Source organism: Salvia miltiorrhiza, chromosome 1, assembly GCF_028751815.1.
Source record: "Salvia miltiorrhiza cultivar Shanhuang (shh) chromosome 1, IMPLAD_Smil_shh, whole genome shotgun sequence".
Lineage (NCBI taxonomy): Eukaryota > Viridiplantae > Streptophyta > Magnoliopsida > Lamiales > Lamiaceae > Salvia > Salvia miltiorrhiza.
In genome coordinates, this window is record NC_080387.1 from 66,458,763 (window position 1) to 66,577,124 (window position 118,362).

General features: G+C 35.6%; 11 protein-coding genes across 30 annotated transcripts; 3 read left to right on the forward strand and 8 right to left on the reverse strand.

Moving 5' to 3' along the window:
• The first annotated feature begins 3,068 nt into the window (after positions 1 to 3,068).
• On the forward strand, positions 3,069 to 5,479 carry LOC131005170 (uncharacterized). Of its 2 annotated transcripts, none has more exons than XM_057931989.1 (5): positions 3,069 to 3,380; positions 4,218 to 4,274; positions 4,486 to 4,572; positions 4,697 to 4,869; positions 5,182 to 5,479. In XM_057931989.1, the coding sequence occupies exons 1-5, from the start codon at positions 3,359 to 3,361 to the stop codon at positions 5,278 to 5,280; spliced, it is 438 nt and encodes a 145-aa protein (XP_057787972.1). In that variant the 5' UTR covers positions 3,069 to 3,358; the 3' UTR covers positions 5,281 to 5,479. The 2 variants fall into 2 exon arrangements, with proteins under 2 accessions (XP_057787972.1, XP_057787971.1); XM_057931988.1 differs by having other exon boundaries at positions 3,188 to 3,380; positions 4,483 to 4,572.
• A 2,007-nt stretch (positions 5,480 to 7,486) lies between these two features.
• Positions 7,487 to 13,435, reverse strand: LOC131005171 (gamma-glutamyl peptidase 5-like). The gene is made up of 4 exons (XM_057931990.1): positions 12,996 to 13,435; positions 8,131 to 8,280; positions 7,886 to 8,053; positions 7,487 to 7,776 (listed from the first exon to the last, which is right to left on the reverse strand). The coding sequence occupies exons 1-4, from the start codon at positions 13,431 to 13,433 to the stop codon at positions 7,675 to 7,677; spliced, it is 858 nt and encodes a 285-aa protein (XP_057787973.1). The 5' UTR covers positions 13,434 to 13,435; the 3' UTR covers positions 7,487 to 7,674.
• Positions 13,436 to 22,878: 9,443 nt separating this feature from the next.
• On the reverse strand, positions 22,879 to 25,529 carry LOC131005172 (uncharacterized). Of its 3 annotated transcripts, none has more exons than XM_057931993.1 (7): positions 25,320 to 25,529; positions 25,183 to 25,241; positions 24,850 to 24,931; positions 24,067 to 24,522; positions 23,960 to 23,981; positions 23,611 to 23,836; positions 22,879 to 23,504 (listed from the first exon to the last, which is right to left on the reverse strand). In XM_057931993.1, the coding sequence occupies exons 6-7, from the start codon at positions 23,795 to 23,797 to the stop codon at positions 23,044 to 23,046; spliced, it is 648 nt and encodes a 215-aa protein (XP_057787976.1). In that variant the 5' UTR covers positions 23,798 to 23,836; positions 23,960 to 23,981; positions 24,067 to 24,522; positions 24,850 to 24,931; positions 25,183 to 25,241; positions 25,320 to 25,529; the 3' UTR covers positions 22,879 to 23,043. The 3 variants fall into 3 exon arrangements, with proteins under 3 accessions (XP_057787976.1, XP_057787975.1, XP_057787974.1); XM_057931992.1 differs by having other exon boundaries at positions 24,067 to 24,259; positions 24,381 to 24,522; positions 25,183 to 25,529; XM_057931991.1 differs by having other exon boundaries at positions 25,183 to 25,529.
• Positions 25,530 to 30,938: 5,409 nt separating this feature from the next.
• On the forward strand, positions 30,939 to 42,142 carry LOC131005173 (uncharacterized). 10 transcript variants are annotated; one of them, XM_057932003.1, is made up of 17 exons: positions 30,939 to 31,129; positions 31,404 to 31,430; positions 31,551 to 31,673; positions 32,043 to 32,268; positions 33,265 to 33,477; positions 33,823 to 34,095; positions 34,453 to 34,743; positions 35,086 to 35,376; positions 36,024 to 36,314; positions 36,651 to 36,941; positions 37,565 to 37,849; positions 38,190 to 38,480; positions 39,052 to 39,327; positions 39,644 to 39,931; positions 40,257 to 40,508; positions 41,215 to 41,301; positions 41,425 to 42,142. In XM_057932003.1, the coding sequence occupies exons 1-17, from the start codon at positions 31,065 to 31,067 to the stop codon at positions 41,911 to 41,913; spliced, it is 4,059 nt and encodes a 1,352-aa protein (XP_057787986.1). In that variant the 5' UTR covers positions 30,939 to 31,064; the 3' UTR covers positions 41,914 to 42,142. The 10 variants fall into 10 exon arrangements, with proteins under 10 accessions (XP_057787986.1, XP_057787977.1, XP_057787978.1 ...); XM_057931994.1 differs by having other exon boundaries at positions 30,940 to 31,129; positions 37,559 to 37,849; XM_057931995.1 differs by having other exon boundaries at positions 30,940 to 31,129; positions 37,559 to 37,849; positions 38,190 to 38,477.
• A 1,464-nt stretch (positions 42,143 to 43,606) lies between these two features.
• On the reverse strand, positions 43,607 to 50,538 carry LOC131005174 (methylmalonate-semialdehyde dehydrogenase [acylating], mitochondrial). Of its 2 annotated transcripts, XM_057932004.1 has the most exons (19): positions 50,374 to 50,538; positions 50,058 to 50,155; positions 48,937 to 49,008; positions 48,689 to 48,850; positions 48,535 to 48,613; positions 48,300 to 48,454; positions 48,060 to 48,123; positions 47,253 to 47,332; positions 47,042 to 47,107; positions 46,549 to 46,599; positions 46,299 to 46,450; positions 45,923 to 46,013; positions 45,702 to 45,782; positions 44,822 to 44,899; positions 44,696 to 44,731; positions 44,569 to 44,612; positions 44,401 to 44,479; positions 44,178 to 44,268; positions 43,607 to 44,090 (listed from the first exon to the last, which is right to left on the reverse strand). In XM_057932004.1, exons 1-19 carry the CDS (start codon positions 50,396 to 50,398, stop codon positions 43,984 to 43,986), a joined length of 1,611 nt encoding a protein of 536 aa, XP_057787987.1. In that variant the 5' UTR covers positions 50,399 to 50,538; the 3' UTR covers positions 43,607 to 43,983. The 2 variants fall into 2 exon arrangements, with proteins under 2 accessions (XP_057787987.1, XP_057787988.1); XM_057932005.1 differs by lacking the exons at positions 50,058 to 50,155; positions 50,374 to 50,538 and adding an exon at positions 49,932 to 49,950.
• Positions 50,539 to 52,495: 1,957 nt separating this feature from the next.
• Positions 52,496 to 61,685, reverse strand: LOC131005175 (methylmalonate-semialdehyde dehydrogenase [acylating], mitochondrial-like). 4 transcript variants are annotated; one of them, XM_057932007.1, is made up of 20 exons: positions 61,492 to 61,684; positions 60,067 to 60,640; positions 59,240 to 59,337; positions 58,930 to 59,001; positions 58,689 to 58,850; positions 58,530 to 58,608; positions 57,993 to 58,147; positions 57,748 to 57,811; positions 57,390 to 57,469; positions 57,086 to 57,151; positions 55,458 to 55,508; positions 55,222 to 55,373; positions 54,471 to 54,561; positions 54,248 to 54,328; positions 53,891 to 53,968; positions 53,750 to 53,785; positions 53,608 to 53,651; positions 53,455 to 53,533; positions 53,137 to 53,227; positions 52,496 to 53,072 (listed from the first exon to the last, which is right to left on the reverse strand). In XM_057932007.1, the coding sequence occupies exons 2-20, from the start codon at positions 60,596 to 60,598 to the stop codon at positions 52,684 to 52,686; spliced, it is 2,400 nt and encodes a 799-aa protein (XP_057787990.1). In that variant the 5' UTR covers positions 60,599 to 60,640; positions 61,492 to 61,684; the 3' UTR covers positions 52,496 to 52,683. The 4 variants fall into 4 exon arrangements, 3 of the variants coding, with proteins under 3 accessions (XP_057787990.1, XP_057787989.1, XP_057787991.1); XM_057932006.1 differs by having other exon boundaries at positions 59,240 to 59,340; XM_057932008.1 differs by having other exon boundaries at positions 60,067 to 60,633; positions 61,492 to 61,683.
• A 2,889-nt stretch (positions 61,686 to 64,574) lies between these two features.
• On the reverse strand, positions 64,575 to 65,909 carry LOC131005176 (protein FLOURY 1-like). Its single transcript, XM_057932009.1, has one exon. It carries the CDS (start codon positions 65,501 to 65,503, stop codon positions 64,631 to 64,633), a length of 873 nt encoding a protein of 290 aa, XP_057787992.1. The 5' UTR covers positions 65,504 to 65,909; the 3' UTR covers positions 64,575 to 64,630.
• Positions 65,910 to 75,972: 10,063 nt separating this feature from the next.
• On the forward strand, positions 75,973 to 78,514 carry LOC131005179 (1,8-cineole synthase, chloroplastic-like). The gene is made up of 7 exons (XM_057932013.1): positions 75,973 to 76,311; positions 76,377 to 76,614; positions 76,697 to 77,057; positions 77,125 to 77,343; positions 77,439 to 77,577; positions 77,671 to 77,919; positions 77,993 to 78,514. Exons 1-7 carry the CDS (start codon positions 76,111 to 76,113, stop codon positions 78,290 to 78,292), a joined length of 1,707 nt encoding a protein of 568 aa, XP_057787996.1. The 5' UTR covers positions 75,973 to 76,110; the 3' UTR covers positions 78,293 to 78,514.
• On the reverse strand, positions 76,080 to 83,455 carry LOC131005178 (cineole synthase 1, chloroplastic-like). Of its 4 annotated transcripts, none has more exons than XR_009095213.1 (8): positions 83,138 to 83,454; positions 82,828 to 83,080; positions 82,375 to 82,735; positions 81,582 to 81,800; positions 81,345 to 81,483; positions 80,999 to 81,247; positions 76,389 to 76,480; positions 76,080 to 76,300 (listed from the first exon to the last, which is right to left on the reverse strand). XR_009095213.1 is itself a non-coding variant. In XM_057932011.1 (7 exons), exons 1-7 carry the CDS (start codon positions 83,354 to 83,356, stop codon positions 80,609 to 80,611), a joined length of 1,728 nt encoding a protein of 575 aa, XP_057787994.1. In that variant the 5' UTR covers positions 83,357 to 83,455; the 3' UTR covers positions 80,469 to 80,608. The 4 variants fall into 4 exon arrangements, 2 of the variants coding, with proteins under 2 accessions (XP_057787994.1, XP_057787993.1); XR_009095212.1 differs by having other exon boundaries at positions 76,080 to 76,304; XM_057932011.1 differs by lacking the exons at positions 76,080 to 76,300; positions 76,389 to 76,480 and adding an exon at positions 80,469 to 80,908 and having other exon boundaries at positions 82,828 to 83,068; positions 83,138 to 83,455.
• Positions 83,456 to 89,783: 6,328 nt separating this feature from the next.
• Positions 89,784 to 92,111, reverse strand: LOC131005180 (L-type lectin-domain containing receptor kinase IX.1-like). Its single transcript, XM_057932014.1, has one exon. It carries the CDS (start codon positions 92,006 to 92,008, stop codon positions 89,963 to 89,965), a length of 2,046 nt encoding a protein of 681 aa, XP_057787997.1. The 5' UTR covers positions 92,009 to 92,111; the 3' UTR covers positions 89,784 to 89,962.
• An 11,569-nt stretch (positions 92,112 to 103,680) lies between these two features.
• LOC131011845 (uncharacterized) lies at positions 103,681 to 111,686 on the reverse strand. Its single transcript, XM_057939722.1, has 7 exons — positions 111,555 to 111,686; positions 110,116 to 110,226; positions 108,010 to 108,246; positions 106,654 to 107,211; positions 105,194 to 105,378; positions 103,993 to 104,077; positions 103,681 to 103,770 (listed from the first exon to the last, which is right to left on the reverse strand). The coding sequence occupies exons 1-7, from the start codon at positions 111,684 to 111,686 to the stop codon at positions 103,681 to 103,683; spliced, it is 1,398 nt and encodes a 465-aa protein (XP_057795705.1).
• Positions 111,687 to 118,362: the final 6,676 nt, after the last annotated feature.

A 118,362-nucleotide genomic window follows, 5' to 3' on the forward strand; every position in this document is an offset into this window, starting at 1 on the left:
CTCCCTCATCTCTCTCTCCCTAGACTCTGTGTTTGCCGCGATTCGATTTTTGGGTTAGGGGCTAGGGTTTGCCGCGATTCAATTTTGCAGGTTCGATTTTGGGTTTGATTTCTGGGTTGAATTTCTGAGGTGGTGGTGGTTGTCGTAGGCGGCGGTAGTGTCGATTTTGGGTATGAATTGGGGGTTGAATTTCTGAGGTGGCGGTGGTGGTTGTCAGAGGCGGCGGCGGTGGTTGTCGGAGGTGGTGGTTGAATCTGAAATGTAATGAATTTTGGACAATATTTTTTATTTAATTCATTTAAATTAATTAAATTTTTTGAAATTAATGAAATTACAAAAGTTTAAAATTCAACTAAAATATTAAATATAATAAATAAATAAATACACTAAATTAAAACTAATCAACTACACTAATAGAGGTGGTTCCCAACACTTTAATACCTAATATACCTCTCCTTAATCTCCGTGCCCAAATGAAGTGCGTCTTCATTATTGGGACGGATGGAGTATTTTTAATATATCAATTTATTTACATATTTTATTGCATGGTGAACCTTTTTTTCACTTACAATATAATTAATTAATATTATTAATGTTACTTTTAAAGTGATATTATTTTGTACTCATAATATACCATCATTTTTGTTAAAATTTGTGTCACTTACGTCTATCACTATTTTTTCAAAATAGAAGGAGTATAATAAAATTATTTTATTAATTTACAAAGCAGTTATCCATTATCTACAAATTAACTTACATTCACCGATGATCATTATCATACCTTATTTATTACAAATAAATTAAAATTATTGTGACAAATTGTCACCTGCGTAAATAGTCAATCGACTTTTATAAGCTCATACAACATCCGTCCACAAGAGTATATTAATTTAACTATATTAAAAGGTTAATATTTAATTTAAATTTGATTTCAGATTAAAATGGTGATAATTTTGTAAAAAAAGACAACTCAAAATCATAATTAATGTAATATTTAAAATCAATTTTAATTTAAAAATATATGATATCAAAACAACCGTTGACTAGTTTCCTAATTAACCTCCACTAATTGTTCTTTTAATTTTTAGAGGAAGTCCACTAATTATTTTTTAGGGAAGACGACCATTAACTATAAATTTAAATACTTTTATATAAATATATTATAAGAAAACAAAGTTTATGAATTTAAAGATCGATAAATTTACAACAAATTTAACACTTGGTACTTAAGAATAATATATATTTAAAATTAATATATATTTATATATATATGCTACAAAGAAATTATAATTATAGGTAGTTGTAATTGAAGTTAATTCAATATTATATTGTATATTTATATATGATCTTATAATTGGTTGATTTTATGAAAATAATAATAAATATATACTTTTGGCAAATACCAAATTCAATCTTTTCATAAATAAATAGAATATTCATATATAACTATTAAAAGGCTATCCATATTTATATAGTAATTGATGAGGAACCAAATACTCATCAACGCTGGACATCATTTTATCTAACATTTATTTATTTATTATTATTATTATTATTGGATTAATGTCTACCTGCGCAGATAGAAGGAAGATCCTACTCCAATTACCTAACCAAGCCGAGGAAGCCAAAAGGTCTGTACCTGTGCAGGCGAGATCTGTACCCTTCAACCGAAAAGCTGCGAGTTAGTTAGTAAAAGATGAACTTTAAATAATGATAGTTATTGGCTTTTGTACATGTAGAATATGTGAGGACTCAAAAGGTTTAAATTGCTCCTAATCTTATACTCCCTCCGTCCCGCTCCAAATGTATCATTTCTTTCGGGCACGAAGATTAAGAAATGTGTATAAAGTGGATATAAAGTAGATAAAGTGGGTTGGTAGAAATTGTTTAAATATTAAGTATAAAGATAGAGTGTATTGCCAAAAAAGGAAATGAGACATTTGGAGTGAGACAACCCAAAATAAAAAATGGGACATTTGAGTGGGACAGAGGGAGTAATCTCTATAAATACCTTGTATCTTCCTTGTAAATGGCAGAATGAAATAACAAAAAAAAAAATGAAATGTTCCGCAAGTTCTCTGATCTAACTCTCTGTTTTCCGATGATTTTAAGGAAAGTCAGGTCTAACTTCCATTTATATTATCCGATTATTACTTGTGAGACTTTTTTGTTTCATCAATAATATATAAAAACAACTTTTCGAAAATAGTAATTATGACTATTTAGCCTATTTTCACGGAGGAAAATTTTAGTTTATTATTAATGTTGGGGTTCAATATTTTAAATACCACCTTTTAAAAATAATACTATATTTTTTAGCCCCTCTTTAAAAACAACTCTTTTTTATATCAAAATGAATTAAAAAACTAAAATACCCTTTACGGTCCTCACCACTTTAATTTCCGCGCAACATGACACGTGCCCACGATCGTAGACACGATGGGCACAATCGTGTCCACCATCGTGGGCACGATGATGGTCGTGGGCACAATGGGCACGGTCGTGTCCACCATCGTGTCCATTATCATGATCGTGGGTACGATCGTGATCATAATCGTGGGCACATGTAATGTTGCGCAAAAATTAAAGTGGTGGGGGACCGTAAATGGTATTTTAATCTTTTAATTCATTTTGATATACAAAAGAGTTATTTTTAAAAATGAATTAAAAAACAATCACTTTTAAAAGGTGGTATTTTTTCTATAAGTTTCCTTTTTATAAATTCAAAGAGATTCGTGTTAGCGAGTATACATATTTGAGACAATAAAGAGTAGTCAAATAAATTTTTAATTAGATTGAAGATAAATAAGTGTATATATATTCTAGACGACGAAATCGAATTTATTTCGACTACATAAATTAATTTCAAATTATTTATATATCCATGTTTTTGAAAAAAAAAATTACAGACGCATCTCTTAAAAAATATCTGCAACTACTATAAATGTAATAGATGTAGTTGATTTACACATTTTTCGTGGTTAAAATTAAAAATAAAATAAAATAAATCACACATTTTCCGTTATTGTAATATTTGGACCATAGTTGGTTACTAAGTTGACCGGTTATATAGATGACCTCTCCCTCAAGAAAACAGAACCATCTAGAGACCACATGATCCCATCTCGAATTCCGCATCACCGCATCCCCATCGTAACCCTCTCGACCTCTCATAGCCGATTGGTCCTCATTTTCTTTCAACCAATGATATTTCGGCACGTTCCGGGTTCAGGAAAACTCGGATACAGACGATCTCTCCGACTCCGTCTCCCGTATATATAGCGGTGGGGGTTCTGTTGTTAGCTCCAAGACACCACAATTTCTAATTCTTCGTCGACTTCAACAAAACATAAGTAAAATGCCTCGCCGTAGCTCCGGTGGTGAGGTTTCTTGTTTTTGAGCTTCATTTTTATTTCGTTAGCAGCTAAATTTTTTGATCTGTTATTGATTAGCAAGAGTCTTCTTCTGATACTTTGTTGTATGGTTGTTTGTTCTTTGCTCCTTCTGTCTTGGTTTTGCAATATTTGCGCGATTATGATTTTACTTGCTAGGAATAGGATTTGATGTTCCTGTTTTTGTTTCTATCTAATATTTTTTTTTGCTGCTATTGGCATTTTCTATGCGGTCTCTTCCCAGGAAATGGTCACCGGTGGGAATATGTTACAAAACTTTGGTCTATTTTCTAGTAGGATATATTGGTGGTGAATTTGATAGTATATGTTTTTGTTAAGCTTTTATTTGAGCTTTGATTGCAAGGAGCTGCTGGTTTGCATACGACTTCTTTTCCTTATGAAGCTAACTGCTCGACTTTGTATAGTTGAATTGAATTGTTTATAACTGCTTTATATGTATGTTTTCATTTGCCTTGATCTTAGTCGACACGGAATGCCAATAAAATTTAAAATTTCTTAAGCATTTGTTGCTCCTATTTCTCTTGCAAGATTTGATCTCTTATGCCATTCTTGTGTCTTTGGTTAATATCCTCTCTAGTATGTAAAGGCATAGATCTGATTGCATGCCCATTGCTGAGCTTTTTGTACTTTAAGGCCCCCGTTGTTATTTTTGCTGCATGCTGCCATCTATCGTATGGCATATATTTTCAAAGTTTAAGGTTATACAGTGAGATTGGTGCATTATAATGTTGTCTGGCTACTTATAAATTATAATGATAAGTATATATCCGATTCGATGCTGATTATGAATTGATGAATTGACAGGAAGATCTGCCCGCCCAGCTCCTCGTGCAGCTACACCACGTAACCCACCTCAGCCAGGTGCCTCATTATGCATCTATAACATATATGTCCATGAGGAGAACCCGATTTTTTTTTTTTTTTTTTTAAATTATTATATTCTGGTTTATGGGTTCTTCGAATCTTCGTCTTCCTATTCTCTTTCTGCTGATTGAGTACACATTGTATTTCAACGTCTAGTGTAAACATAGTATCCCAGCTTATCTTCTATTCTTTTCTATTCCTTAAGCAGTTCGTCAAGCTCCTCCTCCAGCTCCTGTTCACAGTAGTTCTGGTGGATCTATGCTTGGTGGAGGCATTGGTTCAACCATAGCTCAAGGTATGTGGACACTAGCTGAAAAGTGTAATATATGATGTTTCGTTATCATACCTTCAGAAAGAGATTCGATTGCATTTTCGTTTTTTTCTGCTCACAAATTTCCCCTCGTTTCTTCTATATATAGGTGCGGCTTTTGGTACTGGAAGTGCTGTGGCACACAGGGCAGTAGATGCTGTTATGGGTCCACGGACAATTCAACATGAGGCAGTCGTCTCTGAAGCTATTGCACCTACACCTACTGCATCCAACACGGGGGGATCTGATGCTTGCAATGTGCAAACCAAGGCTTTCCAGGATGTAAGTATAACTTTTTACTTACCATTTGTTCTTTTTTTGAAACCTCGACCGGATATTGTCGCATATCCTCTTGAGGTCCAATGTATGTGAATCTTAAAAGAAGTTTATTGGCATATAAGTTGTCTTCTGTTAAGCGCGTATTGATGTTCCACTCTGGTGTTTGCTGTCATAGTGCTAGTCATTGATATTAAAAGAGTAGAAAAGTGTTATAATGTGATCATATTTTGTAACATGATCACAGAGTACTTTGCATGATTTATGGTGTCATGCTCTGCCTAATCCTTATTATTGAGAGGAAACATTTTCGTGCAGTGCTTGAATAGCTCCGGAAGTGACATCAGCAAGTGCCAGTTCTATATGGATATGTTGGCTGATTGCCGCAGAAACTCGGGCTCTATGATGAGTTCCTAAATAGATGGAGATTGATTTCGAAATGTTCCTAAAATTAGATGTTCTTGTTGGCATATAAGCTGGTGATGTAAGGACTGTTGGTTGCTACCTCTTATGTTCTTGTTGCTGTTTGCTGTGTGACTAAGGACATGTGAAAACAAGTAGATGTTTTTGTTACATGCTGCATTACTTGCTCAAAATGGATTTCTCATCTGCATTACACCTGCTGCTTCTTGTTTACAGCTTATGAATGAGTTGTGAGGAATGTATAGTTGAGTAGATGAACATATTGAGGTCTATATTACTAGATTTTATAATATTGATCAACAACAATATTTAATCATATCTTCGTTTTTTGTTTTTTCTTTTTTAATTGTCAAAGATTTATGTAATTTACTTGAACTTCCAATTTAAATTATTGGAAATTAGTTAGCTATTGTGTCTGTTGATTGGATTTGAACGAAATGTATTTGGACTTTCGGCAGTATTATTAATTCGACGCTCTTGTTGTTGATATTCATTCCATTGTTTATGAGAACAAAGTGCCGAGTATTATTAATGGAACATGATTTATAATTTTTATAGTCGCTGCCGATTCCGCAGTTGCAATCTTCACGTTTCAATTGATAAGGAGAGGATGAAACGTTCTCTTTTCGTCATGTGTTAACTAAAATTGATCTTTGCTCTAGATTTTTGTATGCGGTTGTCATAAAAAATAGTAGTGTGACATATAAAAGTACTAACATAAAATAAGCATTAGTATATGTATAAAAGAAAATTTAATGTATACATAAGGAAGCATGGTTAATATTTGCTACAAGGAATGCTAATAGTGAGGTCTAGTATTCAAATTTCATTGTTCCCTTTCCTTTCATTGTTCCTCTTCCTCCAAGTCACAAATAAAAAATAAATATCCCATATGGTACCAATTGTTTGCATTTACACAAAAATAAAACTTAAAAGATTGACGCATGTATCTAAAAATTTCGCCACACCAACAATTACCATTCATAATTACAATAATCTGAATAGAATGAGAGACACTTGCATTTATCAACTGTGGATGTCTAAAAGAGTTCATATCCAGGTCTAAATGATTGATGATGTTCATTTGGTTTTTCTTTGATTTTGTTGTTATCTAAGAAGTTAGTAATATGAATAAAAGCAGTCATTTAATATTTGAATACAGAGACTGAAGTGAACTCGCTATATTTGATACAATCCTTTTCAATTGAGTGTTTTTTTTAATACTTAATATGTGTGAATAAATGCCATTTACAAGATTGGTTCAGTAGTTGTACTCATTTCTTTTAAAATGAACAAGTTTTTAAGATGATTGAAAGTAGTATTGGATATCAAAAAAAGATAGTACAATATTTCCATCTGAAACTAGTGGCGAATTTAAGGGGACGTTGAACCATTTTTTTTCTTTTTTCAACTTCTTTAGAATTAAAGTTAATAGACGCATGAAATTGTCGAAAAATGTGCAACTTCTTCACTATTTTCCTTGCGTCCGCCTCTGCCTAAAACAATTGTGAAATTTTTATTGAATGAAGTTGAAAATGACCGTTGTCTATTATCACGTAGACAAAGGTTGACATTAAGAACCATTGTATATATACTATGCACTATTTTACTTTAAAATATCCACAGATTTGTATTAACTTTCACGTGGTAGCTGCCACAACCCACAAGTTGGCATCTTACATAATAAAAGAAGATGATTAATAAAGAACGCTACCAGCTAACAACTTGCATTTTTCATTTCAAGCAAAAAATACAAAACTTCTAATTCTTGTTATTAGCATATCTCTAGATAATACTCCATCCATTCCGCTCCAAATGTCTCCTTTCTTTTGAGCACGGAGATTAAGAAATGTGTATAAAGTAGATAAAATGGGTTGGTGGAAATTGTTTAAATATTAAATATAGAGAGAAAGTGTATTGCTAAAAAAGAAAATGAGACATTTGGAGTGGGATAACCACCAAAATAGAAAATGAGACATTTGAAATGGACCGAGGGAGTATATATTATGAGGCCTGTGCCTGTGGCACCAAACCGTTGAACAACACGCACGCGGAGAAGGTGGCAACAGTTTGTTGGCGGATAATACAAATATTTAACAGAGAGTCAACTAAATGTTTCCCAATTTTTGAAAGTGGCCCTTGGATTCTCCACCGGTTTATTTCTTAAACATTTGGTGGTGGAGAAAGAGTGAGTCAAATATTGGTCATGAAAGAAATTCTAAATTAGTGAAAGTTGACAGCGTACAACTTCAATACATGATAATCAAGAGTCAAGACTCATCAAAACATTCAACGGTGTTGACATTTTCCCTAGAGACAGCCAAACGACTGAATTTTATAGCCTGCTCTATATTTACATCCTTGTAATTTTTATTGAAGCTTTTCCCATCACAATCTCCCTTTCAAAAAGCTTGTGCACAATTTCCACCACGCGTCCCTGTCTGGCTCGCTCGTCTCCAACCTTGTCTTGCCCTCTTCGGCAAGGGACTCCTATTGTCATAAGATCATACAAGAATTAAAACTCATGAGCCATCAACTCAGATATGTATTCCTTCAAGCACTGCATTGTAATATCACTCAAAATAAACGTTAAACAAACCTCGATGAGTTGGCGGCTGGAAAGGCGGTCAATAAGGTGCAAGAGGATGTCCTTTGTGTATTCGGGATGGCCTTGGATGCCCATAATGTGATCTCCACATCTAAACATCTCGACTCCGGTCCTCTCCGACCATGCTAGCACCTCTGCCTCTGGCGGAAGCGCCCATACCTAACTCATTTCAGTTAGAATCAACACATCAATATTAGGATTCAGAAACAAAGTTAAAAGAATTGAAGGAGACAAACCTCATCCCTATGGCATTCAATGATGGAAAGTGAAGTAGGCATATTGAGAGAAGTGAATATCTTGGATGGATAAAGTTGAACTTGTGTGATGCCAATGTCCCATCCTCCTCTAGCTCTTCCAATCTTTCCTCCAAGAGCTCGTCCCAGTATCTAATTACAAATCAAAAACCCTTTTCACTCACAAAACCATATGTCAAACCCCTCCACATTTAATTAGGATTCTGTTTCCCATCACTTTTAATAGCTGTGAAAGCACAACTAAAGAATTTTGCATGCTTGGTCGAATTGGACATTCTTATCAGCCAACAAGGACAACCATATATAACTAGTATATTGCCATTTATGGACAAATTGTTTCCTGTTCAGACATCATCTTCTGCTTCGAGAGACGTGACATTCATTGTAGGAAATGAGATGGACTCATATATATATATAATATAACTGACAAAATTACACGACTTTCATTTGACATGCCGTGAAGTAATGAATATTGAAGAAACAAGGATCACAGGTTCATTCTACGCAACCGACCATTTCTTTATCACCATTAATTAATGGAAGTAATAAACATCAAGGAGCACTACATCTAATCCCAAAAAGAAGATGTCGCAAAATCAACTAGACACTCATTTCTCATAATCATATCATGAATTTCAAAGCTTTAGCTTTTACAAAAGCTACTGAAAAGACATCACAATCGTCAATCGACTCTATATGGATACATGCAACTAATCTTTTTTACTATAGTTTTCTTGATTACTCTTCTTACACGAGTGTTAATTATTCTAACTTGTAATGATAAATAGTCCAAAAAAAGAAGCAATTTGTTGTCAGACCACTAGTTGGTGGTCATAGGTTTAACCCAACATGGAAAACATTAAGTAGTGCAGGAACGGACGTGGACATGATGGCCTTAGCTCACTGGACAAATTGTTCTCATCCACTAATTTGTCTAGACAAAAGTTTATAGCTACCTACCATACTTAATATTGTTCAATTCCTAAATATCTACGTGGCTGTTTCTTCTATTTGTTCATACTTCAAAAAGAATCTTGTTAACACACACACACATATTCTTCATGTAATCAATAGACGAAATTCTCAAGGTGAACGTGTTTAACAAAGCATAGAGATGTTTTAGAGAACAATTTATTAAAGCAAATGCAAATTGATGCACTTTCTATGCTAGTGTAGCAATATTAACAATGAATGTAGTTAGTAATTCCCGTCAATAGTTCGTAGTTAGTAATTCCCGTCAATAGTTCAATTTGTGACGTTTTGTTTTTGTGGTATGTGTAAGATACACACGTTCAACGATCATGGCATGTTCTAATATAATATCTTTCTCAAGATAAGATGGAAAACTGGAATAACCATTCCAAACTATAGATATAATTAACATGTCTGACTAATATATCCTAGCGATATATATTAGTAAAATAAATAACTTGGGTGCCTAAGAAAAAGTCTGAACAACATAATTTAATCTCATAAACATTTATATATAATTTTCTTATAGCAACATAAATAGTTATATTGTTATCTTGGTTGCTTTATTGATGGGTAGCATAGTGTAAAAACAAGGCAGGTGGCGTGGCCCCAAACAAATCCAGCTGTACTGCATGAACTTGGACCACAATAAAGAGAACGCAGAGATATATATGCAACCGTCCACTTGTACAGGCAAATCCTAATACAGCTTGAGTTTTTCATTTTTAGGATAAATACGATATTTTTGTGTGATATCCCACTCTTTTGATTCTCTCTTACAACATAATAAAAAGGAAAAATTTATGTCTTCTGATACGTTATTTAACTCCACACAATAATTTTAAAATTTTCCCCAAGTCTTCATCTCTTGTTAACCAGAAGAAACCTGTTAACATTTACCTACCTTTTCGAGTTCTTGTGTTAATTTGAATAAATATGACTGGTGAGTTCTTGTGTTAGTTTGAATAAATATGATTGATGATACATATAATAAGAGGAATGTTATCTACCTAACGTGAGCATTTTATGTAATTACCACTCAAGTTTGGAAGATGTTAACAATATCTTTTGTTTTATAACATAAATAATGAAGCGATGTGTTCACTTTTTTCCTATAACTTTAAATAATTAATAAAAAGAATAAATTCAACTTTGATTTTATGTATAATTTATAAAATTAATAATCCCAATTATGTTATATTATATAAATAAATGTACAAAATAGAAAAGATAACCCTAATATGGATAAGCAACCAGTGATTACATAAAGTATGTAACATAACATTATAACTCTAATAAAAACTAAAGTTATTGTGAGAAACGAAAACCAAATTTCGTAAATGCACAATGATATAATTCTTGTTGCATTTTATAATAGTTGTATTTGCATTCTATTTCTCATATTTATATTCTTATATATGTATGATTTCAATAACTTAATGAAAAGTATAAAAATACAAATACAATTATTATAAAATACAATGAAAATTATTCCTTCCGTCCCACTCCAAATGTCCCATACCTTTTTGGCAATACACTATCTCTCTATCCTTAATATTTAAACAATTTCCACCAATCCACTTTATCTACTTTATACCCATTTCTTAATATCTGTGCCCAAAAGTAAGGGGACATTTGGAGTGGGACGGAGGGAGTATATTATTGTGCATTTACGAAATTTAGTTCTTATTTTTCACAATAAATGTGATTTTTATGTTAATCCAATCCTCCCTATATATTAAGTTTGAATTACTAAGAGTAAACACAAATTTTATCATAAAAGTTGAAATACTCTCTTCTCCAAAATTGAGTGATGATTGACACAATGACACTCTTCTATTGTTGCCTAATTTGCAGTGAGCCCCCACAGGAGAGAGAGAGGGGGGGACTCAAAACCCTTTTCCCACATTTTCGGCAACAAAGAGCTGGCTACTTACCTCTATACTATGTTTGGATCCTTTTTCTTTTCCTTTCTTTTCTTTTCTTTTCAATGAGTTACGGAAAAAAGGGTATCTAGTCAGCTATTCCTTGTTTCCTTGTGGCCATTGCTTTCACATAAAAAATGACATACCCTTAAATAAAATGAAGCCTTATTTATTAAATGTGTGCGGCCTTACCAAAAAAAAACTACAGCTACAATCCCATAAGGCTAATTCTAGCCGTGAATGGAATTGACTTTCTCAATTTCGACCGGTCCCTCTACAATGCGGCAGCTACATCCATATTTAAAAAATTTGTTAATGCATAGATACACGTATTATAGGCCCTACGAAACTTTACGATTTCGCCATTTTTAATTCTAAGAAACAATCTATTCGGCTTAAGCAACAATTCTTTAAATACAAAAAAAAAATTATTGACAGCTTTCTTAATAGTTGTCATTGGCCTGCTATATACTATGCCCCCCACCAATGTTTTTTAAACCACTAATCACACCCCATGTACATAACTGATCAGACTAGTTAATTATTTTATCAATAGATTGAGCTCTCTAGATCCATTAAATATATCTCATGAGATAGTAAAATGACAGGTTAACCCCTAATGATGAATGTACCTAAGCATTTCCTAACTTGACAATCTCAACTGTTTTTTATATTTCAAATTAGGAGAACTATTAAAGAATACAGAGAAGATAGATGCCACTAGAACATATTGGATTGTATATAAGTGGCACGGACGAACTTATTAATAAAAATTATGACGTTCGAATTTTACTAATATTTGTTAAGTGAAATTTGTCTCTCTTCCATTTGATTATAGATATCGCATAATAAAAGTTATCAATATATCTCAATACATAACGGTAAATTTGTAGTTGACACAAAAATGTTGATTGAATATCCTATTTCCTAACACAGTTGTGCAACGTGTAATCCTCAGCATGATATGAGATATCTATATGTTGAGCTTGACAGGATTAACTAATTGCTTTCACCGACTGACCAAGTCATCTCTGTCCCCCAAACCCTTTATTATTTTTAAAAATTTTCTTTATGATTTTGACGTCTCCACTTTAGATCTTATTTTATTTTATAGCTTCGTGTCCCATTGATTATTTATACACTAATCTAATTTATCTCTTATCGATAAACAAAACGGCCATTTTTCTTAGAAAAAAAGTACTAGTACTTAGTAAGGTTTCTTGAGTTCCTATACTTTTTTATGGAACAACAGTAATCCCATTTTTTTTACATAAAACAATTGTGGTCTTGCTTTTGAGTTAGCTAGTACCTAATTTAATTTAAACTGAAGTCAATTAACTAAGTGAACATAATTAAAAATTATAGACTCAAGTTTTAGTACAAGTATAGAGAACGAAATAGCTTAATAAGTTAAAAGTGCAACATGTGAAAATATGAGAATTTAGAAAGCCATGGTTTCTAAAAAGAGTAAAAATCATAGTAGTCTCTAGAGAGAAAATGTTCGATCCCAACTCAAAAAGGATAAAAAAGAATTTACAATTAATTTGTCTAACCGTCTAAAACTGAACCGAGGGGGTGTCACGCATTCTGTACAGTTTAATTTACACATACAAAAAGGAGAAAACCGTGTGACGCTGGAAAACCATGTAGAGACAACTGCCAACACCAAACTCACCAGACATAAAACCGAAAATGATGAAATAAATGTCCATTTGGAACTGCTATTTTTTAATTGTATATTGTTTCGATGCACAAAATGTATTTACCGCATATGTTGTTTCATCTTTCATACGCCTAATTTATAGCGGTTATATATAAATAAGTAGATGAATGCGAACGCAACCAACGCAGCGCAAATGAAATGGCTCGATTTAAACAAACAAAATCAACACGATCTGCACTAAAAAAATCAATTCAATAAAGAAAAAAGGTAAAGCAAAAGAAAAATACCTGATGACCGAAGCAAATTCCGAGAACCTTCTTCTTCATGGCGTCGAGCTTGTTGAGCAGAATCAGGAGCTTGCAGATCCAGAGGTCGTTGCCGTGGGCGTCATTGCAGCTTCCGGTGATGACGAAGCCGTCGTAATCGCCGATCTGATCGTCCGCCGGGAAATCGCCCCTCGCCACCCTGAAAACGTCCCAGCTCTCGCCTTCCTCCTTGAGCATTCTCACGAACACGCCGTAGTACCCGCCGTAGATTTTCTTGACGTAGTCGGAGTCTTCGGCGCAGAGGAGGACGGCGAATTTCTGGCCTCCCATTCTCTCTCTCTGTAAATTTGATAATATGCGTGTGTTTGTAGAGAGAGAAAGGGAGTGGGACGGGGAGGAGAAGGACGAGGACGACGAAGGTTTGGGGAATATGCAAATGGGTTTGATGTCCAAACTCATTTCGTAGGAGTTATTTATAGAAGCTTTAGGAGACGTACAGATTGATGAAATTATTTCCATATTTGTCCTTCTTCTATGCAATTACATATTTACCCTTGGTTTACCCAATTACTTACCTGCCCTTCATTTGCAATACAGCAAAGTCTCTTGTTTTAGTAACTAACCCAATATGTCGAAAATCCAATCAAATTAATCATTTGTATATATTCTTCCAAATTACTCCCTCCGTCCACGAAATGAGTACCCATATTTCATTTTTCGTCCGTCCACGAAATGAGTACTCATTTTCTTTTTTGGCAAGTGTACTTCACACATCTCTTTAATTAATACACTAAAAAAGTGGGACCCTTAAACTATTCACACTACACTCCATACATTTCTTAAAACTCGTGCCGTCTACAAAATAGTATTTCTGGACTCAAACCTTTCAAATCATGTATTCATTCTAGAGTTATTAGCCTAAAAAACCTTTAGTTTGTTTGAAAAGTATTATACATTACCAAATAAATCTAATAATTAATCATCTATTAATTAATGCGATGATTATAGAGACTGGGGATAAATAGTAATCTGCTAAATTGCTAATCATGTAAAGAGTTGGCGATTTCTTGTCATAAGTTCACCATAAAGGATTACTGAAATTCCATTGTAGAAGCAACATAAAAATGATGGGTAGATAGTAGTCCACTAGTCCCATAAAACGTTTGTGGGTTCAATGAATGTAGACTAGTATTATTTTAAGTGCTTGTTTACGATGGTTTAATTACTTTTTGGTTTATATCGCTTTCATTTATGAGATATATCTCGCACGATTTCAGTGCTAAAATAGTTTGGTTATATATATATAGAGAGAGATAGAGAGACAATATCAGCAAGAATTTACATATGCTAAAAATCTGAAAGAAGGGCATACATTAAACCTTTTAGCATGTCTTTTTTAAGTAAATGTACAAATCTTGTTAGGGCAGAGATTACTGCATCTGTTTTAATTTAACTAGTTGTTATTCTCGTAATAAGCACGAAAATATATAACGACATTATAAATATATACTAGTATGACCATCCATGCTATGCACGACGAACATAGAAATTAAATAATATATTTAAATAAATAAGTATGAATATTAAATATAATTAAATACTCGATTTTTTTTATTTTTTTTTTGGTTTTGCACCCTGCCAATTTTAAAATATGCATATAAATACCTGAACTTTGAATTCTTTATGATTTTGCATCCAACATGAATTTTTAGTACCCTCAAATTGTTACTGACATGACAGTCGGATTGAGAGGGAAATTTGAAATGCATAATGAAGCAGATAAGTTTATTGTTAATGTGGAATCTAGAACATGCAAATTGTTGCTAGGGTTTGTGATGTCAATCCGGCTGTCATGTCAGCAACGATTTAGAGGTAAAAATTCGCCCAGTGCAAGATCAGAAAGAATACAAAATTTAGGTATTTATAAGTAGATTTTAAAGTTAGGGTGTAAAATCAGAAAATAGAAAAAATTCGAGTATTTATAGGCCAATAACCTCTTTCGTTATTTATAGTATTAAATTTAGATGTTTTTTTTTTCTTTCAAGTATATGTTTTCTAAGATTACATTTTTCAAAAATTATATTTAAGTAATAGATGACTTTATAAAATAAAATAAAATATAAATTTATACTCTTCAAAATTTATTTTAAAAAAATATTATTTTTACATGTAAATGCACGTTATCTCTACTAAAATGGACAAAAGGTTGTGGGTAGCCGAGGCCTTGGGCAATGGTGCTTCCAACCCAAATTATACACCAGCTACACATGGGATGGGAGAAATGCTATAATGTTACCAATTAATTTGAATGGAAGAGATGCTTTACTATCCATAATTCCATATTGACAAAAAAAAAAGAGTTATTTTTTTTTCAATTCATTCCTGTCATAAGAAGTCAAACACATCATTGATACATAGATAGAATCGCCTTGTGTGTTATATTAGGTGGAACACAAAATTTAATACCAGACAAAAGTATAAATGTTATCACATCAATTAGTACAACGTCATAACATATAAGTGTTATCAGGTGGATCACAACCATCTACTAACAACTATAAGCATAATACTTTATCGGTGGACTAGAAATGAAAACATATATGAACAACACAATACATGTGTTATCATACACTACAAAAAAGCGCCGATTTACCGGCGGCAGTCTCGCCGCCGGCGATCACCGGCGGCTTTCCGACGGCGGTGCTGCCGACCCGTATTTTTTGAATATATGGCGTTGATACCGGCGGCAACGTCACCGCCGGTGATCACCGGCGGCATAGCGGCCGGTAAATATTAAGGCCGCCGGGAATTTTATTTTTAAATTTTATTTTTTAATATTTAGCAGATAGCGGCGGCATATGCCGCCGGTGATTCGCGGCGGTAATTTGCCGCCGGTAAAAAGAGTGCGGGTCGGGCTTTAGCGGCGGTAATGGGCCGCCGCTAATTTTAAAGCCCAAAATCGTGCCCTAACCCTCTCTCCTCCAGAACAGATCCCCCCCCGCGCGCCTCCAGCCCCCCTGCCCCCCCCTGCCCTGCCGCTGCCCTGCCCTGCTGCCGCCGCCTGTCGCCGTCGCCGGTCGCCTCCGTCGCCTCCGTCAAGGTAAGCCCCTCCTTTCCTTCTCTCTCTCTGTCTCTCTCTCTGTCTCACCCTCTCATCCTCTCTTCATCTTTCTCCTCCTAATTGCAGGCCAATCCTGCCGTCTCACCGCTCCTGCCACCGCACGGTTCCGCCGTCAACTCCTACGGTACACTTTCGTTTTTAATAGACTTTTATTTATTTGTTTATTTATTTAATATTTATTTGTTTGATTAAAATTAACATAATTCTAATTACTTTATAGGATGTTTAAAGTATGATAAATTGAAATTAATTTGGTAATTAGATACTTTATAGGATGTTTAAAGTATGATTAATTGAAATTAATTTGGTAATTAGATTAATTATGAATTGATTTAACTATAGTTACTTTATAGGATGTTTAAAGTATGATTAATTGAAATTAATTTGTTAATTAGATTAATTTTAAATTGATTTTCTGTTTTGGATGAAATGATATGTTATTATATATTGTGGGATAGATTTAATCAATTTCTTAAGGATCTTCTCCCTTTGGGATAGAAATTGATTATTGAAATAGCCTTTAAATGATTTAATAGGCAATAGATATATCAATTATACGAGTGTTCTCTACTGGGGACAATTCAAAAGGAACTTCAAGGTTAAGCGTGCTTGACTTAGAGCACAACTAAGATGGGTGACCCACTGGGAAGTTCGCCTAAGGTTTGAAATATTGTATAAATACGAAAATATTAGTGGAGATAAATAAAATAAATAAAATAAATAAAATAAATAAATAAATAATTTAAATAATTAATTCATTACCGGCGGCAATATCCCGCCGGTAATTGGCGGCGGCCAAGGGCCGCCGATAATCCCCAACTATCGACGACCATCGGTGTAGTGGTGGTGATCACCGGCGGCAATGCGACCGCCGCTGATTACCGGCGGCATATAGCCGCCGCTGATTAACGTTCGGGAAATCACCTGAGCTTCCCGAGAAACTCCACCGGCGGTAGGGCCGCCGCCAATCTCCGGCGGCTGAGCTTCGCCGCCGGGATTCACATCTCCGACGAGATAAATACCGGCGGTAGGTTGCCGCCGGTAATGCCGCCGGTAATTGAATCGCCGGCGGCCGTCCCTTTTTTACCGGCGGGAAATGCCGCCGGTAATCACTTATTTTTTTGTAGTGATATATGTCAGCCACAACTCAAAAATATACGTTATAGAATCAATTAGAACCGAATAACGTATATAAGTATAATGAAAATATATCCATTACTGAGTGGTCCAAGTCAGTAGCATTCCACTATGAGTTTAGTGACTACTCCTTAGCTAAATCAATTACAAAGTTTTCATCCACCGATAACACATTGTGCTTAATTATACTTCCTCCATTCCTAAAAAGTATATATATATATATATAGGGTTAGGTTCAATGAAAAATGCCTAAATGTAACAAAGAAGAGAGAAGTAATCTCATCCGTTGATCTTATCTAATCTAACGGACATGATTTATTCACGCCATGTTCAACGGATTTTTTCGTTGAACATTCGTGAACATATACAATATTTTTGGGGGTTCTGGGTTTCGACCCCCCATATGTTCAACGAAAAAATCCGTTGAACATGGCGTGAACAAATCATGTCCATTAGATTAGATAAGATCAACGGATGAGATTACTTCTCTCTTCTTTCTTACATTTAGGCCTTCTTCATTGAACTTTGGCCTATATATATATATATATATATATATATATATATATATATATATATATATATATATATGGATGGGCTAAAATAAGAGCATTTCTTAAGATATAAAATAAGAATCATTTTCAGCCCTTAGATCATCAAGATCTACGGTTGATTCATAATCCTGTGGGATGGATTTATGGTCCTGAGTTCGAATCCCAAAGGTAGCAAAAATTTATTTTTCACAATTCATATCTTTATACAGCGAATTCATACGTGTTCTATATAAAATTCATACAATAAAAATTGCTCTTATTTCTTATTTTAAGATGTGCTCTCACGGTAGCCCACCCCTATATATATATATATATATATATATATATATATATATATATATATATATATATATTGTATCGAAAACACATTGTGCTTAATTATACTTCCTCCATTCCTGGAAAGTATATATATACATTTTTTTTGTCCCTTAAAAATTAAGCACGTCTATTTTGGAACATAATTTTACACAATTCTTTATATTTTTATCTCTTAAAAGCATAAAATTTAAAAAGTAGTGAATCTTTTTTTTTTCCCACTCAACACATTATCCACCAAATATTTTTTTAAACATGTGTCGAGTATTTGTTACTCTCTCCATCACACTTCACTTGATCTAGTTTTTTTTTTTGGTCGTCCCTATTTTTTTTAGTAATAAATTTTCATTACAATAAATATGAGTCCACATACTTTGCACTATTTTACATTATATTTTACTCTTCTTAATAATTCTATTAAAAAAAATTAGACCAATTGAAATGAAACGGAGAAAATATTAAATTGTAATTGATTTGATGAGACGTATGATAATTATTTTTAATAGGATTCAGCACATGATATATTTTTCTAAATACAAGGATAAACACATGAATCATGTGCACATGATATATTTTTCTAAATACATGCGACATGATTGGTTCGACTGAAAACTGAATCAAATCGAAAATCAAAACATATTCAAAAAATTAATTGAACCGATCAATTATAAGGAGATGATCGAATCCAACAGAAATCGAATGCGGAGTTTGATTTCCAACAGTTACGGAATCGACCAATCAATTTTCTTAGCACTTGTTTGTAGTGGAATTTTCGTTAGGGGAATAAATTTAGATGGAGTTTGATTCCGTCACTGTTTGTTAATTTGGTATTTATATTTAGGGGTAATATCAAGAAAACTTCTGAATTATACTTACTTTATCAAAAATACCCTGAAACTTTTGAAATGTTCTCTAAATCCTCAAACTATCAGGTTTTTATCAAATATATCCCTCATTTATTTTTCAATTACCAGAAACGTGATATGGCTCGCCGGGTGCCACAATGTAATTTATATTCTATTTTTTTAAAATAACATGAAAAAAACGATTTCGTTTCGTACCATATTCTATCGTATTTATCCCTAATTCTAGGTTATTAACTTGAATTTCAAACACGATAGGAGTGAATTTTAAATTTCAGAGTGGATTTTTTTTAAATGATATGGTACGAAACGACGTCGTTTTTGCCATTGCATTTTTAAAAAATAGAATATAAATTACATTGTAGCATCCGGCGAACCACATCACGTTTTTGGTGACTGAAAAATAGATGCAAGATATATTTGATAAAAACCTGATAGTTTGAGGGTTTAGAGAACATTTTGAAAGTTTCAGAGTATTTTTGATAACACGAATATAATTAAGGAGTTTTCATAATATTTTATATTTAAAAATTAATTGAGTAATTATAAATATAAGATAATTAATATAATAAATAATAATAAATAATTACTATATCGTCAGGAGTGAGGTGAGATTATTTTTCAAAGACGAATAGTGAAATAAGAGAGAACTTTGATTTTATCATGGACCCTCTAATGAGATATTGGATACCAAACTTATAAGCCCTACCAAACATGCACTTCATGTATATATATATAACAAATCTAAAACTTTAATATATAGATTCAAACAATAATTCAACATGAAAAGAACGTAAAAATACGAACTTTTATTATTTTTTAATTATGAGATTTTTTATTATTATTTTAATGTGAGTTTGGACCGTCGGTTCGATTTCGATCGAATTCATTGGGATAGACCGAGCCAATGAACCAACGGAACTTGGTTTTTCTATATTTATAACCGAATGGAAACCGAAATCCTATTTCAACTAACTCAAACTCTCTGATTTGGTTTGAATTTTCAGTGCCTGGTTCCAGATACTAATACTCCAGTATTTTATATTTATGATTTTTATATACAAAGATAAATATAAAATTATTCTTTGCTATCCATGTATTCCCAGAGAAGCGGCATGAATTGCGCATTTGCGTGTGCTCTGGTATTTGGACATGAAATGAGCTGTAAATAAATGGCACGACAATATACTATATGACATAAATAATTAAAAACTTTGGAAAGGAAAAAGAGAAAAAGCATGTGTAAGTGTAACAACGAAATGTAGAAAATTTTCAGTTGTGTGTCGTCAAGGGCGTACGTGGAAGCTGCCACGTGATATTTTATCTGGTGGATCACGTGCGAATCTTAGCTGATGTTTTGCATTCTGCCATCCTTGTCAGCCCCAATTCAATCTCCTTTAATTAATTCATCTCAGATGCAATTATTTTTCCTGTTAAATATGGATCAGATTAAGATTTCAACTCCTAGTTTTATATTGAACTGTACACAACCAATTATTGGTCATCTTAAATTTTTAACCCATTCTTTTATTCTAACTTTTGAATACATTTTTATATATATGGAATATATATTTTCTGTAAGTACGTGAGTCTGTGTAATTTTTTTTTTTGATAAACTATGCATATGCTTAGATGAGATATATTATGGCAAGCTCTATAAAAGTGTTTCTTACATGTGTAATTTTTATAACATCATTTAATTATGGCATTAAGTTATATTCATGTCGGTAATTACATAGTATTAAATTCATTTTCCGTTGAATTTATTAACCGTACCGAACTAAAGCCTGCTAATATCATGTCACATATCTTTCTCTGCCCTCTTTGCAGAATTGATACTATGAATCAGCCACGTGATTGTTGATCTCAAATGTACATCCGATTTTATATAGGTGATTATCTTTTTGAATTTTGGAAGCATTTAAATTATAGCATAGTATAAGGAAGTGCATTAGTCCGTGGGATGGGATTCACTGTCCCATGCATAATTTTATGTGTTAATATATCCCACTCTTATAATAATTATTATTTTAATAATATTTTTTATAAAAACAAAATTTATTATAATACTATGAATTATACTTAACTTATATTTCAAAAAATTAAAATTTTAAATAACTTATCAACCTATTATTAGCTAACACTACAAGTGAAATTGAATGATAAAAATTAATTATATATCCTAATTAGATTAAATAAACCCTAATTAATAATAATAAAATTAAACTAAAACCTAAAAAGTTGAAATTGGAGAAAAAATATATAAGAAAGTAAACAAAATTGAAAATGAAACACAAAGTAGGACATCAAATGTGGTACACTGAATCTAAATCAATTACTTTAATCGTCCCTCAAATAAGTATCTATTTGAAAATGACTCATGTTTTGATTTGATTGTTTTGAATTTAGAAAATAATGCGATGGGAGCTTAAAATGATTCAAATCAAATGCTTAGGAGCCAATTATTTTAGTAAAAAACCTTGAGTACTTCCGTTGGTTCAGTGCATCCACCTTAATTAATTACGGTTCATCATTCTAACTAAACTTTATTATTTTTTTTAATTAAATTTAGTGTGGCTCAATATATTAAGGCCATGTTTGATTACCTTCATAAGTTTCGCCAATGTTGTTAAAACCGTGATTAATATCAAGGTTGAAGGCCTTGATATATATATGGATTTTATTGTTTGGTTTGCAATGGTAATTCTTTAAATTACACCTTTGGCTGATTGATAGCCCCCATTAATCCCAATATTATAATTGGAAAGCCCTATTTTGCCCTTAAAAGACATGAGTTAAATACTAGAATACCCTTTCAGATTGTTGGGTTATATTAGGCGGGAGAACTACATTTCCCTCCATTCATTACTAAGCAAGAATTCGAAGGGTTTGGCGGCGAATTGAAGAACCGAAGAACGGAGGAGAAGATCCTGCACAGGGGCTCCGATCGAAGCTCGTTGGAGTAGGAACTTGGTTGTGTTCGACGCATCCATGGCAAGCAATTCCGTGCAAGAAGGTTAGTTCGCGCTTCGCATATAAATTCCAGAGCGTGTATTTTTTTGGGGGAAACTATGATTGCTGGAAGCTTTGGTGAATCTAATTGTCGTTTATAGTGTTTTATAAGTTGCCTGCCTACATTTTGTAGAAATTGTGTTGAAGATATAAGATGACTATATTGACGTGAGTGAATATTTGTCAAAAAATGGCGTGAGTTTCTGTCCTTTTGTCTTTGGGTATTGGTGGTTGTTTCTTGCCCTTGCGTGTCTACACCATATGCCGTAGTCTTTGAGTTTATTTTGCTACTGTATATGCTTTAAAGTATGCTTACTTTATATGGTTTTGGGTATGAAATCAGGAAGCAACGACGTCACCAAAGGCAAGGTAAGTAAGCCGGAAAAGACTCGTCGAAGTTGGTCGAGGAAGGAAGAGGAGATACTGCTCGCGTCATTGAAGGAGCTCGTGGTTAACGGTTGGAAAGCCGACAATGGTTTTAGGGCCGGTTACTTGACTAAGCTTGAGGAGTCAATGCGTAGGGAATTTCCAGATACTGACATCAAAGGCATGCCTCATATCAATTCAAAGATAAGTGCTTGGAAAAAACAGTATGGATCTCTCTCATTGATGCTAGGAAATAGCGGGGCAGGGTTCAATCTCAAAGGCACATTCATGATAGACTGTAACAACGACACCTGGGAGCAGATTGTGAAGGTAAATACACTCACTTTATTTCATTGAAAAACATTTGAATATAATGGGAATTGCTATAGCTGTTGCCTCTTTTTATGAAAATAAAATAAAACAGAAAGACAACAACGCATTGAAAATGCGATATAAGAGTTGGCCCATGTTCGATGATTGGAAGGACATATTTGGGTCAGTAAGAAGAGAAACAAAACTTATAAATTGCACATACAAACTAACACAAGCTTCAACTAATTATAAGTGCAAGCAAACACCATTTTAGACTAGTAAAAAGACCTCACACAATATTCCGAAGTCGACATGTAGCAGTACATAAGTATCTCACATATTAGTGAAATCATGAAAACAACCTAACATAAACTAGACACAAGTTAAGCACTCTAACGCATCTCTATATATTGTTGCCACATTTGTTGAGCTAAGTCCTCCCTTGCTGCAGTCCACGCCGGTGAAGGCTCGACTCCATCGACGTACTCCCCACCCTCAAGATCCATATTTTCCATCTCTGCAGCTTGGTTGTCAAATTGTTGCTCGATTGGATCAACAACCATGTTAGACCTTATGAAATTGTGGAGGACGAAGCATGCCATGATTAATCGGTTTTGAACCTTGACGGGATAGTAAGAAGAGCTACGGAGGATGGCCCACCTCATCTTCATGACACCGAATGCACGTTCAATTGCATTCCGTGCCTTCGCGTGGCGTAGATTAAATAGCTCACGGGCATTTTGTGGTCTACCGGCAAGAGGGCCCCATTCCTTAAGATGATATCTCACGCCTTTGTAGGGTGCCAAAAAGCCGTCACAGTTAGCGTAGCCGTTGTCGCACAAGTAGTAGTTTCCTGTAACCATTGCCAAAAGTTCCAAGTAGAAATGTAAATAATGAATTCGTCGAACAAATGCACCACAAAACATTAATTTCTACAGATACATAGTCTTTGTGAATACCTCTTGGCACTCTAAACCCATGTACCCTCGTGAGTGCATCGCGGAGTACCCTTGAATCGGCGGCGGAACCTTCCCAACCAGGGAGAACATACACGAATTGCATTTGACGATCGCACACTGCTAGTGTATTGGTTGCGATCTGCCCCTTACGCGTCCTGTAGCGTGGCCTATCATTCGTTGGCACCATCACATCAATATAGGTGCCATCTAGCGCCCCCAAGCATCCCTAGAAACAAGAGTGGAAAGATGCAGTTAAGAAATCACTCGAGTGGCAGGAATCAACATGTATTGAGTTTAATCACCATTGCCAAAGTATCTTTAAAATTTTAATGACATATATAAAGCTTACCTTGAACCATTTCCATCGAGCATCGGGGCACTCTTCATCGACCGGCTTTGGTTTAACAAGAAGTAGTACGTGTAAGGACAAGATGGCCTTCAACACCACGTGGACATAGTGTGATATCGTCTGCCCGGACCGCAAAAAATCGAACCTAACAACTCGGTTTTTTTTTATGGTGGGCTAGGACTGACAAGAATATGGCTACTTGTTCCTCCACGGTTACAAACCTCTTATCCCTCATACCCGTCAATTGACGTAACAACTGGCACAACCGCCCGAAAGTGTTGCGATCCATTCTCAAATTAACTATGCAGTCAACATCACTAACATTTGTCAGCCGATTTAAGTGCCTAACTTGGGCAGACATACGTGGTATCATAGCATATGGCTGACATGATAAACCACGTTTCCTCTTGCGGGATCTCACCTTTTCAAAGAGTTGGATTACCACAACCAGGTCCAACAAAAGGCTAAAAAGTATTTCTTCAACCATTAAATACACGTAAGCTCTTAAACGACATGGGGATGTCATTTTGGCAACTGAACAAGTACACAGAACTTTGTTACAACTGCATCAAAATGAGAGAATGCCTCACCCATGAGTACAAATCATACCTTTTTTCACAAGTCAATAAACTTCTCATGTAATGCAGTTTCTACATTATTGTCAAATTCACCATACCAGAGCACATATAATCGAGAATTTAAACATATATTCATATTCCCTAACGACCAAGAACAAGTGAGCTCAGTTCATAACAAAAACATACAAATCAGTCAACTTGGGTCTCAATTTCAATATGAATTCAACATTTCCAAATAAACGAGCCATCGACGACACAAGATATTGCCGATTTATAATCACGTAAAACACACCAGATAGCAATTCAACTTACCCGTTGAGTTTTCCCGGCTTAATAAACTGCTGACAAGAACTTGGGGTCGAGGTCTCCCTCGCTCTATGTATGCGGGTATCCCCTGTTCGGAACCAACACCAAATAAACCAAACACAAAGAAATTTTAAACACAAAGAAATTTTCAGACATTTTAGCAGAAAAAACCCATTATCAAAAGCATTGGAAATCATATAACCCATTACAATTTTTCAAGAAAATTGGGATGCGAACTGAACCCTAGATGGAAATGATTAATCTGTCAATGTACGAAATCATCTCAATTTCTTGGGGTCCAAACTCAGTTTCCATCTCAGAGGGGTTGTTTGAAATTACCTGTTGGTGTGAAGACGACGATGCGAAATTTCTCGTGTTGAAGACGACAACCACAGTTTCTGTAAGAAATATATGAACACAAATGATATATCTGAAGAGGGAAATGCGATATTTTGAAATGAATTTGAGGGCAAAACTGGAATCATCGAATTTCGTGGAAATCACTGTAGAAGCCATGGAAATTAATCTGAGGGTAGCTGCGGGTTCTAATTCCTTGGAGGAACAGTGAAATGTGGAGCGGGCCTTCATACAACAGCGGGCCCTCTTTGCTATTTTTAAAGGAAACCAATCAGCGAAAACTTCTATTATGACCTCTTTATGTTGGCTTAAAGGCCCAATCAAACATGACCTAAAATTGGTGTATATAACCTCAGCTCATAGGTGGTTGTATAATCGCTGCCTTTTACCGCTTCTCGAAAACGGACAGAAACATCCACGAAAGCTTTTCGTTTCAGCTTAAGCTTCAAAGATAAAAAAGACTTTCTTTTTTATGTGTGTAGAGAAAGAGAATGAGGGAGGAAGGGCTAAAGTAGTGTCACTTCTTGTCATTTTTATCTTGAAAAAAGCAAGTCAAGTCGTGATGACGTGAATTTAATTATATTGGCAGATATCTGTTTAATTTGTGTGTGAAAGAATCCGTTTCCATCTTTGAATGGTCAGCAAACTGTAGTGTTTTTTTTTTGTTTGCTGTAGAACCCATGCAATTTCCACGTTATATATCCTCTCTAAAAACTTGAACATTGGTCATCTTTTCTTTTCTATTGTACATATATGTCATGGTTGCATATTGTATACTTTGAATAATAAATAATTATCTGGTTTTGGAGCACTAAATTGTGTTGTCGAAGCAAATGAATAGTGAGTCTAATATTAGTAATCAGAGGTAGTACACAAATGTTCTTCCTAGTTAGTGAATAGTTTGATCTAGAGTGCGTTTACTTTGATAGATAAATTTATCATAAGAAAAGTGAGATAATAAAAATTTATGTCTCCTTATTTCTTTTCCCATATTTTATACAAAAGAAAAGTTTATCATTTTTTCTTCCTTATTTTCACTTCAAGGAGTGATAATTTTTAAAGGGATAATATTATCCCTCTTGAAGTGAAAATAAGGAAGGAAAATTTATGTATTTATCTTTTGTATAAATGAAAAAAGAAATAAGGTATTTAAAGGCATAAATTTTCGTTATCCCTCATTTTTTCATGATAAATTTATCCATCAAAATAAACGTACTTGCAGAGAAAAAGAAAACACGATAGACTTATGAGTAATTGCATAAATTCACCTAATATAAACTCCATTATCTTGATGAATTCCGCTGTTAATTAGCATACAATCATTGTGTTTTCTTAATGAGCTTAGCTTTCCAAGTCCTATACATTCGCTTTTATTATAAATTTTTTTAATTATAAAATAATGTGTTGTTAATTATGGAGAGATTAAACTAATTAAAAATGTATGATAATCAATTCGACCAGGTCTATCATCTATGGGATATAGTACTATCTTTCTAGTAGTAGTAATTAAAACCCTTGTTACAAAAGCTTGAATTAATTTATTATTGACTCTTAGACAGGCGAAATATCATCTTCCTTTTTCCCCTTTCCCCAATTTTTTTTTGATGAAATTACATTATAAATAATACAAACCACACACACCCCACCTAGTGGTTTATTGTGGCCGAGAGTACTCGAACCTGTGACCTCTTGGACAACAGGCAACCACCCTAACCACTAGGCCATTCCAAGGGGACCCCCTTTCCCCAATTGCTCCTCATAAAACTTAAATCAAATTAAGAGTAATTATTGTGAACAAATTTCGTTTTGCTTCAGTTCTAATGTTATAATTCCATTATTATCAAATCTATATACGTTGAGTGACATCTAATGATCCATTTCATATAACATGAAATTTATCTATTTATTTATTTTACCTTTTCTACTTGGGGGAGAGAGCCGCTTTTGCTTGCATATTAGTGGTCGTTTGGTTCAAGTAGAGGAATAGAAAGATAATGAAATCGAATAAAGGAGTGGAATAGTAATTATTACTTTTATTGAGTGTCTGGTTTAACAATGAAAAAGAATAATTAGTAAGAGATTCTCTTTCTTTTGTTTCCCCTCTATTAGAGGTAATAAATTGGGTGATTGGATTACCCCCAAGTAAGATTAATGGTTATCTTATTATCTAAACCAAATAATAAGTAATGAATTTAATTAATTGATTCCCTTTCCAACCTCCAAAAACACCCAAACAAACATGGGCTTAAGTTTGCACCGATTGAATCATATATATATATATATATATATATATATATATATATATATGGGCGCGCTCGAGTGAGACCCCCTATTTTTCGTGTAACATGAGTACAATGAATAAGACATATAATACTAATGAACAAAACGTATATCTAATGAACAAGATGTATATAATGATGAAAAATAAAATTTAAAAAATTCGTAATGAATAAGATATACTCCCTCCGTCCCGCTAAAGTTGGTAACATTCGTTTCGGCACGGAGATTAAGAAATTGAGTGTTATATGTTTTAATAGAGTGTGACCTACAATTGTTGACCAAATTAGTGAGTAATTGTTGACTTAATTAAAGTAATTTTGGCATTTTTAGAAAGTGGCCTACAATTGTTGACCAAATTAGTGAGTAATTGTTGACTTAATTAAAGTAAACTTTTGCCATTTTTAGAAAGTGGCCAACTTTAGTGCTACACGCAAAATAGAAATGTTGCCAACTTTAATGGGACGGAAGGAGTATATACTAATGAACAGGGCCATATATACTGATGAACAATGCAGTATATACTGATGAATAACAAAATTTAAAATATTCTGCTCCCTCCGAACCCTGCGAAAAAAAAAAACACCCTCCAAATACAATATCAGCCATAGGATTGATAAAATAAACGCACCAGATCGTGCCCTAGATCTCACTAAAATTAGAGGGTCTCATTGGAGCGGCCCCATATAGTATTATACTATGTCTTATTCATTGTACTCATGTTACACGAAAAATAGGGGGTCTCACTGGAGCGCGCCCCTATATATATATATATATATATATATATATATATATATATGGGAGAGCTAGAATAAAAACACTCTTAAGTGTATAAAATATAAATGATTTTCAGCCCTTAGATCATCAAGATCTACGGTTGATTCGTAACCCTGTTGGATGAATTCGTGGTCCAGGGTTCGAATCCCAAAGATAGCAAAAAATTATTTTTCATAATTCGTAACTATGTTTGATGAATTCGTAACCTTGTTGGATAAAATTCGTACATTAAAAAATGTTTATATTTATATTTTAAAAAATGTTTTTACCGTAGCCCTCCCCTATATATATATATATATATATACACACACAAATAAACAGCGTTTTGAAGAGTTGAGGAATGGGTGATGGGGAAAGGGATGAGTTTACTGGTGTGGTTAGGGGTGGAAAATCGGGTTGCGGGTATCGGGTATACCCTCATCCGTCCCGATACCCGCGCGGGTATCGGGTACCCGATACCCGCAAAATTCGGGTGGAGGGTCGGGTGCGGGTATCGCATCCTCAAAAATTGCGGGTAGAGGGTACCCTCGGGTATACCCGCGGATACCCGCATTACCCGCAAATAACATTATAAAATTAAAATTAAATAATTTTATTAGATTTTACTTTTAGGAATTAACCCCCAAATCCCCAAAACTCCTCCTAGCCCTGATTTTTCGTCTCTTTTTATGGATAATCGATGAAATAGAAAGAATATTTTCAAATTTTTTTGTGAAATGCGAGACAAAATACCCTCTCGCGGGACGAAATACCCTCCAGCGGGACCAAAAACCCGCAAAATTACAATAAAAAAAAAAAATCGCGGGACTGTGAGGGTACCCTCATACCCGCAGCGGATACCCGCTGCGGGTATTCGGGTACCCGCATCGGGAAAGAGGGTCGGGTGAGGGTGCCGTTTTCGGCAGTTTTCATCCCGCGGGTACCCGCATTTTGCGGGTAGGGTACCCGCGGGTACCCGATTTTCCACCCCTAGGTGTGGTGGGTATTGTGCTTGGTTATGGGTTTTGACATAATTGATAATTGGGCTGTACTTTGTTGGGTTAAAGAATGTTTTGGACTGGAATTTTCTTAATTAATAATTATATTTATTTTATAATTTTTTAAAAATAATTTTAGATTAATTTTTATAGGGGATGGGTTCACATATCACAGTAACCGATTAATTTTTTTATCATTTCAAAAACAAGTCAAGGGGCACTTAAAAGATAAGTTCTCATAAAATAAAAATAAAACATTGCACATGAAATCATGTTTTAAGTATGCATATACTATAATTTTAAAATAACACAAAAACTCCCGTGAAATCGATTTTATGGTGAAATTGGCTTCATAATGACACTACCTCAATATATAAATGATACTTTAAAATGTTAAAGTATCATTTGTATGTAGTGTCATTCTGAAGCCGATTTCACCATATATAAAATCGATTTCACAGTAGACCACCTCTTTGAATAATGCATAAGCCCACTAAATTTTGAAAAATCACGTTTTTAAGGAATTTTATGTTTTTAACTTCAATAGTTAATTTATTTTTAAAAAATATATATAAAAAAAATAGACAATCCAAAAATATAGAGTCCCATCATGGGAAAGTGGCTCTTAAGTGATGGGGCTACTTAAAGAGCCCCCTTTTAAAGGGGTTCACTGCCGTGAATGATCTTATAAATTGGTGATAATGAAATCAATTAAAATTTAGATAAAGTATCTTTTCTCGAGTCATCTTCTTCTTTTTCCCCTTGTTGCTTTAAGCAGATGTTTGAGCCCTCCACTAGTTGTACTATACTTTCCTTCTCCAACTAGGTTTCCTTGCGTCCTCCAAAATTGAATATATACTGTGAATTTCTTTTCACCCGTAACTTTTGTATCAGTCGATATTTTGTTTGTGATTAATTGACATTTTTGAAAAGTGGAACATATGGAAAAAATCAACAAAACTTGTGTATTAGTTAAGAAGGTGTTTGCTAAGTTTATAGGCTCTTTAAAATAGTTATAAATTCATTCAAAGTGTTTGATAAAATAAATTTTTGAAAAACTTAAATGTTAAAAATAAGCTCTAACAACGTATAAACTCTTAAAAAAATAAGTTTCTCTACCCTAACTTATTTTCTCATTATTTTATAATCAACATTTATTTTACAAAATAACTCAAGTACGACTTTTTATTTTCATCTTTTCTCTGGTCTTTTGGTTTGTGTTACCCGGGCATCCTTGGGGCGATGGTTTGGCCGGAGCCTCTAAGGTGTTTTTTTCCGTTCTTCGCTGTTTCTTTGCTTTCTCTTTTTTTGATTCGTCTTTCTTTTAGACGGACGCTCTTTTTCCTCTCTAAGGGTTTTACCTTAATGAGGTTTTACTGAGGCGCGACCCTCAGTTGCGCTTGTGCTCTCTTGGGTTTAGTTTTTTTTTTATTATTTTCTTTTTTAATAAAATTTCTATTTCAACAGATTTTTTATTTTCATCATATATCATTTAATTTCATCTCTTTTCGATTTTATCACTTTAACTTATAAGTTTAATTATTTAAATACTTTAATAATTTATAAATTTTTACGAAATTACATCTTATAAGCTCTTGAAAAAGCTCCAAGAGCTTCTAAATTTTTTAAAATAAATTTAGGCAAACCACCCTTAAGTCGAATGTATGAATAGATATATCGGCTGTTAAAAAAAGAAAAAAATAGAATATGAAGAGACTTTCATAAAGTCTTCCATCTTTCCACTTAAAGGAGCTCCAGTGTTAAACCTTCATTTCAAATTTGATCTGAGACGAAGAAATTTCACAAGTAGAGAGACACAATCTCACAATCCAAATGGGAATTGCAACATCTATGGGGCTCCTCAAGTTTGCTCTTCTCGGCGTCGATCTTCTTGGCTGGTGCGTACACTTTTTATGATTTTTCAACAATCCCCCTTCTTTTCTATTGATTCTTAACTTTCTTTAGCAATGATTTAGGATATGCATGCATATGTGTGCCCTTAACTGAGTTCCTCAAATTGATCGACGTTAATTTTTCGCGTTTCAGTTTCGGGTTTTGCCCTTATATACGTACACATGCATGTATAATGTATCTCTGCAGAAAATACGCTTATACTAATCTCTCTCTATCCATTTCTCTTTTCATCTTCCTCTCCCTGAACATTTGACGCAGGCCTGTTATTGCTCTGGGCTTTCCCCTGTAAGTTCTGTCATTCTAAAATGTAGAAGAGTAAAGTGCTATTGTATCGCAATTTTCTTATGTATTGATCGAATTGCGATGATCAAGTGTTATTGCTTAAAATGATGCAATTCCTTGCAGGTTTGCTTCAATCAGGGCAGTTGAGAGTGGTTCTAGATATCACATGAGGAAGTTGGTCATATATTGGACCCTTTTCTCATTGTTTTCTCTCTTTGAGTTTGCTTTTGAGAAAATCATAGATTGGTAAGCGTTGCCCCTATAAATGCTTCTATTGATGATTCATATTCTTTTCTGTGGAGAATGCTATGATAAGTATTTCGCTTCTAAAGCTTAGCATGTATTTTGTTGGAAGAAGTCTGATCATCGCTTCTTATTCATGATTGTGGCCACTCCACCTTTTATAAGGCATGGCTAATGCTTCTGTATTCATCTGTAATCCTTGAGTAATGTGCATTATTTGAGATAAAGGGACTGGGATTCCTGTTTAATTGCTTCCCTCCAGTACCATTTGTTTGATATATGTGTTCAACAACAAGCATGCATATAGAGAATCAAAGAGCTTCCATCTGTTTCATGTATGGATTTATGCATTCTGTCATTTATTTTTGACAGGATACCTTTCTGGTCTGGTGTAAGACTCATAGTTAGCTTCTCGTTAGTGATGCCTCAGTTTGAGGGTGCATGCCTTGCCTACCAAGGCCTTGTACGTTCAGTTATTGACAGATTCGGCATGCTAAAGGAGGGGAGGCTTTGTAAGAGAGAAAACTTTTGGGATGTAGTAGAGAAATACATCAACGAAAATGGACCAGAAGCTCTGGAAAAGCTTATTGCACTGGAGGTTAGTAGCATTCTGACACATTTTAGAACATTCTTATTTCTTAGTGAAGTTTGTTGGTCATAAAATTTTCGAGAATGACGTATGGAGCTTCAAGTTTCTTCAGAGACAGCAAAATAAAAAATTGAAAATAACGATAGGAAAGCAGGAGGTTGTTTTAACTTCTTTTTTAGTTTAAACTAGCTAGCCATTAAAGTTTCACTTGTTGTCTTTCTTTTACATTTGTATTGAAGAGTGCACAATTTTCTTGATTTCCCTTGCAAATTACACCCCTTTCTGTTGAATTTGGAAATAGCATGAAAGCCAAAAAATAGAACGTTTTTTCAGAAAGATAACACAATTATAGAGCCAGAGGGAGAACATTATGCATGCACTCCTTGACTTCCATCCTTGTTACCCTTGATTTATATGCTTTCTCTTGTAGCTGAATTAATATTGTTTGACGTGATACTGAAACGTTACAAACCGCAGAGAAGAGTGCAGCAACTAAGACCCAACAAGGAACGGTTCTTGATTATCTTGCTCTCTTTTAAGCAAAATTCTGTGACTTGCTTAGAAACATTAGGAAAATTTACTGGATGGATTGAATGGTTATGAAAATCACTCACCCAAGGCTACTTTATTACTAGATATTTATGAAAAGAACAATGATCATCAATTTGTAAAATGAATTGGGAAGCAGCATATTATTCATCTTTCTTTTCTAGTGTTACCAAAAACTTGCTTAGACCTGTCTCTAAACACTTCATAATAGTCTCATACAGCTTTACAGTTTCATGTTTATCATCCATTTCATTTTCTTCTACCATCTCTCTCTCTCTCTTATCGATCTCATTAGTGAATGATCATTTGGGTGGTTACATTCTATTCAAGGCCTATGGTATTGTTGAGGAGAAAGAGTGTTATAAGTTTGTTCTGAAACTGCAGGTTCGCTGTGAACACTTAATTTCTTCTGCTTGGGTTCTGAATGTAACTTATGTTGTTTCTAATGCTAAACAGATGACACGACCAGAAGCAAGAGTGGAAAATAGACACCCTGAGACTCCTCCCCGCAAGAAATCTCAGCAAGAATGGACCTGTCATTTATGTAAGGTTACTAACATGGGTGAGTCAACGTTGAATGCTCATCTTCAAGGCAGCCAGCACAAGTCCAAGCTTATGTCCCTGAAAGCAAGCTTGCTTGATGAAAAAGATACAGGACCCTCATTTTCGGTAACTTGTGAAACTCAATCAGCCAATTATTTTGATTTTGTTTTGTTAAGTATTGATTTTAATATTGCTGCTTTTCTTACTGGTAAATCTATGACAATTTAACAAACTACTGGGATTTCAAAATGAGAAACTGAGCACCAATCCCTTATTTTGCCTTTATGCACTTATAGCAGATAAGCTTCTGTCAAGTTCTTCACTTTACTGATCAGTTTAACTTCCTTCGGTACCTTCCCCACCTCTCAACCTTTGCCGATCTCACTATCTCTGTTCCTTTCAGTTGTTACGTTTGTTCAAAGTCCAATAGAAAACTGTTGACCAAGATTATTTTGCCATTTCTATTTGCAGCGGCAGGTGCAACACGCACATTCATTTTCTGCTGCTTGGGATCTGAAGGGAACATATGCAGCTGCTGAGTTTAAAGAGAGAATGACACCAAAAGAACCAGAGAACCCTCTCCTCAAGAAAGCTCAGCAAGAATGGACCTGTGATTTATGTAAGGTTACTACCGCGAGTAAGTCAATGTTGAATGCTCATCTTCAAGGAAGCAAGCACAAGTCCAAGCTTGAGTCTCCTAAAGGAAGTTTACTTGATGCAAAAGATACGGGACCCTCACCTTTGGTAACTTGAGAAACTTAATCAACCAAGTATTTTGATTTTGTTTTGCTTAAGTATTGATTTTGAAATTGTTACTTTTATTACTAGTGTATATATGATAAATTTTAAGAAACTACTAAGATCTTAAATATGAGATACTAAGTTGCAATCCCTTATTTGTCCTTTATGCAATTCATAGCACTATAGCAGTCACAGGCTTCTCTCAAGTTCTTCATCTTTATGGACCAGTTTAACTTCCTTACCACCTCTCAACCCTTGATAGTCCCACTAATCACTTTTCCTTTCAGTTGTTATGTTTGTTAAAAGTCCAATGCAAACTGTTGAGCAAGGATATCATGTCATTTCTGTCTGCAATGGCAGGTGCAGCACACACAGTCAGTTTCTGCTGCTTGCGATCTGAACGGAACATGTGCAGCTGCTGAGTTTAAAGAGGTAATGCCACCAACAGAAACTGCAGAAAAGTGGCGCATAGAGACACCTCTCCTCAAGAAAGCTCAGCCAGAATGGACCTGTGATCTATGCAAGGTGACAACCATGAGTGAGATAACGTTAAGTGGTCATCTTCAAGGGAGAAGACACAAGGCCAAGCTTGATACCATCCTGAAAGAAAGCTTGCTTGATGCAAAAGATACAGGGCCCTGCTCACCATTGGTATCTTGTGAATCTCAATCAGCCAATTGTTTTGATTTTGATTTTTTTGTGCTTGCGTATTGATTCTAAAATTGCTGCTTTTAATACTGGAATATATATGAAAATTTAAGTAACTACTCAGATCTTAAATATGAGAAATTGAGCTGCAGTCCCTTATTTTGGCTTTATGTGCTTCGTAGCAGGCACATGCGAGTTTTTCATCTTTATGCACCAGTGTAACTTCCTTCACCACCTCTCACCCTTTGCCGATCTCTAATCATTGTTTCTTTCAGTTGTTACACTTGTTCAAGTCCAATGGAAAACTGTTGAGCAAGTTTATTTTGTCATTTCTATCTGCAACAGCAGGTGCAGCATGCGCAGTCAGTTTCTGCTGCTTGGGATCTGAACGGAACATATGCACCTTTTGAGGATAAAGAGATATCGCTGGCACAAGAAACTGCAGAAAAGAGACTCCCAGAAACCCCTCTCTTCAAGAAAGCTCAGCAAGAATGGACCGGTGATCTATGCAAGGTTACTACCGAGAGTGATTCAACATTGAATGATCATCTTCAAGGGAGCAACCACAAGTCTAAGCTTGAGACAAACCCTGAAGCAAACTTGCTTGATGCAAAGGATACAGGACCTTCACCTCCGGTAGGTTGTGAAACTCAATCAGCAATCTATTTTTATTTTGTTTTGCTTTAATATTAGTTTTGAAAATGCTGTTTTTATGACTGGTATTATTATTATTATTATTATTATTATTATTATTATTATTATTATTATTATTATTATTATTATTATTATTATAAAGTCTCTATTCTTTAATATTTTGATATACCTATAATATCCTTATTTATTTCAATTTCTGAAGGCAGTTTAGTAATTTAATGTATAAAATATGTGTGGGTGCACATATTTTGATTTTATTTACTTGCTATAAGATAAGAATCATTCTCCATATGAACTTCTTCAAAATTAAAATGGAATTTATCTATTGTTTAGTTTTATAATTTTTATGTGCGTCTCACGTACCATTTAGCTAGTTTATGAAAAGAAACTACTGGGATCTTTAGTATGAGAAACTGGGCTGCAATCCCTTTATTTTCCTTTATGCACTTCAAAGCTGTCACAGGCTTCTGTCAATTTCTTCATCTTCGTGGACCAGTTTAACTTCCTTCACAACTTCTCATCCTTTGCCGATCTCACTAATTACTATTCCTTTCAGTGGTTACGTTTGTATAAAGTCCAATGGTAACTGTTGTTCTAGGATATCATGTCATATCCATCTGCAATGTCAGGTGCAGCACGCGCAGTCAGTTTCTGCTGCTTGCAATCTGAATGGAACACCTGATGCTGCTGAGGTTAAAGAGGTAATGCCGCCAAAAGAAACTGCAGACAAGTGGCAATCAGAGATCCCTCTCCTTAAGAAAGCTCAGCCAGAATGGACCTGTGATCTATGCGAGGTGACAACCATGAGTGAGATAACATTAAATGGTCATCTTCAAGGGAGAGAGCACAAGGCCAAGCTTGAGACCATCCTGAAAAAAAGCTTGTTTGATGCAAAAGATGCAGGACCCTCCACAGCTTTGGTAACTTGTGAATCCCAATCAGCCCATTGTTTTGATTTTTTTGTGCTTGCGTATTGATTCTAAAATTGCTGCTTTTAATACTGGAATATATATGAAAATTTAAGAAACTACTCAGATCTTAAATATGAGAAATTGAGCTGCAGTCCCTTATTTTGGCTTTATGTGCTTCGTAGCAGGCACATGCGAGTTTTTCATCTTTATGCACCAGTGTAACTTCCTTCACCACCTCTCACCCTTTGCCGATCTCTAATCATTGTTTCTTTCAGTTGTTACACTTGTTCAAGTCCAATGGAAAACTGTTGAGCAAGTTTATTTTGTCATTTCTATCTGCAACAGCAGGTGCAGCATGCGCAGTCAGTTTCTGCTGCTTGGGATCTGAACGGAACATATGCACCTTTTGAGGATAAAGAGATATCGCTGGCACAAGAAACTGCAGAAAAGAGACTCCCAGAAACCCCTCTCTTCAAGAAAGCTCAGCAAGAATGGACCGGTGATCTATGCAAGGTTACTACCGAGAGTGATTCAACATTGAATGATCATCTTCAAGGGAGCAACCACAAGTCTAAGCTTGAGACAAACCCTGAAGCAAACTTGCTTGATGCAAAGGATACAGGACCTTCACCTCCGGTAGGTTGTGAAACTCAATCAGCAATCTATTTTTATTTTGTTTTGCTTTAATATTAGTTTTGAAAATGCTGTTTTTATGACTGGTATTATTATTATTATTATTATTATTATTATTATTATTATTATAAAGTGTCTATTCTTTAATATTTTGATATACCTATAATATCCTTATTTATTTCAATTTCTGAAGGCAGTTTAGTAATTTAATGTATAAAATATGTGTGGGTGCACATATTTTGATTTTATTTACTTGCTATAAGATAAGAATCATTCTCCATATGAACTTCTTCAAAATTAAAATGGAATTTATCTATTGTTTAGTTTTATAATTTTTATGTGCGTCTCACGTACCATTTAGCTAGTTTATGAAAAGAAACTACTGGGATCTTTAGTATGAGAAACTGGGCTGCAATCCCTTTATTTTCCTTTATGCACTTCAAAGCTGTCACAGGCTTCTGTCAATTTCTTCATCTTCGTGGACCAGTTTAACTTCCTTCACAACTTCTCATCCTTTGCCGATCTCACTAATTACTATTCCTTTCAGTTGTTACGTTTGTATAAAGTCCAATGGTAACTGTTGTTCTAGGATATCATGTCATATCCATCTGCAATGTCAGGTGCAGCACGCGCAGTCAGTTTCTGCTGCTTGCAATCTGAATGGAACACCTGATGCTGCTGAGGTTAAAGAGGTAATGCCGCCAAAAGAAACTGCAGACAAGTGGCAATCAGAGATCCCTCTCCTTAAGAAAGCTCAGCCAGAATGGACCTGTGATCTATGCGAGGTGACAACCATGAGTGAGATAACATTAAATGGTCATCTTCAAGGGAGAGAGCACAAGGCCAAGCTTGAGACCATCCTGAAAAAAAGCTTGTTTGATGCAAAAGATGCAGGACCCTCCACAGCTTTGGTAACTTGTGAATCCCAATCAGCCCATTGTTTTGATTTTTTTGTGCTTGCGTATTGATTTTTAAATTGCTGCTTTAAATACTGGAATATATATGAAAATTTAAGAAACTACTCCGATCTTAAATATGAAAAGCTGAGCTGCAGTGCCTTATTTTGCCTTTATCCGCTTCATAGAAAGCATGTGCGAGTTTTTCATCTTTATGCACCAGTTTAACTTCTTTCACCACCTTTCACCCTTTGCGGATCTCTAATCATTGTTCCTTTCAGTTGTTACATTTGTTCAAGTCCAATGGAAAACCGTTGAGCAAGGTTTTCTTTATCAATTCTATTTGCAATGGCAGGTGCAGCAAGCGCAGCCAGTTTCTGCTGCTTGGGATCTGAATGGAACATTTGAAGCTGCTGAGGATAAAGAGATAATGACACCAAAAGAAACTGCAAAAAGGAGACTCCCAGAAACCCCACTCCTCAAGAAAGCTCAGCAAGAATGCACTGGTGATCTATGCAAGGTTACTACCGAGTGTGAGTCAGCGTTGAATGATCATCTTCAAGGGAGCTACCACAAGTCCAATCTTGAGACAACCCTGGAAGCAAGCTTGCTTGACGAAAAAGATACAGGACCTTCACCTCCGGTAGTATGTGAAACTCAATCAGCAACCTATTTTTGTTTTGTTTTGTTGTTGTTATTACAGATATTTATATTATTATTATAAAAGTGTCTATTCTTTCTTATTTTGATATGCATGTAATATCCTTATTTATTTCAATTTCTAAAGACAGTTTAGTAATTTAATGTATAAAATATGCGTGTGTGCACGTATTTTGATTTTATTTACTTGCTATAAGATAAAAATCGTTCTGCATATGGACTTCTTCAAAATTAAAATGGAATTTATCTATTGTTTAGTTTTATAACTTTAATGTGCTTCGTACGTACCATTTAGCTAGTTTACAAAAAGAAACTGCTGGGATCTTAAGTATGAGAAACTGAGCTGCGATCCCTTTATTTTCCTTTAAGCACTTCAAAGCTGTCACAGGCTTCTGTCAATTTCTTCATATTTGTGGACCTGTTTAACTTCCTTCACAACCTCTCACCCTTTGCCGATCTCACTAGTCACTGTTCCTTTCAGTTGTTACGTTTGTTCAAAGTACAATGGGAAAACTGCTGAAGCAAGGTTGTTTTTTCATTTCTATCTGCAATGTCAGGTGCCACACACGCAATCAGTTTCTGCTGCTTGGGCCCTGAAGGGAATGTATGCAGCTGCTGAGGTTGAAGAAATGATGCCCCCAAAAGCAACTGCAGAGACCCCTCTCCGCAAGAAAGCTCAGCCAGAATGGACCTGTGATCTATGCAAGGTGACAACCCCGTGTGAAATAACGTTAAATGGTCATCTTAAAGGGCGCAAACACAAGGCCAAGCTTGAGTCCATCCTGAAAGAAAGCTTGATTGATGCAAAAGTAACAGGACCCTCCTCACCTTTGGTAACTTGTGAATCTCATTCCGCCAAATATTTGGATTTTGATTTTTTTTGTGTGCCCTGTATTGATTTTAAAATTGCTGTTTTTATCACTGGTATATTTATGAACATTTAAGAAACTACTGGGATCTTAAATAGAAACTGAGCCCCAGTCCCTAATTACTGCTCCTTTCACCTTTACGGACCAGTTTAATTTCCTTCACAACCTTTCATCTTTGCTAATTTTACTAATTAATGTTCCTTTCAGTTGTTACATTTGCTCAAGTCCAATGAAAAACTTTTGAGCAAGGTTATTTTGTCATTTCTATCTGCAACGACAGGTGCAGCATGCGCAGTCAGTTTCTGCTGCTTGGGATCTGAACGGAACATATGCAGCTTTTGAGGATAAAGAGATATCGCCACCACAAGAAACTGCAGAAAAGAGTCTCCCAGAAACCCCTAGCCTCAAGAAAGCTCAGCAAGAATGGACCGGTGATCTATGCGAGGTTGCTACCGAGAGTGAGTCAACATTGAATGACTATCTTCAAGGGAGCAACCACAAGTCCAAGCTTGAGACAATCCTGGAAGCAAGCTTGCTTGACGCAAAGGATACTGGACCTTCACCTTCGGTAGCTTGTGAAACTCAATCAGCAACCCATTTTAATTTTGTTTTGCTCAAGTTTTTTATTTTAAAAAATGCTGCTTTTATTACTGGTTTATTTATGAAGAGAAACTACTGGGATCTTAAATATGAGAAACTGAGCAGCAATCCTTTAAGCACTTCATAGCTGTCACAGGCTTCTGTCAAGTTCTTCATCATTGCGGACTCTTTCAGAACCTCTCACCCTTTGCCAATCTCACTGATCACTTTAATTTTCAGTTGTTATCTTTGTTCAAAGTCCAACGGAAAACTGCTGAGCAAGGTTGTTTTGTCATTTCTATCTGCAATGGCAGGTGAAGCACGCGCAGTCAGTTTCTGCTGAGGTTAGAGAGATAATTCCACCAAAAGAAACTGCAGAAAAGAGAGGACCGGAGACCCCTCTCCTAAAAAAAACTCAGCGAGAATGGACTTGTGATCTATGCAAGGTGACAACCACGAGTAAGATAACGTTAAATGCTCATCTTCAGGGGGGCAAACACAAGGCCAAGCTTGACGCCAACCTGAAAGATAGCTTGAATGAACTTGAAAAGCTTAATGCAAGCAAGGTTAGCAGCTATTGTCATGATAAAAACTGTTCTAACTAAATTTTCTCAGCCATGACACTTTCTGCATTTGACTTTGAAGGTTTGTGTGCATTTGAACTAAAAACTAGAGATAGGTAGAAGAAAAGTGTTAACAGAAATATGGCATGAAACTTGGTTGTGCACATAAATTTTTGCAAACTATTTAGGGGCCGTGTTCTCTTTGGTTGATAGTTTGATACATTTATCATGAGAAATTGAGGGATAACAAAAATTTCTCCTTCTAAATTCCTTCTTTCTTTTTCCTCATTTAGAAAGGGTGAAATTCTTTTTTGTAGAAAATGAGGGGAAAAAAATAAGGAAAAAGAGAAATTTTTGTTATCCCTCATTTTCGCATGATAAATTTATCAACCAAAGAGAACACACCCTTAGTGTAAATCATCTTGATTTAAAAGGAACCAGTTGCATGTAGTTGTGTTCTTAAATCTCATGACATGTAAGTGTGATGAATCTTAAGCTATTATTGACCCCGTTATCTGGATTTGGGAGGAAATTAGGGACATTTGAAGATCAATGGCCTCAATCTTAAAATAGACTAACAAATGACTAGCTGATCAAGCATGAATATATGACTGTAGCCTCAGTGCTGAGACAGTTGTGTTTGTTTACTTAAGTAAGCCGTTGAAGCTATTTGTGGAGTCTCCAATTATTTCTTTTCCTATGAACACAGACTGGACATGTAGAGTGCAGCAATTCTCATAGAGATGTCAAAGTTATAGAATCAAATGCGAAAAATGGTTCATCGACATCACAAGAGGTATGTTGTCTTGTCTCAATCTCAATATAGTTAATACTAAATTGGTTTGCTATAGTCCCATTCAAGCTGTTAAACTTTTGAGCAAGCATGTTTCTCCATATCCATTCGCAACTGCATCTGCAGGTGCAGTATGCTCAATCAAATGAGATTCCCAAAAGAACATATGCCAATGCTGAGGTTAAAGAGACAATGCCACCACCAGAAGCAAGACGCGCAGAAACTCCTCCCCTCAAGAAAGAATGGCGTTGTGGTTTATGTAGGGTGAAAGTCACGTGTGAGAAAAATTTGAATGATCATCTTCAGGGAAGCAAACACAAATCCGAGCTAGAATCAGTAAAACAATGGAAAGAGTGGAGCTGTGGTTTATGTAGTGTGAAAGTCACGTGTGAGAAAAATTTGAATGATCATCTTCTGGGAAGCAAACACAAGTCCAAGATAGAATCGCTAAAACAATGGAAGGGAAAGCTGGTTGTTTTAGAGGTTAATGGGGAGTGTAAACACGTGTGCATTATATGTAATACGAAGCTGCATAGCGACGTTGATTTGGCCTCTCATGTCAAAGGGAAACTACATGCCTCCAACATCGCTGAAATGGAGAAACTTAAAATGTAGGCTTCAGCAGGTCAGTATCAGTAAATGTTCTTCGAAAAAATTGTATATGCATTATTCGATGCAATGTGATGACAGATTGGCTGTGAGGATTATAGGATCTAGGGTTCTATGTCTCCTGTTATCACTTGAAATATTTGAATGAAGGTGGTGATGTGCTGAATGGGGTTGGATTGATTTGGAATATGTGGAATGAAATGTTTTGAATCAAAGCATGCAGTTATTCGCTTCATTCATATTCACTCTGCCTCACTCTCTTTTGAAGAAAACGCCATGGTGTTAAACTGGTATTGATTTCTTCTTTTGCAGAACATATATACTTTATTTTTGTCTACATTACTCAATAAAATAAATCTGAAACGGTTCCCTGTTTACTTGAAAAAGAAAAGAAGAGACTAATTACATTTAAAGCTGGTTTTGGCCTCTTGGGTGCGGCCAGGCACACCATGCGGTTGACTCCCACACGTATACTTATTTATTTATTAATTTACTTAATTATTAAATCCTAATTGGAGATTAATTAATAGAGGTGGTCTCCTGTACACCCGAGTTGTACCCGACATCAGGGCCGGCCCTGGGCATAGGCGAGGGGTGCAACCGCCTAGGGCCCCGATTTTTTATTTTTATTTTTATTGCTATATAGAAATAAGATTTTTTTAGTCACACATTGGGCCCCAATCAGTAAAAAATACATATAAGTTCAAAGGCTTCAATCTTATTTCATTTAAAAAAACGGTTCATAAGCACACAATCATTTTTTTCCCATTTCGCCTAGGGCCCCTGAAATCTCCGGAACGGGCCTGTTCGACATGACACTAACACTAACACGAAATGATACTAAAACTATTATATAAGTTTAGTACCCCAAATTATTAGTCAAGACTCAAGAGGATTTGAGGTAAAACTAAGGATCTCTTATTTAACTATTCCACTTTTAAAAATGTCACCTCATCCCTGAGATAACTTAATCTTAACAATATAATAATTATTTTGTATATTACTATTAAACAAGTGCCTAGGCAGTATAATATCTATACGAATATAAAATGTTTGATAGAATCCCTCCGTTCACTAATTCAAGACCTAAAAGGCAAAACACGGGTTTTAAGAAAAAATGTATTTTTATTAGTTGAGTAGAGAAAGGGACCCACAATATATATTGTTTATTGGTTGAGTAGAGAAAGTGACCCACAAAGTGTATTGTTTATTAGTTGAATGGAGAAAAAATGTACTCCCTCCGTCCCGGCTTTTGGTATCCAGTTGAGAACGGCACGGGTTTTAATAAAGTGATTGATGTGTTGTGAGTGGAATAAGGGTCCCACATTTTATGTGAGAGTTAAAATAATTAAAGTTTGGACGGAGGGAGTATTGTTTATGGAGACTCACCAATTAAAATATGAATAAAAACTTACTAAAAATAGATAGGTCTTGAGTTGGTGGACGAACCAAAAAGAAAGTAAGCCTTGAATTAGTGGACGGATAGACTAACATGTAATAGATAATGTGTGTGGTCATATTTCAAAATGAAAGCGATATTTTTTTATGGGACGGACAAAAATGGAAAATGTGATATTTTTTTAATGGGATAAAGGCAATAATATAATACTTTATTATATATGTCTATCATAGTATATTACTATTATATCCCTCAATATTTTTTTAAACTTCAATGATTCTACTAAAAAAACTTGAAGAATAATAATGTAACATTAACACTAATGTATTTTCAATTATAAATTTCTCATGTTAAATGAGAGATTGCACGTGGATACCTATACAGCTTGTCCAACCGCATTTGAAGATGAAAAGATGCTTAATACAATAATACTACATTCCACATGTTGGCATACACATCAACTTGTAGGATATTTATTGCCTCAAAAAAAAAAATAGAGATTGCTTCCTTGCTAGATTTCATAGTTTTTTCTTTTCTTTTTGAAGGAACTTAGATTTCATAGTTAAGAGGTTCTGTAATTAGAACATGTTTTGGGTGCTAAGTTTATTCTTTCTTCATATAACACTAGTAAAATATAATAGCAATAGAGGTCTACATACTGTCACAACAGCTTGAAATCAAGATTTTTGGGAAGTGGGCATAGCAAGAGAAATTCCACCAGCTATATCCTTCCACTGTTGAGTCACCGTCTTTATCTGTGTGTAAAACTGAACTCCAGCCTTACCTGAAATACATTCCACCCCATAAATAAATCAAAATCAGGCATTTTCACTCAACACACACAATATGTTGAGAGAAAGTAGGCTTTTACCATAGAAATTGAGGTCTCCAGCAAAAGAAGCCTTGGAGCCAGTAAATGAGAAGAAAGGCAACGGAACAGGTATAGGAACGTTTATACCCACCTGAAATACGAAATTTTTTCCATCACAAACCAATCTTACAAACTTTAAAGAGACAAAAGTGGTTCAGCTAGGATTGATCGTTTTAACCCATTCAGCTTAAAACTCGTAAATTTAAATGGCACGACTTGGTACCTGGCCTGCCTCTATCTCAGTTTGAAACTTTCTTGCAGCTATTCCAGATGATGTAAAAATAGCCGCACCATTCCCGTATCTGCAGAACCAGGGATAACATCATTACTGCATTGTAGTTCTTGAACTAGGAAATGATGATTAGAATTGAAGATGAAAAATAGGAAGTACTTGTTTCTGTTGACTATGTTTATTGCCTCGTCCAAACTGTTAGCCTGATAGGTGTAAGAAGATAATATCAATCAGCACAAGAAGTCACAAAATGGAACAGAATCATAGCCGTTAAGTGTTGATATACCTGCATACAAATAAGGACAGGACCAAAGATCTCCTCCTGGAAGCCAAAGTGAGGTTTAATATGCATTCATGCAAAAGCTTTTGGGAAATCTTTCAAGATCAGGGAGAAGATGGCAAAGATTTATACCTTATAACATTCCATATCAGCTGTGACATCAGCTAAAACGGTGGGGCCAACAAAGTTGCCTTGTTCATATCCTGGAACCTATAAGTCATCAAAGAAGGTGACTGAAGCTATTGATTTATGGGCCAAAAAATTCAACAGCGTTAAGCATATTCGGTAGATCTAAGTCTATCAAAAGATTTCAATATTGTTTCCTAACTATCATAAGAAGAAACTAAGCAGAGTAGTCCTGGAATTCTTTCACGAAACAAATACCTAGATCAATAGGGTTACTACAATGATTTGACCTGCACTCCTCAAAGTGTTGTGAGGAATAAGTATCTTGGACCTTTCACAACCAACATGGTTTAAAAAATGAGTAGAACAAGTCATGTTCTTTGAACTTCTCAATTCCTCTTGCTATGTTTGGAGTTTCACCCTTATATACCGCCAAGACAGAATAAAGGGAACCTTTTACTTTGTTTGGCTTCAGAGGGGAATACAAATGAAATGTGGTAGAAATAAAACAAGGCAAAAATTAATTCATGCATCTCATTTTATTGGTTATGGTACATTGGTACTCATATAAATTGTCACACTGAAGTTTATATAGTCTAAGAGGGAATCAATTGGAGACTTGGAGGGCTAAAAGAATACATAGTAAGGGAAGGGTGAGGCAAATTAGGCTTGATACCATCCCCTTAACTTTTCTGTTCTGGAAACTTATATTTCCACTTTATCAAGGTATTGTGGCTTGAGATACACTCGACAAGCTCCAATAAAAAAGACCATTACAAATGAGAAAGTCCGGAAAACTAAGCATATCATGAAGAAGCTAGCAAAAAGCTTTTAACGTGCAATTCGAGTCATTTGGTGATTCAAAGAAGCATGGATAAGAAAGTACCTTAATGTTTCTTCCATCAAGCAATAATCTTGCTCCACTTTCAACCCCACTCTGAACTAATCTGCATACTCTTTCCTTTGCCTGAGAAAATATACAGTTGTTAAAGAAATGAAGCAGGACAGAATTCATGATGATAACAAAAATTGATGACGCTTCCAAGCATCCTAGAGGAACTGTAGATAAACATCTCTATGAATTCAGTATGAAGACTGGTAGTTCACCTGCTTACTGATGACTGGACCGAGGTCTGCTTCTGGATCTGTTCCTGCACTTACTTTAAGGGCTTTGGCCCGCTCTACTATTTTTTCTTCCCTACAAAGATTAATCAGCACACATGTTAAACTTCTCGTACTGAAAGAGTGGAAGGAATGGACATTCTGAATATAATATTTTCCCCAGGTATAAGGACAGTAAAAGTATGCTCGCTGACAGAAAAACTCCCCAGCATATCATTATCAACAATATTCAAATCTATTTGAACAATTATGTTACTAAACAAATATACACCTTTTCAAAACAAAGCTAGTCAACTTTTATACAGTATTTTGAGAATAAAATGATTCTGAGAACAAGATGGTATAAAATGAATGGGAATACCAGAATTTTGAGTCTCCTACAAACACAACAGTGCTAAGTGCCATGCATCTTTGTCCAGCAGCACCAAAACCAGCTGCAACTAAAGCATTTAACGTGGCATCTATGTTGGCATCAGGCATCACAACTCCATGGTTCTTTGCTCCCATATTGGACTACAGGTGTTTGCCAGTGTGCACTTACTTTGAAAATCATTTGAATCTAAGAATAAGGAGAAAACAATCACCATGCTAGAGTAGATCAACACACAGACCTGAACACGTTTTCCACTAGCTGATGCCCTTGAATAGATATGCATGCCAGCCTTAAAAAAAGAGAATACATGTCAGCCCATAATTACATAATTATCACATAAAAGAGGTTTTCCAAGCTTGGTTATTTCTGTTTAACAAAGAGAAAACTCAGGAAATGCCAATCAATCACAGGAGAGAGAGAGAGAGAGAGAGAGAGAGAGAGAAGTTGATGAGCAAGGTGGTGAACAAATTGGTCGGGGTGAAAGAGCAACATATGAATAAGGTGAAGATCGAGGTTTCCATGTATGAAGAGGTGGTTTATTTTTCCTAAACGTAAAGTAAATGTTGTTGCTAAACATAAAATAATATTGCACTTACATGTCAATTTCCCATTTATTAATAAAATTTGAATTTCTACCAATACCAATAGTAAGATAAAATAGGGTGACAAGGAAGGTCTACCAGACACCAAATATGAAACATAAGTAATAGTTAATAGAGGAGATTACTAACTGTATTTGAACCAACAAATGATACAGCTCTAATATCTTCATCATCACAAATTGCATTAACAGTGTCCTGAAAGAAAAAGCAACAATTTTTTATTAGAACAACACAGAAAGTGGTGTTTCCTTGAATTGTCAAACATTGTTTTCTGAATTGAAAAGATATCTGATGGCATACAAGAGGAAATACTTAAGAAGATTGAAATATGCAGACATACATTGGTGCCATGGACAATGTTCAGGACACCATCAGGCAAACCAGCCTCCATTGCTAATTCTGCAAGAATCATTGAAGCCCCTAAAAAGGAAGAAAGAAAGATGAGAAGCACAGAAAATAAATATATATAGCCATAGGCATCAACTCAATGTAAGAAATATTCCTGATTTGAAGGGAAGTCATATCTATGTTTAGTGATCTCATACTGTCAGAAAAAGAAGACAAAATTGAAGTATGCTTTATTTTATTATTTTAAACAGAAGAGTTAACAGAACGGAACTATGAAATAAAAAGATATGCAAATGTGAGCATGAATTTACATCTTAACAAATTGAAATGGATAAGTGCCTAAGAAGCCACTCAACTGATTGTTAGCTTTGTTAGTGTAAGGGTGTCTTTCCAAATGCTTTTCCGGATGTTATTTTGCTCCCAATTTTTTTTTTTTTTTTTTTTTTTGGGGGGGGGGCTCTTTAGTAAATGACTTGGCCAATAAAAAACTGATATTTCTATACATTATGATTCACATGCATGACATAACATTAATAGTCATTTCCCACTAACATCAGTCCACAATGAGTTGTTACATCCAAATATAAACATGCCTCCACAAGCAACAACTTAAGTCTGAAAGGTTGTTGGGTCAGATCTCAACGCCATACGATATATGATTCGTTGCATAGTGCGTATGAGCTACTTATGGATAACATAGTCTAAGACACTAATGCTTCCACCTAGACTTCTTCCAGGTTTTCATGCACCAAAAAACTATGAAAAATATATCACTAGAATACTTTATGCAAAATGTCACCTGGGTCCTTCTCAGATGGCTTTAGAACAAAGGTGTTTCCACATGTGACTGCAACAGGAACCATCTGGCATATGACATAAAAAAGAAATTACTTCTTATGAATGATGTTTCATGTCTGCACTTCTATCTCAAACATTGAGAACTAATTCAGAAGATGGTCAAATATATGTCTGTATTAAAAAAGAAACAAAAATAGGCTTTAGATTATGGAAACATCTTTTTAAATTATACTAAACATACCCATAAGGGAATCATTGCAGGGAAGTTAAAGGGGCAAATCCCAGCACAAACGCCAAGAGGTTCTCTAATGCTATAGGTATCGATTCCATTTGACACGTTGGATACATACTCTCCCATCTGTAGAGTTGCCATGCCACATGCATGTTCCACCACCTCTTCAAGGAAGATTATCACAGAAAAGACTCAACAACATACATTGTCTATCCGAGAAATAAAGAACACACAGAATACTAACCTAGCCCTCGGAACACATCTCCTTGAGCGTCCTTCAGTGTTTTTCCTTGTTCTGTTGTAATGTTCAAGGCAAGCTTATCCTACATTAAGAATCCATCCTTCTTTTCGTCAGTACCAACCACACATAGAACAAGAAGTTAGTTGATAGAACTGACCATATTTTTACGAATGAGTTCTTGGAGCTTCAACATGACGCGCTGACGTGTCGTAATAGGTGTGTTTCGCCAGGATGGAAATGCCTCTTTTGCAGCCGATACTGCAGATTTGAACTCCTCTTTTGTTGTCAGAGGCACTTGTGAAACAACCTCTTGTGTTGCCTACACTCAAAAAATCAAGTAAAAGCAAGTCGGTACAAAACGATCAAAGAACTGTAAGCAACTCAAACAAGCAAATGCTCACTTACCGGATTTATGACATCAATGGAGTCGGTTGAATGTGAGTCTACAAACCTACCTCCAATTAGATTCGGAATCCTCTGCACAGACATGAATTCCCAGGCATATGAGCAACAAAAAATACAATTAGAACTGAGGACTGGCATTATTGAATGTTAATATCCTCTTAAAGCTAAAACTATTGATATAGGACAAAATAGGAGACATGTCTAAAGTTAATTTTATGAGAGTTAGCGACAACTAATACTAATATTGTATGAAAAAGCCACCATGTAGAGATGTCATCTATTTCAACTCCAGAACAAAGAGATTATGTGTAAATCAAAGCATTCATGATCTCACTTAGGAACATCTCTGAGGTTGTAGCCCACGATGACCACATCACCTATGAGCTAAAAGTTAAAAATTGAAACTGACACTTGCTTGAGGAGGACTTAATCGCTCTTTTCGGTAAGAGGATCATCCGTTCCAGAAACTAATGTGTAAACATATGCCAAAGCGCCAGGCCAGAAAGGCTGCAAGCTGAAAAGGAAAACAAGAAAGAGCAGCTAGCCAAGGGCCTTCAACAATCTTCTCTTAGAGGGGATTGGCGAGTTAATTCAACTTTATATTATATATATATATATATATATATATATATATATATATATATATATAAAATGTGGATTTGAAAGTAGAAGGGCCTTCAACAATCTGCTTTTATCCTAATTTCTCTCCATTGCATTAGTTCTTTTCTTCAAGTGTTTGTTTTTAGTTTTACTCACTTCTCAGCCTCAGCAGGATTCTGGCTATCTTTTCAACTCTGACTACCAATGGAATGGGCAAGCTAGAGGTCGAAAGTCACGAGTCCAAATCCCACAAACATTTCCTAGGTTCAGTTGGTCATGCAAGGCTTACGTACCACAGTTTGCCTCTCCAATATGATTTGTGAACTATCCAGGTGCAGGTTTCTCATCATCACACACACACTCAGTCATATGAATTCAAAAACATGCACACTAACCTCCAAACTTTGCTTACTCTACTCTGAGCCCTAACAGCTAGAAAAGAAACACAAAAGCAACAATCACCAGTTCATCCCAAAAAAATCAAAAAAGAAAAAAAAAATCAAGATGACACAAAAACTCACCAGGGAGTTGCCAGGCCTCGAAGATGGTTCAGAAACAGTCGAGAGACGAGAATTTGCAGCCCAAAATATTCCTGGACTCAACCTCCTCATGCCTCTCACTGCATAAAACCAATTTCAGCAACAAACACACAGAGCAACAAGAAGAATGAAATTCAAACTTCACGGTTCGGGATTTAAGAATGCAACTCAATTAAGACAGCATCTTAAACAATCAACCAATACTATCAACAAACAAAAACACAAATTCATCTAACCACGGCATGTATTCGTAAATTTATCAAAATAGAATCTTGTAGTGTGAAGATTGAACTGTTACCTCGTTGGATCGAAAACTGCAACATTTTGAGTTTTTGCTGAAGAAGTGAAAATGAAGTGTGCCACCTCTCTCTCTCTCTCTCTTTCTCTCTCTGTCTCTCTCTCTCTCTCTCTGTTTCTATCTCTGTATGCTTATTTTAAATCGTTTATTTGGATTAATTTATTCCATGCTGAGTTGGATTTCTTTTGTAATGTTTTGTTATAATATTACTCGCACAACCCGAATCTTTATCCATTTATAGACTCGTAGTAGCCTAGTAGGTAGTTCCATTTATTATTTTTTTAAGGGAATATTATTATTATTATTATTATTATTATTATTATTATTATTATTATTATTATTATTATTATTATTATTATTATTATTATATCAACCACTTTTTTGTTTCTTTTATTCCTTTCACGTATTTCAATAATTTAATGATTAATCCCTTAAAAAAAATAATGATTAATTAGTTTTTTTCTGACTTTCATCACGTAAATATAAGATAAAAATTCAACAAATTGTATGTACTCATTTGATTAACTTTGTACAATTTGCTCATTTTATTAACTTTGTTTGGTTTCCTTTCCTTTTGTTTTCAGGAAACAAAAACTTTAAATCAAATATCATCCACAATAGAAGATAACCAACTTGAACATTTTATGTTCAGATAATTGGCTCAAAAATTGTTTCTGATTAATGAGAAAATATGTGGGCTGCCCCTTTTGTTGTTTGATTGGTTAAGAGTTTTCCACTTTTTTTAAGAGTAGCAATAATTATTTTTCATTTTTCTTTTTGGTGACTTGAACTTCCAACTTATTGGTTTGCGAGAAAATGTCTTACTAACTGAATTGCGTTTTGTTATCAGTTTAGAGTTTAAAGTTAGCGTTCAAAGTTTAGAGTTTAGGTAATTAAAATAAGATAGTAATAATTATCTTCTACAAATATTTAGTGCTAATTTAAGCAACTTTCTCTGTAGATAGTCAATTTTATTTTCTTTTAGTTGAGATAGTCAATATTTTAGATAGCATTAATTTTGATTGGTATATTAATATTTGTCCGAATAAAATATCATATATCCGATAATGATACAGATATGGACAATCCACTTTGGGCATGTATTAATAGTGGAGTATTATTTATATCAACACACTCATCTACAAATAAATGCAATCCACTTTAGGCATGTACTATGTATATCAGCACTCATCTACAAATAAATGCAATTAAGGGGGGAAATATATCGCTTCTGTAATGCAGAAAGAGATCAATCAGAATTATTTTTATATCCAAAACACATTTCCAGCTTTGTGTTTTCTTCTATCAATCAACACACGTAATTCGAAAATATCATTGTTGTAAATATACAAATACAGTAATAGAGTAAAAAGTTATGAGGTATTGAACATTGAAAGTATGCTTTGAATTTCTCCTGAAATAAAAAGAATATCGTGTACCTCTCAAGAAAAAAACAAAGAAACAAAAAAGAATAACGTGTAAATAAAAATATCATACATATGACGTTTTGGCCGGAAAAGTTTTTTTTTTTTTCCAAACACATCATCTTTGTTAGGGCTGTAAACGAGTCGAGCCGAACTGAATATTAACAGGCTCAAGCCCAACTCGGGTGATGCTCGATAATATCGAATTCGAGCTTGACATCGAGCTTGGTTCGTTAGATGTCCGTATGTATGATGTTCGAGTTCGAATTCGTTATAGATTTAGGAAAAGCTTTTTAATTAATATGTTACTTGAGCTCGAGTACGACTCGTTTAAGACTCGTACGCTAACTCGATTAAAGGCTCGACTGAAGGTTCGTGAACATACTCTCAACATGTTCGCGAACAATTGAATCCGAGCATATTCGCGAACTCAACGAGCCGAGTACTATCAAGATCGATCGTGACAGTACTCGGCTCAACTCCTTTACTATCGAATCGAGCTCCGAACTAGCTTTTTTCGAGCCGAATCTTGAATAGTTTGTGAGTAGCTCTATTCATTTACAACCCTAATATTTGTCTTTGCGGATTTTTTAATAATATTAATAAAATTATGAAAACAACATTTTTTCACAGTTATTAAGGAGAGTATAAGTTAGGCTTGTCCCATTCCAAAAGACATGAGATCTTTCCTTCATAAATAAAATTAAAAATAACTTGAATATAAACAAAGAAGGATTCTACATACAAATCTCTCCTACCAATTTTTACTCTTGAGCCTAAATACAAACAACAGAAAACTCAAATCATCAGCAGGCCTACACCAAGGCAAAAAATCGAGTCGAATATCGACGAGATCCGAGTGATACTGCAGCAGAAAAGTGACAATCTAAAAGTGTAAAGTCCAGTGAGAGCCATCCAACTGTGGTATCGAAGATATTCCGTCGCTATTTGGAAGATCTCGAGATTGTTCTAGAGATTCACCATCACTGCTTGGGAAATCCTTTGAAGCTACTAATGGTAGAGACATCCCATCATGACTTGGAAGATCATCATGCAGTGGTAGAGGCACCCCATCTCCATTTGAGAATTCCCTCAAATGCAGCCCCAGTGACACGTCGTTGCTTGTGAAGTCGATAGACTGAAATGCATGGGCATCTCCACTGTTGCTCGGTGCATCATATGCAAGTAACCCAGAAGATGCTCCGCTGCTGGGAAAATCCTTCCACTGCTGAGTCACGGTTTTGATCTGCGTGTAAAACTGAAGACCGGCTTTACCTGCAGCACATAAGAACAATAATTATGAACTATTGTTTAGCAATGGCTAATATTTAGTGTGTACCATAATAATTGATGTCCCCGGTAAACGAAGCTTTTGAGCCGGTAAAAGAGAATAGAGGCAATGGGGCTGCAACTGCCACATTTACACCAACCTGGATCCAATTAAGTTAGTATCACAACTAAATACTATGCAATGATTTCTGCATGAAAAATCACTAGCGCTTCTAAAAACACAGAACATCGTCTGTCCGGTAAGTAGATGAACTAAATCAGTTGAATACTTGAATAGACAAAGTTGAATGATTTGGGAAAACAGGTAAGCTAATTTAAACAAAAGCTCCCATCAAGTGTTCTCAAAGTATTGCAGAAAAACACGTACCTGCCCAGATTCGATCTCAGTCTGAAATTTCCTTGCAGCAGCACATGAAGATGTAAAAATGGACGCTCCATTTCCATGTCTGCTCCACGTAAATAATTATGTTAAACAATATGAAAAACTGAAGCTTCAGAAAAGCCAAGCTTACTCAATTACTTGTTTCTGTTAACAATGCCTATTGCCTCGTCTAAACTCCCAACCTGAACACAGAGAAGAACATAAAGAAAAAAAAAATAATTAACCTAGCAAATATTTGCAGCGATGAAGACTATGTTACACGATGAAAATAAACACCAACCTGCATGCAAAGAAGAATTGGACCCAAAATTTCTTCCTGCATATTGAGATTAAACGTTTAAGTGTAATCTTTCCATAAAACTTGAGTAACTTCAATACCTGTACCAATCCACTAGAAGTCTTTTGTGGAAAAATCATATACCTTGTAGCATTCCATGTCTTCAGTGATATCAGTTAGAATTGTAGGACCAACAAAGTTTCCGAGCTCATATTTAGGAACCTATTTGTTCATCATAAAACTATGAGTAAATAGTTTGCTGGGAATTCAATAAAAGGTAGTTATCAGCTATATAACTAAGGTTTAGTATATATCTGAAAAAAAAAAAAGTTATCAGCTATATAACTAAGGTTTAGTATTAATTCGGTGACCGTCAAAGGTATTTTTAACACTGTTGAATGAACTTTAGGTGACTAACACTATCATATAGGCATCCGCAAAACACATGCCGGGGGGGGGGGGGGGGGGGGGGGGGCTAACAAAGTAGATCTGAAGACGTACCACAATTTTTCTCCCGTCAAGAACCAATCTAGCACCATTATCTACAAATGTTTGGACAACCCTGGATATCCTTTCCTTGACCTGAAGATCCGAGATAACATACTATTTGAATCAATAGAGCCTCATTACTAGCAGCAATACTTAGAGCCTGCTTGCTGATTCAGATGCACACTTTCGCTGTACAATCTTTAGAAATAAGTAAAATATATATCTATCGGAGCACCTGTTTGCTGATCACTGGACCAAGGTCCACTCCTGGTTCAGTCCCAGCATCTACTTTGAGAGCCATGGCATGCTCCACCAGCTTACCTTCCCTGAGGAAATTGAGCCAGCACTAACTAATTAAAAGTGTCTCCTAGTAACTGTTTATCCCATACTAAAATGACAACAGGCAATCAAAGAAAATACAGAAAGGATAATGCAAAATAATGAGCAGGAAAATTGAACATTATTTGTGTAGCTGAAAATATTAAACTTAAACATAACTACTATAATAGTCTTATACAAATATAGGGTTGGGATCCAGTGAGAATGCTATTTTTCGTGAGAAATGAGAATAACGAATAAGGCAGTATAAATCCATGAATAAGCTACTTGTAATGCACGAATAGCCGTAATTCAGTTAATTGGTGAAATTTTCGCCCTCTCCAGAATTGGAACCCAGGTTTGAATGATTATTTGTGCATTACAAGAAGTTTATTCGTAGATTTTATTGACTTCTTCATATCAATTCTCATTCTCATAAAAGATAGTATTATCACTGGATCTTTTCTCTATAAATATATATTGTATATATACAGATTCTTACTAAATAATTTGTAAAAAGCACTTCCCAAATCTTGTGGGCTTGTGGGCCCTCCTGGCCTCTCCCCAGTCCCCAACAACAGGCTTCATTTTGATAATATCATGAATAAAGATACTTCTTTGAAGATTAAGCCAGAACCACCAAACAATCAAATTGATGAGGGACATACCAAGACTTTGAGTCTGCAACAAAGATAGCAGTGCTGATTGCTGTACACTTCTGTACAGCAGAGCCAAAGCCAGCACAAACCAAAGCATTTATAACAGCATCCATATTTGCATCTGGCATGACAACTACATGACTCTTTGCACCTACATTGGTCTGAAATGACAATAAAAGTTCAGCTGCAAATGAAATACAAATTATCAAGAGGGAATGGATGCTAAGCAAGAAGTGATCTCTCACCTGAACACGTTTACTGTTGGCAGATGCCCTTGCATGAACATACATCCCAGGCTGGAAACAAAAAGTCAAGTGAGGCTACAACAACAATCTGTAATTACCTTTGACTGCCAAATTACTAAATATATGTGTTTAATAACTGATGAGAAAGAAACATGCAGAACTTAATAGCAGCATGAAGCTTGGTAACTATCAAAAGAAGTGTGTGCTTATTTGTCTCTATTGAATCCACCAATAAGCGAAATATTTAGTTACTCATGACATATCAACTATAGACAAAATCCCAATCCAAAACTAGACACAAAATGGAAATCATAACTGGGTTAGGTAATCAGATAGACCAAAAGTATGCATAACAAACCAGGAGCATTAGAAGAATTATCTTAGAAGGTAGAACAAAAAGCAACTAAGATGCAGGTGTTAAACATTGAAAGGTACATAATAAGGATCACATCTGGAATAAGTCTATATAACCTTATAAAAATGATTACATACCTACCTAAAGTAAAGAATATATATGGACATATAATTATATTCATCTATGTAGAAGAAAAACTGCTGTCACTGAGAGTATATCCAGATGGAACTTGAAAGAATGTCTCATTATTCTAGTGCTTAGCAAGTAACTTTCTTGGTTTAAAAGTACAACAAACATGCTATCCAGTATCCATCTCATGTCGAAGCAACTCCGTATGACTGCAAAAGCAATTATTTGAAGGGTACTAAGAACCAAATAGGATTAATCACTGCAGTTTAACACTATTCTTCAGATTTGAGATTGTGTTTCATATAGTTAGCAGGAAATTCCATGAAGATAATCATTTCAACTTTTTTCCTTTTTCAAGAAAGGAGGATATGCATGTCAGTGTGTGTATGTGTATATTTATTCTAAGAGTGGGTTCTACCTTCTAAACTCCAGACCTTTAACCCGACTACAAATTCATAATGGAATGAACAATTCTGCTGTGTTAAACATGAGAAGTTATTGGCTGCCAGACATACACTGCGGTGAAGATTTTTAAGTATCATGACAGAGATAAAAATTGCCAATGGCTTTAGTGACTTTCTCATTGGCATTTTGGAGTAAGAAAGGGATGCTGTTGCTTTTGAATCTGTTGGAGATTGAGAGACACCAGAACAAAGGGGAGTTCTCAAATGTATGCTGTATGATTTATTTTTTCTCCAATTTCCACTAGGATACAGGATCTACGAAGTTGAGACTCCAAGAAGATGAAAGTTTATTTTTTTATTTTTTTAGTTGTTCTAGTTTGTACCCTTCACTATGAATTACAAACAAACTGGACTGGGTAACTTCATGCAACTAGGGTTTTATAAAACTTTTTTTATGTGCTTCCAGATGCTATAACTGCTGACACTACTATTATACTCTTCTAAAGATCAGCATATATTTTTTTCTAGCATCAACCAAAGCAGATTAAAAGCAATGTTCAAGGTCAACTTATGGCTATATTATGAATGAGATAAGCCACATTTTTAGCATCATCACACTGAAAAAGTTATGTGTGCACCAGAATATCTGAACTGAAAGATGTTGCAAATGAAACATAATATAGGTTCCACATACACACTTCTAGTTACAAATGAAAAGAATATGCCAAAACTGAACTCACTGCATCTGAGCCAACATATGACACAGCCTTGATTTCATCATCATCGCATATGGCCTCAATAATATCCTACACAATCTCAAAAAAATAAATGCAAATATTTGTCTGAAAATCCAATAAAAAAAATTAAAATTTTGTCAAACACATTGTCTAAAGCATCTTTTCTGATGGAGAGCCAGAATCACTGCGGATAAACGGTATGCAATGGTTAAGGAAGAATCCGTAAAACCAAATCATCTAAAAAGAATCAAAATGAAAAAATGATACTATTAAAGAGCTAGATTACAAATACAAACAGAGTGCTCACGTTGGTGCCATGTATAACATTTAGGACACCGTTAGGCAAACCAGCCTCCATTGCTAACTCGGCAAGATGCACACAAGCTCCTGAGAGCAAAGGAAGGGTCAGAAAAAATGGCCATTAACTTTAGAATGGTGGTATTTCTCTTAAGACAAAGCTGAAAAGGAACATGCAAACCATAATGAGGATCTAAAAGTTAGGGAAAACAACGAAACATTAACAAAAGGTATATCGTCACACAAAAGTGTGGGAACTTTCTACATATAAATTGCTAATGAAATGCCATTAAGCAATAAGAATGACTAATGATCATATGTCACTAAAACCAAATATTTAAGTTAAATGTGGCACCCTATACATATACCTGGTGCTTTCTCAGAAGGTTTTAGTATGAATGTATTGCCACATGTAATAGCAATTGGAAACATCTGCGGATAATTTTCAAGCAGTGAGAATAAGAAAAGTGTGGAAACTACAAAATTGAAAACAGTATTAATCTGAAGAAGCAGAATTTGAAAATTGAAGTGAAGCATCTACTTAATCTACACCATGCATAAGAAGCAAATTGTAGCTTCAGATAGAAACAAGCCGAGAGAATCAGAAACAAACCAATAACGGAATCATGGCAGGAAAATTGAAAGAGCATATCCCAGCACAAATACCAAGAGGCTCACGGATGCTATAAGTATCAACGCCATTTGATATATTTGAAAAGAAGTCTCCCGCATGCAAATTTGCCATTCCACAAGCATGTTCAACAAGCTCTGTGTAAAACTTGCTATCAGAAAAATTCATGCACATTGCTGAATCTCCACAATGAAATAAATCTTCACATTTGACAAGTAATTCTTCCTTCCATGATATCTTTTCCTTAAATCATTGAGCAAAACTAGATAAAATAGAATCAGAAAAGCAGATCTACTCTCAAAGCCCTCCTAAAAGTTACAAAGATCAGGTGCAAATGTATACTTGTAACTGAAGATCAACCTATCCTGATATGTTCTATCCAGCGGAGAGGTAAACTATCATAGAAAGATGTTTTCATTCGACCTTTCAATAAATAAAGTTCGAAGAAGGAGCCTAATATTAAACTCCAAGTACCATAAGGTTTAATCAAGCAATAATCGCAATAATAGACGAACTCACCAATCCCACGGGAGACATCATTAAAAGCATCCTTTAATGTCTTGCCCTGCTCTGATGTTATGCTGCTGGCAAGCTTATCCTGGAAACAATTATAAGATCTCCAGTGACTTGCCTCATAAAACCTTAAACAGTGAAGAGGTCAGAGTACCAAAAATTTACAATATCTCGTCGAATAAGCTCTTGAAGCTTAAACATAATGCGTTGACGAGTTGTAACCGGGGTATTTCGCCATGATGCAAATGCTCTTTTTGCTGCAAATACTGCAGCCTTAAGTTCCTCACCCGTGGACAAAGGAACTTGTGCAACCACTTGCTGTGTGGCCTATTATTGTTTATAAACTATTAGCAGTAAGTAGAAACTTTAGAAAACAGTGATGACACATATAGATTCTAGCACTCACAGGATTTAACACATCGATAGATGTTGATGACTGTGAATCAATAAATCTACCACCAATGAGATTTGGAAACCTCTGTGAGACCACCAAAAAAAGGAACATTCCAAAAGTACAGATTAGATATAATCCCAGATATGAAACTACATAGCCCTCAATGATAGGGCACCCAATAAAACCCAGTCATAGAATAGTCCTAGACATAAAAATTTATTGAATAAGAAACAAGCATACCATTCATTCATCTGTGTGGTCAATCAAAAATTAAGAAACGATGAGTCATTTGGCTATATAAAGTTGGAAGATGTGGTATTACCGGGGGATACCGTTTCTTCCATGATGGCTCCGAAGACGATGAAGGTTCAGAGTTTCCCTCAGCTGCTGTAGGAGATTTCAACGTCTTCAATCTCCTCACTGCTGCACAAGACATAAATAAGACAATTTATGTTACATCTCAAGTTTATGCTAGGAGGAACAAGGCTGTTTGGACGGGCAGAAAATCAACATACTTTCTACAAGAGTTGGAAACATACAAGTCCTTACAGATGTTCATGTTTGGAAATGAAAGAAAAAGTTTTCCCTTTATTTTTTATATCAATAACTCAATAAAAGACGGGCTCTTCATTTCTTACCATGTCGGCAAAACCCTCCCAGATTTTACTTGATTATTGTAAATGAGATTTGAGATATTAAGAAATGGAGTAAATGGTAAAATTGTCTCTTTATCTCTTAGAGCTATCACCTGGAAACTTTATGTGAATCACCCTAATCTTTTAGAAAAACAGATTTGATCATAATTTGATGCAGGATAGGATATCTTTCATAATGTCCTTGCAGGCCAAAAAGACACTCTTTGGTTGTTAATCTCCGTCAGAAATGCACCAATAACAAATAATAATAACCTTCTTTCTTTGTATGTTTCTATTCTCAGATGTGGTTTTCTAATCAGAAAAAAGATCAGGAAAAGAGATACCATTATATTATAAGCTGCAACCAAGTAAAATTGATGGGTTGGCATACAGAGTAACCATATTTATGATATTGCAGGATTTTGGGAATTAATAATGAAGGACCACTATGGCCACAATTACAAAAATAATAATACACGCCTAGTTTAGGAGATGGTTTAAAGGAAACCTAGACCTGTAAGATTCCCTTGACGGAGCTTGGCTTTCACATTATAAACATGCTTCGGTGTAGATAAAAGCTCCGGATTTGTTTGTCTAAGTCTTTTAAGTATCTGGCGTGGTTTTAGACCTGCATCTGTCATTTCCTTAATTAGCATGACTTCTTTCTCATTGAAGCGACGGGCAGATGGATGTTCTGATATGTCCTTCATTGGTTCATGATTATGTGAACCATTCTTAACTGTGAGAACCCACAAGCCATCCTCCTTCTTACCCACAAGCTCGAATGGGCAGTTCGTCAGTCGAGAACCAGATTTCCTTTTGCGCAGAGGTTCACCAGTGGCATCATCAATAGGTTTGCGCCTATCTCGATAAACACCTCCTCTGTCACAACCAAGGACTACAACTCTTTCCTTCTTAGACTGTTTAATGGTGACAACATATCCCTGAGAGACGGCGAACTCCCCAACATGTTCAATAAGTTCTTCGCGATCGATGAAACTCCCAGGTGGAGGTGGGAGCATCTGTGGAGTTTCATCGAACTCCATGTAACTGGTCAGGGCAGATCCCGCAAAGGGAAAACCTATAGGCTATATATTCATTGCAGTCAGAGTAAGCTCTCAAAACAATGATGACTAAAAAAAGTATAATCAGATCATATAAACCAGGAGCCACTTAAATAGCTGGGGAAAATGGTTAGTATTCACTATTCATGCATACAGACTAAAGTTGGTATACCACATATATGCTAACAAAAAATACAACAATGGAAGATGTGGCTGATATTGCTAACTACAATCCTTTTTGTTTGAAAGTTACTACAATCTATCTTGAGGCTCTCTCAAAATCACATAGTTTCCATAGACAAATCAATTATTGCATTCATAGTGATCCAGAAAGCCCACTCTTCATAAGCTATCGTTTCGAAAAAAAATTCCTTTCTCGGCATAGCCACCTGCATTCGAGCATCTGTAAGAGGTGAGGAGACCTATCCATTGGATCACAGCACCAGCTGATCAGGCAGGAAAGCTCTTCAAACCATAAGAAACGACCCAGTTTCAATATAGATTCAGTAATTCACAATGTCAACTTCAGGGTACATTTCGCAAATGCAAGAACACAGGCAAAATCCAAACAGAACAAACTCAACACTGCACATAAGCATACATACACATAACAGTATGCAGTTGTATAACAGCAAAGCACCCCACATTGATCGCAAGAAGAACTAAAATTCATTAGCGAGAAAACGCGACTCGTGTAACAGCTGAGGAGCGCAAGAAGAACTAAAATTCATTAGCATAATCAATGGTTTCAAGCATTGCAATGATTAGTAGTTTTCATAATGCTAAAAAAATAGAAACAGAAGGTTACTGATCAAATGGGATTTATTCGAAATATCCAAATTAATAGAGAGAAACTAAGAAGGGTTCCACTTTACCGGCGACAGAGTTAGACGGAGATGAAACCTGCGGTGGGGAATGCTGATATTTTCCGAGTCGGAAGTGAGACGGCCGTTTTCTGTTTACTTTATTTATTTTGTCTTTTCTTTTTATTTCTAATTTGTTTTAAAAAGGGAAATGTGAGAAGAGAGTGGAAGCAACGATGGGGAACTGGAGATAGCTATAACCCTAGTTCTGATTTTCGATCAGAAGCAAGGGCATTTTTGTCAAACGGGCTGGATCGCCCCATTACCCGAAACCCGTTTCGTCGGCTCCAAATGATTTTCTTAAAAAAATTACCCCAATACATATAGGAAACTTTCGAATATGAATGCCAATAGATCGACAAAAAAGTGTAGTTAGGATTGAAAATTTTTAGCTCGATAAAAGTTTAGCTTAAATAGCCCAAATCAAAAATAGTGTGAGCCCGAGAAAGTTGATTCGAAAGTCGATTAGATTGGCCTGATTAATTGAATTTTTTCATATGACTTACTCCCTCCGTCCACAAAACTTATGTCACATTGCTTTTGACACGATTTTTAATAAAATGTGAGTGAAGTTGGTAGTGGAGTAAGAGTCTCACTTTAAATGCGAGTGAAGTAGTGTGGATCCTACTATTAAAAATGAATGTGACATATTTTTTGTGGACGGACGAAAAATGAAATTGTGGCATAAATTTCATGGACGGAGGGAGTGATTTTTAAACTTATTACTTTACTTTTTTATTTATTCGGTAATAAGATTTTGATTCTTATAAAATATATTTTGATTCTCTCCAACAGTTAATAAAAAATTTTATGATATAGAAAAAAAATAGTTCTTTATGTTAAGTATAAATCTAATTCTTATCGGTAACGAAGTTACTTACTCCCTCTATCCACATATCGTTTTCATTTTGTGGATGATACAAATTTTAAAAAAGTGGAGGACAGTAGTTGATAATAGTGATATTATTGTGAATGGAGTTTGAGTCTCACTATTGTTATGTTATGACTTATGAGTGGAGGTTTACGGACTCTACTGCTATAAATAGAAGTGGAAACGATGTCGTGACAGACCAAAATGACAAAAGTGGAAAACGATATCGTAGACAGAGGGATTATTAGTTATTATGTAAATGGGTTAAGTATCAAATACGCCCCTAACATAGAGGCTCTTATCACGTCTGACACCCTATGGTCGAGGTCAGGTCAACTAAATCCTCAAAGTACTTAATTTCCTCCAATTAACCCCTCTGACTTAACGGCCATTTAACACCGATAACTATTTATTTATTTATTTTTCGTTGATGGTGGGACCCACGCCTTCTTCTTCACCAAGCTCGTCGGAAAACACATCTGGATGTAAGCCGCCTAGAAACGTCGGCGCCGCGCACAGAGCTGCTACTTCTGTCTCTCAGATTTTCAAAATTTGTGTACAAAACTAAAATACATTCAAAGTTTATATATTTAAGCACCAATAGTCAATTTGAACGAATTTCAGTTATGGAAAAATTACAAGTAGTGTTTTAATTTGTTTATTTATTCACAATTTTCAAAGTTTATATGTACAAAACTAAAATACATTCATAATTTATATATTTAAGAGCCAATGCAATATATATTTAAGGATGACATCCCAAAATTTAAATGCTTGTCTCATGCTCTCAACTTCCACATAAATGCAGCAGGTATGATTCCTAAATATTGGTGCATCATCCGTTCAAGGCTTTCAAGCCCACATTCAATGTGGAACATGCAGTTATATACAGTCTCGTGGTTCGACTAATGTGATAATTCTATGACCAACTCAAAAAACAGTGTCTAAATTCTACTCCCTCTGTCCACGAAATGAGTACCCATTTCCCTTTTTGGCAAGTGTACCCCACACATCTCTTTAATTAATACACTCAAAAAATGGGACTCTTAAACTATTCACACTACACTCCATACCTTTCTTAAAACCTGTGCCGTTCACAAATGGGTACTCATTTTGTGGACGGAGGGAGTAATATTTCTTGAGCTAAAAAATTCTAATATTTCTCAAACAAGACAAAATTAATATATCATGGGCTGATATTACCAGTAACTGTTCTACAATTGCAGCAATAAGAAACCAATATAATCATGATACAATCAAATGAAAGCTTGTAAAACAACAAAATTGTTTCTATAGAAAAGAAACCAAGCATATTTTTTGTCATTGTTTATCTGCTTACTAATTTTGTTTCCAATCTTCAATTTACAGCAGAGCATAGAAATCAGGAAAGTAGAGCTTAGAAAGATTCAAAGATCCACCACGACTCTCAAGAGCAAGCTGCAATCATAGTTTTCAAGAAAAAGTCCACTAAAATATAGCTATTTCCTTATTATCTTCTTTTCTTTTTTGTCCTATCTTCAGCAGAAGATGATCATCAGTTTGAACCAGGATCTCATTTCTTCACATATAATTGACGATATAAGCATGAAGAATCACAAGAGATCTGTGTTTTCAACAAGTTATTACTAAAACAATTGGCCAAGAAATGATCATTAGCAATTCGCATATGCAGTAATCCCAAGATAGCCAAAATATCTGGAAAAAAAAAGAACACTTATTGGTGAAGAATTAGGACCACAAACATCCTAAACTATACCAATAGCACAAAAAGATTGTCCTTTTCCAATCATCAAGAAGAGACTGTGGGGGACCATTAAAGATATTTATGATTATGTTCTTTCTCTATTTCATCACAAAGATCTTCCTCAACAAATTACTTTTACTACTCCCTCCGTCCCAATAAAAGTGGCCACATTTCCTTTTTGGGTGTCCCATTAAAAGTGGCCACTTTCTAAAAATGGCAAAAGTTTACTTTAATTAAGTCAACAATTACTCACTAATTTGGTCAACAATTGTAGGCCACTTTCTAAAAATGTCAAAATTACTCACTAATTTGGTCAACAATTGTAGGCCACTTTCTAAAAACTATTCACTAATTTTGGTGGATCACATTCAATTAAAACATAACAATCCCCTTCTTAATCTTCGTGCCCAAAAAAAAGTGGCCACTTTTATTGGGACGGAGGGAGTATTAGTATATTTGCTTCCTGATTCCTCCATTACACAAAATGCAAGAATCTAATCTATGGAACAACAGGACTATACAAGAACAAGAATCTACTAAGGCGACAAGAAGCAATCCGAATCACGGGAGCTATATAGCACATTTTCAAGAGCATCCAAAATGTTACCATTGAAACAAGTCTGAGGTGTTGCTGGCTGAGGCTGATCATCATCGTCTTCGTCGTCATCTTCGATTAGGCCTCTCTTCAACTCGTGCTGCCACACGAGCCACTGCAGCGACTTGATCACTTGTTGATCGTGTATTTGCTTCTCCTCAGCCAATCTTCTGTACTGACTCCACTCCATTTCAAGCAAGCTTTTCTCATTCTGCAGCCGCAAAATCATCGCCATCGCCTCCTCGGCCGCAGTGGCCGAGGCGGCCCTTTCTTTCACCAGCTCTGCACGAGCAGCATCCAGTTTTTGATGCTCAATCTTAAGCATTTTCCTCAATGCTGTGATATCAGATTCAACATCTTCATCTTTATACTCCTTTTCACCATCAACATCATTGTTCTTAGCATCAAATTCGTCATTCCAATCAGAATCAATCTGCCCATCAATATCTCTGCAAAAATTCAAATTTTCTATCTTCTCCATCTCTATTTTATCGATGAATTTCGACAGCCCAAGACTCGAATTCCCTGATTTCCCACTCAAACCGCACAGAAATCGAAGTAAACCGCTGCGGAAATGATAGGAGAGCAAAAACTTGAGTCCGAATCCGAACAGCAAAAACAGCCCTAGAATTCTGTAAACCTCTTTAAATCCCCCAAACAGGAAAACACCACATCCCAGTTCATAATGCAGGGCTAAATGCTTCAAACACGAGACACAATCCATCAATATAACACCGCCGATAATAAACTTGTGAAAACCCTTGTGAAATCCGAGGACAGAGCTTACAATCAGAAAATGAACCAAAATCTGCATGTGGGCAACGACTTGTTCAAATGCAGAGAGACTGGCGCAAATATAGGAGTAGTTTTTGTTCGATGTTTGCCGGTTTGCTCTCGTAGAGAGAGGGGGAGAATGCGACTGATTGTCAGAGTTGAGGAGCGATTAGCATGACGCAGAGAAATAGGGCGAAGATTTGGTTATCAGTGGCAACGATGGGTCGCAACCAGAAAAGATAGAAGGATGCGCTCATTGGCTTCTAATCTACATATAGCAGTTTTTATTTTTTAATATATTTTATTTCTATATTTATTTTGTTTAATGTCTTTTTTTTTCTTTTTCTTTTTTTTGAGAGAGGATAATGAATGAGAGGGAAATCGAGGTTTGGGATAGTCTGAAACCTTTGACGGCCAAATTAATTAATGAAAATTTGTGCAAAATTTATAGATATTGGTGGAGTTGGTTATTTTAATTGCGACTTTAATGTGTCAGATCACCCTTTAAAGGACGTTTTTTTGGTGCATTTTTTTAATTTTTGTTCGAACTAAGTAGTAGTAGTATTTTTCGTCGTGATTATTTTTCATTTTCCTTACTTCTTTTCTTAATTTCCCATTACCAACCATGCAAAGATTTTCTCCCAAAAAAAAAAATGCAAGATAAAAATCCAATTACAGAAGTGAAAAAACAATATATACTATGAAAACATAAATAACCATGCTAAGTGGGTCTCAACTCCCATTGTAATATTGCGGTGGATAAAACTGCGTTCTCATGATATATAATTTATACTGTTATAAATACTAGGGTTAATAGTCGAAAAATACACGAACTTTCATGAAATTTGCAAATTGAACATGAGCTTCAAAAATAGCCTCAGAATACATGACCTTTTAATTTTGTTGCAAATTGCACACGGCGAAATTTCCGACGAAGAATAGGTTTGACCGGTGATTACTTGGACATTACATGCCATACTCGTGGCTTTTTTTACACGCTGGCAAGCCACGTGGACAAAACGACATCGTTTTGATATTTTGAAGAATTTACAAAAAAAAAAAAAAAAATGCCTCTGTGTCCGCCTCCCGCTTCTCCGACGAGGAGCAGCTGCGCCGTGACAGCAGCTCCACTCAACCGCCACCTCCACCACCCATTCCTCATCGACGCCACCACCTCCCGCCGCCTCACCTTCTCCGTCTTCCTCCGCCAAGTCGCCTCCCTAAATCCCTCATCTCCAACAACGACGTCGCCTTCATCCTCCTCTACTGTCAGGAGCGCTATGGCTGCAGCCCTCATGAGTCGTCGCCTTCATCCTCCTCCCCAAATCGCCTTACAAAGATTCAACCCCCGACCAATGGAATCCCCAACGTGGGGAGCCCCCGATTCTCTTCTTCCCCACCTCCAGATTTCACAGAATCCGCCCCCTTACCACTCGCAGTAACATTTGCATCAAGGGTTTCATTCAAAGGAAATTGCATATTTGGGGTAACACTAGAATTAGTAGTATTACGCCAAGAAACAAAACAAGTATTACCAGATCTGGAGATTTTTCCACTTTTACCGCCGACGACGCGACGCCGCCCCTACCAGTGGCAGAGCCACCGCCACCTCTCACCTTCTCCGACCCACACACACCACGCAAACCAACCGACGAAGGCAGCGTTTAGACGGGAAGAAGGTGCGGCGTCCAGACTGGAAGCCGCCTCTGGTCCATCGCCTCTCACCTTTTTCCATTTTTTTTTTAATTTACACTACTCAAAACGACGTCGTTTTGAGCACCGGTGAGTCCACGTCTAAAAATTCCGGGAGCCACGTCAACACCGATCAATGTGGTGGTCAACGCGTGTGTAATTTGCAACAAAATTAAAAAGTCATGTATTCTGAGGCTATTTTTGAAGCTCATGTGCAATTTGCCAATTTCGTGAAAGTTCGTGTATTTTTCGGCCATTAACCCTAAATACTAAGTATTAAAAATTTGTAGCACAGAGATAAGTATAGTATAATTATGTGGTCGAAAATATTAACCAATAATAATAACAAACTTTAAAAGTTCAATGAAACATTTATTTTAAGTAACTCGAAACAATAGACATTAATCTCCCAAGTAGCACACCTCTGAAAAAAGTTCTCCGAAGTAGCATAACTACAAAATATATATAGGGAAGTTTTCATATTCTGTCACAAATATTTGACACTGTCTTCATTAATAATGTCATCACATTATTTGATTTTTGGTAAACTGGTACAAAATATTTTACTAATATTTATTCACAGGAGTCAGGACCCCAAATAGACATCGATTTTTTCACATGGCATGCAATTAATATTTTTGTGGAACCACAAGCATGACGTTGTAGAGCCACATAGAATGTAGTGGAATTGTGGAAAGTTAGTAACTAAATTTGAGCTAAGGAAATGCAATTGTATATATGAACACTTTGGATCATAATTATAAATTTCAGAATGTGCTACGTACTTTTACAGAAACTCAAATAATTAAAATAAAACGAAAGTTTCAAAATGGAGTACTTTAATTTGGAGATGAAAAAAAGCAATATACTTTTGTTATTATTGTGTTAATTATTTGAAAAAAAAAATACTATACTCACATCTAACATGAACATTTGTTGATGCGGATGCAACATATATAAACCATATATAATTAAAGGTTACTAGTAATTTTGATAATTTCTTTCTTCATCTACGGACTGAACATGATGCATGTACAACTCATGCGACATTCTAAATATATATGTATATGCAAACATATTTACATTGGGTTTGTAGAGTTACATTATTCTTATTTTTATATTCATATAGTGATCAATAGATGCATTTATTTATTTATTATAGATTTATAGTTGTTCGGAAAAAGAATGACAAAGTCAAAGATTCAGTGCCCTTGTAGAGCACAAGAAATTTGATTCTTTTAAGGCTAGATCCATATTCTTAGGCATACTATGATGTTTGTGGATTATCTGTTTGATTATATTTAGATATAAGTACAAAATATATAATTATCTCGCTAATTGATATAGCGCTCTCTCTAGGGCTGCCACCGGTTCAGGAACCGCCAGTTCCAGGCCCGAACCGGCGGTTCAGGTTCGAAAATTTCATGAACCTGAACCGGCCGGCCTAAAATTTGAAGGGCCGATTTTTGGACCCTGAACCGGCGGTTCCGGGCCGGGCCGGGCCGAAAACCGGCGGTTCCGGGCCGAAAATCAGCGGTTCTCGGGCTTTTTCTCTTTTTTTTTTTTTTTTTTTGAAACTTTTTGAAATTACTCAACTTAAATAATATTTTAATTTTAATCAAATGTAGGTTCTCTATTTATAGTGTACTACACATTGTAGAGAATCCTACATTTTTCAATGTGGGATAATTTCAACTTAATGTAGCTTCACTATTTATAGTGTACTACACATTGTAGAGAATCCTACATTTTTCAATGTGGGATAATTTCAACTTAATGTAGCTTCCTATTTATAGTGTACTACACATTGTAGAGAATCCTACATTTTTCAATGTGGGATAATTTCAACTTAATGTAGCTTCACTATTTATATTGTACTACACATTGTAAATAATCCTATATTTTTCAATGTGAGATCACTCAACTTAAATTATCTATAGCATATATAGACTTTCATTCTTAATCATTCATTGGTCTTTTTAATTTGTCTAATGGCGTGAAGGTATAATGGTTACATTTTTTTTATTTGAATTGGGAGATGGGGGAAAATGAATTCAAGGCCTCTTTATTAATATATCGAATTTTTATTCGAATGGATGTATCATGGCACACTTATTTAAAATAATGTGTTTTTTAGTAGATTTGACATAATTACTTTTACTAATTTTGAAACCCGTCTTCTCTCAATCAAATTGTTGGACTAACATTAAATTATGGGAGAAAACCCATCAAATGAACCGTCAGGTATGGCTTTCAAAAAAATATTAGTAATCAAAATCAATTAATATTTTTTAGGCCCTCAATTAATGATTAATTAATTTTTCTATAGAGTGTTCATAAAAGGGAGTCAAGAATCAACGATGAAAAGTAACATAAAATTAATCAATTGACTCTCTATTACAAAAAATATATGTTTTCAAATGTTTGATATAAGTATATAACTAAGGCACGTTATCAAAGGCATACATATGTCAATTGATGGTGCCAGGTATATTTCTAAGTTATAAGTTATAAGTTATGTATTTATAAATTATAAGTTATAAGTTATAAGTTATAATATATTACATGAGAATTGAATTGAAATAAAATAAAGGAAAAATAATTAACACATTGAGAACCAAAAATTCAAATGAATTCATAAAAATAGATATCTTTATTGAATTTATTCTACGTACCAAAAGAATATTACAAGGATACAAATTACATAATCTTTAAAATTGAATAAGTAAACTAACTATTACTAACTAATTGATCCCTAGACCTTATAAGTTATAAGTTACATATTTATAAGTTATATATTTAGAAGTTATAAGTTATTACATGAATATAAGTTATATATTTATAAGTTAGGTTGAGTGATCCCACATTGAAAAATGTAGGATTCTTTATAATGCGTAGTACATTATAGATAGTGAAGCTACATTATCCCACATTGAAAAATGTAGGATTATCTACCATGTGTAGTACACTATAAATAGTGAAGCTACATTATCCCACATTGAAAAATGTAGGATTTTCTACCATGTGTAGTACACTATAAATAGTGAAGCTACATTATCCCACATTAAAAAATGTAGGATTTTCTACCTTGTGTAGTACACTATAAATAGTGAAACTACATTTAGTTAAAATTATTAGTATTTGAATATAAAATTAAAAAAAAAAAAATTGACTGGGCCCGGCGGTTCAGGGCCGGACCGGCGGTTCAGGGTTGGCAATCCTATGAACCTTAACCGGCCCGGATAACTGGCGGTTTGGCCCTGAACCGGCCCGTTGGTCAATGGTCCGGGCCGGAACCGTTGACCGGCGGGCCGGTTCAGGTCGAACCGCCGGTTCCGGTCGGCCCTTGGCACCCCTAGCTCTCTCTCCCTCTCTCTCTCTCTTTCTCTCTCACTATATATATAAGAAAGTCATCATGCAGTACCAAAACATCAAGTAGTATGTAAACCAAATTTGAACCATAAATTTATTTCATGTAACACACTAAGAACGCAACACGTGGCATAAGCCTTCCAAAATAAATTAAATACATGCATGATCAGTAAATAAGAATAAAAACTTTAGATATAATAATAATAATAATAATAATAATAATAATAATAATAATAATAATAATAATAATAATAATAATATTAATAATAATAATTTTAAATTTATTTTATGTGATTTTTTTCGGCATCATTTGCTGTCTTGATTATGCATATATACATATAATTGAATACAAACATGCATATATATAAACATAAAAATGCATGACGTTACCACGTCGTCTAGTGCAATGCATATTTGTGTTTAATTATACGCATTTTTGTGTGCAACGTTGTGCATATTTGTGTTTAACTATATGTATATTTGCGTTCAATTATATGTATAATCAAAGCGGCCACCGAGTGAAAAAAAAATAGTAATAATATTTTTTTTAATATTCAAAATTTTTAATCATATTTTACGCTTGATTATCAACACATGGCATCTATTATAATTATTAAATTCGAACTTAATTACAAATAAATATTCAATAATATCTTAAACTATAACTCATTCTTCAGTTTTAATTAATCTCAATAATATCTTAAACTATAACTCATTATTCTTCAATTTTAATCGTAAACTATCGATTTTGACTAAATACTATCCAAACAACAAGAGCCAATGCAAATTTATCTTCATATAATTCTTTCGGTACCTGAAAGGTGAGTAGGATCGTCGCGAATGACGTAGCTTAATGTGGAAATATAAGTGTAATTTGTAAACATGATCTTTTTTTAATACAACATAAGTTTAAAAGTTAAAACGATGTCATTGTCAGTCTGCAAAAAATTAAAATTTTGAGCGTAAATATAGAGTTCTCAAAAATGAGTTGACCCAATTTTGAACCGGACTGGTCCGTAGAACTTTTGGCCCAAATATATTTGAGGTGAAAAGCCAGGATAGCCCATCGCTTGATATTTTTTGGTCAGACTAGGTTGGTGGACTTACTTTTTCTGATATTGAAAAAAATATTTATACACCTATTTTCATGTCAAATTCACGATGATCTTACTCAACTTTTACGTATCGAAAATTTTATTCAATGACAAATTCACATAATCTTATGTAGATTGAGCATTAATTGATCAAAATCAATAATTAAGGATAAAACTGAAAAATATGTGATAGTTTGAATTATATTTGAGTTTGTCGTCATCAAATAATTACGATCAATTTAACTCAACAGAAAACACATTAATAATATAATATCATTTATATTGTATTTCCTATGGACACCGACAACTATAAGAATTCTATATTTAGTATATTTATTTTCCATCATCATTATATGTTCTAAATTTCATTGGATTCGTATCTCTATTTTTTAATATAATCTATTACACACACGAGGTGGAATTATATGGGATAAATTTCATTCGAATTTTACATGTGATTACTAACTCTGATAATGAACCTAATTAAGTAACTACAATTTCATTCATATCTATATATTAATTTATCAGGGTAGCTATATAAATTATCACAAATTCTCATGTGAGACTGAGTGCATGAGTGAGACGAGTCAGTGTGCGGATCTTGATGCGAATTTGGGCTAGTCCAACAATCCAACATATATATATATATATATATATAGGAATTGGTTCAATTGAGATTTATATATATATATATATATATATATATATAGAGGAAGAGGTTCTAATAAAAATCTCTGTTAAAATGAGAACTAGGAACCTAATCTTGACCATTTAAATATTAGATTTAATGGTTATGATTTAGTCAACAAAAGAAACTGTGCATTTATTATATTTTACTGTGCACTTAAAAAATATGCAATTTATGCAATTGAAACCAACAATGCAAAATACTCAAGCAAATCGAAATTGTGCATCTATGCAATTAAAATTGTGCATCTATGCAATCAAAATTGTGCATCTGTAGTTTAATCTCAACCCTCTATTTTATTTAAATCAATGGCTTTAAATTGGTTCCTAGTTTTCATCTTAAGAGTGGTTTCTATGTTAACCCTACCCTATATATATATATATATATATATATATATATATATATATATATATATATATATATATATATAGGGGAGAGTTCAATGGAGACCACTCCCCTATATAGAGAATGAAGACCAAATCTGGTTCCTTGATCTGACTTAATCTAATGGTGGTAATTTAATTGATTAATTTTATTAATTTTCATTTATTTTATAATCAAAAGGTTAAGCATGTCATTTTCTATTTAACCTAATCTCACTCACTCTCTCTCATTCACGCTCTCTCTCTATCTCTCTCTCTCAATCACTCTCCCCCTCCCCTGCAGCCTCCATGTCTGCTGCTCTGCCGCCTCCCCATCTTTCCTACTGCTCTGCCGCCTCCCTCCCCGCCACCTTCCCAATCGCCTCCATCTCTCCTGCTGCTGCTCCACCGCCTCCCCAATCTCCCCAAGCCGCGCCAGACCAGCAGCGCCGCTCCCCCACGTCCATCCTTCTCTCCTCAAAATCGCCATCCCTTCCTGCCTTGGTAATGGTCGTCATCGCAGGTGGACCCTTAAGATGAAAACTAGGAACCTAATCATGACCCTTTAAATTTTAGATCTAGTGGTTAGGATTTATTCACTTAAAAAACACGCCTATTTTCTAGTGATTAAGTTGATAGTGCCGTCCTTTTCTTTTCAATTAATTAGAAGGTTAGTTAAGTCTTTTATAATATTCGTATTTAATTAAAGAGCCATTAACGGTAGTGAAATTTATTTGTTCATTGTTCCACGCCTATTTCAATGCACCAAATCAATCTATGCATTTGTAATTTCAGCTATGCAACATAATAAAATAACTATGCATTTACAAATATCTGGTGTGTACTATTAACATTATCTAATTAAACACGTCTATTTGTCCCACGCCTATTTTAATTGTGTTGCATTCCATTTTATTTTATTGCATAATTAATTATGTCATTTATTATAATTATAAGCAGATTTCATGTGCACAGTAAATTAAAATCATTGCACATACATGCAGCTTCAGATACTAACTATGCAATTAAAATTGATACACTATGCATTTCAATTTTTTACTTGTGCAACACTGGACACTACATCAACTATGCAATTTCAGATACCAACTATGCATATGCAATTAAAATGAACACATTATGCATTTATATTTTTCATTTGTGCAACATAATACACTACAACAACTATGCAGCTTCAGATACCAACTATGTTTTATGCAACACAAAAATGATTCATGCAACAGTGATAAAATAATTATGCAACACAATAACATGTTATGCAACTATATATTTACTATGCAATTGTATGCATTCACACATATGTGCAATGATTTTAATTTACTGTGCACATGAAATCTACATATAATTATAATGAATGATATAATTAATTATGCAACAAAATAAAATGGAATGCAACACAATTAAAATAGGCATGGAACAACTAGACGTGTTTAATTAGATAATGTTAATAGTACACACCAGATATTTATAAATGCATAGTTATTTTATTATGTTGCATAGCTGAAATTACAAATGCATAGATTGATTTGGTGCATTGAAATAGGCGTGGAACAATGAACAAATAAAATTCACTACTATTAATGGCTCTTTAATTAAATAAGAATATTATAAAAGACTTAACTAACCTTCTAATTAATTGAAAAGAAAAGGACGACACTATCAACTTAATCACTAGAAAATAGGCGTGTTTTTTAAGTGAATAAATCATAACCACTAGATCTAAAATTTAAAGGGTCAAGATTAGGTTCTTAGTTTTCATTTTAACAGAGGTTTTTATTAGAACCTCTTCCTATATATATATATATATATATATATATATATATATATATATATAGGGGGGGCTAAAATAAATACACTTCTCAAGATATAAAATAAGATATGTTTCACATGCATACCCTCCCCACCACCACCCCTTACCCCACCCTCCCCCCCCCTTCAAAAAAATAGACATGTTTCACATGCATATAAAATCACACAAAAATGCATAAAGTTTCACGTAGAAAATGCATTAAATTGTACAAAAAATGCATTTCATTAAGAATAGCTAAGAATAAAATATAAATTAAAAAACTTAAATTCAGTCACGTCACCTCCCCCTCCCCTTCCCCCACCATTTGCCCAAACTCTCCCCCTCTTCCACCCCTGCGTCGTCGTGTCTTCTCCAGCTAGCGAACCCTTCCCTTCCTCATGCACCTCCCGCGCCGTCGAGTCTTCTCCAGTCGAATTTTTGTGATTTGGAAATTTCAATGGGCGGATCTGGTGATACGAGGAAGGAAATGAGAGAGTTCGCCGGGTTTCCACGATTTAGTTATTTGGGGGAGAGCGGCGGAGGTCCCTCTGCAACTATAGAGATGGTTCTACCACCTCTACTCGATTTGGGAGGTGACGGTCATGGAGGTTCTGCGGGGTGGTTGGGGAAAGAGGAAGGTAGCGGATTTGTGCCAGCAAATCTGGTGATGGTGGTGGGGGAGGGCAGGGAAGGGGGAGGTATGTTGGGTTTTGTGTGTGTGTGTGTGTGTGTGTGAGAGAGAGAGAGAGAGAGAGAGAGAGAGAGAGAGAGAGAGAGAGAAGTGTGTGTGTGTGTGTGATTTGGCTATTTTAATTGCCACATTGGTAATTTCAACTGCTATATCAGCCGTTTTGGCTGCCACCTCAAATTTAATTTGGGGAAAATTGCAAATTACGAATAATATAAGAACAAATAATAAATTAATGAATTTAGAAGTCAAATTAAAAGGTCCTGATATAAATCAGAAAATGAAAAAAATCTATGTATTTTCCGGCACCTTAAAAAAAACTTATAAGTTACATCTAAAAAAAATTATAAATTAAGCATACTCATCCAAGTGAAAATTAAATATTAGGTTGTGTTTGTGTTGACATTCAACGTCCGGTTAATTAAAATGAACAATCTTATATATACTAGCTAGGATTAATTGTTTGTAGACCAATCTACTCGATCGGGTATTTAATTATTTTTATGAAATTCTCGGATTAAATTATTGCGGCTGCACTAGATCGAATTTGTGTATTTTAAACTTTGACTATTGTGCATATAGTATATTAGTATTAATTAAGCAAAATGCTTATTTTTCCACTATTATATATCACTAAGCAAAATGCTTATTTGACGATGAAGCGCAGTCTGTTGGTAAGACGCTTCTCCTCCAATCAATAGGTCGGGGGTTCGAGTCACCCTAGGAGCTAGAGTGTGAGTGAGTTTTTTCCTTTTTTTGGTTGTAACAAATTTTTTAAAAAAATATATATATCACTAAGCAACAAACTCATTAATGAGCTCCATAAATAAGGGGCAACATATAGTAACACCTTTGAGACCTAATATATACACACACATGCAAGTTAACACAAAGTAAAAGCTACAAATTAATTAGTAATTAAAGAGGAATCAATTGAGGCAAAGATGTCAAGTGTTATAATGCAATTTGCGATTCCTACCCAAACTAATATTCTTCATAAGTTATGCAATGTGAGTTCAAAACGACATAGTTTGAGCAGTCATCGGGCACGTTGCTCATTGCAAGCGGGTGGACGACGAAGTGGAGGCTACCAACCTACCCTTTGGGATTTCGACTCTATTCAATCCTTCAACTCTGGCTATAAGGTAAATACATAAGTGATTTGAATGGTTGAGTTGAGTAATTAATCTAACCAAATTAATTAATGCAGGAAGAGAGGCACCTGCAAAGGGCCGCGGCTTTGATTGAGCGGGTGAAGACGCTGCTGCTGCAGAAACCTCAACCATGTTTGGAGCTGATTGACGACCTGCGAAGCTTGGGTATATCTTGTCATTTCCACCACGAAATCGCTCAAATCCTCAACTCCAACAACATTAATCACACACATTTGTACGAAACAGCTCTTAGATTCAGACTCCTAAGGCAGCACGGTTTTACCGTCTCTCAAGGTACTCTTCTTAATTATTGTATTAATTAATGGTCACACTAATTTTTTAACCAAATTAAACTACTTAAATGAAATGAATGCAGAAGTATTTGATTGTTTCAAGAATGACAAGGGTACTGATTTCGAGCCAAGCCTGTGTGACGATACCAAAGGATTGCTACAGCTGTATGAAGCTTCATTTCTATCAGCACATGGAGAAGAGACCCTTGATCTTGCAAGAGAATTTGCAACTAAATTCCTGCAGAAAAGAATAGTAGTTGATGATGAGGTTGAACGAGCGTTGGAGTGGCCTACTCATTGGAGGGTTCAAATGCCAAACGCAACATCCTTCATTGATGCTTATAAGAGGAGAGCCGATATGAATCCAATTGTGCTAGGCCTAGCCAAATTGGACATAAATATTGTTCAGGCACAGTTTCAACAAGAACTCAAAGAAACCTCTAGGTGACCACCATCTATTAATTGGTTTAATTTTTTTTATATGCATGAAATTAATAATAATAATAATTAGGTGGTGGGAGAGATTGGGGCTTGTGAAGGAGCTTCCTTTTGTGAGGGATAGAATAGTGGAGTGCTACTACTGGACGACTGGAGTCCTTGAGCATCGTCAACATGGTTATGAGCGGATAATGCTCACCAAAATAAATGCTCTTGTTACAACAATTGACGATGTCTTTGATATTTATGGTACGCTTCAAGAGCTGCAACTATTCACAACTGTTATTCGAAGGTTTGTGCACAATTTCATTAATCATTTTCAAGTAAAAGAGAGTAGCTAGCTAGATTTCATAATACGTACTGAATTAATACTAATATTATTTTCAGATGGGATCTTGAATCAATGAAGCAACTTCCCCGTTACATGCAAATATGTTATCTTGCACTCTACAACTTTGTTAATGAGATGGCTTACGATACTCTCAAGGACAAAGGTTTCAACTCCATCCCATTTCTACGAAAAGCGGTAACACTAAACTTCTTATCTTTGCTACATGTATACATGCATTTACTAATTAGGAGCTAGCTAGAATTAATATTGGATTGGGATTTTTGGCAGTGGGTTGATTTGATTGAGGCATATCTGATAGAGGCAAAGTGGTACTACAAGGGACATAAACCTAGCTTGGAAGAATATCTCAACAATGCTTGGATATCAATCGGAGGAATCCCCATTTTGTCACACCTCTTTTTCCGGCTAACTGATTCGATAGAGGAGGAGGCTGTTGAGAGCATGCATACATACCATGATATTGTTCGTGCATCATGTACGATTCTGAGGCTTGCTGATGATCTGGGAACATCACTGGTAATCTTTCAGCTTTAATAATTATATTAGACTATACATGTGAATTCCAACTATTTGATAATAAAACCTATAGGATGAGGTGGAGAGAGGCGATGTGCCTAAATCAGTCCAGTGTCACATGAATGAGGAGAATGCTTCAGAACAAGAGGCACGAGAGCATTTGAGATCACTCATAGATCAGACATGGAAAACAATAAATAAGGAGATGATGATGGCATCCGATTCTCCATTTTCCAAATATTTTGTGGAAGTTGTTGCTAATCTTGCAAGAATGGCACAATTTATATACCAACATGAATCTGATGGATTCGGCATGCAACACTCATTGGTAAACAAAATGCTCAGAGGCTTGCTGTTCGACCCCTATGAATAACGGATGATCTTCTGCATGCATGCCAAGGATTGGGGGAAAGCAATCTGCCGTCTAACCTAGCTAATATGGTTATTTAGAAGATGAAAGAAATTATAATAATTAATAATCATGTTTTTATGTTGCATGCGAATTAAATAATTATGACTAGATTTTAAGCATTCAGAAGCAGTTATGCTTACCCAACATTATATATGTAGTTATTCTGTCTGTAGTAATGCACTACACCATGCATGGCAAAATAATGAAATATATATAATATTATTAAATATACTAGTATATGCATGTTTCGGTTTTGAGCAAATATTGGTCTGAGAAATACCATCAAATATTGGGATCGATTTCTGTTCAAGGTCTACGAGAGTGGCATGGAAAAGTTTCCATTGATAACATACGGGACTCATTGATTTGGCGAATAGCATGCACTGCACTGTTGATACTTACACCATCATATCTATATCTATATCTATACTATAATAAAAAGTGTCTTAGGCACAACATGTGAATAGTCTATTTTACCCTTATTATATATTTTATTTTAAAATTAATTTCATAATATATATATATATATATATATATATATCTAATATGATATTATACAAGAAAAAGTTATTATATTTCGATCAATCTTTGATCATTAAAGTATAGCTATATTTTAATATTAAAAAAAATAATAATTATATATTTATGGATATACTTGTAATAGAATATATTAAGATATATTATTTTATTTTTTAGTGTTTTTAATATTGCAACCTCATATTAAAATTTCAATCAGACAAAATAATTAAGAATAATATATTTAATTTATTGTTTCTTAGACAATTTCATCGTTAATTTTATCATACGAATTAATTATTGGTTACACAAAAGTAATTACTACTGCGGATTGGAATCGTGAATCCTACGTTCTTATCCTAAATAAGATGGATTTTGAAAATGAAAGATTGGAAAATATTTATTAAATGTTGACAAAAAGAAGAAAATATTTATTAACACATGTTAATATGAAAGACGTTCCATCTTAGAGGGGCAAATATAAGGTTGGATTTATATATATGTATATATTATTCACTCTAAATATTATACTGCAAAATGTGTACTAACTAAATTCTAAATATAAATTTATTAAAGTTCTAAATCTTATCCCCGTTTGTCAGTCTTATTCATGCATGTGTTTAAATATTTTAACAATTATTAATGTATAATATACTAAAAGATCTATATATTTAAAAGAGATTCTCTTAAAAAATATTACTCCCTCCGTCTATAAAAATTGTGTGTTTATTACTATTTTCGGCCATCCACAAATATTGTGTGTTTTCCTTTTTTAGAAACTTCATTTGTACTTTAAACCTCATTCACACTCAATATTTACAAAATACTCACGTTTTACTTTTACAATTTGATGGGTCCAATACTACCCTTTAACACTAAAATTATATTCCCTCCGTCCCATTTGTATTGGCCCCTTCAGAGAGAGTAAAGAGGCCAATACAAATGGGACGGAGGGAGTATCTTTCAACTTTTTTATTAAAACTCTTGTCCTCCACTCCACCACACACTCTTTGTGGACTGAGGGGGTATCAATTTATAAAAATTGATTATTTTTAGATTGACCTAAAAATTTGTTAGTTTGCAGAGTTTATTAATTTATTTGTGATGATGACAATATTATGCACATTTATTCGGGTCGAATCTAAGGAAGACTATTGTAATAAGTGCTTAGGCCCAGTTATATGCATTAATAGGCTTTAGGGGTCAAATGGGCCAAGTTTACTTTATGGAGTAGCATATAAATAGGGCTCTTATAAGTATTTTGGGATCCTCTATATTCACTTCGGACTATGAAAAATGTAATTACTTCCCCAAAATATAGTGAAAAAGCCTGACAACTCCCGTGGATGTAGATCTTCATGATCGAACCACGTAAATCTGAGTGTTCTTATCGCTTTTATTTAGTCCGTTGATTTTTGTTTCATCAATTTGAGTGTTATTTTAAAAATGTTTTACTATAGTTATAGAATCAAATAGCCCAAATTGTTAATTACAAATTTAAATATAATAAATATTATATTCATATTTTTGGCTTTTCTCAAATAAAATAGGAGTATTAATTAGTTCTGCTAGTTAGTTAAAAGGTATGTTTGGAAAAGGCATCAGGATAACAAAGCATGCATAGTTTAATTGGTAGTAATATATTTGAAATTATCACATGAGAAAAATAGAGAACAATTGTTAATCTTATTTTAAATTAAAAATAAGGACACTGCGGGCAAACTTTAGAAAAATAAAAATAAAAATTGATGTTTCAGATGCCTAGTCAAAACGGTCGAACAATAAGCCTCTGAGCATTTTGTTTATCACTGAATGTTGCATACCGAAGCCATCAGATTCATGTTGATATATAAACTGTGCCATTCTTGCAAGATTAGCAGCAGTTTCCAGAAAATATTTGGAAAATGGAGAATCGGGTGCCATCATCATCTCCTTATTCATCGTTTTCCATATCTGCTCTATGAGTGATCTCAAATGCTCTCGTGCCTCTCGTTCTGAAGCATTCTCCTCATTCATGTAACACTCAACTGATTTAGGCACATCGCCTCTCTCCACCTCATCCTATATATAGGTTTTATTAACAAAACCTCAGATCAAATAGTTGGAATTCACATGTATAGTCTAATATAATTATTAAAGCTGAAAGATTACCAGTGATGTTCCCAGATCATTAGCAAGCCTCAGAATCGTACATGATGCGCGAACAATATCATGGTATGTATGCATGCTCTCAACAGCCTCCTCCTCTATCGAATCAGTTAGCCGGAAAAAGAGGTGTGACAAAATGGGGATTCCTCCGATTGATATCCAAGCATTGTTGAGATATTCTTCTAAGCTAGGTTTATGTCCCTTGTAGTACCACTTTGCCTCTATCAGATATGCCTCAATCAAATCAACCCACTGCCAAAAATCCCAATCCAATATTAATTAATTCTAGCTAGCTCCTAATTAGTAAATGCATGTATACATGTAGCAAAGATAAGAAGTTTAGTGTTACCTCTTTTCGTAGAAATGGGATGGAGTTGAAACCTTTGTCCTTGAGAGTATCGTAAGCCATCTCATTAACAAAGTTGTAGAGTGCAAGATAACATATTTGCATGTAACGGGGAAGTTGCTTCATTGATTCAAGATCCCATCTGAAAATAATATTAATATTAATTCAGTACGTATACGTATTATCTAGCTAGCTACTCTTTAATTTACTTGAAAATGATTAATGAAATTGTGCACAAACCTTCGAATAACAGTTGTGAATAGTTGCAGTTCTTGAAAGGTAGCATAAATATCAAAGACGTCGTCTATAGTTGTAATAAGAGCATTTATTTTGGTGAGCATTATCCTCTCATAACCATGTTGACGATGCTCAAGGACTCCAGTCGTCCAGTAGTAGCACTCCACTATTCTATCCCTCACAAAAGGAAGTTCCTTCACAAGCCCCAATCTCTCCCACCACCTATAACGTATTAAACCTTATATATGTTCCAAATTATTAGAGAATAAACACAGACATACCATGAATTATGATAAATTATGGATCCAGTAGTATTTTTTTCCATTGTCTTACCAAAATAATGTGTTGACGAAAGAAGTTTTAAAAATATATCTATTAAAAATATATTTCCATCAGCAAACCCTCACACCGCTCCTTACTCTTTCAGACTCGACATTTGAAAAGAAGAATTACTGAGACTCCAATGCCACTGCATTTCTGTGCTCCAAATCCAATACTGTTCCCAATTTTTTCATTTCCCCATGTGTAATTGGAAGAAGAAACTTTTAAAATATTGATCTCCATTTAAAGTAAAGAAACATTGAAGCAAATACTTGTCGTACCGCTGTGAGTTTCCGATCTTCACCGTTGCTCTGTTTTTGATTATTGATTTTTAACATTTATTTGATGAAGATGATGTTGTACGAGTTAGAGGGAAAATCCCGTGCTATTCTATCTATTAGCCCACCGAGAGTGGATATATAGATTGAGTTGAATTTTGAATTCAGAAACCGAATACTATGTCAGTAGCGATTACCTAGAGGTCTCTTTGAGTTCTTGTTGAAACTGTGCCTGAACAATATTTATGTCCAATTTGGCTAGGCCTAGCACAATTGGATTCATATCGGCTCTCCTCTTATAAGCATCAATGAAGGATGTTGCGTTTGGCATTTGAACCCTCCAATGGGTAGGCCACTCCAACGCACGTTCAACCTCATCATCAACTACTATTCTTTTCTGCAGAAATTTAGTTGCAAATTCTCTTGCGAGATCCAGTGTCTCTTCGCCATGTACTGACAGGAACGAAGCTTCATACAGTTGTACCAATCCTTTGGTATCGTCACAGAGGCTTGGCTCGAAATCAGTACCCTTGTCATTCTTGAAACAATCAAATACTTCTGCATTCACACAAGCATGCATCTCATGCTATTAATATATAATTCAACCATCAAGAAATATACTAGGAATTAGTTTGAGCATATATATGCACCTTGAGAGACGGTAAAACCGTGTTGTCTGAGGAGTCTGAATCTGAGAGCTGTTGAGTACAAATCCCTTTCATGTGTGTGCTTGTTGTTGGAGTTGAAGATTTGAGCGATTTCGTGGTGGAAATGAAAAGATATACCCAACCTTCGCAGCTCATCAATCAGCTCCAAACGTCGTATACAAACCACTTGTTCCTGGAGCAACATCTTCTTCACTTGAGCAATCATACCTGCGGCCCTAACCAGCTGCTTCTCCTCCTACATGTATATCGCTTCACAATTCATATATGATAATATGATATGATATATGTTTACCTTATACTCAGAGTTTAGAGCTTGGATGTAGTGGAAATCCCAAATGGCAGGACGGTATCCACCAGATGGTCGTCCCGTTTGCATGTGACGATCAGTGAGTTGTAAAGAGCAAGGCGGCGGCCGTGGCAGTCGGGAAGAAGCGTCGACACACCGCAGTCTTGAAGACTTGGTGTGTGAGTAATTATGAAGATGGTTTATTGGCATAATCACGCTGCACATCTTCCTCTCTAATTCGTTGCTTGGTTTTTCGATGATCCTCAATATGCATATGTTGATGGAGAATGGAAACGTCACGAAAGGAAGAAAGTGACAGAATGTTTGAAAATATAAAACGTTTTTCACGGCTATCCCTGCTCTCATGTATATCTGGTTATATTGATCACATATTTTTGTCTCATTGATAATGATTCATAATTATTCACTTGCTATTATTAAGAAGAAGAGTGATTGAAGAATAAAAGTGATAGAAAATGTCGGAGTTCATAACTTTTTTGTGAGAGAATGTAATTTAAAAAATATATATATATATTAATGAAATGAACAAAAAAGGAAAGTGAACCCTTTCCAATGAAATGGAGAGACCGTATCAAATTCATGCCTAATGGTAATGGCCGTCTTAACTTTCTTCCAAATCAAAAAGTAGCTAACCTATGTAATTAAAAAAAAAAAAAGTTGCTACCTAGAATATCTAATCTTTGGACTTTCTCATTGTAATACTACACTGTTTAGGAATTTAAAATTACATTATCAAGTCAAAAAAAGAAAAATTATGTTATCCCAAAAACCGTTTGAAAAATAACAATACGTTTAAAAATAATTTTAATTTTACTAGCTACGTGTTCTCGATCGTCTCAAACTAATACCTGCTAAATATTTGAATATTCATTTAAATTTATAAATAAATAAAATTTGTTCCAGTTATTGGCACTGCATCTCGATAAAAATTAATGCGAACATTAAGTAAACGTTAGTAATAAATAGTACATATAATAAAGTTAAATAAATAGAGAAAAATTCTCTTGAACATATTGATTAATGTTTAAACCGGTTTAAAATTTATATATATATCCCTACATGTTTCAAATAAAATTAAGAAGTGATGTTACTACCTGTTTCCATTTCAAATAAATATCATTTTATTTAGATTTTCGTTTATGCAGTCTCATAAAAGATCGATGCGCAATTTCAATTTTTTTAAAGTAAAAAATAACTATAAGAAAAATACGTACACTTTTATTAAGGAATTAAAAAAAATAGAATAAATAAAAATATAATATATGAATTAATAATTCAAAAAATGAGTATTTAAGATAAAATAAGAATAGAGTATACGAGAGAAGCCATGTATGTATGTCTTCAACATGCAATTGTATTATACAGAATATATGCATGCATATACTTGTACTTATTCAAACTCGATTTAAAAATAATTTTATTTCACGTTTTTCATCTGAAATATTCGTATAATAGTATTTGATAATTATTCGAATATGCATGGCCTAGTTTTACACTACAAAAAAATGCGTAAATAGCGACGAAAAATAGCGACGGCGGCGGCAAAAACGGCGACCCGCCTTTTGCCTATTACCAGCGCATTACCAACGGCAAAATAGCCGCCGCTAATTAGCGGCGGTTGCGCTGTCGCTAATTTAAATATATATTATTTTATATTTATTATTAATTAATTTAATATTATTATTTATTACCGACGACAATTTGCCGTCGCTATTTACCGGCGGCATGCGGCCGCCGCTAATCACCACCGCCGGTGACATCCGGCGATATCACCACCGCCGTCCGGCCAAAATTACCGACGGCAATTTTTTTTTTAGCATTTTTTTTAATTTTTTTTATTTCTTTTTTCATTTATCATCTAATAAGTTGGTCAAAGATAATAATACAAAAATATTAAAATTAAATATATATTGAAATACAAGTGAAAATTTAAACATTGATTATTACTAATCTAAAATAATAACTAAGAATTCAAGATTCTTAGTAAGAAACTTATAATTGTAACTTAAGAGTGCTAATTTGATTAGTGATTCACTCATCAATCATCACTAATCTAAGATTATTACTAAGAATTCAAGATTCTTAATAAAAATCTTACAATTATAACTTAAGAATGTTAATTTGATTAGTGATTCACTTATCAATCATCACTAATATAATATTATTACTAAGCATTCAAGTTTGTTAGTAAGAAACTTATAATTATAACTTAATAATGATAAGTTAAGAATCTTATAATTATAACTTAAGAATGTTAATTTGATTAATGATTCACATATCAATCATCACTAATCTAATATTATTACTAAGAATTGAAGATTCTTATTAAGAATCTTATAATTATAACTTAAGAATGTTATTAGTGATTGAAGATTCTTACTAAGAATCTTATAATTATAACTTAAGAATGTTAATTTGATTAGTGATTCACTCATCAATCATCACTAATCTAATATTATTATTAAGAATTCAAGATTATTAGTAAGAAACTTATAATTATAATTTAAGAATGTTAATTTGATTAGTGATTCACTCATCACTAATCTAAGATAATATTCCTAATAAGAATTCAAGATTCTTACTAGATTGATAAAATACTTATGGTGTATAAACTAGATTGATAAAAAAATAATAATAAAAAAAAGAAAATTTGAAAATTAATAAATAAATATTTTTCAACATAAAAATAAGAAAGGAAACGAGCCCAATCCGTAATTAACAACATTTTTTGGATATCATCTCGACATATTCTAAGGTTATGAATATATATGATAATGTATATTGAAGTAAACTTTAAATGAATTAATAGATACTATATATATATATATATATATATATATATCAATAATACGAGTGTTCTGTACCGTGATCATTCGAAAAGAACTTCAAGGTTAAACGTGCTTGACTTAGAGCACAACTAAGATGGGTAACCGACTGGGAAGTTCGTCTAAATTATGCAATACTGTATAAATACGGAAATAAATTGTGGATATATAATAAAATAAATAAATAAATAAATAAAATAAAATAAAATAAAAAATATACCGAGGGCAAAATGCCGTTGGTAATTAGCGACAGCATATTGCCCTCGGTAATACCTTGGCCAACTCCGGCGTGTGCGCCACAGCCGTCTGGTGAAAATTACCGACGGCGGTGGCGCCGCCGCTAATTAGCGACGACATTTGCCGTCGGTAATTTTTCGGCAATTCTCCGCCGTTGAACGGCGGAAATGCCGGCGGCTTCGCCGCTGTTAATTGTCGGCGGCGGCCGATCGTCGTCGGTAATGGCGTTACCGACGAGCCAATTAGCGACGGCAAGTTGTCGACGGTGCCGCCGTCGGTAGCATTTTTTTGTAGTGTTTATTTAAATTTATAATTATAAGTTGTTATAGTATATAGTAACATATTGTATTCAAATAACAAGTTATACACATGACCGGCCTAGTGGTGGGTAAGCCACTATTTTATATAGAAGATATATAGATTAATTAAGCAACTTGAGTGAATTTCTTTTTTAAATTAGCCAAGTTGTTTTGAGTTTGACCACGTCCATTGCGATTTGCAGTAAACCAAATCCAGTCTTTCAGATGAGATTCTTCTGTCCCACTATTTTGTGTGTACCACTTTTAATTTATCTATTTTATAATTATTTTTATAAAAATAAAAAATATTATTATATTATGAACTCTAATTATTTATAACTAAAAATTGAAGTTTTAAAAAATTATATACCCTAACTTTGAATTAATGAACCTAAATAATTAATTATTAATTCAAATAAATATAAAAAATAATTATAAACTCTAATTGGATGAGTGAACTCTTATTAATTATCTTTTTATAATATTAAAGCATAATAAATTAAAATTGAAAAAAATATAATTAAAAATTAACAAATTAGTAGTAATAGAGGATCGCATTTGCCCGTCTTCGGCCGTCTTACCAAGTCACGAGAAACATTCTACCTACTTTATCTTTCAGAATCAAAATTAGCTAAAACTAGAGGTTCTTTTGCTTTTAAACTGGACATGGCAAAAGCCTACGATAGGGTTGAGTGGAGTTTTTTGGAAGCCGTTATGCTTCGCATGGGTTTCAAAGAATCTTTTGTCAATCTTGTGATGCGATGTGTTCGCTCTGTTAGTTTTGAGGTTTTAATTAATGGTCAGCCGGGCAATACTCTCATCCCAGAAAGAGGACTCCGTCAAGGAGATCCCCTTTCTCCTTATCTCTTTCTTTTTTGTGCAGAGAGCCTCTCCAGTTTGCTAAGGAAAGCTGAAACTCAAAACTTGCTTCATGGTGCTCGACTTTGCTCTACCGCCCCGGCTGTGTCACACTTATTCTTTGCTGATGACTCCATCATCTTCGGAAGGGCGCTCCCTCAAGAAATTGATACCATCAAACATATTATCTCTATCTACGAAGCGGCATCAGGACAAAAGGTTAACTTGGACAAATCCGACATCACCTTCAGCCGTAAAGTTCCTCTTACCTTGGCTGATGAGCTCTCGACCAGACTTGGGGTCCGACGACCTGAGAAACATGGAATTTATTTGGGGATTCCAAGTACTATTGGTCGATCAAAAAAAGAAGTTTTTCAAATGCTGGAAGATAGGGTGAAGAAGAAGTGCAAAAACTGGAAACGCCGATTTCTCTCAGCGGCGGGGAAGAGTGTTCTTATCAAAACTGTTGTCCAAGCTATTCCAGTCTACCTGATGAGTTGCTTCTTGATTCCGGAACAAACGTGTCAGCGTCTTAACTCCCTCGCTGCACAATTTTTTTGGGGGCAAAAGCATAATGAGAAACGTATACATTGGAGGAATTGGAAGGCCCTCTGCCGATCAAAAACTGATGGAGGATTAGGATTCCGCGATTTATCATGTTTCAACCGCGCTCTTTTGGCAAAACAAGTTTGGAGACTTATTTCCCAGCCGGACTCTCTGCTAGCGCAATCTCTGAAAGCCCGCTACTACCCTCGGTTGGATATCCTCCAAGCAACTAAAGCCCATAATCCATCTTTCTCTTGGAGAAGCTTAGTTGCTGGTATGGCTATCCTACGCGATGACCTAGCGTGGGGGATTGGAGATGGAAGAACTATCAGAGTGGGCCTTGATCGATGGATTCCATCCTCCTTTAAATTCAAACCATCTGCTGTTCTTGATGAGGAAACATCACACCTGCATGTTGCAGATTTCTTTAAAGACGACGAGAAAGATTGGGATTTGGGCAAGCTGACTCACATTTTTCCCAAGGCTGACATTCAAAGAATCATTTCCATCCCCTTATGCTCATCCGTCCACCAAGACTGGAGATACTGGCCCCACTCGAAAACTGGCGCTTACACCGTCAAATCAGGTTACGCTGCTGCTCTAAGGATGACAAATTCAGACGGTGCCTCCCCGTCGGGGGATCGCCAACAGTTGTGGAAATGGCTTTGGAACCTTAAAGTTACGCCAAAAGTTAAGCTCTTCACGTGGAGATGCCTTGAGGATGCTCTGCCAATTAAATGCGCTCTACGACGTCGGGGGTTGGATATTGAGCCTTTTTGCTCAAGATGTGGCGAAGCTGAGGAAACTCTTGAGCACGCTCTCCGGGATTGCGGTTGGGTGACCTTCTTCTGGGCAGCCTCTCCCTTGAGACTTTATGTGGGCGTGATTAATAGAACCCAACCTTTATCACACTGGATCGCTGAGATTCAGAGTATTGACTCGGATGAAGCTCACCGTCTTTTTCTATCGCTGTTGTGGTCAGTTTGGTACGCCCGCAATCTGCTGCTTTTCCAGTATCAAGAACTCTCCCATCACCAATGTTTTCAGGTTGCTTTTAAACATCTCCCACCTCTCGCGGCGATCGGGCCTTCTTCTCCGTTGGATTCTTGCTCACTTTCAGAGGATCAGCTGATTGATTTTTGGAAAGTCCAATGTGATGCGGCCTTCGATCAGAATCGAGGAGTGGGAATGGGCATCTTCATCACTGACGCTTCCAAGAATTGCGTGGGGGGTTGTATCAAATTCTGTGCTGCGACTCAAAATGCTGAAGCCGCTGAATGTCTTGCTTTAAAAGAAGGAGTGCTGAGGGCGAAAGCTTTACAAGGGAAGAACATCATCCTCGAAACAGACTGCAAATCGGCTTATCTCCGACTCTTAAGTAGTGAGTCTGATAGATCTCTCATTGGAGGAATCATTCAAGATATCAAGAACATCCTCCTCACGTTCGATCAAGTGAAGTTCAGTTGGACTAGACGAATAGCTAACACCACTGCTGATTGTTTAGCCAAATTTGCCTTGCACCATTCTAAAAATATGTCTTTTGTAAGGGCTCTGCCCAACTCTATTTGCTTCCCAGGTTTGGGCTAATATATTTGTCCTTTGGGGCTCAAAAAAAAAAAAAAAAAAAAATTAGAAAAAGGCAAAGTTGACAACCTTTTCACATCATAGATGAGTCGGCGTGAGAAAATGAGTTAAAGCTGATATTGATTAATTCAATAGTACTTGCACCAAAGCCACATCAGAGATGAGTTGTACTCATTAAATTGAAATTTAGAACATTAAAAAAAAAAAAAAAAAACGAAATTAAGAAACTTAATTTATCTTCCATAATGTTTTCCATTAATTAAACGCAGTAGATCATTGGCGTTCTATGAAAGCATTTTCACACAGCATCAATTAACATCATTAAATTTAACTCATAAGATCACTTCGTACATAAGAGCTGCAGATGATGAAGATTGTTGTGTAATAGAGGATGAGGTTTGGATTTGATATGGCAATGATAGAGATATGAATGAATGTTGAGATTAACACATGCCCTCATCTCATGTGGAGCGCAAGAGCGCAGAAGAAGACGAAGCAGAAGATGAAGTGGCATAACTATAAGTAGAAGACGAAGTGGCAGAAATCAAAGACGTAACAGAAGTTGTAGGTGGAGGAGCAGAGTAAGTAGGTACCGGCATCTTGGACGGCAGCGGCGGCGGCTCAGCTTCAAACCCGAGAAGCCGCACCACCTCCTTAATGGAGGGGCGAAGAGTATCATCCGGGTGCGCACACCACAGCCCCACCACCATCAACCTCTCCATCTCCCGCTCCTCGTATCCGACGACATCCGGATCCGCCGCCTCAAGCTGCTGCCCTCTCCCATAGAGCTCCCACACCCACTCCACCGTCCTCATCCCACCCTCTATCGCCCTCCTCCCCGTCGCTATCTCCAGCGCCACGATCCCGAAGCTGTACACATCCGATTCCTTGCTGGCCCTGCCCGTCATCACGCATTCCGGGGCCATGTACCCCATCGTCCCGGCCAAGATGGTCGTATGCGTATCCTTGTCGTGGTCGACCAGCCTCGCCAACCCGAAGTCCCCGAGCTTCGCGTTGAATCCGGAGTCCAGCATGACGTTGCTGGACTTGATGTCCCTGTGGACCACGCACTGCTCCCACTCCTGGTGCAGATACAGCAGAGCGGAGGCGAGGCCGCGCGCGATCTTGTACCGCGTCTCCCACCTCAATGACAATGAGGACTTGTTGTTGAAGAGATGGGAGTCCAAGCTGCCGTTTGGTTGCAGCTCGTACACCAGTAGGAGCTCCCTCTTCTCGTGGCACCACCCTATGAGTTGCACCAGGTTTCTGTGGCGTAACCGGCTGATGATCTTCACTTCTGACGCGTACTCCTTGGCGCCCTGTTTCGAGCTCTTGGACACTCTCTTCACCGCCACGTCTGACTCTACTTTCTTCAAGAAGCCTCTGTACACCCCTCCGAAGCCACCCTCTCCCAGCTTCAATTCCTCCGCGAAATTGTTTGTGGCCGCGGCGAGTTCTCCGTATGAGAACCTTCTAGGTCCACTGCCCTTCTGGAAATCCATCTCCATGGACGACACATCCTCCTCCTCCTCCTCATCCTCGTTTGTCCCTCCTCTTTTCCTAGTCCATATCCAGTAGTAGCCTAGTGCAACCAGTCCAAGAGCTGCAACACAGAGACCTGCAACCAATCCAATCACTTTACCCCCCTTCGTCTTCGGCCTAGAGCTGCTGCTACTAGGATCCAGGGGGGAGGTGACATTAGGGGTTTTGAGCTCCAAAGTGGAACTGAAACTCCATGACTTGACATTGTTTTTCTGGAAGCACTCTCCCGTTGCAGCAGAGAAGCCGACGCTAACCATCTCCGGTAGATAATTCCGCATATCAATAGTATACTCAATACTGGATGTGTGAGCCTCATTATCCACAAAATCAGTAAAGGTAACGAGAATTTTTTTGGAAGAAGACCTGTAACTAATCCAAACATCGGTTAGCCTCCCCAGAGTGAGATTGTTCCTCCACGGCGCATACGCAGCGGAAATCAGCGAGTCGACGTCGATGCCTACATGCGGGCCGGTACTCGGCGGATCATTCTCAGAATTGACGAAGGTGTCGAATTCCACGGCCACGAAGGGAGATCCGGAGACGTTGGCGGTGGCGTTGCGGAAGGCGAGGCCGAGGCCGGCGCCGGAGGAATTCAACGGGATGGTGGAATTGAGAGGAGCCAAGAAGAATGCGAGGCCGTCGGCGGTGCAGGCTGTACTAGAAGCCGACTGGATGACGAATGAGAAATGAGTGTCGAAATCGGTGACGTTGCCGGTGGCGTTGTCCCACAGGCGCAAGGGGTCGACGTAGGTGGCGCGGCCGGTTCCGGCGCTGCTGAGGCGGGTCCTCTCGTCGGTGGTGACCTGCAGGCCTTCTCTGGAGATGTAGGCGTCGCCCTGGAGCGTGATGTCGCGATTGGCGTGGTCGGGTCCGATGGTGGAGAGGTTGAACGACAGTGGAGAAACGAAGGAGGTCGCAAGGAGCAGCACAAATGTACAAGAATTGATCAAGAGCGTCGAAGCCATGGCCGCCTCTGCTGCTAGCTAGTGTCTTCACTTCATCTCTCATATGCTATACCATACCATTTCAACGCAAGTAGCATGTATGTTAATGCCGAATGGGGCCCCGCCAGCCAAGTATTTCTATTATTTTGTGAATGCTGACAAAGACATACTACTGCTTTTCTTAAATTCATGCGGTTGTTAGATTCCAATATACTCTGATTTTGGTATACGACATACTAAGGATTTAAAATTTGGAGTTTATATAAATAAAATAGACACTATATTATTTGGCAAAAAAAATTATTTATTTATGTACGTCATAGATAAATTAACAATAGAGGATTTTAAATGATTATGTCCCCTCTGATTATGTTGGTTTTCATTTTTTTTCTCATACTATACTGCACCAATTGCGTTGAATGGTGACTATTACGATCAGGCGTGCGATGCGTTGTGAAAATTTATAGTTATTAGTTTAATCTAGCTAGTAAAATTAAAATTTAATGGTGAAGTATGTTTCATAAAATTGTTGATTAATTTGAAATCCTTGTCATTATTCATTACATAAATTTGTAGTGGTTAGTAGAATATTAAGAATTTTTAAACAACATTGCGGAAAGGTAGAAATGTAAAAATAAAAATGAAAAATAGTTCTGACACATTTGGAAAAGTAAAATAAAAAAATCACACTCTTAATTAGCACAACAACTGAATGTAGAGTATGAATTATCGATTTTACATATATGTTTTGATTTGAATGAGTATGCCCCCACATGCGGTGGACGGGTTAAAAGAAAAATATCAAAATATCATTATTTATGAATAAAATTAATTAATAACAAAAAATTATGTTAATTTAAATATTAATATTTGATTAAGAATAGTTTATAATAACAATATCATTAACTTAATTAGTATAACATTAAATTCAATGAGTATTGTATAATGCTCTCTATGTCCCTAATTCAGTATCTATTTGAGAATGACACATATTTTAATAAAGTGATTGAGTATTGTGTTGTGAGTGGAATGAAAGTATCACCTTTAATTATACGAGAGTGTTAAAGTGGTTAATGTGGAGTAAGATGCTCACATGATATAGGATTGTGTGAAGTATTTTTACTAAAAATAGAAAGAGATGATAAATTACGGGACGAACTAAAATGAAAATATGAATATTAAAATTGTGGACGAAGATAATAATAATAATAATAATAATAATAATAATAATAATAATAATAATAATAATAATAATAATAATAATAATAAACCATGAACAGAGGATTTTAAATTATTAGATTATGTCCCTTTTGATGATGTTTGGTTAATTTTCATTTTTTCTCACACTAGTGCACTTCATGCGACGCATGGTGACTATTACATCATCGCAAAATCTCCTGTGAGCGTAAAATCTGAGCTCATAGGTAAGCTCCACTTTAATTTATAGCTTGTACACCAACTAAGCCATTAGCTCAACTCCCACCTCCCTGCACCTTTATTTTCAAGCGCCCTTTGCTGGGCCTTCTGCTGGCCCAGTTGCTTCACCAGGTCCATCTTAACTTTTTTATTTTATTAATTTATGGATTTTTATTAAAAAAATCAAATAAAAAATGTAGATCCTTTTCAGGTTTCTGTTTATCGATCCTATACCATGATGCTTAGTATAGATTTTTGTTTGCAGTATGATTATGGATCGATTGTTATGTTCTCTGATTCGCTGCTAGCTATTCATATTCTTCATGATAGTTACCATGGATCTACGTATCTTTCTGATGAGTTATGGGAGGTTTTTGAGAAGGCCGAAAAGTCTGTGGTGTTCAATTTTTGTCATATGCGATGAGAAGCGAATAAGACTGCACATGAACTAGCTAGAATGGTTAATTATTTTTAGGATGTAATGATATGGAAGCTTGATTTTCCATCATGGCTTTCAGATATTGTTCATTCGCACGTGAATTAAAATTATGCTTTTCTTTAAAAAAAATAATAATAATATTGCATTTAGTTGTCAATTTCATTTCTTATTTTTGAGTTATGGGTTGGTGCATTCATTTGGAACCTAGGCCCACAAGCCCCCAGGCCCAATGTCCAATTTTGGTTTGTTTGATCAAGTGTTTCATAAATCTCTGTTACTTATAACATAGTATGGTTTTGGGCCAGTTTAATTTTTCTTTTCTTTGAAAAAAAAAAAGAAGGTTCAGGATCGAGATGACAAGCCTAGTACGTACCTCTTGTGCGAGGTTACCTTCTTCTATTTTTGAAGGGATAATATCATCTATCATTGAATTTTGGAGGGATAATATCATCTATCATTGAAGTGAAAATAAGGAAGGAAAAATGTGAATCTCTCTTTTGTATAAAATATGAAAAAAGAAAAGGAAGTATTTAAAGGCATAAATTTATGTTATTTCTCATTTTTTCATGATAAATTTATCCATCAAAGTGAACACACCCTGAATTGTTAATGTTTATGCGGGCCAACAAATATGATGGTATAATGATGTTTTGAATGATCTTGAATCAAGAGATGAGGAGTTTTATTAGATAAGTGATGTTAGATTGTTGAAGAAGAAAAAGCTAGCTAATTAAGAAGTAGGAGAGCTGACATCGACCTAAGTAGAAGAAATTAAAGATGAGTTGATCTCCTAGTGAGTTTAGGAGCATGAAGACTCGTTAGGGAGAGTCATGTGTAAAAATCTTGAGAAGCTACAAGTTGACGATAGAGCTACATACCATTACCAATACTGAATATGTTCCTTAACGGTATAATACAAGTTTGAATTTCTATCTTCATACTTTTATAAATACACAACATCTCTCTCATACAAACTGTGGAAAATGTCATATTACAAATACTTCTGTGCAACCGGTTTCTAAAATGACATTACTTCATTCGGGAAATGATACTTGAACATTTTCGAATAACTCTAGTTCAACATACAAATGACACTTGAAGATCTTCAAGTGTCATTTGTGTGTTGAAGTAGTGTCATTCAGAAACCAGTTGCACGGTGCAACCGATTGCACGAGAGAGTGCCGCATGCCATATATATATATGCATAACACAGAGATTACATTCGAATTTAAGAAATCAACCCAGATCTCCAAAGCTTAATTCTATAGTGCTTAGATTGTTAGTTCTATAGTGCTTCAATCTTCTTAGAAATCTTATTCTTTTGTGTCAAAAAAGTAATACTGCCAAATCTTAGGTTCAAATTTTCATGAGATGGATTTCTGAAAACAAGATTCACCTTGTTATCAAAAAATTTAAATTGTCATCGAATATTATTCAATTCCATTTAGCTTGTATATTTTCGGAATTCTCTTTTTCAGGTATGTTTGAATTGAATCATATCTTATCCGTCTGGAAGCCTGAACAAGAGCCATTTTAATTGTTGGTGTTTCTGCACCAACGATCACTTCTAATTTCTGCCTCATATATTATACTCCCTCCATCCATGATAGAGCTTCATAGTTTTTCTTTTTGGGACGTTCACAAAAAAATTCCCTATCTATTTTTGGATTATATCTCATTACTTATAATACTCAATTTACCTTTATTTTTCACATTTTCACCACTCTCAATACTAATTAGAATATATTTTTACTACTCTCTATCCATTTAATAACTTTTTCTTTACTCTCAATACACTCGACCAATTTTTTTTTTAAACTCATGTCACTTCCTCCTAAAAAATTCTTATATGGACATAAAGGAACTAATATATAATTAATCATTTTAGAAGTCATCATTTTCATGCAAAATAGATTTATGTAATTAGTGCAAATTAAAGTGGGTAGCGCGCAAGTCCACTTAACTCTTAATAACATCTACACCAGCTGAAAAGCATATTACTCTAACCCAAGAAAAGTAGCTTCATCACAACAAGGAATTATGTCTATGGATGCAATCTAAGGCTTGAATTCCGGAGGGAAAGATGTCATCTGCCTTGCTCCAAAACTCTGTTGAAAACATAAGCTAAATGGCAGTATGGCACGGCGCACATGAACTTTTTTCATACTCCATTTGTCTGCGAAAAAGAGTTTTGTTTGATGGTGGATATGATTTTAATAAATAAAATTGTTATATATATAATTTATAGGAATATTGTTAGTATAAAAAAAATAAAATTAAAATACATTATTTAAAATTATTAATATTATATAAATAAAAAATTATAGATATATCATTTGATTTCGGCAACATTTTACTTCATTTTTGGGAAATTCATTCTCTGATCCACGTAGTTTCATTTTTTTATTTTGATAGGACCATAGGACAATTTTATTATATATATGGATAATTATATGGGAAGGGCTACGATATACACACTTCTTAACATATAAAATAAGAACTAGTTAAAATGTATGAATTCTATGTGGAACACATATAAATTCGCTGTGCAAATGTATGAATTGCGAAAAATAAATTTTTTGTTACCTATGGGATTTGAACTCGGGACCATGAATTCATCCAACAAGGTGATGAATCAACCGTAGATTTGATGATCTAATGGTTGAAAATAATTTATATTTTATATTCTAAAAGGTGTTTTTATTTTAGCTCACCCCATAAATATATTATGTATTGTTTTAAACTTTTAATACGTCCTTCTACATACCACAATTTGATACCATCGAGTCTTTATTTAATAAAATTAGCGGATTAATTAACTTTTCATTATCGATGTATTTCTTTTAAACTATTACCATCCATGTATTTATACAACGGTACTGTATCACAGTCATCTTGTGTACTAGTTTTATATTTAAATGATTACTCATTTAATTATTTTAAATTGATTACTTTAAAGAATTATTTTTTACGGGTATCTATATAAGTCTATAAAGGGTATGGAAAAAACAAATCTATTGATTTACACTAATTAGATTGGTTAATTTAATTATGAAAATTCTTTATAAGCAAATTAATTATGTATGATATCCATTTAACTATGTATATTAATGTAATTATTAATTAAGTTAATTGATATTGATGATGATATGAATGAGATTTTGGAGGGAAAAAATTTATAGGAAGTGGTTTCTCCTCATATGTAGGGTTAGGTTAAGTGAGAATTGTCACTTTCTATATAAATGAGAATAACTAATAAATTAATATAAATTTATGAATAAATTGTTTGTAATGTACGAATAACGTATTTAGTTAATATGGTAAAATTTTCGTCCGTTCCAGGATTCGAACCCAGATTTGAACAACTGTTCATGCATTACAAGCGACTTATTCGTAAATTTATTATACTAGATAATTGTATATTTATACTGACTTATTTATCATTTCTCTTTCATACGATAAATTTAAATAAATTAATATTTTATTAAATTAAATTTTATTAAAAGGAGAAAGAGAAAAAATGAACCAAGAACCCTTGAATGCACAAACAACAAATAAATTAATATCAATCATAAACTTTGAATATTTGACGTTCCATATTTATTTTCATTTCTCACCATATTTGATCATTCTTACCAGATCATTTATCTTTCTATATATGTAGTTTAATAGATATGTTTTTCAAATTACATATATGAGTAGTACTGCATTATAATTTAAATTTGAAATTAATTTGACATTTTAGCTTAGTGGCAGACAATTACGTACAGCCGTAAGTAACATAATAACCATACCAACGAACTAATCACGAGGATAAATAATTTCATTAATTTATGACAAAATCTAGGAAATAGATTCTGGAATATTTCATTTTTCGGGCAGCATCAAAAAATGGTTCTAGTTTCCGCGCAGGTTAATCAGCCATCAAAATATTAATTATTGGGTTAAAAAAGGAAAACAAAGTACATTGCAAACTTAAACATTATAAATTAATCCAACCTCGAGGAATCAAATTAAATATCTTTTAAATAGGAAGTGCTTTATTAAGTTATTCAAATTTGTTGCTTCATCAATTCAAGTAAATTTTCGTCTTTCTATGGTCTTAGCTAGTACTGTTTGTCCTTGAACATTATTTTTTTTATTATTATTATTTGTTTCTTGATGGCCCCAACCATAATTTGTTGCTAAAGCATGTTGCCATTCCCTCTCAACATAAATAATAGTCAAATCCCTCACATTTTTCAGATTGGGGGTGTTTTACTTCTACCAAATTATATTATATGCAATAGTACTCATAGATGTTGAGTGTATAAAACAGAGAATCTCGACTCCACTCAGATTAATTAAGAACTTAAAATTGTAAATTCGCGCATATTAAATTTTTTTCCCTTGAAAATTGATGCATCATGTGTCGGTACAACAAAATGAGAAGATATAACACATGTACTCCTCCATTCACGATATCGTTTTCACTTTTGCTATTTTAATTCTTGATAATATTATTTTCACTTTCATTTATAATAATAGGGTCGAATAAACTCCACTAACAATAATAATGGGACTCAAACTCTATTTATAATAATACCCACTATTATTCATCATTTTCTTAAAACATGTATCGTCCACAAAGTGGAAACGATATCGTGGACGGAGGGAGTAATATATATGGTAAATTATTTAATGATAAAATTGAAATAACTATCTGATAAGAGACTGTCCAAAATGATTTATTTCAAAATTATGTAGTTCTAGTTTCAAATTGCTTAGAAACATGGAGTGGTAATACTGATTAGATTTCATGAACGGAGGAAGTAATATATATGGTTATAAATTAGTCGATGATGAAATTGAAACAACTGTCTGATAAGAGACTGTCCAAAATCCTCAAGGTGTAGTCTCACACTTCACTCAGTTCATACATTTCGGAAAGGGGAAGAGGTCGGAAAAGATGTTAAAAGCTTTGTGGAGCTGCACTTGTTGGCTGATCTGGAAATGGCGAAATGAGAGTAGATGGGAAGCCAAAAATTGGGATATCAAGAACGCGATCACGGAGGTAAAGGCGAGGATGTGGGGTTGGAACAAGATTTTCAACTTTCTTGAGATTGATATGAATTTTTCTACTTGGATGTCATGTGATCTTTCGAAATGGCTGATGTAATTGTGTTCCTGGTATCGCTGGTACAGTTTTCTTGTTCTTAATGGAATCTTTTCTTATTAAAAAAAAAAAAAGAGACTGTCCAAAATGATTTATTTCAAAATTATGTAGTTCTAGTTTCAAATTGCTTAGAAACATGGAGTGGTTGTTTGCTATATTACACTGATTAGGTTCCATGGAGAAATTAAGTTTTTTGCGAAATTTAGGATTGTTGATCAGATCAATAATTTTGATGAACAAACATTTTAATATCGGGTTCGAATCCTGAAGTGACGAGATTTTCAACATATTAAATAAAATACGTTGGTTCATCAAAATTATTGATCTGTTCAGCATTTCACAAATTCGCAAAATATATATTGAAATGAATAAATTCAGAATAAATATAAATTGTCGGATCAGTTAATATAAATGACCGAGATTTCTTTTCAATAATCCCCTAAATATTTGTATTTTTCTACATATCTTTGTCTTATATATATTATTAGGTTCTATTGAGAATTTGATTTTTTGTTAGAATTGAGAATTAAGAACAAAATTAATAAATTCTACGAACAAACTAATATAACTAGATAAGTGATGAACAGACATACTCCCCCCGTCCACGAAAAGTATGTCACTTTTGACATTTTTGGTGTCCACCAAAAGTATGACACTTTTCGTTTTAGAACATGGCCCCACATCTTGTTCTTAACTTTTATCCTCACAAATACTCCTTATTTACAAAAAGAACACCTCAAATTCAATCTCAACCACACATCTCATAAAATGGTGGGACCATTTCTTCATTACATAAAAATCATCACCAATTTTATTAAAACTTATGCCCACTAAAAGTGCTATACTTTTGATGGACAGAGGGAGTATCTATTTAATATGTTGAAAATTTTGTCACCTCTATGATTCGAACCGCAAATCAAAATGTTTGTTCATAAAAATTATTGATTTGTTAATCAAAATGAAATGACTTGTGGATTCTCAATTGATCCCTCTCTCTCTCTCTCTCTCTCTCTCTCTATATATATATATATATATATATATATATATATATATAGGGGGCCGCTCCAATGAGACCTCCTAATTTTAGTGAGATCTAGGGCACGATCTGGTGCGTTTATTTTATCAATCCTATGGCTGATATTGTATCTGGAGAGTGATTTTTTTTTTCACAGGGTTCGAATCCTGGAGGGAGCATAATATTTTAAATTTTGTTATTCATCAGTATATACTGCATTGTTCATCAGTATATACGGCCATGTTCATTAGTATATATGTCTTATTCATTACGAATTTTTTAAATTTTATTTTTCATCAGTATATACATCTTGTTCATTAGATATACGGTTTGTTCATTAGTATTATATGTCTTATTCATTGTACTCATGTTACACGAAAAATAGGGGGTCTCACTGGAGCGCGCCCCTACATATATATATATATATATATATATATATATATATAGGGCAAAGTTCTATAGAAACACAAATATAGATAGAGAAAGGAGATGGAATCTCAGCTGTTGATCTTAACGGTCAGCTGACTCAACCTAGAACACCTCTAGTTTGACTTGCAATAGAACAAGGACATTCTAGTGATGGTAAGTTGACCCAGTGTCATCTCTCAAGGAAAGTCTTAAAGGGCTTCTAGTAGTATCGTGGAAAAAGTAATAAAAGAAAGCAGTAAAGAGTTTGATTATTAATCTAGAACTGAAACTTAAAACTGAATTAAAACCAAATTGTAAAATTACTAGGCGAATTAAATTATTAACCCTAGGCAGAATTAAAACAACTTAAATAAAATCTAACTTAAGAAATTAAGTACTTGTAAATTAAAAATAAAACTAATCTAGGCATGAAACTAAAGTGCATAATTTAAATTGCATAATTAAAAAGAAAGCATAAACATGAACTAAAAACATAAACATGATTAAACGAAAATAAATTGAATTGAAATACGAAATACCGTAAATGTCTTGAACGTGTAATTGTGTCACGCAATCACAATCCAATAAATAACTAAAAACTTAACTTAATCGAAAACTAACTAAAAACAATGAATTTTCAATACTATGAAAAAGAACTATGAAAGCAATAAATTCTATTTTTCGGATGCCAAGAGATCTCAAAGATGGAGTCTCAAACTATAGCAAAAGATAGATCCTTTTACAATAGAAATGAAACCCTATTTATAGACCTAGCTCTGATGAGAATAAGCATAGCTAGATACACATGCGGCAGCGCTGGCAAGAATAAACATAGCTGGAAAGGAATGATGCTGGCAAGAATATGCGGAGCTGGAAAGAATAAACATAGCTCTGGAAAGTGAACTCCTATGATTATGCTTGGGAAAGGTAGTCAGCGTTGGCGAAATAGTGGAAAGTGGTCAGCGCTGGCAAGATGGTCACCGCTGGCAGTTTTGAGCTGAGTTGAAAATGGCCAGCGCTGACAAGAATGGGTGGAGCTGAAAAATGGTCAGCGCTGGCAAGGGTGGAGCTTAAAATGGTCAGTGCTGGCAGTTATGAGCTGAGTTGAAAATGGCCAGCGCTGACAAGAATGGGTGGAGCTGAAAATGGTCAGCGCTGGAAAGAAAGGGTGGAGCTGAAAATGGTCAGCGCTGGCAAGAATGGGCGGAGCTGGATTCGGCAGCGCTGACTGCAGTAGCGCTGACTTTGGCTGCAGTAGCGCTGACTTTGACTTTGACTGCAGTAGCGCTGACTTTGACTTTGACTGCAGTAACGCTGACTTTGACTTTGACTGCAGTAGCGCTGACTTTGACTTTGACTGCAGTAACGCTGACTTTGACTTTGGCACTTAGCTCTGTTATGTGGATGTCTGCTAAAAACACCATTTTTAGCCCAAAAATCTCCATAATTGCATTCTTCCATCTATAAACCCAAATCTCCTGCAAAGTATCAAACAAACCATAAAACGCACCAATTTCCAGAAGATTTAATTTAAAATATGCACATGCAAACCCCTAAAATTAGAACAATTAAGCATAAATCAACCCTCCCACACTTAGCCTTTTGCTTGTCCTCAAGCAAAATCCATATGAATCCTAGGAAGAGATTGATTTCAACAATACAAATTTTCATCCAAACGTTCACAAAGTCAATTCAAAATTTTATCAACAACACACATCTCTTGATCATGCAAGTAACTCAAAGTTTAAGACGCAACAAAAGAGTAATGCAAGTAATTCGATCAGACCCGATTCTCCGCTAGAAGTGAATTCCCTAATGTGATCACCTTTATAATCAATATCCCCATTTTTCACACTTTTTTTTGTGCTTAAGATTTTCAACAGTTGAGCCAAAATTCATGAAATAAAACCATTTGGATGTAATCCAAAGTCTTTTCACGTGGTTTCCCATGCTCATAGATTTAGTCTAGAGGAGCAGAGACTCAGAGCTGTCACGTTTTCAGAACAGGCCAGATGTTTCAGAGCTGGAATTTTCAGAGTTGGCAATTCGTCCAACATTTTTCACATTTCACAGATAAGATACAATCGTAGGTAATCACACCGACAATACTCCTTCTAGTATCTACCGGACAAATCACGTTTTACTAACTTACAATCATGTTGCAACAAAACTCATAATTCTTTGCATAATCAAGAGACGCATATTAAAAATAAAACAAGAATAACCACCATTCATTCACAAACCCTAAATGCATATCGAAAACCATCTTCTCTTCCACAAATTCATAAAAATTCGCATGAGACAAAGACCAAAAACTAAGCATAGAAGACTAATCTCGCCAATTTTTTTTTTTTAATTAATTTTTTTTTTTATTATTATTATTATTTTTTTTATTATTATTATTTTTTTTAATATAAGCACAAGAAAACACCCCCACACGAAAAGCATGCCATGTCCTCAGGGAAGAAAAGAAATACGAAAAGTTAAGAAAACTTCTCTGATTATCGGCATTGAAAAACTGAAGCATTGTGAGAGGCGGTTAAGAAAAGGCTTTGTCTGTTGCAAGTGGAGAGTGGCAGCATTGGTAGCTGTAGAATAGAAAGGCAGCGCTGACTCAGCGTGTTGAAGAGCGAAACCACGAAGTTGTTGGCGAGGGCGAGCTTGTGGATGATGGTGGCGTAGAGGGATTCATTGGGGTTGTGGTCTTTGCGGGTGGAGAGCTGGGCGAGGAGAGGGCAGCCCCGGCATGCGGCAGCGCTGGCATGTGGCGGTGTGAGCTGGGCGTGGTGGCAGCGCTGGCGGGTGGCAGCGCTGCCGGGAGCGTGGCTGGGCGGTCTTGGCGTCGGTGTGAGCTGGGCGGACTTAGCGGGTGCGTTGACGGGAGTGGGCAGCGATTGGCGGGTGGGCTGCGCTGAATATGGAGAGCGAGAGCGCTGGGCGGAGGTGCATGGTTGGGCGGGCAACGCTGGCGGGTGGCAGCGCTGGCGTTCCGTGGCGGGCTGGTCAGCGGGTGGTTGGGTGTTGGCGGGCTGGTCAGCGCTGGCGTTCCCGGTTGGTGCACCATTTATTTATTTATTTATTTATTTTTTTTTTTTTTTAAGATACTCTTTTCCCCCAAAATTTGCGACACTGACTGCTTTACTCAATCGGCCTTGCCTTTATTTGCCAACGCTGACTCCTTCAGCTATTTTCCTTTCTTTTGCCAGCGTTGGCTTTTATGGCGTCTTTTCTCCCTTAGCCATTATTGGCAATTCTTGACCTTAGCCTTGTAACTGTGCCCTTATAGGCGCTGGCAGCGCTGGAGTCAAAACATGAACGCCAACATCAAAGTATCCACATGGCAACCAAAACTGAGGAAAGACTCTAAACAAACAACGAAAACAAAGAAAGCAAAAGAAAAATAAAAATTAAAAACAAACCAAAGGTGGGTTGCCTCCCACTAAGCGCTAGAGTTAAAGTCTCCAGCCCGACTTCAGAGTTGAACTTCAGCTAGGGTTGTGCAGAGCTTGAGACTCCACCTCCATAGGCGAGCTCTGGTGCTCGTAGTACGGCTTCACTCGATGGCCATTCACTCGGAAACTCTCCTTTGTGTGCTCGTTCAACAGCTCTACCGCACCATGCTCGAACACCTCTTTGAGTAAAAATGGACCGCTCCACCTGGATTTCAGCTTTCCTGGAAATAACTTAAGTCGAGAATTGAACAAGAGCACCTTCATTCCAGGGCAAAGATTCTTGTGGCAAATGCGGCGATCGTGGAGTCGCTTCACTTTGTCCTTGTAAATTCTTGCATTCTCATACGCCTCATTGCGTAGCTCATCTAGCTCCTCCATTTGTAGCGTGCGCTGCTTCACAGCAGAGTCCAAGTCATAGTTAGCAGCCTTGATCGCCCAATAAGCTTTATGCTCAATTTCCACCGGCAGATGGCAGGCCTTGCCATAGACGAGACGGTACGGACTCATCCCAAGCACGCCCTTGAAGGCAGTTCTGTACGCCCAAAGAGCATCATTCAACTTTGCGGACCAGTCCTTGCGCGAGGGTTGAACTGTTTTCTCCAAAATTCCCTTGATTTGCCGATTGCTCGTCTCGGCTTGGCCAGAGGTCTGCGGGTGATAAGGTGTTGCTACCTTGTGCGTGATTCCATTCTTCTTCATGAGCTTTGCAAACAACTTGTTGCAGAAGTGCTTGCCTCCATCGCTAATGATGGCTCTAGGAAATCCGAATCTAGAAAGAATGTTCTCTTGCACAAACTTAAGTACCACATTAGCATCACATGTTCGCGTGGGAATAGCCTCAACCCACTTGGACACGTAATCTACAGCAAGTAAAATATATTGAAACCCATGCGAAGTAGGAAATGGCCCCATGAAATCAATGCCCCACACATCGAAAATTTCAACAATTAATATGCTTTGGAGAGGCATCTCATTCCTGCGGCCGATATTTCCTACTCTCTGGCACCTATCGCATGCAAGAGTGAAAATGTGTGCATCTTTGAAAATGGAAGGCCAAAACAAACCTGATTGAAGAATTTTATGTGCTGTTTTCTGCCCCCCAAAGTGTCCACCACAATGATCTTCATGGCACATCTTCAACACTTGTTGTTGCTCCTCTGCCGGCACACACCGTCTAATGACATCATCCTTTCCAAGCTTGAAGAGGTGAGGAATCTCCCAATAGTAGTGTCTGCACTGAGCTAAAAATCTCTTTCTCTCCTGCGATGTCAGCTCAGGTCGTAGAATACCACAAACTAAGTAATTGACAATATCGGCATACCAGGGCTCGGCGCTCGCAGGGCTGGACTGAGCAGCGCTGAGTTCGGCAGTGCTGGGCTGGACAGCGCTGAGCTTATCAACGCTGACTTCGGCAAGGCTCGCAGGGATGAACTGAGCTGCGTTGGGCTGGGCAGCGCTGCATTCGGTGGAGCTGGGCTCGGTAAAGTTGGACTCTGCAGCGCTGCACTTGTCAAAGGTTAATGCATATGTTTGCTCAAAAGGAAAAGATTCAGGGATGCAATTAAGATTCGACTCTTTCCGATGATTATCCAAGCGTGAAAGGTGGTCAGCTACATGGTTCTCGCTCCCTTTCCTATCCCTGATCTCTACATCAAATTCTTGCAACAGTAAAACCCAACGGATCAGACGAGCTTTAGCTTGAGGTTTAGTCATCAAATATCGCAGCGCAGCATGGTCACTATGAACAATAACCTTAGACCCAATGATGTAGGAACGAAATTTATCTAAGGCAAAGACCACAGCAAGCATCTCTTTTTCAGTAGTGGTGTAATTTACTTGTGCACTGTTCAGAGTTAAACTAGCATAGTAAATTACACGTAACATCTTATCCACACGCTGACCTAGCACAGCTCCTACAGCAGAGTTAGACGCATCACACATAATTTCAAAGGGCAATGACCAATCAGGCGCAATCACCACCGGGGCAGAGCTCAATTTTAGTTTTAATGTTTCAAAGGCATTCATGCAAGAGTCATCAAAATTAAACGGAATGTCCTGAGCTAACAGCTTGCATAGAGGTTGGCTAATTTTAGAGAAATCTTTAATGAAACGTCGGTAAAAACCGGCGTGACCTAAGAAACTCCTAATTCCTTTAACATCAATAGGGGGTGGTAACTTTTGGATTACCTCCACTTTAGCTCTGTCGACCTCTAATCCATGCTTAGACACCACATGACCCAAGACAATACCACGTGTAACCATGAAATGACTCTTTTCCCAACTCAAGGTTAAGCCACTTTCAATGCACCTTTGCAACACTACATCAATCTTCGTCAAACAATCATGAAATGACTGCCCAAAAACCGAAAAATCATCCATAAAAACCTCCACGAATTTACCAATCATTTCAGAGAATATGGACATCATGCATCGTTGAAACGTCCCGGGTGCATTGCACAACCCGAACGGCATCCTCTTCCATGCAAACGTACCAAAAGGAGTGGTGAAGGCAGTCTTGAGTTGATCTTCCGGGGCGATCGCGATCTGGTAATATCCTGACAAGCCATCAAGAAAACAATAAAAATCATGCCCAGCTAAACGATCTAACATTTGATCAACAAAAGGGAGAGGAAAGTGATCCTTCTTGGTGACGGCATTGAGTTTCCTATAGTCAACACACATCCGCCACCCCGTCGTAGGACGCGTCGGTACCAACTCCATCTTGTCATTGCGCACAACCGTCATTCCTCCTTTCTTTGGCACGACATGCACGGGACTCACCCACTCACTATCAGCGACAGAGTAGATGATCCCTTCCGCCAGCAACTTAAGGATTTCCTTGCGCACGACATCCATCAGAATAGGATTCAATCGTCGCTGAGCGTCTCGCTTGGGTGCTGCTCCCTCCTCTAGGTTAATTTTGTGCATGCATGTGGCTGGACTTATGCCACGAATGTCTGCCAGGCTCCATCCCAAAGCTGCCTTGTTTCTCTTCAATACCTTGAGCAACGCTGCCTCTTGCTCCCAAGTCAGCGTGGAAGATATGATCACTGGCTTCTCCTCACCTGCTTCTAAAAATACATATTTGAGATTGGCAGGGAGTTCCTTTAGTTCCAGCGCTGACCTCTTGGTTTCCATCTGTTCATCAAAGGGCAGCTCGGTATGGCTGAAGGGTGCTGAGCTCGGCAGAGTTGACTGTAGCAGCGCGGGAATCGGCAGAGCTGGCTGCGGCAGCGCTGACTCTTCAGGCAGCGCTGATTCTTCAGCTTCCTTAGCTAATTCCTCCATGTCGGCCGATCCAGCAAAAGCTTCCATATACTCCTGTTCCTGAATAAATACCTTCTCAACCAAGCCATTAATAGCATCTATATATGAACATTCACTTATGAAATTCGTAGAAGGCATTGCACGATTTTCATGCACCGAAAAAGACACCGACTCCCCTAACACCGTCATTTTAATAGTTCCATGTTTAACATCAATCAAAGTGTTAGTGGTCGCCATAAAGGGTCTTCCTAATAGTAGAGTGTGGTCTCTACCATTCTCATGCACATCCCCAATCTCAAGCACTACGAAATCAACAGGCACAATCAAACCCCCGACTCTAACCAGAATATCCTCTACTATCCCACGGGGGTACCTAACGGACCTATCAGCTAGTTGTAGACACATGCGAGTGGATTTCAAATTACCTAACTCTAATTGTTGAAAAATAGAGTAAGGCATCAAATTAATTCCTGCTCCCAGATCTAACATACCCGTGGCCTTCTTACCATTTCCCAAAGCAATATTAATCACAAAGCTACCTGGATCGCGCTGCTTTGGTGGTAAGGATTGTTGCATGATTGAGGTCGCTACTTCCGAGACTAAAATTTTCTCATTGTCCCCGAACTTTCGCTTGTTGGAAACCAACTCCTTGAAAAACTTCACATACGCCGGTACTTTTCTGATCACATCAAGGAGAGGAAGATTCACGTTCACCTTGGCAAGCATGTTGTAGAAGTCGGCGAACTGTTTATCCAGCTTTTCATTCTTCAATCTGCTAGGAAAAGGGATCGGAGGTCGATAGGGTGTGGTAGACTTATGAAGTTTATTCTCCTTTTCTTCCTCCATCTCTCCATCTTTTTGTTGATCTGCCTTCTCTCCATTGGTAGGGCTGGTCAGAGCTGAGCTCGGCAGCTCTGCTCTTGTGAAGGCAGAGCTATTCAGAGCTGAATTAGGCAGAGCTGAACTTGGCAGCGCTGACATCGGCGGAGCTGGATTCGGCAGCGCTGACTGCAGTAGCGCTGAATTAGGCTTTGAGAGATTCTGTAATGCTGAGTTCGTCAGGGATGATCTTGGCAGCGCTGGCACTTCCACTTTGTTATCCACCATCTTACCATTACGAAGAACAGTTACAGCTAGAGCTTGATGCGGTTGAGCAGGTTGGCCATGAAACTTTCCGGGCTGCTGTTGTTGTTGGATTTGATTCAAAGTACCGGAAAGTTGACCGACAGTTGTTTCAAGCCTTTTTATGGTAGATGCTTGGGACTCCATATTCTGCTTAGTCATCTCCATATTTTGCTTACTAATCTCCATGAAAGCTTGCAAGGTATCCTCTAGGGATGTTTTCTGTGGTGGCATGAGCTGTGCACTCTGCTGCAGGGCTGATTGTTGGTGTTGGTATTGCGGTCTATATGGTTGAGAGGAGCTTTGCTGTGGAGGGAAATATTGTGGTTGCTGTTGGTAGCCCATTTGGGGTGGTCGACGGTATTGATTCCCCCCAAAATTTTGATTTCCCCATCCAGCATTCGGTTGACTTCTCCATCCTCCATTGACATTCTGTTGCCCTTGATTCATGTTCTGCCCATATGGTCTACTTAGCCCTTGATTATAGCTTTGAAATCCTTGTGCCGCATAGACCTCGGCTTGTCCTTCCGGAGTAAACTCTCCCATTCTATGGCACTCATTAGCTCCATGGCTGAAATCTCCACAAATACCACAAGGCTCCATATTCTGCATAGCTGGGTTCGGCAGAGCTGACATCGACAGTTCTGCATTCTGCAGAGCTGGCATCGGCAGCGCTGCATTCTGCACCGGAACGGAAGGTGTATCCATCTTGCCCATCTTCAGCTGTTGTACGTCCCGCATGATTGAAGCCAATTGTTGTTGTATTTCAAATTGATTCGTCACTGCGCTGGCTTCAACTCTTCTTCCACGGACGGATTTTTGTTGGGAGCTCTCAGCTAAAGTTTTGAAAATCCCTTTTAACTCAGTTGCTGTCTTCCGAGCTATGTTACCTCCTGCCGTGCTATCCACCATAAATTGGGCAGTTTGCACTAACCCATCGTAAAAGAACTGCATCAACATAACATTAGTGAATTGATGTTGAGGGCATTGACGGAGGAGTTCTTCATATCTCTCCCAAGCTTCATGCAAAGGCTCGTCCGCTCCTTGGGTGAACTCCATTATTTTTGTTCTCAACTCCTGTGTCTTATGGCTTGGGTAGTATTTCAGCATGAATTTTTCACAAGCATCTCCCCACGTAGTGATTGAGTTGGGTGGCAGAGATAGCATCCACGTCCTCGCCCGGTCTTTAAGTGCATAGGGGAAGCACTTGAGCTTGAGTTGGTCCTCCGTGAGACTAAGCAAAGGAATTGTTTGCACTTGGGTGCAAAAATCCCGGATGAATTGCAGAGCATCCTCGCTTGGCATCCCGTGGAACACCGGCAGTAAACTCGAGTCATTTGGTTTGAGATTGTAGTTTCTCACAGCAGTGGGGAGCACGATTGCCGACGTGTTGGTATCTCCAATCACAGGTCTGGTGAAGTCTCCCATGTATTCCTTGTTCTGGGCCATCTCCTTCTTCTCCTCGTTTAAATTCTGCTCAACTTTGTCCTGTTCAGAGCTGGTTTCTTCCTTGGTGGTTTTCTGCTCAGTGCGGAAGTTGGCAGGGCTGGCTTGGTCTGTGCTGAAATTGGCAGTGCGAACTTCGGCACCGCTGCCAGCGTTGACTTCGGCAGCGCTGACTTCGGCAGCGAAGAACTTGAAGTCAGGGCTGGCCTCTTCCTCCTTGAAGGCAGGGCTGGCAGCGTTGACTTCGGCAGAGCTGGCAGCGCTGACTTCGGCAGCGCTGACTTCGGCAGCGAAGAACTTGAAGGCAGGGCTGGCCTCTTCCTCCTTGAAGGCAGGGCTGGCAGCGTTGACTTCGGCAGAGCTGGCAGCGTTGACTTCGGCAGCGAAGAACTTGAAGGCAGGGCTGGCCTCTTCCTCCTTTGTCTCTACGATGTGCTCTGGAATTTCAGGTTCAGATTCAGAGCCAGAGTAGAAATCGTCAGTTGGAGACACCAATTTGCCTTTAAGACTACGGCGTCCCTGCATGCATAATACTGAACAAACAGATTACGCGTACCGAGTGGAAGAAACGTAAAAACAAAACCGAGAAAAACTGGAAATTAAATAAAGCAAGTAAAAACGACACAACTAAAACGCCTAAAACTTTCCCCGGCAACGGCGCCAAAAATTTGACTCAACCTAGAACACCTCTAGTTTGACTTGCAATAGAACAAGGACATTCTAGTGATGGTAAGTTGACCCAGTGTCATCTCTCAAGGAAAGTCTTAAAGGGCTTCTAGTAGTATCGTGGAAAAAGTAATAAAAGAAAGCAGTAAAGAGTTTGATTATTAATCTAGAACTGAAACTTAAAACTGAATTAAAACCAAATTGTAAAATTACTAGGCGAATTAAATTATTAACCCTAGGCAGAATTAAAACAACTTAAATAAAATCTAACTTAAGAAATTAAGTACTTGTAAATTAAAAATAAAACTAATCTAGGCATGAAACTAAAGTGCATAATTTAAATTGCATAATTAAAAAGAAAGCATAAACATGAACTAAAAACATAAACATGATTAAACGAAAATAAATTGAATTGAAATACGAAATACCGTAAATGTCTTGAACGTGTAATTGTGTCACGCAATCACAATCCAATAAATAACTAAAAACTTAACTTAATCGAAAACTAACTAAAAACAATGAATTTTCAATACTATGAAAAAGAACTATGAAAGCAATAAATTCTATTTTTCGGATGCCAAGAGATCTCAAAGATGGAGTCTCAAACTATAGCAAAAGATAGATCCTTTTACAATAGAAATGAAACCCTATTTATAGACCTAGCTCTGATGAGAATAAGCATAGCTAGATACACATGCGGCAGCGCTGGCAAGAATAAACATAGCTGGAAAGGAATGATGCTGGCAAGAATATGCGGAGCTGGAAAGAATAAACATAGCTCTGGAAAGTGAACTCCTATGATTATGCTTGGGAAAGGTAGTCAGCGTTGGCGAAATAGTGGAAAGTGGTCAGCGCTGGCAAGATGGTCACCGCTGGCAGTTTTGAGCTGAGTTGAAAATGGCCAGCGCTGACAAGAATGGGTGGAGCTGAAAAATGGTCAGCGCTGGCAAGGGTGGAGCTTAAAATGGTCAGTGCTGGCAGTTATGAGCTGAGTTGAAAATGGCCAGCGCTGACAAGAATGGGTGGAGCTGAAAATGGTCAGCGCTGGAAAGAAAGGGTGGAGCTGAAAATGGTCAGCGCTGGCAAGAATGGGCGGAGCTGGATTCGGCAGCGCTGACTGCAGTAGCGCTGACTTTGGCTGCAGTAGCGCTGACTTTGACTTTGACTGCAGTAGCGCTGACTTTGACTTTGACTGCAGTAACGCTGACTTTGACTTTGACTGCAGTAGCGCTGACTTTGACTTTGACTGCAGTAACGCTGACTTTGACTTTGGCACTTAGCTCTGTTATGTGGATGTCTGCTAAAAACACCATTTTTAGCCCAAAAATCTCCATAATTGCATTCTTCCATCTATAAACCCAAATCTCCTGCAAAGTATCAAACAAACCATAAAACGCACCAATTTCCAGAAGATTTAATTTAAAATATGCACATGCAAACCCCTAAAATTAGAACAATTAAGCATAAATCATCAGCGTTCGTTCGTTCAACGTTCAACACGGATTTGTGTTGAACATGAACAACAATCGAATCCCCAAGCCCCCAAAAGTTTAAAAAAATCATTTTGTACGTTCAATAGCATTAATTGTCATGTTCAATGTTTCTATTTTGCGTTCAACATTTCTGTTTCTGTAAAATGCAACCTTATATATATATAGAGAGAGAGAGAGATAGAGAGAGAAATGTTATGCTACATACCTTATGTGAGCACCTTACGTGAGCATCACTCATGTTTAGCTCTCGTTAGCGTTATCTTTTTTGTTTTAGGCATTTATTTTTATTCTAATACTTCATATATTGTTATTGAGATCATTAATTTTATAAATTAAATAAAAATCAATGTTCGATTTGTTCATATTCCCTTTAACTTCAAATTAATAATTAATAAAAGAATAAATTAGGCTTTGATTTTTATTTAATTTATAAAATTAATGATCTCAATAATAATATATGAAGTATTAGAATAAAAATAAATGCCTAAAACAAAAAAGATAACGCTAACGAGAGCCAAACATGAGTGGTGCTCATATAAGGAGCTCACATATATAAGGTATGTAGCATATCATTTCTCTCTCTCTCTCTCTCTCTCTCTATATATATATATATATATATATATATATATATATATATATATATATTAGGGTTGGGATGTATTGAAAATATCATCTTTCTTGAGAAAATGAGAATAACGAATAAACCAATATAAATCTACGAATAAACTATTTTGTAATGCATGAATAGTCATAATTCCGTTATATACGGTAAAAATTTTGTCCCCTCGACAATTCAAATCTTGGTTTGAATGCATATTTGCGATGGCAGAGCCAGAGGATTGTATTTTGTGGTGACTTTGTGAGGTACAATTTGTCTTTAAATTTGTGGGCTATTTGTGCACGATTTGCTCAATTTGTATCGGTTTTTTATTTTCTTTCTAATTTGTATCGGTTTGATGTAACTAATTTGAAAAATATAGTTTGTAAATGGATTAATTTCAATTTCTATATTATTACTAATAAAAATTAATTTACTTGTATAGGAAATGGAATGATTGTTTTCAAAAAAACGTAGAGGTGGATCTTCATGTGATTCGGTCTCAAACCTGTTGTTGAATCAATGGAAAGAGAAACACGAGTAAATAATGAGTTAAAATCCGATGAAATTATTCGTGAAGCGAATGTAGAAGTTGAGCAAACTTTGATGAAACAGAAACAATTAGCTCGTCAAGTATCTTTTCTTAAGTTAGTTGTAATGTGTTGATTTTTTTTTTTTTTGATAAATTACACAAGTAAATGAAGAAATTTAATTACTACACTACGGTGCACTCGAACCTAAGACCTCAGGCTTTGGGCATTAACTACCTACCACTAGGCCGACATACGCACACATGTATTGAAATTAATCCATGAAATTGTTATTCGCTAGTGTTATTATTATTATTATGCTTGTTTCTTTTAAGTAAGAAAAAAAAAGGCGAAGTATATAGAATGCCCAAAAAAAACTGGCTAGATCCAAATGAAAATTTATGGCTCCACTACTACTTATTTGTGCATTACAAAAAGCTTATACGTATATTATATTGACTTGTTCGTTATCAATTCTCATTCTCACTTGATTTTTTTATAGGCAAAAGTTGCAAGTAAGAATCACCAAACGAAATAGGAACGAAAACTATTTTCAACACTTCTATCATTAAAATCTACGATGAAAGTATGATAATGAATGTATCATCTAAATTCAAATAATATAAATATTAAAAAATTTAATTTTATTATTTCGCTCAGAACCTTATTTTTGTCAGGACCGACTCTGATCATTTTTAAATCAAAACTAATAAGCACCAAGGACCACAAAGAATCACTAAAAGATTCCCGACCGTGAGAGATGTATTTATTACCTTATCCTCAAAAATAAATTAGTGAAGTGCATTATCTCCTTAATTATCAATCAATATTCTTTAAGAGTTCCCACCACATGATGACTGCAGAGCTAAGCTAGGGTTTGATTCAACCCAATTTGAGAAAGATCTGGATTTTCAATTATTCAAGTTTGCCAGAATTCTTAAAAATCGTTAGTTTTCTATAAGATTATCTCTCTTTAGGGTGACTTCTTTGATAAATTTATTATTAAAAAAATGATAATAAAAAAAGTTTCCTTTAAATTTATTTTTTCTTTTTTCTTATTTTCTACATTTTTTTTATCATTTATCGTTCCTTTTCTCTCTCCAAAAAGAGATAATATTATCGATCGATTTTTGATGTGATAATATTATCATTCTTTGTATTGAAAATGAGGAATGTTAAAGGGTGAAAATCTCTTTTGCAAAAATAAGAAGAAGAAAACAAAAATAGAAATTTAAAAGAAGAATTTTTTTTTATCCATCTTTAGTTTCATGATAAAATTATCCATCAAAGATATCACTCTTAAATATCAATTTAGACTTGTTATATGGAGTTGCACTCTGGTACATGCGGTCGTGCCGCACCATACGACTTAATTAGTTAGTTAATAAACGATTTAATAAAATTCTAATTAATTAATTTTAATGATGGATTAATAAATTTTTATTGCAATTACTGATAATTACTGATAATTATCTCACATATATTTTACTTATAATTAATTAAGCTAATCTTTTAAAATCTGAAAATATTGCAGCGTACAGTTATACTATGTATGAATAAATATTGATATGATCATATGTGTAAATATGCACAAATATACATACAAAAAGCAGTCAAAATATATAGCCCCAACTCCCAAGTGCTTGGGACATAGAATTAAAAATCCAATTTTAATTACTATTAATTAATCTCTTCATTTTTGTTGATTGATTCATTTATACCTTTTTGTCGAATTTTGTGATGCCTTGTCTTCTCAAACTATTGGCTTGCTATCCTTACCCAAAAATCGCTAATTATAATATTATGTAGGCTGACTATTTTATTCTTGATTTGTTAATATGGAATAATATGTGATATATTTGATTAGATTTTTTTTTTCAATTTCATATATACTCCCTCCTTCCATGAAAGAACTTCCTAGGAGGGAGTGGCATGGGTTTTAAGAAAAAATATTGTTGAGTGTATTGAGAGTGGATAAAAGGTAGTTGAGTGTATTGGGAGTGGTGAAAAGGTATTACTCCCTCCGTCCACGAAATGAGTACCCATATTTCCTTTTTCGTCCGTCCACGAAATGAGTACCCATTTCCCTTTTTGGCAAGTGTACCCCACACATCTCTTTAATTAATACACTCAAAAAGTGGGACCCTTAAACTATTTACACTACACTCCATACATTTCTTAAAACCCGTGCCGTCCACAAATGGGTACTCATTTCGTGGACGGAGGGAGTATAATTAATACTGAGAGTTGTGAAAAGTGAAAAGTAAGAAGATTATAAGTGGTGGGTATAGTCCAAAAATAGGTAGGAAGTTCTTTTGTGGACGTACCAAAAAGGAAAGATATGAAGTTCTTTCGTGGACGGAGGGAGTATTTAATATAGTAATATATTAATATTATGGATAAATTTTGCATTCTTAATATTATTGATAAAATTGTCCAGTTTGTCGGTCCCCGATTATAAGTTCTCGTTGACCACGACCTATAGGAACCAGGCTATCTACCGCTTTTAACCCTGTTTGCATAGGCTCGTGCACAGATTTACGTTCAGGTCGAGAATTTGATGATAATATTTTTTTCCGACCTTAATCTGTCACTAAATTTGCATTTTTTTTTGTAGTGTAATTAATTACATATATATCTCACGGTATACAAAATCACATGAATATGTATAATATACATATCAGACATTTAATTACCTCATAAGAATCTTGCGTTTAATTTGTTTGCTTGTTTTTTTGTTGTTTTCTGAAAATTTAATAGGATCCATTTTGGAAAATAGTTAAGGACAACTAAAACTGATATATGTATATCTTAAAAATTGAAAAAGACTAAAAAAAAAAATTGTGGAAAAAGACAAAAGAACATTGAAAAACATACTACATCATAAAATCCCACATGCCACGCATCGCACTTTTCTTGATATTTTCCATCGGTGAGAAAACTACGATAATAAAAGACATTATAACCCCCTAAAAAAAGACATTATACTAATTCAAGTCAATTGGTCGATGAACCATTAAGGCAATTGGGTCACGTGTCAGTCATCTATTCAGCAGACAGCAACATCAATTTTCTAAATCATTTGCACAAACCAATCCTCCCACCTATCATAAAGGGTTTCCCAATTTATGGATGTACGAGGTAGACACACGCACTACTTCTCAAGTACGAGAGTGAAAGCTACTTTCTACGCCTGCTCACCACCCCAGCCTTGTTTAAGGTTTAATATGATATTTAATTTGACGTGCACGACACCTGTCTAAATATCTGAGCGAGTAATCAATTAAAATTACTCACAGAGTTGATCAGGCTGAGTTGTAAAAGACACGGTACGTACGCGATATGTTAAAAAACTATTGTTACCATACTTGGAATAAAAACGCTCGTTGTTTTGTAAGGAAGTTTGGTTTTGTTGAAACCAGGTTAGTTGACATAAAGCTGGTCGTGAGCTGTTTCCCAAACTAGTAAGCCCTAGCTTGTTTGTGTTGAATTATGATGGATGTGTTACGTTGTAATAATATGTTTGAGTTGAATTTGTTGGAATAAGCAGAGGAAACCCTAGGGATGGGGAGGGGCAAGATTGTAATAAGGAGGATCGACAACTCGACGAGTAGGCAGGTGACGTTCTCCAAGAGGAGGAGTGGGCTGCTCAAGAAGGCTAAGGAGTTGTCAATCCTGTGTGATGCTGAAGTCGGATTGATTGTGTTTTCCAGCACTGAGAAGCTCTATGATTATGCAAGTACCAGGTTCGAATTTCATTTCAATTTCCATTTCCTTGCATTCCAACCTCTAAATCTCATCTCCCAACATCTTCATATATCATTAACTAGATGAAAAAGAAAACTAATTGCTACATTAACAGACCTTTTATTAAGTTCCCCCAAATCCAGTGTCTATTTATACATCTCATGATACTTCTGATTGCAAGTCTATATATGATACAAAGATACGGCAACAATGAAAATTGGAAAAAAAGAAAAATTAATTGAGTAGAAATTTATATACAACCTTGTCCATTTTTGTATTTCAATACTTTTTTTTTTCTCTCTCTCTCTTGGCATGAAAGCTACGATCTACAATTAGTGAGTTTTTAATGTACCTATGACCGATCTGGCCGGAACCCTAATTTGGTTGGATGTGATCAGCGCCTCATATTCACAAACTTAATTAGGATTAGGGTTAATAGTGTTTTATGTCGTGAACTTTCAGCATTTTTCATAAAATGTTCCGAACTTTCATTTTCTCCTAAAAAGTCCCGAACTTTCAACTTTTTCCATAAAATGTCCCGCTACACAAAATTTAGTGACAGAAAGATAACTTATCTCGCGCGGATGAAATATTTTGAAAATCTTCATTGTTGAAAAACCATATTACGAACCACTGTTGGTGGAAAATGTTTAAATTTCGAGATTTTTTGTCATCTTTCTATCGTTGAATTTTGTATAGCGGGACATTTTATGGGAAAAAGTTGAAAATTTGGGAGTTTTTAAGAAAAAATGAAAGTTCGGGACATTTTATAGAAAATGCTGAAAGTTCGGGACATAAAACACTATTAACCCTTAAGATTAATTCCAGCTTTAATGTGTGTGTGTGTGTGGCTGACAAATGTAATTTACACAAAATTATCTCAAAATTGGTAATTAGGAGTATCAAGGTTGAAACTATTTCTTCATTATATATATATCTAATGAATTAAGAATGCTGATTCCACTCTACATAAAACTGGAAGAATTTTTTGGTTTCACCCCTGTGGTCCTTTTTTCTAGATTTTTTTTTTTAATATCAGGACACTTAATTCGTATTAAATACTAAAATAGGTATCAGATCAATCTCAACATACATAATGATTTTACAAGCATTTGAAAGAACAACAGATTCAATGTCCAGCTGATAAAGCATGTTTTTTTGTTTGCTCACTTGTATTTTTTCATAATAGTTCTGATAATGAGAATTCATTGCTAAGAATAACGAAACAAGATAATAGAAAAAAGAATTAAGTCAAATGTAGTACTATGCAACCAGCGCTTGTCCATTTTTACACTTCAGTACGTAGTTTTTCTTGATTAGGTTTACCGGCATGAAAGATACAAATTAAAAAGTCATTGGTTGTAATGTGTGCGTGACAAATTGTTTTTTTTTTTTTTTTTTGATAAATTAACAATATTAAATAAAAAAATTTAAAGACTTCTTTATAGAATGCATCACAGGGGACTCAAACACAAGACTTTTGGCCTTAGGTATTAACCTCTTACCGCTTGGTCAACACACACAAATGTGACAAATTGTAAGTTCGCTAAATGAATCATCTAAAAATTGGTAGTAATTAGTAAGCTGGAAGTTGAAACAATTTCTTCATTTATCTTTGTTT

Coding starts and splice junctions, on each gene's coding strand:
- LOC131005175 (XM_057932006.1), bottom strand. CDS start 60,598: ATGGAGTTCGATGAAACTCCACAGATGCTCCCACCTCCACCTGGGAGT. Junction 58,148..58,529: donor TGATGTCTCCCGTGGGATTG/GTGAGTTCGTCT, acceptor AGTTTTACACAG/AGCTTGTTGAACATGCTTGT. Junction 53,652..53,749: donor CAATTCTTCTTTGCATGCAG/GTTGGTGTTTAT, acceptor CTCTGTGTTCAG/GTTGGGAGTTTAGACGAGGC.
- LOC131005174 (XM_057932004.1), bottom strand. CDS start 50,398: ATGTTGCAGTTTTCGATCCAACGAG. Junction 48,614..48,688: donor AACTCATTCGTAAAAATATG/GTCAGTTCTATC, acceptor TTCTTAATGTAG/GATAAGCTTGCCTTGAACAT. Junction 48,455..48,534: donor AGATGTGTTCCGAGGGCTAG/GTTAGTATTCTG, acceptor TCTTCCTTGAAG/AGGTGGTGGAACATGCATGT.
- LOC131005178 (XM_057932010.1), bottom strand. CDS start 83,356: ATGTGCAGCGTGATTATGCCAATAAACCATCTTCATAATTACTCACAC. Junction 81,484..81,581: donor TTCACAACTGTTATTCGAAG/GTTTGTGCACAA, acceptor TATTATTTTCAG/ATGGGATCTTGAATCAATGA. Junction 80,909..80,998: donor ATGATCTGGGAACATCACTG/GTAATCTTTCAG, acceptor ACCTATATATAG/GATGAGGTGGAGAGAGGCGA.
- LOC131005176 (XM_057932009.1), bottom strand. CDS start 65,503: ATGCAGATTTTGGTTCATTTTCTGATTGTAAGCTCTGTCCTCGGATTT.
- LOC131005173 (XM_057931994.1), top strand. CDS start 31,065: ATGGGAATTGCAACATCTATGGGGCTCCTCAAGTTTGCTCTTCTCGGC. Junction 32,269..33,264: donor AAAAGCTTATTGCACTGGAG/GTTAGTAGCATT, acceptor AATGCTAAACAG/ATGACACGACCAGAAGCAAG. Junction 41,302..41,424: donor GTTCATCGACATCACAAGAG/GTATGTTGTCTT, acceptor CTGCATCTGCAG/GTGCAGTATGCTCAATCAAA.
- LOC131005170 (XM_057931988.1), top strand. CDS start 3,359: ATGCCTCGCCGTAGCTCCGGTG. Junction 4,275..4,482: donor ACGTAACCCACCTCAGCCAG/GTGCCTCATTAT, acceptor CTATTCCTTAAG/CAGTTCGTCAAGCTCCTCCT. Junction 4,870..5,181: donor AAACCAAGGCTTTCCAGGAT/GTAAGTATAACT, acceptor ATTTTCGTGCAG/TGCTTGAATAGCTCCGGAAG.
- LOC131005172 (XM_057931993.1), bottom strand. CDS start 23,797: ATGGTGCCAACGAATGATAGGCCACGCTACAGGACGCGTAAGGGGCAG. Junction 23,505..23,610: donor TGGGTTTAGAGTGCCAAGAG/GTATTCACAAAG, acceptor CAATGGTTACAG/GAAACTACTACTTGTGCGAC.
- LOC131005179 (XM_057932013.1), top strand. CDS start 76,111: ATGTCAAGTGTTATAATGCAATTTGCGATTCCTACCCAAACTAATATT. Junction 77,344..77,438: donor TTCACAACTGTTATTCGAAG/GTTTGTGCACAA, acceptor TATTATTTTCAG/ATGGGATCTTGAATCAATGA. Junction 77,920..77,992: donor ATGATCTGGGAACATCACTG/GTAATCTTTCAG, acceptor TAAAACCTATAG/GATGAGGTGGAGAGAGGCGA.
- LOC131005180 (XM_057932014.1), bottom strand. CDS start 92,008: ATGGCTTCGACGCTCTTGATCAATTCTTGTACATTTGTGCTGCTCCTT.
- LOC131011845 (XM_057939722.1), bottom strand. CDS start 111,686: ATGGTGTTTTTAGCAGACATCCACATAACAGAGCTAAGTGCCAAAGTC. Junction 110,227..111,554: donor TTACTGCAGTCAAAGTCAAA/GTCAGCGCTACT, acceptor TTATGCATGCAG/GGACGCCGTAGTCTTAAAGG. Junction 103,771..103,992: donor ACACAAAGGAGAGTTTCCGA/GTGAATGGCCAT, acceptor GTCTTTCCTCAG/TTTTGGTTGCCATGTGGATA.
- LOC131005171 (XM_057931990.1), bottom strand. CDS start 13,433: ATGAGTTTGGACATCAAACCCATTTGCATATTCCCCAAACCTTCGTCG. Junction 8,281..12,995: donor GAATTTGCTTCGGTCATCAG/GTATTTTTCTTT, acceptor ATTTGTAATTAG/ATACTGGGACGAGCTCTTGG. Junction 7,777..7,885: donor CCAGCCGCCAACTCATCGAG/GTTTGTTTAACG, acceptor TTATGACAATAG/GAGTCCCTTGCCGAAGAGGG.